The sequence below is a fragment of the Coregonus clupeaformis genome, chromosome 8 (assembly GCF_020615455.1).
Source record: "Coregonus clupeaformis isolate EN_2021a chromosome 8, ASM2061545v1, whole genome shotgun sequence".
Lineage (NCBI taxonomy): Eukaryota > Metazoa > Chordata > Actinopteri > Salmoniformes > Salmonidae > Coregonus > Coregonus clupeaformis.
Genome location: NC_059199.1, coordinates 42,408,811 through 42,552,989, shown reverse-complemented (window position 1 = coordinate 42,552,989; position 144,179 = coordinate 42,408,811). Strand labels below are relative to the sequence as shown.

The 144,179-nt window shown below is 42.9% G+C and overlaps 7 protein-coding genes across 10 annotated transcripts in view; all 7 read left to right on the top strand.

Moving 5' to 3' along the window:
• The window catches only part of LOC121572076 (RNA-binding protein 24), a 9,836-nt gene extending 9,513 nt beyond the window's left edge, over positions 1–323 (top strand). Inside the window, exon 4 of the mRNA XM_041883957.2 lies at positions 1–323. This exon is cut by the window's left edge and continues 524 nt beyond it. The gene's annotated coding sequence lies outside the window, so the exon portion shown is untranslated.
• A 5,671-nt stretch (positions 324–5,994) lies between these two features.
• On the top strand, positions 5,995–34,317 carry LOC121572075 (adenylyl cyclase-associated protein 2). Of its 3 annotated transcripts, none has more exons than XM_041883956.2 (13): positions 5,995–6,230; positions 11,744–11,868; positions 12,459–12,559; positions 15,504–15,581; positions 22,772–22,915; positions 24,745–24,830; positions 25,024–25,129; positions 29,491–29,677; positions 30,160–30,335; positions 32,107–32,230; positions 32,427–32,509; positions 32,744–32,884; positions 33,057–34,317. In XM_041883956.2, the coding sequence occupies exons 2-13, from the start codon at positions 11,754–11,756 to the stop codon at positions 33,138–33,140; spliced, it is 1,425 nt and encodes a 474-aa protein (XP_041739890.2). In that variant the 5' UTR covers positions 5,995–6,230; positions 11,744–11,753; the 3' UTR covers positions 33,141–34,317. The 3 variants fall into 3 exon arrangements, with proteins under 3 accessions (XP_041739890.2, XP_045078316.1, XP_045078317.1); XM_045222381.1 differs by having other exon boundaries at positions 29,491–29,908; XM_045222382.1 differs by lacking the exon at positions 5,995–6,230 and adding an exon at positions 6,347–6,426 and having other exon boundaries at positions 29,491–29,908.
• Positions 34,318–57,950: 23,633 nt separating this feature from the next.
• Positions 57,951–62,649, top strand: vps28 (VPS28 subunit of ESCRT-I). Its single transcript, XM_041883955.2, has 10 exons — positions 57,951–58,020; positions 58,639–58,706; positions 59,374–59,402; positions 59,558–59,595; positions 59,691–59,780; positions 59,948–60,053; positions 60,260–60,361; positions 60,818–60,871; positions 61,167–61,258; positions 61,500–62,649. The coding sequence occupies exons 2-10, from the start codon at positions 58,667–58,669 to the stop codon at positions 61,618–61,620; spliced, it is 672 nt and encodes a 223-aa protein (XP_041739889.1). The 5' UTR covers positions 57,951–58,020; positions 58,639–58,666; the 3' UTR covers positions 61,621–62,649.
• Positions 62,650–62,846: 197 nt separating this feature from the next.
• LOC121572958 (mitogen-activated protein kinase 15) lies at positions 62,847–87,234 on the top strand. Its single transcript, XM_041884995.2, has 15 exons — positions 62,847–62,947; positions 63,204–63,356; positions 64,600–64,698; positions 64,993–65,022; positions 80,637–80,727; positions 81,400–81,530; positions 81,711–81,874; positions 82,086–82,225; positions 82,370–82,427; positions 82,784–82,921; positions 83,328–83,433; positions 83,780–84,155; positions 84,547–84,680; positions 86,015–86,167; positions 86,479–87,234. Exons 2-15 carry the CDS (start codon positions 63,288–63,290, stop codon positions 86,665–86,667), a joined length of 1,878 nt encoding a protein of 625 aa, XP_041740929.2. The 5' UTR covers positions 62,847–62,947; positions 63,204–63,287; the 3' UTR covers positions 86,668–87,234.
• Positions 87,235–87,490: 256 nt separating this feature from the next.
• LOC121572073 (protein lifeguard 1) lies at positions 87,491–109,752 on the top strand. Its single transcript, XM_041883954.2, has 7 exons — positions 87,491–87,636; positions 103,743–104,114; positions 104,821–104,933; positions 105,377–105,577; positions 106,400–106,528; positions 106,852–106,995; positions 108,471–109,752. Exons 2-7 carry the CDS (start codon positions 103,766–103,768, stop codon positions 108,618–108,620), a joined length of 1,086 nt encoding a protein of 361 aa, XP_041739888.1. The 5' UTR covers positions 87,491–87,636; positions 103,743–103,765; the 3' UTR covers positions 108,621–109,752.
• Positions 109,753–115,252: 5,500 nt separating this feature from the next.
• LOC121572957 (transmembrane protein 249) lies at positions 115,253–117,385 on the top strand. Its single transcript, XM_041884994.1, has 6 exons — positions 115,253–115,335; positions 115,466–115,581; positions 115,723–115,823; positions 116,067–116,259; positions 116,432–116,517; positions 117,132–117,385. The coding sequence occupies exons 2-6, from the start codon at positions 115,470–115,472 to the stop codon at positions 117,276–117,278; spliced, it is 639 nt and encodes a 212-aa protein (XP_041740928.1). The 5' UTR covers positions 115,253–115,335; positions 115,466–115,469; the 3' UTR covers positions 117,279–117,385.
• A 14,269-nt stretch (positions 117,386–131,654) lies between these two features.
• Positions 131,655–143,571, top strand: LOC121572072 (regulation of nuclear pre-mRNA domain-containing protein 1A-like). 2 transcript variants are annotated; one of them, XM_045222023.1, is made up of 7 exons: positions 131,655–132,015; positions 134,521–134,650; positions 134,756–134,862; positions 135,412–135,506; positions 135,864–135,990; positions 140,542–140,717; positions 141,060–141,177. In XM_045222023.1, the coding sequence occupies exons 1-7, from the start codon at positions 131,865–131,867 to the stop codon at positions 141,156–141,158; spliced, it is 885 nt and encodes a 294-aa protein (XP_045077958.1). In that variant the 5' UTR covers positions 131,655–131,864; the 3' UTR covers positions 141,159–141,177. The 2 variants fall into 2 exon arrangements, with proteins under 2 accessions (XP_045077958.1, XP_041739887.1); XM_041883953.2 differs by lacking the exon at positions 141,060–141,177 and adding an exon at positions 142,856–143,571 and having other exon boundaries at positions 131,656–132,015.
• The last annotated feature ends 608 nt before the right edge of the window (positions 143,572–144,179 follow it).

Below are 144,179 nucleotides of genomic sequence, written 5' to 3'. Positions count from 1 at the left end.
GCTTTCCAACTTGCTGTGCTTAAACCAAAATAAATAAATACGAGAAAACGTTACCAATTCACAGAACTAAGTAAGGTGGATTTATCCTTATGATTATTATTGTTGTTATTAATATAATTATTACTATTATTATAATTGTAGTAGAGTATTTATTTATAGAGGAGAAATGCAACAACTAAGCTTGGTGTAAAACATGACCTTATGTTCCATTGCTGTCATTAACATAGAAGAGAGAGAGAGCGTTCTCTTTACGGGACACTTAGGCGTGTCCCAAAGTGTTTTGTGTTCTGAAGCCCTTATAACATATATTTATTATCACATTTCGAGGGCTCTTGTCGTTCTGTCTTTTCAAGTGCATTGAAGTAAATTTTCTGATAATCAGGGAAATGGACCAGTTTCCAGTGTGTTAGTAAAGACAACTCTGCGTGTCAGGGAATAGCTGAAATAACTGTGGAGAAAAGGTCAAAAATAGTCTTGGCTCGTGTCACGTGTTAAGAACTACCTTTAATCTTCCTGATGCTGAATGTCCCTTTTTTGACTCTGTATCTTGACCTCTTGACCTATGCAAAGCAAACAGTTCACCAGGAGACAAAAAAACTGCAGGAATAACCAAAAATGCCATCTACTCATCAACTCTTCAAAGGACATCACAAACAATATGAAGGCAACTCCGGAAGAAAGAAAGAAAGAGAAAGAAAGAAAGAAAGAAAGAAGGGTTTTCAGACAATGAGAAGCACCAAATCAGTTACTCTCAAACACATACGCACACACACACATAGTTGTGTACATAGTGGTAAAGGACAAAGGGCCCAGTCGTGTTCCCCTCTGGCTCTGTGCAATGGGATCTAGTCAGAGTGAAAGAGAGAGAGGGGAGCGGGTGGGGAGGGGCGTGGGACAGTTAGCCCAGCGCCACACAGACAGATCACTCTGGAAAGAACGCATCACTTGTGCTTATTTGTTGAGCTGTCACATTTTAATCCCTGAGCCCATTTGGGAACTGGCTACTCTGGCTTGCCTGCCTGTCTGTCTGCCTGGCCCTGTCAGCATTTCCACCTCTGTCCTCTGTCCTAGAGCTGGCCAACTGGGCTGGTGTCAGGTACACACACTGCCCTCCTATCCTAACTCTAACCAACCCCCCTGGGCCTGGTCCTGTACCCATTCCTCACAGCCTCACCAACTCCTCCTCTACCCAGACTACACACCCCAACTCCTGGGCTCCTGTCTGTGAGTCTGGAAAGTGGTGGCGATGGAGGATGTAGAAAGGGGGTGGCGTGGCTGCAGGCGCTTGTCATCAATCTGGGGGTTCTTCGTGTGCCTTACATTTGTGTTGTTATTTAAAAGAGTAAGAAAAGAGATCTACTATTTAAGATATTTATTTTCAGAGTTGACTATGTTCTATGCGCTCTAAGGACAAAGACTTAGTTGCGGTACTGTATTAATATTATTATGTATTCATCTCAAGGCATATAGTTATATTATTATGAACATACTCTACCAAAAATGTTGATGTAGGATTTATTTAAGATACAATTCTGTATGTGCACTGTACAATTATACTTTCTGCCTTTTGAAATCTTAGAACATGACATTAAATATTGGCTAGATGAATGCCTTTTTGTATGAAACTTTATTTAAATGCAGGCCTATTTGCATGCAGACTGTTACTCTGCCTCTTGTGTTTAGAACCATTGGAAAAGACTAAAACAATCCTGACAAAAATTAGCAAAATGCTGCTTTATACGTTATAATGTATAGTCATTGTCATGGTTTGAATAGCTGTGCTTTTATTGCTTTTAATATACATCAGATGGGCTATTTTACACTTTTGGGAATTTTTATACTTGAACTATTTCTTACAAGGGAAAATATGACAAATAAATGACCAAAAAAAAAAACTTTTTAAAGAAGCTTTTCATTGTCACTGGATTAAGTCATGTAAAGGGTTATTTACTATTTAAATGGGCTGCAGGTAGCTTAGTGGTTAAGAGCGTTGTGCCAGTAACCGAAAGGTTGCTGATTCTAATCCCCGAGCCGACTAGGTGAAAAATCTGTCGATGTGCCCTTGAGCAAGGCACTTAACCCTAATTGCTCCTGTAAGTCGCTCTGGATAAGAACGTCTGCTAAATGACTAAAATGCAAAGGTCCTGTTGGTATTAAAACCTTATTTCAGAATTTCAACACTATTTACTCTAAATTGAAATAAAAGGTTCTATATTTAAACAGAATACTGTGACTATTGTCCTTTTTTATATAAGATGGATATACAATGTTGAGTTGATGTTGAATTGTGTTGTTTTCAGGTTGGGTGACTTTTTGGGGGCCTTATTGTGGAGGTCTGAGACAAGCCTCCTGTAGCTCAGTTGGTAGAGCATGCACCAGTATGAAAAATGCCAGGGTTGTGGGTTTGATTCCCACGGGGGGCCAGTATGAAAAATGTACGCACTTGCTAACTGTTAGTCGCTCTGGATAAGAGCGTCTGCTAAATGACTAAAATGTAATTGATAGTCTCCAGAGCAAATTAGGTATGAAAGGTGAAGGTGCTAAAGTTGTTGATGTTCAGTAGGGTCTATGGATACACATATGTCCCAGATGTTTACCCTACGACATGGAGAATGGCTGAGTCACCTCTTCACTAGTCAAAAGCTTCTCTCTCAAACACACATGGTTCTGCATCTCAAATGGCACCCTATTCCCTTTATAGTGCACTACTTTTCACCAGGACCCTTGGTCGAAAGTATTGCACTATATAGGGAAGACAGTGGGTGCCATTTGGGATGCGACCGTGGTTATTTCTGGCTCCAGAACTCCCACAGTTCTTGTGTTGTGTTATGTAAGGACTTTTCCATCTAAGTGTATTAAACACCTATAAACAGACTCACTGTCTATTTGTGCAAATATCCTCGATTCCCAAACCCTCGAAGCAGTTAATTTGGTTGCAGAGCTCCGAGACACCATCCTGTATCGGAGCTCTACGGACAATTCCTTTGACCTCATGGCTTGGTTTTTGCTCTGACATGCATTGTCAACTGTGGGACCTTATATAGACAGGATGGTCCAATCAATTGAATTTACCACAGGTGGACTCAAATCAAGTTGTAGAAACATCTCAAGGATGATCAATGGAAACAGGATGCACCTGAGCTCAATTTTGAGTCTCATAGCAAAGGGTCTGAATACTTATGTAAATGTGATGTTTCAGTTGTTTATTTTTAATACATTTGCAAACATTTCTATAAACCTGCTTTTGCTTTGTCATTATGGGGTATTGTGTGTAGATTGATGAGGGAAAAAACTATTTAATCCATTTTAGAATAAGGCTGTAACATAACAAAATGTGGAAAAAAGGAAGGGGTCTGAATACCTTTCGAATGCACTGCTCTTTCCATGACATAGACTGACTAGGTGAATCCAGGTGAAAGCTATGAACCCTTATTGATGATCACTTGTTAAATCCATTTCAATCAGTGTAGATGAAGGGGAGGAGACCGGTTAAAGAAGGATCTTGAGACAATTCAGAAGGTGAATGGGCAAGACAAAAAATGTAAGTGCCTTTGGTCGTAGGTGCCAGGTGCACCGGTTTGAGTGTATCAAGAACTGCAACGCTGCTGGATTTCTCACGCTGAACAGTTTCCCTTGTGTATCAAGAATGGTCCACCACCCAAAGTACATCCAGCCAATTTGACACAACTGTGGGAAGCATTGGAGTCAACATGGGCCAGCATCCGTGTAGAATGCTTTCAACACATTTTAACATTTTAGTCATTTAGCAGACGCTCTTATCCAGAGCGACTTACAGTTAGTGAGTGCATACATTTTTTCATACTGTCCCCCCGTGGGAATCAAACCCACAACCCTGGCGTTGCAAACGCCATGTTCTACCAACTGAGCTACACGGGGCCAACACCTTGTAGTGTCCATGCCCCGACGAATTGAGACTGTTCTGAGGGCAAAAGGAGGTGCACCTCAATATTAGGAAGGTATTCCTAATGTTTTGTACACTTATTGTATAGGGAGTAGAAAATAACATGGCTATATACAGGGAGTACCAGTACCAAGGCGATGTGCAGGGGTATGAGGTAATTAAGGTAGCTATGTACTGTACACACAGGTAAGGGTAAATTGACTAACAGCAGCGTATGTGGTGTATGAAAGTGTGAGTATGTGTGTGGCGTCAGTATGCATATTATAAAAAGGGTCAATGCAGGTAGTCCGGGTAGCCATTTGATGAGCTATTTAGCTCTTGTTTATAAGTCTTATGGCTTGGGGGTAGAAGCTGTTCAGGGTCCTGTTGGTTCCAGACTTGGTTCATTGTTACCGCTTGCCGTGCGGTAGCAGAGAGAACGGTCCGTTGCTTGGGTGGATGGAGTCTTTGACAATTTTTTTAGGCCTTCTTCTGACACCGCCTGGTATAGAGGTTCTGGATGGCAGGGAGCTTGGGCCCCAGTGATGTACTGGGTCGTACGCACTACCCTCTGTAGCGCCTTGCGGTCTGATGCCAAGCAGTTACCACACCAAGCGGTGATGCAGCCAGTCAAGATGCTCTCGATGGTGCAGCTGTATAACATTTTGAGGATCTGAGGGCCCATGCCCTCTTCATCACTGTGTTGGTGTGTTTGGACCATGATAGATCCTTAGTGATGTGGACACGAGGAACTTGAAGCTCTCAACCCACTCCACTACAGCCCTGTCGATGTGAATGGGAGCATTCTCGGCCCTCCGTCTCCTGTAGTCCATAATCAGCTCCTTTGTCTTATTGACAAGACAGAGGTCCTGAGTTCGCGCCAGGTATGGGCCGAATCGGGAGGAAGTGGTACATGCTAAGCAAGCAGCGTGACATCCTTTACATGTGCGTGCGTGCGTGCAAATTACCACAGAGCAGCCAGAAGCCCTATGGGATTACACACAAAATGTCTGCTGGCTGTATGCTGGCGACCGTGCTCCTGCCCGTCATTTTGTAACACTGTCACCCAAGGCCCCTCCACCATTTTAGCCAGACATTCGATGACGTGGGACAAGCATTCACTTCACACTCAAACAAACACGTCTGGCAGCAGAGAGTTAGGGAATGGAGTCCTCTGGGGAAGCCTATCAATGTTTCAGAGGCTCTAATCAATAAAATATCCCTACCCTCTCCTCTCTAACCTGGCACGGAGGCAGCATGGTACCCTATTCTGGTCAAAAGTAGTGCACTGCATAGGGCACAGGGTGCCATTTGAGACACAGAATGGTCTATTTCAGCCTACAGTGTAACCAGACGCTGGTCAGCCAGGCCCAGGCAGCTGCCATGACACAGCAGAGATAGAGGCCTTTCGCGTGACATCACTACCGCTTCCATGGCATCTGACGTCCACCATGATGGAATTCAGAGGCAGGTTGTGAATTGGGATATGACAGACAGAGAGTAGAAGGTGCGTTAACATAATCAGGGTCACGGTGAATGGCCCTGTTGAAACTTGATCCCAGTTTTATTTGAGTTGACATGAGCTAGCTATAACCAGTGATTATATCAGCACAGAATCATCCCCACCCACTGGGCCCAGACGTTAGTTCAACATCTAGTTTTGATTTACATTTGGTTGTTGTCAACTATTGTGAATTCAAGGTGAAATCAACAAATAAAATCACCATTTAGGTTCAAGGTTAAGTGAAAAAAAAACTAAATCCCCTCATGTTGATGACTTTTTGCAAATCCAATGAGTTTTCCAAGTTGATTCAACTTCATCACATTAATTTTTGGGGTTAAAATGACGTGGAAACAACATTGATTCCATCCGTTTTTTTGCCCAGTGGGCAACCTTATGATCTTGGAGGCAATGATGATGATAATGTTAATATAATTTACAATTTTAGAATTTGAATGTCCACCCAGCACTATCCTTTGAGTCATGGGCAAGACCATTGACAGCCTACACAACATTAGACGTCAATCAGACGTTCCATACTTAGTCTAGGTGTCTGGGGCTCCCACCACTGCTTCTCAAGACCAGGCAGGGGGGCAGAGTAAGACTGGAGACACCGACTGGTACTTTGCCAGTGGTCCACTCACTCCACTGCGTTATCAGGTTCACCAATGTTGCTTAATTTGGAAGTCCCGGAAGCTCAGGGTTATCTGCGCGATTGACTGACAGGGAGCCTGGGTGCAGCGCCAGACGTAGACGAATCTCGCCCGGGATATTACAAAAGCGAAATAAAACACTACGCCAGGATTTGATAGGGAACTAAAATTGAAGGTAAATATGTTACTTTGTTGGTTAGTTTGTTTTCAACCGATTGTTATGTTTTTGACGAGATGGGAATGGGAGGGAGAGCGACAGAGAGGTGGGGACGGAGGCGGCAGGTTTGTAGATGGCTCGCCTCATAGAAACGCGTGTGGTTTTACTATTCGCTGTGTTGGCACGAGAAAAGAAGACACGGATAGCCACAAAGGTCTGAACAATCGCCCTTTCCATATTCTTTGTGTGCGGTTTGTGTGTCTTGTCTTTGTTTGTATGGCTAGTTAAACCATTGCGTATTTGCGGTGTTTCAGTTTATTCTAGAAAACGGGTATCGCGTCAAATAGGCTACAGTTACTGCTAGACCATACGAATTTGAGTATTTTGTATGTCGGTGTTATTGGTGTATGTGATGACAACGGTATAGCCTATACAATGCAGCATGCCAATAACGCAGGATGAAAGTGTAAAGGATGACATGTCGACATTGTTTTATTATAATTATAGTGTCGTGTGTGGCGCGGAGTCGGACCGACCTGTCACCTCAAACGCATCAGTAATAGTGTTTTTTTTAGTAGGCCTATATGATGCTATTGTCATTCCTCTCAGACCTTGTTATCTATGTGAGGACACATGAACACAACATACTATAGTTGTCGCACAGAATCAGTGCACCTGTGTCACACCAACCTTGAATGAACCTTTTGGGAACATTATGAATGTTAACAGTTTAATATTGATATTTTAGAAATGTTATTTAAATGATTATTAACGTTTTCAATTCTCACATGTTAGCCTGCTGATTATTTTCATATTGGTATAGATAGATTATTACTCTGAAATGTACAATTCATATGCCCCATAAGTATAAGAGTTTCCAGATCTCTCTCTTGCTCTCTTGACAAAACTCGAGTTTCAGATTTAGATGTTTTCCAAGAAGGGCCATCGTCATGTCTAAGAATTAGATGGTCCTTAACCCAAAGACCTTTCAGGCCTATCAAGCACCAATCATAGAACCTTCAGATTTAGAATAAATGACACTATATCACCACCACTAACTTGTAGCAGGAGCCCAATATAGCCCTGAGATCAGATACCCAGGGCATAGAGTTATGAGACCCTATGGTGATCTTGGAGTATAATGGCATTCTCATTTCAGTAGAATAATAACACATCACCGATGTCTGGGTATACAGTAAATCCCTCCCCTTGGGTCAGACAATTGTTAGGTGCTTTGTTTACTACGAAACAATATTCCTTATGGTGCCGCCAGTATATGACCCTCTAAACCCGCTAACCTCAGGGTTCAACCTGGTCTCAGAGCATTTCATATTATTCTGTAAGTAAATCCGAGACACTCCATTTACAGTTACATTTTAGTCATTTAGCAGACGCTCTTATCCAGAGCGACTTACATGAGCAATTAGGGTTAAGTGCCTTGCTCAAGGGCACATCGACAGATTTTTCACCTAGTCGGCTCGGGGATTAGAACCAGCGACCTTTCGGTTACTGGCACAACACTCTTAACCACTAAGCTACCTGCCGCCCCGGTATGTCTTGTATGGTATGTATTAATTTGTGGATGAATTACAATTCATATTATATGTTACGAATTTACTAAACATACACTATGTTACAAATGTACTAACTGTACAATATGTTACGATTTTGAAAAATGTACAATACGAATTTGCAAAAGTAGCTAATTAGCTAAAATGCTAAAGTTGTCCATGATGAGATTCAAACTCGCAACCTTTGGGTCGCCCACCCATTCACCCCGACCAATAACCCTACTTTCGTTTTTTCCTTAAGTAATTATCTGTTTATGTAACCATACCAAACGTAACATATCATACTAATTTAAGTGTCCCAGATTTACATTTACTATGTTACGTCTAGTCTATGAGACCAAGCTGGGTTTCAAATCCTGTGCTGGCTCTTTCCCCCCAATCACTTTATACAAATAACTTACTGTAACACTGTATAGCTGGGGTCCAACAGTGAAAGAGCTAAAATGGCATTCGCCATGAGACTTTGGCCAACTCACAATGGTGAAGAGATGCCATATTCTAGCTGTTGCATTCAGACAGTTTTCAATGTTAATGTTTTCAACATATCTTCCGGGGGAAACAAATTATGAATAGGGCTGGGGCAAATACAGTGGCAGACTGTACTCTGTTCTATAGCATGTTGCAAGGCTTGTCAAATGTCTTTATTTACAACTACAGACATCTTGATATTTTGGAATAAAGATAGTTCAATTGTGGCTCATACACTCTATGATCAGATATTCAATGTTATTTATGCCAGTGAGCAGAACTCTATCCACTGATCTAAGATCAGTTTTCCCTGCCTCTTATACCTTATCTCGACCATTGGAGCACAAGCACAAAACTGACTCTGGACCAGTACTTAGACAACGCTCCCACCTATCAGTCATTACTATACACACAGTCCAAAGATATATGATTTTAAGGAATCACCCTGATCAAGTTACATTGCCATCACATATTGGGTTATTTGTATTTTATTTGTACTTTTTTAAATGTTTTTATTTATTGGCCGTTTTCAGAGGACAAAAGTAACTTTATTTAACATTTTTGTTTTTGTTACATATACAGTACCAGTCAAAATTTTGAACACGCCTACTCATTCAAGGGTTTTTCTTTATTTTTACTATTTTCTACATTGTAGAATATAAGTGAAGACATCAAAACTATGAAATAACACATATGGAATCATGTAGTAACCAAAAAAGTGTTAAACAAGGAAAATATATTTAATATTTGAGATTCTTCAAATAGCCACCCTTTGCCTTGATGACAGCTTTGCACACTCTTGGCATTGTCTCAACCAGCTTCATGAGGTAGTCACCTGGAATGCATTTCAATTAACAGGTGTGCCTTCATAAAAGTTAATTTGTGGAATTTCTTTCCTTCTTAATGCGTTTGAGCCAATCAGTTGTGTTGTGACAAGGTAGGGGGGTATACAGAAAATAGCCCTATTTGGTAAAAGACCAAGTCCATATTATGGCAAGAACAGCTCAAATAAGCAAAGAGAAACGACAGTCCATCATTACATAAGGGCTATTTTACCAAGAAGGAGAGTGATGGAGTGCTGCATCAGATGACCTGGCCTCCACAATCCCCCGACCTCAACCCAATTGAGATGGTTTGGGATGAGTTGGATGGCAGAGTGAAGGAAAAGCAGCCAACAAGTGCTCAGCATATGTGGGAACTCCTTCAAGACTGTTGGAAAAGCATTCCAGGTGAAGCTGGTTGAGAGAATGGCAATAGTGTGCAAAGCTGTCATCAAGGCAAAGGGTGGCTACTTTGAAGAATCTCAAATATGAAATATGCGTCTGGACCCAGGTGTGGGAGGCCCCGACCCCGGAGAGGGGCTGACGTCTGGGCCTGGACCGGCAATCCCCCTGCGATGCACCAAGCCCTGTCTGGACCCTGGTGTGGGAGGCCCCGACCCTGGAGAGGGGTTGACATCTGGTTCTGGAGTGGAGCCGCTGACCGGAGCTGAACTGGACCCCGGTGGAGCGGACTGCTCTGGCTCTGGACTGGAGCAGCTGACCGGGGCTGGACTAGGCACCGGTAGAGCGGACTGCTCTGGCACTGGAGTGGAGCCGCTGACCGGAGCTGAACTGGACCCCGGTGGAGCGGACTGCTCTGGCTCTGGACTGGAGCAGCTGACCAGAGCTGGACTGGGCACCGGTGGAGCAGACTGCTCTGGCACTGGAGTGGAGCAGCTGACCGGAGCTGGACTAGGCACCGGTGGAGCGGACTGCTCTGGCACTGGAGTGAAGCAGCTGACCGGAGCTGGACTGGACACCGGTGGAGCGGACTGCTCTGGCACTGGAGTGGAGCAGCTGACCGGAGCTGGACTGGGCACCGGTGTAGAGCAGTTGACCGGAGCTGGACTAGGCACCGGTGGAGCGCCAGCCCTCTTAAAGGGAGCTCTCCTGCTCTATCTTCGCGATCAGCCCCCGTAAGGTGGTTGCCTCTGTAACCGGTGTGAAATGGCTAGCTAGTTAGCGGTGCCCACTAGTGGCATTTCAATCGGTGACGTCACTCGCTCTGAGACCTTGAAGTAGTTGTTTCCCTTGCTCTGCAAGGGCCGCAGCTTTTGTGGAGCGACGGGTAACGGCGCTTCGAGGGTGACTGTTGTCGATGTGTGCAGAGGGTCCCTGGTTCGAGCCCAGGTAGGGGCGAGGAGAGGGACGGAAGCAACACTGTTACACCTCTTCTATCAGAGTGCTAATCTGCAGGTCTCTCCGAGCCTCCTGCTGCTTAGCCAACCACCCCGTGTGCCCCCCCCAAAAAATGTATTGGGGTTGGAAGCGGTCGGCACCGTTGATCCTCTCCTGCCTGGGCTTCTACCTTCGCCCAGGGTCCTTTACCAGCAAATATCTCCTCCCAAGACTACGTCTTCCCCACCTGTGTCCAGGGTGTTTGTTCCTCCTGGGCACGCTGCTTGCTCCGTTGTTGGTGGGATCTTCTGTCACGTTCGTTGAGTATAGGATTGGACCAAGGTGCAGCGTGGTATGCTTACATGTTCGTTTATTGAATAAACACTGAACAAAAGCAACGTAACGTGACATTCTAAAGGCTAACACCAAACAAGCCAAACACACAGAAACAAGATCCCACAACATAGGTAGGCAACATGGCTGCCTAAGTATGATCCCCAATCAGAGACAACGATCGACAGCTGCCTCTGATTGGGAACCACACCCGGCCAACATAGATCTACACGATCTAGATCTACACATAGAAATTCACACCCTGACCAAACCAACTAAAGAAAACCGGGCTCTCAAGGCCAGGGCATGACAATATTTCATTGTTGGACATAAATTACTGTAAAAAAAAAAAAACACCAGGAAATCAGCTCCAAGTGATTTTAATTTAAGAAATCTGTTCCCAAATATTCCCACGCATTGAGAGACACGACGTGATCATATACAAATGTAAGCAAGGTTTGAAATTATTGTTTTAGTCAAACAATATATCTGTGTGGGCTTCTTGCGATCAATTTGCAGTCTACAAATTATTTGTAATAATGTTCCGGAACCCCGACCATCCGCTCAAGAAAAAATCAGCCCGCGGCTGACTGTAGTTGATGATCCCTGACCTATGGTATGGTGTACATGATGTGATATGATTGATGTGTAGCAGAAATTGTGGCAAAGGACCAGATGGCTAGAGGTCCAGAAAAACTCTGCGTTCCAAATGGTACCCTATTCCCTTTATAGTGCACTACTTTTCACCAGGGCCCTACTAATCCTATCATGTTTTGGGTTGTAAGTGTCAGCCGTGTCATAAGTGTCCTATGGCATTTCAAATGTCCCTGTGACCCTACAAATTAGCCAACCCCTATAAATCTAGACACAAAACAAAAGTAAGGGGTTGTATTGCATTTCTCTTGAAATCAGAAGAGAGACGTCATGGTGAACATGACCAGCCCTGGGTGCAGCCCCAGTGATGGATATCAGTCCACTGACTTTCTCTGCTTCGTTCCAGGACCGTCACCATGGAAACGCTAGTGCAGCGGCTGGAGCAGGCCGTGATTCGTCTGGAGCAGGTGTCCGTCAACATGCAGGTGTCCAATGGCATGGCCAATGGGGAATGTAATGGGATCAACGGAGGTGAGTAGTAGAAACGTAGTGGTCCAGACTGTGACAGCAGTGTATAGCATTGGGTAGTGAGGTTCTAGGTTGAAATGGGAACACTACTTAATCCAATGAACGTTTATAAACATGTACAACTATGAAAAGATACTGTGGTAGAAAAACGCCTGACCTCTCCTCTATGCTCATTGTTTTCTCCTTCTTCCTCCCTCCTTCCTTCCTTCTTCCTTCCTTCTTCCTCCCTCCTTCCTCCCTCCTTCCTCCCTTCTTCCTCCCTCCTTCCTCCCTTCTTCCTTCCTCCCTCCCTTCTTCCTTCCTCCCTCCTTCTTCCTCCCTCCTTCTTCCTCCCTTCTTCCTCCCTTCTTCCTCCCTTCTTCCTCCCTCCTTCCTCCCTCCCTCCTTCCTCCCTTCTTCCTCCTTCCTTCCTTCCTTCCTTCCTTCCTTCCTTCCTTCCTTCCTTCCTTCCTTCCTTCCTTCCTTCCTTCCTTCCTTCCTTCCTTCCTTCCTTCCTTCTTCCTCCCTCCTTCCTCCCTTCTTCCTCCCTCCTTCCTCTCTCCTTCCTCCCTTCTTCCTCCCTTCTTCCGCCCTTCTTCCTCCTGTCTCTCCAGGTCAGTCCCAGTGTATGGAGGCCTTTGACCTGCTGCTGATGGGGCCGTTGTCAGAGTACCTGAAGAATAGCCGTGCCATAGGAGAGGATGTGGAGAAGCATGTGAGTGGCAGGAATGTGTGTGTGTGATTATGCGTATGACTGACTATCCTTGTGTGTTTGAGTGGCGTCTTGCAAAGGCCGCAAATGGGAAATGGCTCTGTGCCATTAAGAGCACAAAGTCTCCTCCTCAATCCCCAAATCCCTCAAACGTTCTCACTTACAGAAACATATACATACACACACACACACACACACAAAACAGTTTGCTTGGTTAACACACTGCCGTTATATTTGGTCTTTGTCTTTGTCTTTAACTGTTAGTCTACACTAAGTGAAACGAAGCAGTCCCCTTAACTGACAGAAACTCTAAGTGATGTTTGTAACAGAGCAGAAGCTGAGAACACAGAAAAAGATAATACGGATGATGAAAATAAGACGGTTGCCTACTCTGTTCTGCTATACTACTCTGTTCTGCTATACTACTCTGTTCTGCTATACTACTCTGTTCTGCTTTACTACTCTGTTCTGCTATACTACTCTGTTCTGCTATACTACTCTGTTCTGCTATACTACTCTGTTCTGCTATACTACTCTGTTCTGCTATACTACTCTGTTCTGCTATACTACTCTGGTCTACTATACTACTCTGTTCTGCTATACTACTCTGGTCTGTTCTGCTATACTACTCTGTTCTGCTATACTACTCTGTTCTGCTATACTACTCTGGTCTGCTATACTACTCTGGTCTGTTCTGCTATACTACTCTGTTCTGCTATACTACTCTGGTCTGCTATACTACTCTGGTCTGTTCTGCTATACTACTCTGTTCTGCTATACTACTCTGGTCTGCTATACTACTCTGGTCTGTTCTGCTATACTACTCTGGTCTGTTCTGCTATACTACTCTGTTCTGCTATACTACTCTGGTCTGCTATACTACTCTGGTCTGTTCTGCTATACTACTCTGTTCTGCTATACTACTCTGTTCTACTATACTACTCTGGTCTGCTATACTACTCTGTTCTGCTATACTACTCTGTTCTGCTATACTACTCTGTTCTGCTATACTACTCTGTTCTGCTATACTACTCTGGTCTGTTCTGCTATACTACTCTGTTCTGCTATACTACTCTGTTCTGCTATACTACTCTGGTCTGTTCTGCTATACTACTCTGGTCTGCTATACTACTCTGGTCTGCTATACTACTCTGTTCTGCTATACTACTCTGTTCTGCTATACTACTCTGTTCTGCCATACTACTCTGTTCTGCTATACTACTTTGGTCTGCTATACTACTCTGTTCTGCTATACTACTCTGGTCTGCTATACTACTCTGTTCTGCTATACTACTCTGTTCTGCTATACTACTCTGGTCTGCTATACTACTCTGTTCTGCTATACTACTCTGTTCTGCTATACTACTCTGTTCTGCTATACTACTCTGGTCTGTTCTGCTATACTAATCTGTTATGCTATACTACTCTGTTCTGCTATACTACTCTGTTCTGCTATACTACTCTGTTCTGCTATACTACTCTGTTCTGCTATACTACTCTGGTCTGTTCTGCTATACTAATCTGTTATGCTATACTACTCTGTTCTGCTATACTACTCTGTTCTGCTATACTACTCTGTTCTGCTATACTACTCTGTTCTGCTATACTACTCTGGTATGCTATACTACTCTGGTCTGTTCTGCTATACTACTCTGGTCTGCTATACTACTCTGGTCTGTTCTGCTATACTACTCTGTTCTGCTATACTACTCTGGTCTGCTATACTACTCTTGTCTGCTATACTACTCTGTTCTGCTATACTACTCTGTTCTGCTATACTACTCTGTTCTGCTATACTACTCTGTTCTGCTATACTACTCTGTTCTGCTATACTACTCTGTTATTCCAGGCTGCTATACTACTTCCATGGAGAGAAACTTGATTTAATGATACTGTATGTGCAACTGTTGTCACCCAGACAAATCCCAACCACATTTAAGATGTATCTTTAACACAGTGAGGTTCTCTCTACCAGTGACAGTAGGGCTGGAGGGATGTTGAGAGGAGCACTTAGTGACCACTTCATTCCCCTGTCTGCTTTCTGTCAATGGGACTAGTTTTATATGGAGATATGCATCCCAAATGGCACCCTGTAAGGAATAGGGTGCCATTTGGGACAGAGACATGGAAGATTCCCCTTGTTTTATCTCTCATAGAGCTGCCTGGCTCTGGGAACATTGTAGTCTGACTGTGTGGGGTCCAGGGCTTGGACAGGGAAAACCACTCTAGATAGATGGGAGGAGGAGGAGTTATTTTAATTACAGTTTGTTTCCTGTCCCCTACAAAGCCAATGGCGGGAGTGTGTTTGAACTTTAACCCTGAGTTCCAATATTAAACCGCGACACAAGCACCTTTTTCCACCCCAATGTCAGGCCGTTTTCCACAGGGAGATGGGGCGTAGTTTGTGGCTAGTAATCATGTTGGTAACAACTTTGATGATTTCTCTTCCGACTCCCAAAATAGAGCCGACATTTGATTCATACCAGGCACTGGCAGGAAGTCCAATTGCAAAAATCCCTTTCTCAAGGAAGACATGGTTTCAAATGGGAATTAAATAAGTGAGGACTTTAATATGTGGAAAAGCAGAATGACAGAGAAATAGCCTTAATATGTGGTGAAAATGGGACTGGGGGATGGGGGGGAGGATATTCCTTCATGGGTCTTTTCCCTCATAAGACAACATTCACTTAATCTCCTTCTCCCATCACAGTGAAAGGAGGAGGGGGTGTGTGTGGGTTAGAGGTGGTTTATTTAGTTAGGAAAGCTCCTTTTATGGCAACACCGGAGTTCCTCTGGAGGTCTTTTCCCAAATTTGGGACATGCCTCGTGGGACCTGACTAATGCAGAGTTACCAGCACGATGCAGTGCAGAATGCGTTAGAGAGGGAAATGTGGCTTATAATGCCCTCAGATTTGACATTTTAACCTTTTCCCTCTGTGATTGACAGGCGGAGATGGTGAACAACGCTCTGCAGCTTCAGAGAAGCTTCCTCAAAATGGCCACCACACACCAGGAGCCTGCTCAGGTAAGGATGATATGTATAATGGCTTGGAGGACTGTCCTGAATGCAGATACCCAAAGCAAGTAAAACAAATGTGTATGGATCAGGACTATTGGCCAACTGCACTGCACTTCAACACAGTTATCCATTATGCACTTATCTACTATAATGTAGCCAGTGTCGCCCATTTCAGTGTTGCAGTATCGCCCATTTCAGTATCGCCCATTTCAGTATCGCCCATTTCAGTATCACCCATTACAGTATCACCCATTACAGCGTTCCAGCAGCAGCCTTTTCCAGGCCTCTCTGTGTTTCCCAGTGCTGCTGGGCCAGTGGGCAGCCATGCGGCGCCCCGGAGCTCTGTTCACATAGGGATTAACCCCCTTTAAAAAAGAACGCTAATACAACACATTCTCAACGCATTCACGTATGGGGAAGGGAGGGGGAAAGGGAGGGGGTACGGAGAGGAAGTGGGGGTTAATGTGATATCATCGTGTTGGCTGTTAGTTTGTATTGAACCAGGGGGAGGAGGGTGGTGGGCAGAGCCCAAAGCTGAACAGGAAGTGATTAACTCCTATCTCGCAGGTCATTGGTCAAGAGGCAGTGAGAGAGAATTCACCAATTGTCTGATACACAAACAAGGAGGAAGGGTTTAAGCGGAGGGAGGGGAGAGAGAGGAAGGGAATAAGAGATAGGAGAGGAAGGGAGAGGGAGGACAGGCGAGGACGGGTGGTGGGCGGTGGCTGCATTGACTGTTTGCTCAATTGGTAGAGCATGGCGCTTGCAACGCCAGGGTTGTGGGTTCGTTTCCCACGAGGGGCCAGTATGAAAATATATGCACTCACTAACTGTAAGTCGCTCTGGATAAGAGCGTCTGCTAAATGACTAAAATGTAAATGTAAAGACCCCATGTAGTCTTTTAAATGTTTCAATCAGTGTCTAATAAATCACTGTGTGATTATTTAATTTAAAAAAGCAAAATATATTTTTTGTCATTTATTTCCCTGAGCCTCCTTTGCCATTGGAATGCTCAGTTGGATCGTGTGGGTGTGTTGATACAAATTTATTTGAACAGTGAGAGACAGAATAACAACAAAAAAATCCAGAAAAACGCATGTCAAAAATGTTATAAATTGATTTGCATTTTATTGCGGGAAATAAGTATTTGACCCCCTCTCAATCAGAAAGATTTCTGGCTCCCAGGTGTCTTTTATACAGGTAAAGAACTGAGATTAGGAGCACACTCTTAAAGGGAGTGCTCCCAATCTCAGCTTGTTACCTGTATAGAAGACACCTGTCCACAGAAGCAATCAATCAATCAGATTCCAAACTCTCCACCATGGCCAAGACCAAAGAGCTCTCCAAGGATGTCAGGGACAAGATTGTAGACCTACACAAGGCTGGAATGGGCTACAATACCATCGCCAAGCAGCTTGGTGAGAAGGTGACAACAGTTGGTGCGATTATTCGCAAATGGAAGAAACACAAAATAACTGTCAATCTCCCTCGGCCTGGGGCTCCCTCGGCCTGAGGAATCAGCCCAGAACTACACGGGAGGATCTTGTCAATGATCTCAAGGCAGCTGGGACCATAATCACCAAGAAAACAATTGGTAACACACTACGCTGTGAAGGACTGAAATCCTGCAGCGCCCGCAAGGTCCCCCTGCTCAAGAAAGCACATATACAGGCCCGTCTGAAGTTTGCCAATGAACATCTGAATGATTCAGAGGAGAACTGGGTGAAAGTGTTGTGGTCAGATGAGACCAAAATCGAGCTCTTTGGCATCAACTCAACTCGCCGTGTTTGGAGGAGGAGGAATGCTGCCTATGACCCCAGGAACACCATCCCCACCGTCAAACATGGATGTGGAAACATTATGCTTTGGAGGTGTTTTTCTGCTAAGGGGACAGGACAACTTCACCGCATCAAAGGGACGATGGACGGGGCCATGTACCATCAAATCTTGGGTGAGAACCTCCTTCCCTCAGCCAGGGCATTGAAAATGGGTCGTGGATGGGTATTCCAGCATGACAATGACCCAAAACACACGGCCAAGGCAACAAAGGAGTGGCTCAAGAAGAAGCACATTAAGGTCCTGGAGTGGCCTAGCCAGTCTCCAGACCTTAATCCCATAGAAAATCTGTGGAGGGAGCTGAAGGTTCGAGTTGCCAAACGTCAGCCTCGAAACCTTAATGACTTGGAGAATATCTGCAAAGAGGAGTGGAACAAAATCCCTCCTGATATGTGTGCAAACCTGGTGGACAACTACAAGAAACGTCTGACCTCTGTGATTGCCAACAAGGGTTTTGCCACCAAGTACTAAGTCATGTTTTGCAGAGGGGTCAAATACTTATTTCCCTCATTAAAATACAAATCAATTTATAACATTTTTGACATGCGTTTTTCTGGATTTGTTGTTGTTATTCTGTCTCTCACTGTTCAAATAAACCTACCATTAAAATTATAGACTGATCATGTCTTTGTCAGTGGGCAAACGTACAAAATCAGCAGGGGATCAAATACTTTTTTCCCTCACTGTACATACACAGCCCTGATTGGCGGATAGCGTCGTTTATACTCTAGAGCCTACCCCGCTTACCCCTTCAAAGTAGGAGGATATATATGCAAATAAAATATGATTCGTCAGAATAATCAGATCGTGATGTCACGCTGTGGGCCAAAAACTCCATCCCACCTTAACAGGCAGAAAATCCTAATTTGTATTGTATTTTATTTTTTTAACCTCTTACACTAAAAGGGAGTTATCATAATTTTCACAATTTCAGAGTGTTATTTCGACCTCATAGTGTGGAAATCTAATTTTTAAAAACTGGAAAATCAATGTGGATGTGAACTAGTGAGGAGGTCAAGAGTTTCAAGTCCTGTATCTTTACTTCAGACTGTAGAGAGCCTGTAACCTGTTAAGAGTCTGTAGAGAGCCTGTTTAGAGCCTGTAGGTTATTTTTTATACTGGCCCCCTGTGCGAACCCTGCTGGCCTATCCCTCCCCTACCAATTGTGCGCCGCCCCATGGGTCTCCCAGTCGCAGCCGGCTACGACAGAGCCTGGATTCGAACCAGGATCACTAGTGGCACAGCTAGCACTGCCTTAGACCACTGCACTACTGCGCCACTCGGTGACTGAAATGTAGAGAGCCTGTAGTGCAGCGTTTCCCAAACTCGGTCCTGGGGATCCCAAGGGGTGCACATTTTGTTTTTTGCCCTAACACTACACAGCTGATTTAAATAATCAAAGCTTGATGATTATTTGAATCAGCTGTGTAGTGATAGGGCAAAAACCAAAACGGTTCCCCAGGACTGAGATTGGGAAACCCTTGTCGCTGTTCTCTGTGAGAATTTGGGTGACGATCCACAATGCCATTGTCAGAACTGACAATCCTCAAATTGGACAGGCATTGGAGAGGCATTGATTTAGCCAAAAATAACCAAAAATAGTTAGTTGTCAATCAATACACCCCCAGAGAAACACCTACTGTAGTACCACACAGATACTGGATGGACACATTTTCACATGTACATAGTTTTATATAAACCTCAATCACTGCCTCTGGTAGAAAAGTGATTGTGACCCTGTACAGCTCTCCCATAGGGAACCCAGAGCTGCCGGTAAACCTCTGGCTTTTCTCTCCACCGCACTGGCCCGGGGTTGTGCTTTGTGGCTTTTTATGGGCATGTTCTATATTTGAGCTGCTCCGTTTGTGTGTGTGTGTTTGAAGCTGGGCTCACCTGACCCCGTCATGGCCCATCACTCTCTGTGTGTGTGCCCACAGAAAAAAGACTACAGTTTACGATAGAATACTATAGCACTTACTATAGAATTCTATAGTATTCTGTAGTAAACTGCTGTATACTGTAGAAAAATATACTACACTCTAGTATCCCTCGATCATTTGTAGTACTTACTATAGAATTTTGTAGAAAACTATACTGCACAATGTAGTATCCCTTGATCATGTGTTGTGCTTACTATATAATGTTGTAGTATACTGTAGAATACTATATTTATATTAAATACTACAGTATTAACCCACAAAAAACACTGTAGTAAATACTACAATAATGTCTGCAAAAACACTACAGTAATTATTATAGTACATACTACAGTTCTTACTATAGTAATACTACAGTATTTAATTTGCATATACTCCACCCATTCCCCTCCACCATATCCCTATTTGTGCCACCCATGAGTGAGAAACCTACATGCCAAGTATAGACCATATATTGTGTTCCCTACATGTTATAGAAAAGAGCAGAGGCTCTAAACTATCCGTTCAGACTCCAGTCCTACCTACAGGTTATGAAACATTTGATCTTAGTATTTGCCCAGTAGGTTTCCTCAAGCAGGAAGCCCCCACGTCTATGTCAAAGATAATAAAACAAAAAATACTATAGTAAATACTACAGTATTTATACTACAGTCATGTCCACAAAAAGACTACAGTAAATACTATAGTATCCTTCCGCAAAAACACTACAGTAAATACTATAGTAAAGTCTGCAAAAACACTACAGTGAATACTATAGTATATAAATATAGTAATACTATAGTATTTACATCATAGTATACTATAGTATTTTTTCATATGGGTGTGTATCCCACAGTACAGCTGTCTTGCCTCACCAGCCCTCTGCTCTGCTGTGAGGCTTTACACTGTAAAATCCCACCATAGTTTTTTCCTTTGTTACTTTCCACTGGGAACTTTGATATCATGTTTGCATTTGATATCATGTTGGCCAGTCAGTGAATGTCAGCATATGGGATGCCAAGTCATGGTAGCAGATATAGTACGCTTATACACTACAGATCAAATAGCTTGATCCTACACTTTAGGTAGCCTGGCAGGTAGGATCGTTGGGCCAGTAACCAAAAGGTTGCTGGATCGAATCCCCGAGCAGACAAGGTAAAAATCTGTTGTTCCGCCCCTGAGCAAGGCAGTTAACCCACTGTTCCCCGGGCGCCGATGACGTGGCTGTCGATTAAGGCAGACCCTGCACCTCTCTGATTCAGAGGGGTTGGGTTAAATGCGGAAGACACATTTCAGTTGAATGCATTCAGTTGTACAACTGAATAGGTATCCCCCTTTACCTTTCCCTTAAATCATTAGAATCATAGGTAAATCATTAGAATCATAGATAAATCATTAGAATCATAGGTAAATCATTAGAATCATAGGTAAATCATTAGAATCATAGGTAAATCATTAGAATCATAGGTAAATCATTAGAATCATAGATAAATCATTAGAATCATAGGTAAATCATTAGAATCATAGATAAATCATTAGAATCATAGGTAAATCAGTAGAATCATAGGTAAATCATTAGGGCTTTAGGTAAGATATCTACCCCCTTTCCATTTGATCCTTCTACTTACTCTTCTCTCTGTTTCTGTCTAGCTCCCTTTCTGCTCTTTCTCTCTCCCTAAGCGTTCATCAAAAATATGAACGCTTAGCTCAGAGATATTAGACCTGTCTCATGCTACTGAGCTAACATCACACACACCCCAATATCACTGTGTGCAATTTCTCTCTCTCTCTCTCTCTCTCTCTCTCTCTCTCTCTCTCTCTCTGTCTCTGTGTGTGTGTCTCTCTCTCTCTCTGTCTCTCTGTCTCTCTGTCTCTCTGTCTGTGTGTCTGTGTGTCTGTGTGTCTGTGTGTCTGTGTGTGTGAATGGTGTGTAATCCTGGCCTCTGCCCCACTCATAGCCTGGAGATATCACAACTATTTATGTCTGTCCGTTGGAAGTGGAGGATGATTGAGGGGGGGGGGAGGGCCATCAGATACCCTTGATACAGTAACTGAAAGAGCGGGGAGGGGGGTCAGGGGAGAGGGGGGTGATGAGAGAGACAGGAGAGAGATCTCTAGCCTCAGAGATATGTAGATCTGACAGATGAATCATCACTAGGGCCAGGAGGTTTTCCTGACCACATGATTTGACCCGGATCTGTTGACCCCCTGGGCCTATCATCATCACAGGTGTATTGGAAAACTTCCTGAGCCTTATCATCATCACATTTCATGTAGAAGTGGTTTTCTTTTAAGGATCCTTTAGCAAGTTTTTTCGATGGGATCTGTAGATAGTGAAACTAAAAAGTCAGTCTACGTTGATCCTCCCTATGATGACGTTGGTCCTCTATTTCGGGTTATGAAAATCATGTGCATCTGATTTGGGCAATAATTTGTTCAAAAAATAGTTCTCTCTTTCTGCCTCTCCCTCTGACACACGAGATAGACAGTCCTTTCATAGGGAGGGCCAATGTCAACAGACTTTTTACTTTCACTCTCTCCAGATCCCTTCGAAAAGTCTTGCTAAAGGATGTGGTGGAAAGGAGGATTATTTCATCCTCTCCACGTCTGTAAACGTTATTATGTGTTTATTGTGACAACATATCAAAACCTTAATGCAATTAAATTGGTTGCCTTAGCAACACAAGAATAATCACATTTCTCAAAATAAAGCTAAATAAACTAACTTTATCTTTCCCACAGCATATCGCCACGGCGGGGATATTTAGTTAAATTGTCATAGCAACATCAATTTAGACACAGTTCAAAATAAGAGAAGTGTACTGCAGCATTACTAGGGAAACAATGCCTTCCTTTTCCCTTACAAGGCCAGAGGAATCTCCCAATGAACAGAGGAATGCTTTGAGGGGAGGGAGGATCGAAGGAAAGAAGGAAGGAAGGATGGAAGCTAGAAGGGATCTGGAAGTTCCTATTGAAAATAGGGTCCTTCTAATAAAACCCCAGTAGCCCAGTTTTAAACTCACAGTAATTTACATCTGCATGCCCCTTATCTAGCTGGCATGCATGGCAGAGTTGCTTGTGGGCAAGGCAATCAGTTATAACAGAGGTAGCATAACTGGAGTAACTGAACAATTGAGACTGGTGCTCTCAGACTATTGAATATGAGGGCTGCTAAGAGCACTATTACAGAGGAATTTATGGGTGCTGAGTTTTACTTAACAGTCATTGATAAATGCTATTTTTATATTTTAAGTTACAGTATATATAAAAGACACCACCTGTGATATTGTTCAGTTTTTGTTGACAAGCATTTCTTCTTTCCATCTCTCTCTCTTCTCTCCCACCTCCCCCTCTCATTTCCTCTCTCTCCCCCTCTCTCTCTTTCCTTCCTTCTCTCCCCCCCTCCCCCTTGTATCTCTCTCTCTGTCTCTCTCTCCCTCCCAGATGGAGCTGTCTGACCTGCTGAAGCCTATCTCAGAGAAGATCCAGGAGATTCAGAACTTCCGGGAGCGTAACCGTGGCAGCAGCCAATTCAACCACCTATCAGCTGTCAGCGAGAGCATCCCGGCGCTGGGCTGGGTTGCTGTGGTGAGGAGAAAACTAACTGTTCTCTTCTCTAACCTCCTCATCACCCACTCACTTTGGTGGCTCGACACTTTGCTCGACACTAGCCAAAGCTACGACACTTTGCTCGACACTAGCCAAAGCTACGTTTGGCCTATCCTTTGTATATCTACAGTTGAAGTCGGAAGTTTACATACACCTTAGCCAAATACATTTCAACTCAGTTTTTCACAATTCCTGACATTTAATCCTAGTAAAGATTCCCTGTCTTAGGTCAGTTAGGATCACCACTTTATTTTAAGAATGTGAAATGTCAGAATAATAGTAGACAGAATTATTGATTTCAGCTTTTATTTCTTTTATCACATTCCCAGTGGGTCAGAAGTTTACATACACTCAATTAGTATTTGGCTTTGTGATGGCCACTCCAGTACCTTGACTTTGTTGTCCTTAAGCCATTTTGCCACAACTTTGGAAGAATGCTTGGGGTCATTGTCCATTTGGAAGACCCATTTGCGACCAAGCTTTAACTTCCTGACTGATGTCTTGAGATGTTGCTTCAATATATCAACATAATTTTCTTTCCTCATGATGCCATCTATTTTTGAAGTGCACTAGTCCCTCCTGCAGCAAAGCATCCCCACAGCATGATGCTGCCACCCCTGTGCTTCACGGTTGGGATGGTGTTCTCCGACTTGCAAGCCACCCCCTTTTTCCTCCAAACATAACAATGGTCATTATGGCCAAACAGTTCTATTTTTATTTCATCAGACCAGAGGAAATTTCTCCAAAAAGTACAATCTTTGTCCCCATATGCAGTTGAAAACCGTAGTCTGGCTTTTTTATGGCAGTTTTGAAGCAGTGGCTCCTTCCTTGCTGAGCGGCCTTTCAGATTATGTCGATATGGGACTCGTTTTACTGTGGATATAGATACTTTTGTACCTGTTTCCTCCAGCATCTTCACAAGGTCCTTTGCTGTTGTTCTGGGATTGATTTGCACTTTTCGCACCAAAGTACGTTCATCTCTACGAGACAGAACGCATCTCCTTCCTGAGCGGTATGACGGCTGCGTGGTCCAATGGTGTTTATACTTGCGTACTATTGTTTGTACAGATGAACGTGGTACCTTCAGGCATTGGGAAATTGCTCCCAAGGATGAACCAGACTTGAGGAGGTCTACAATTTTTTTTCTGAGGCCTTGGCTGATTTCTTTTGATTTTCCGATGATGTCAAGCAAAGAGGCACTGAGTTTGAAGGTAGGCCTTGAAATACATCCACAGGTACACCTCCAATTGACTCAAATGATGTCAATTAGCCTATCAGAAGCTTCTAAAGCCATGCCATCATTTTCTGGAATTTTCCAAGCTGTTTAAAGGCACAGTTAACTTCTTGTATGTAAACTTCTGACCCACTGGAATTGTGATAAAGTGAATTATAAGTGAAATAATCTGTCTGTAAACAATTGTCGGAAAAATTACTTGTGTCATGCACAAAGTAGATGTCCTAACTGACTTGCCAAAACTATAGTTTGTTAACAACAAATTTGTGGAGTGGTTGAAAAACGAGTTTTAATGACTCCAACCTAAGTGTATGTAAACTTCCGACTTCAACTGTATGTCTATATCTATATATCTATATCTATATATCTATCTGTCTTTGCTCTTGGCTACTGTGGTTTAATGCATTTCTGTCCAACAGATGGTGACTGACGTAATAATGTTCTCTCCATTTCTCTAGCCATGTGTCAGTGAATGCAGAGCAGAGCTGTCTGAATTGATACGTGGCGTCAACTTTGTTTGACCACCTTTTCTCTTTCGTTCTATTTTTTCCTTCGGTCTCCTTCTTTCTTCCAGAGCCAGAAGCCAGTTCCCTATGTGAAGGAGATGAATGATGCTGCCATTTTCTACACTAACAGAGTTCTGAAAGACTATAAAGACTCGTGAGTATTGCTGCTGGTGGATTACTTATCAACTGTTGCTGATAAGCTACTTTGCATATTATTGTTGCTCAGTGAATACCTCTCTCTTTTTTCCTGATCCGTCTTTCCATCTTTGTTTCTCTCTCCCTCTGTCCGTCTTTGTTTACATCTCACTAAATCTCCTCCTCCTCTCCTCCTGTCCCTCTCTCTGTAGAGACAAGCGTCATGTGGAGTGGGTGAGGTCCTACCTATCCATCTGGACTGAGCTTCAGGCCTTCATTAAACAGCATCACACAACAGGCCTGGTCTGGAGCAAGACTGTGAGTAGCTTTCATAACATAGTTACAAAACAGTGTAATAGCAGTGTTATTATATTATCATAGTATTGAGTTGGGAGTGAGACAATAGAAAAACATCACAGTGATATAAAGACATATCATGAACAGTTACTGTCTTTTTATTACAGACTGTAATTTACAGCGCTTCAGGACTACAGTCCTCTATCTAACATCCAGTGAGGCATTCCCTCTACATTCCATTATCTATATGTTACAGCAGCAAATAGCTCCTGGTCCAACCTCCTCAACACTGCCCTGAGCACTCAGCACTTTGACTTGTTGGAGGAATAGGAACAGGGCCAGGAGTTTTTCCCAACAGTGTAACCTGAGCAGGAAAAACTCAGGTCCCACTGCCTAACTTCTCATAACTTTTATCTGACGTTGGATAAATAGGACCAGGATTATTTTATTTTTTAAAGTCACGGCTTTTTTCATGATCAGGTCCTATGGATGAACTAATTATAACCCTGCTTGCCATTCAGGTTTAAACAGGCAGGAACAAGACTCAATGAATTACAGCTCGCCTCGAGACATAGTCTCTGACTATTATGGCATGTCCAATTGTTTTCATGTGCGGCAGAGCCTCAATGTGGTTTTCCGTTGCCATATTGCTGAAGCGGTTCAGGGCTGCGTTCCAAATGGAACCCTATTACAACATGGAGCCCGTAGGGCACTGGTCAAAGGTAGTGCACTATATAATATGGTGTCATTTGGGATGTACTGTAGTTCTCATGTTAATTACCCCGCAGTGTATATTTCTATGTGTAGTTATGCAGACAGGCAGCTGGTTGCGCAAGGACCAGCCTGTATGAATGACTTGGTCCCTGGTGTACTGGTGGCTGCTTTGTGGTTCTTAATTTAGCAATTGTAGAGTCAAACCCCCACATTTTTGTAGGGGTTGATACCAGTGGAGGCTGGTGGGAGGAGCTATAGGAGGACGGGCTCATTGTAATGGCTGGAATGGAATAAAATAAACAATGAGCCCGTCCTCCTATAGCTCCTCCCACCAGCCTCCACTGGTTGATACATTTTTTTGTTAGGGCGAATCAAGTCAGAAATTTCCTGCAACAACAGGGTGATCAAATTAAGATCCTACATCGGTACTCTCCGCTTTCCGTTTTCTTCCTGTACTACTCTGTCGTTTCTCTTCCCCCTCTCTGAAAAGAAAGTCCTACTATAGGGCAGGTTTCCAATCAGAAATCATATGCCTGCGTCCAGTGGAAGTGATGTGTTTATTTGTTTAGCTTTTTATGTGATAATAAAACTAAAAGTAAAACTCCTTAAACTTCACATTTAGTCTCTAAACTTTTAAAGAGTGTTGAACTCAGGTCAAGGTGTCACGCCCTGGCTCTGGGGACTCTCGTATGTTGAGCCAGGGTGTTAGGTTCTAGTTTTGTGTTTCTATGTTGGCCAGGGTGGCTCCCAATCAGAGACGGCTGTTGCTCGTTGTCTCTGTTTGGGAGCCATACTTAGGTAGCTGTAAGGCATTCGTTTGGTGTGGTTTCTTGTTCCTTTTGATTTGTGTTTGTATAGAAGGACTTCACGTTTCGTTTGTTGTTTTGTTCGCTGTGGTGTACAATAAAATAAATATGTACGCATCTCACGCTGCGCCTTGGCCCACTTCTTTTCAAGACGATCGTGAATGAAGAAACCACCACGACTGGGTCAAGCAGCGTGATGAGGAGAAAGGTTGGAATTACGAGAAGTGGAGAGAGAATTGGACGAGAACCATGGAGGCCTGGTCCACGGGGGAGAGACAAGCCCAGAAATTTTTTAGGGGGGGGCTCACGCCGTGGACGACGGGGCAGCAGGAGTACGGGATAGAGTGGTTCAGAGGGTTGGCAGAGGAGGCCGCCAGGTTACGGGAGTTACTGGACACCAGGGGGAAGGAGTATGTAGAGGCACGGCGAGAGGTACTAGGGTGTGTTGCCAGTCCGGTCCGGCCCGTTCCTGATCCCCGCTTAGGGCCAGTGGCGTGTGTTCCCAGTACGGTTCGGCCTGTTCCTGCCTCTCGCACCGAGCCTGTGGTGCGCGTCGCCAGCCCGGTCCGGCCTGTTCCTGTCCCTCGCGCCAAGCCTGTGGTGCGCGTCGCCAGCCCGGTTCGGCCTGTTCCTGCTCCCCGCACCAAGCCTATGGTGCGCTTCGTCAGCCCGGTCCGGCCTGTTCCTGCTCCCCGCCCCAAGCAAGTGGTGCGCTTCATCGGCCCGGTTCGGCCCGTCCCTGCTCCCCGCACCAAGCCAATGGTGCGCGTCGTCAGCCCGGTCCGGCCTGTTCCTGCGCCCCGCACCAAGCAAGTGGTGCGCTTCATCAGCCCGGTTCGGCCCGTCCCTGCTCCCCGCACCAAGCCAATGGTGCGCTTCGTCAACCCGGTTCGGCCCGTCCCTGCTCCCCGCACCAAGTCAATGGTGTGCGTCGTCAGCCCGGTCCGGCCTGTTCCTGCTCCCCGCACCAAGCAAGTGGTGCGCTTCATCGGCCCGGTTCGGCCCGTCCCCTGCTCCCCGCACCAAGCCAATGATGCGCGTCGTCAGCCCGGTCCGGCCCGTCCCTGCTCCCCGCACCAAGCCTGTGGTGCGCGTCGTCAGTCCGGCACAGCCCGTGCCTGTTCCACTGGTGCCTGGTCCGGCACCGGTCAGCTGCTCCACTCCGGAGCTAGAGCATTCCGCTCCACCAGTGTTCAGTCCAGCTCCGGCCAGCAGGGCCAGACCGGATCAGGGCGCTTTGGGGGGTTAGAGAGGGAGTGGGAGTCATGCCCGAGCCGGATCCACCGCCGAGGCGGAGTGCCCACCCGGTCCCTCCCCTGTTGTGTTTGGTTAGGCGGCCGAGTCCGCGCCTTTGGGGGGGGGTACTGTCACGCCCTGGCTCTGGGGACTCTCGTATGTTGAGCCAGGGTGTTAGGTTCTAGTTTTGTGTTTCTATGTTGGCCAGTGTGGCTCCCAATCAGAGACGGCTGTTGCTCGTTGTCTCTGTTTGGGAGCCATACTTAGGTAGCTGTAAGGCATTCGTTTGGTGTGGTTTCTTGTTCCTTTTGATTTGTGTTTGTATAGAAGGACTTCACGTTTCGTTTGTTGTTTTGTTCGCTGTGGTGTACAATAAAATAAATATGTACGCATCTCACGCTGCGCCTTGGCCCGCTTCTTTTCAAGACGATCGTGACACAAGGCCACTGTCTGTTTCAGTGATATGCCAGAATCCTCTGTGAGGTCCTTTGAGGGACACAGGCGGCCACACAATTTGATGGACTGAAGGAGTGCGTGTGTGCATGTGCCTGTTTGTGCCTGTGCACGAGTGTGTGTGTGTGGAGTGAAACCCGAGAGCGTGCAGTGGCTGTATGTCAGCTGTCCCTCCTGCCGTTAGGTGTCAGGGTTGTGTGTGTGTGGTGAGGACAGGTGGTCCTCAGGGTGGACTTGAATGGAGGTTTTCTTCACCAAAGAAAGCCCCAACAAAAGCCCTGTGTGTCTCAGGCCCTACACACCTGCTTCAACACACCCCACAGCGTAACTTAAACTGCTGGGCTTTTCTCTTAGCTCTAATCTGGCGGCTGCTGTTCAGATGGGCAGGCACACATGCACACACTCTCACACACAAAAACACATACACGCACACACATAGCTCTGACTTAATTTCATTGCACTCAGCTCATTCTTGGGCATATGTACAGCTGCTGTGGCTTGTTTGAGCATTGAAGGGAGACCATGTGTAACTGTCCTCGGCAGCTGTGCAGTCTGCAGTCAGAGACAGACAGACACAGAAAGAGACTGAGAGACTGTCTGCTTGTCTTTACTGGAGTTGGCAGGCAGGTGGCTTTACATTCATCTGCTTATTAGCTAGGGTAAGTAAGGCTTTCAGTGAGAAAAAATGCATTTAGAGTAGAGGTTGACCAAAGTCCCTGTTGCAGCAGGACTTAGGCCAGGATTAAATCCAATCCGCCTTAGAACTGCATTATAGCACGCTTGACATTTAAAGGTAATTTCTGCGAACATTACCTTTAAAACATGCACTTTCGGATTGAATCACAGCCTTAGTCAGAGAATTTAGGTCTACACTTTATCGTCATATACATATCAATAACAGCCCCCTGACACAGCTCCTCTTTAGAATAGGTTCCTATTGGCCAGGGTTGGACAACTGTGGTCCTGGAGAGCCACAGGGATAAGGTGTGAAGGCTTTTGTTTTAACCCAGCTTTTGACTTTGGCACCTCTGCTATAAGAAACCAGTTGAATATAAATATTTGTCCTATACTCCACCTGCTGGCCAGGGGAAGAAGTACAACTGTATTTCCAGAACCCTTCTCACCATCATCTTGATTCACAGTAACACTCCTCTCTCCCTCTCTCTCCCACAGGGTCCCATTGCGCCTCCCTCTCTGTTCGCCCCTGCCCCTGGCGGTCCCTGCCCCCCTCCCCCTCCACCACCTCCACCCCCTGGACCCCCACCAGTCTTCACAGGCGAACCGCCCCAGGCCGACAGCACCACGGCCCAGCAATCAGCTCTCTTCGCCCAGCTGAACCAAGGAGAAGCCATCACTAAAGGTAGCCAAGCCACCGTCACCCAGGGGTTGAAGAGCTCAGATCCAACTGCAGAAGGGGGAGAGAGGGAGGGAGGGAAAAGGAGGAAGAGGAGGAGAAACAGAAGGAGGAAGGGAGGGAGAGTTGAAGAGGGAGGATGTGGGTTGAATCAACAGTTACAGAGTCCTGAGAGCACCACTGCCCAGCGCTCAGCCCTGTTCGTCCAGCTGAACCAGGGAGCTGACATCACTAAAGGTAGCCAAGACAGGAGAAACAGAAGGAGGAAGAGGAGGAGAAACAGAAGGAGGAAGGGAGGGAGAATTGAAGAGAGTTGCTATGTTGTGAGGACATAGGAATAGTCATTATATTTCTATGGTGTTTATTTATCAACAGTTAGGGTCAAATTTGTTTGATTTGAGATCATCCTTTTTATTATAGATTTTTGCACTAAAACAATAACTTCTAAACAAGTGAATACAAGTAAGTACCCTCTCTCTGTCCACTAGCGTTAAAGCACGTCTCAAAGGACCAGATGACCCATAAGAACCCCGCCCTTCGCTCCCAGGGAGGAGAGCATCACTCCTCCCCACCTAAGAGCCGAAACCCCGGAGGCTCCTCCAACAGAGCGCCTCCCCAGAAACGACCCCCCTTGCTGGAGCTGGAGGGGAAGAAATGGAGGGTGGTACGTTACCTATTATCTTGCCTTGCATGCCAGGCTTCTAAGTTGTCCTATTATCTACACTGAACAAAAATATAAACGCAACATGCAACAATTTCTACGATTTTACTGAGTTACAGTTCATATAAGGAAATCAGTCAATTGAAATAAATTCATAGGCCCTAATCTATGGATTTCACATGACTGGGAATACAGATATGCATCTGTTGGTCACAGATACCTTAACAAAAAGGAAGGGGTGCAGATCAGAAAACCAGTCAGTATCTGGTGTGACCACCATTTGCCTCATGCAGCACGACTCCTTCGTATAGAGTTGATCAGGCTGTTGATTGTGGTCTGTGGAATGTTGTCCCAATCCTATTCAATAGCTGTGCGAAGTTGCTGGATTTTGGCGGGAACTGGAACATGCTGTCGTAGATGTCGATCCAGAGCATCCCAAACATGCTCAATGGGTGACATGTCTGGTGAGTATGCAGGCCAAGGAAGAACTGGGACATTTTCAGCTTCCAGGAATTGTGTACAGATCCTTGCGACATTGGGGCCATGCATTATCATGCTGAAACATGAGGTGATGGCGGCGGATGAATGGCACAACAATGGGCCTCAGGATCTCGTCACGGTATCTCTATGCATTCAAATTGCCATTGATAAAATGCAAATGTGTTCGTTGTCCATAGCTTATGCCTGCCCATACCATAACCATGGGGCACTCTGTTCACAACGTTGACATCAGCAAACTGCTCGCCCACACAACGCCATACACACTGTCTGCCATCTGCCCGGTACAGTTGAAACTGGGATTAATCCATGAAGAGCATATTTCTCCAGCGTGCCAGTGGCCATCAAAGGTGAGCATTTGCCCACTGAAGTCGGTTATGACGCGACACTGCAGTCAGGTCAAGACCCTGGTGAGGACGACGACCACTAAGATGAGCTTCCCTGAGACGGGTTCTGACAGTTTGTGCAGAAATGTTTCGGTTGTGCAAACCCACAGTTTCCTCAGCTGTCCAGGAGGCTGGTCTCAGACGATCCCGCAGGTGAAGAAGCCGGATGTGGAGGTCCTGGGCTGGCGTGGTTACAGGTCGTCTGCGGTTGTGAGGTCGGTTGGACGTACTGCCAAATTCTCTAAACCGACATTGGAGGCAGCTTATGGTAGAGAAATGAACATTCAGTTCTCTGGCAACAGCTCTGGTGGACATTCCTGCAGTCAGCATGCCAATTGCACGCTCCCTCAAAACTTGAGACATCTGTGGCATTGTGTTGTGTGACAAAACTGCACATTTTAGAGTGGCCTTTTATTGTCCCCAGCACAAGGTGTACCTGTGTAATGATCATGCTGTTTAATCAGCGTCTTGATATGCCACACCTGTCAGGTAGATGGATTATCTTGGCAAAGGAGAAATGCTCACTAACAGGGATGTAAACACATTTGTGCCCAAAATTTGAGAGAAATAAGCTTTTTGTGTGTATGAAACATTTCTGGGATCTTTTATTTCAGCTCATGAAACATGGGAGCAAAACTTTAAATGTTTCCTTTATATTTTTGTTCAGTATAAATGGAGGGCATGGTTGACCTTAAAAAAAAGTATAGTGATTCAGGAAAGTTTAGGTGCCTCACAGATTCAAAGACCAAGACTGCCATCAGTGTGACTGTACTCTTTCAGAGGCGATTGTGATGTCTGGTGCTAAACCCAATGAGGTCATCCAAAGGTGGAGGGTCAAACAGAAGATGGGTCAGACGGTCACAGGTCTTGTTTGTTGTTTCCCCCCACAGGAGTACTTTGACCAGGCTCATGACCTGGTTATCGAGGAGACAGAGCTGAGACAGGTGGCCTATGTCTTCGGGTGCAGCAACTCTACTCTACAGATAAAGGGAAAGATCAACTCCATCATTGTGGGTGAGTTCAACCATCCATTGTTTTATTTGTTATATTATAGTTAAGTTATTAAGCTTTTATTATGTATACGGCAACACCATATACTGTACAGTGGACAATTTCTTTGTCGTCTTTGACAGCATCAATCCTGTATGCCTCTTTCTCTCTCTAATCCCTCACTGATTTCATGTTTTCCTGTGATGTTCACCTCTGACAGATAACTGTAAGAAGCTTGGTCTGGTGTTTGACAACGTTGTTGGCATTGTGGAAGTCATCAACTCTAAGGACATTCAGTTGCAGGTCAGCTCAAATTTCATACATGTTCAAGAAAATATGGCATCTCTTTCCTCTCTGCATCTGAAGTTCAACTCTAATGTACCCGCTATGAATATATAGTAGATGTATAGTACTGACACTTTTATTTTTATACATTATGTTGGGCCATGATTTCTTCTGGTCAGGATAAATTCCGGTCCCTAGACTAGTTATAAGATGGAAGTATCTGTGCGGATGCTCTGCCCCACTTTTGTCCAGGTGATGGGTAGAGTTCCCACCATCTCCATCAACAAGACAGAGGGCTGCCAAGTCTACCTGAGTAAGGACGCTCTGGACTGTGAGATCGTCAGCGCCAAGAGCTCTGAGATGAACATCCTGGTACCGCAGGACGATGAATATGTGAGTGTGTATGAAAGTGTGTTGAGTGCTTGCATTTCAGACAGTGTGTGTGTGTGAGAGAGAGAGGGTAAGAGAGAGAGGGAGAGAGTAAGTGAGAGAGAGAGTGCAAGTATGAGACTGAGTGAGAGTGTGGCTAAGTGTGGTTTTGTTTTAAACATTGTGTGTTTAACAGAGGGAGTTCCCAGTTCCTGAGCAGTTCAAGACGGTTTGGGACGGGTCCAAACTGGTGACAGAACCCACAGAGATCGCTGGCTGATCGCTGATACTCCATCCTCCTCCTCATCTCTATCACCCCCACTTAGTCTTCTTCCTCTCCTCCCTTTTCCCTCTACGTCAAAGATTTCACAAACCCTTATAGGCTGGCTATTACAAGTAATAGAAGGGATCCTGTACCACACAAACCCTTATAGGCTGGCTATTACAAGTAATAGAAGGGATCCTGTACCACACAAACCCTTATAGGCTGGCTATTACAAGTAATAGAAGGGATCCTGTACCACACAAACCAGACACTGTAACTGACTAGCTAGTAGTACTGTAGGTTGATTGTAAGCCTGATCGTATCCATTAAGATGACTTGTTATTGGGGGGTTTTCAGCACTTTGAAATGGTAGATTGTTATGGAACTGTTTGTTCAGCTTATTTGTCGCACAGCACTCTCCTCCAAAAAACTACTGTACTATCCAAATAATTATAGTAGGTCTACTATTTAAACATGCAGGCAGTATTTCTGTCAGGTTTCATCATGTGTAGAACTAGTTAAACTTCCAAACTAGTTAAAAAGGTGCATTAAAATTTGGAATAAAGAGGAAGTGTAGCCATTATGTTAATCTGTTAAATTTGCTTGTGCAAAATAAGGTAAGGTCTCTCAAACTAAACAAGTATCTGGCATCTCCACTTCCGTGTGTGCCATAGCAATACAAGCATTTATGGAAGTAGGCTATGTGTACATACAGGGACAATATAATTACATCTTTACAAATGAAATGCAGAAAATGCAACCCTCATAAGACAAACTATTTAATAAGCTACATTATGGATGTGAATTTTGATTGGAGAGAACCTTCAGATTCAGACCTCCTTGGCATTCTAATGTTGTTTTGTGCACTGTTGTGGTGAATTTATTTGATTGAGGCAGGAAGTATTGAAGCATGAGGTCAAGTGTTGACTTTTGATTTGAATGAGATGAAGAGAATGATGGAATTGAACGGCCAGTTGGAGTATGTTCCACAGGATATCTTAGCATACACTGTTTTGGTTTGCTTTAATACTCTACTATACTCAACTATTCACATCTAGCTGTTCAGTCAAACAGTTGTATCATGTTTATATTGCATGATAGTGTTGTAGCACCGAGTTAACATTAAATATATATTTTTTATACTGAACAAAAACATAAATGCAACATGCAACAATTTCAAAGATTTTACTGAGTTACAGTTCATATAAGGAAATCAGTCAATTTAAATAAATTCATTAGGCCCTAATCTATGGATTTCATATGACTGGGAATACAGATATGCATCTGTTGGTCACAGATACCTTAAAAAAAAGGTAGGGGCGTGGATCAGAAAACCACCATTTGCCTCATGCAGTGCGACACATCTCCTTCGCATAGAGTTGAACAGGCTGTTGATTGTGGCTTGTGGAATTGCTGGATATTGGTGGAAACTGGAACACGCTGTCATACATGTCGATCCAGAGCATCCCAAACATGCTCAATGGGTGACATGTCTGGTGAGTATGCAGGCAATGGATGAACTGGGACATATCCAGCTTCCAGGAATTGTGTACAGATCCTTGCGATATGGGGCAGTGCATTATCTTGCTGAAACATGAGGTGATGGCGGCAGATGAATGGCATGACAATGGGCCCCTGCCCATATCATAACCCCACCGCCACCATAGGGCACTCTGTTCACAACGTTGACATCAGAAAACCGCTTGGACGTACTGCCAAATTCTCTAAAACAATGTTGGAGGTGGCTTATGGTAGAGAAATGTACATTCAATTATCTGACAACAGCTCTGGTGGACATTCCTGCAGTCAACATGCCAATTGCACACTCCCTCAACATTTTTGACATCTGTGGCATTGTGTTGTGTGACAAAACTGCACATTTTAGAGTGGCCTTTTATTGTCCCCAGCACGAGGTGCACTTGTGTAACGATCATGCTGTTTAATCCGTTTCTTGATATGCCACACCTGTCAGGTGGATGTATTATTTTGGCAAAGGAGAAATGCTCAAATTTGTGCACATAATTTGAGAGAAATAAGCTTTTTGTGCTTATGGAACATTTCTGGGGTCTTTTATTTCAGCTCATAAACATGGGACCAACACTTTACATGTCGCGTTTATATTTTTGTTCAGTGTATATTGCATTGATAGCAGACTAGATGTCACTATTACTCAAGCAAATGTAATTGTCATAGTGAAATGGAAGGTAAAAAAAGTGAAGTTGATGTCAATTACGTGACTTCCGTCTCGCTTCCGCATTGTCTCCGTGCTGCTGTGCTGTTTGTTGCTACTTGGCTACCTGCCAAACTATTCACGTTTTACTTTTAATAAACGTTTAATCAATCTCTGTGTTCAACAAATTTACCAACTTTTTAGTTTTGTCCTCACTCATCTTTTTTCGTTAAACTTTTTCACCCCGGACGTTTTATCCCGAGACAGAAGAGTCATTTTCCTGTGCGTTTTAGCTGCCAATTTTACTTTATTTTCCTTTTTTCCATCGCAACTTTTTTCCCTTATTCAACTTTTTCACTCCGGACGCTTTATCTGGACATGGTTCGTCAACATCTTCAACAGCCGAAGCTAAGTAGTAACATTAACATGATGTCTTCTAATTGCAGTCGCTGTACTCATAATATACAGGAGAACGATCGCCTTTACGGCGAGAATAGCTGTGCTACAAGCCCAGCTTCAGACGCAATCGTTAGGCAAGGGTAATTTCAGTGTAGGAAAGGAAGAAACAGCGTCTGTGCCACCAGTAAGTACAGACAGTAACGTTAGTATAAATCCCCCGCACAGTCCCCGCAGCCGGACAACTTTCTCATGGCTTCTGGAGGGAAATACTGTTGGAATGCTCAACCGGTGTCGCTCATTCAGCCGACAGAAACCTTCAACCGGTTTTCCCCATTATGTAGCGAGTCGGAGTCTGAGTCTGAGTCTTCTCTTGTCTCTACTCCTCCCGTTACGGGGTCTGAGACGCCCGAAGGCTCCCACCATTAGCTCTGACAAATTGAAAACCCTTGTCATTGGCGACTCCATTACCCGCAGTATTAGACTTAAAACGAATCACCCAGCGATCATACACTGTTTACCAGGGGGCAGGGCTACCGACGTTAAGGCTAATCTAAAGATGGTGCTGGCTAAAGCTAAAACTGGCGAGTGTAGAGAGTATAGAGATATTGTTATCCACGTCGGCACCAACGATGTTAGGATGAAACAGTCAGAGGTCACCAAGTGCAACATAGCTTCAGCTTGTAAATCAGCTAGAAAGATGTGTCGGCATCGAGTAATTGTCTCTGGCCCCCTCCCAGTTAGGGGAAGTGACGAGCTCTACAGCAGAGTCTCAGCACTCAATCGCTGGTTGAAAACTGTTTTCTGCCCCTCCCAAAAGATAACATTTGTGGATAATTGGCCCTCTTTCTGGGACTCACCCACAAACAGGACCAAGCCTGACCTGCTGAGGAGTGACGGACTCCATCCTAGCTGGAGGGGTGCTCTCCTCTTATCTACCAACATAGATAGGGCTCTAACTCCTCTAGCCCCACAGTGAAATAGGGTGCAGGCCAGGCAGCAGGCTGTTAGCCAACCTGCCAGCTTAGTGGAGTCTGCCAATAGCATAGTCAGTGTAGTCAGCTCAGCCATACCCATTGAGACTGTGTCTGTGCCTCGACCTAGGTTGGGCAAAACTAAACATGGCGGTGTTCACCCTAGCAATCTTATTAGGATAAAGACCTCCTCCATTCCTGCCATTATTGAAAGAGATCGTGATACCTCACATCTCAAAATAGGGTTACTTAATGTTAGATCCCTCACTTCAAAGGCAGTCATAGTCAATGAACTAATCACTGATCATAATCTTGATGTGATTGGCCTGACTGAAACATGGCTTAAGCCTGATGAATTTGCTGTGTTAAATGAGGCCTCACCTCCTGGTTACACTAGTGACCATATTCCCCGTGCATCCGCAGAAAGGCGGAGGTGTTGCTAACATTTACGATAGCAAATTTCAATTTACAAAAAAAAATGGCGTTTTTCATCTTTTGAGCTTCTAGTCATGAAATCTATGCAGCCTACTCAATCACTTTTTATAGCTACTGTTTACAGGCCTCCTGGGCCATATACAGCGTTCCTCTCTGAGTTTCCTGAATTCCTATCAGACCTTGTAGTCATAGCAGATCATATTCTAATTTTTGGTGATTTTAATATTCACATGGAGAAGTCCACAGACCCACTCCAAAAGTCTTTCGGAGCCATCATCGACTCAGTGGGTTTTGTCCAACATGTCTCTGGACCTACTCACTGCCACAGTCATACTCTGGACCTAGTTTTGTCCCATGGAATAAATGTTGTAGATCTTAATGTTTTTCCACAAAATCCTGGACTATCGGACCACCATTTTATTACGTTTGCAATCGCAACAAATAATCTGCTCAGACCCCAACCAAGGAGCATCAAAAGTCGTGCTATAAATTCTCAGACAACACAAAAATTCCTTGATGCCCTTCCAGACTCCTTCTGCCTACCCAAGGACGTCAGAGGACAAAAATCAGTTAACCACTTAACTGAGGAACTCAATTTAACCTTGCGCAATACCCTAGATGCAGTTGCACCCCTAAAAACGAAAAACATTTGTCATAAGAAACTAGCTCCCTGGTATACAGAAAATACCCGAGCTTTGAAGCAAGCTTCCAGGAAATTGGAACGGAAATGGCGCCACACCAAACTGGAAGTCTTCCGACTAGCTTGGAAAGACAGTACCGTGCAGTACCGAAGAGCCCTCACTGCTGCTCGATCATCCTACTTTTCCAACTTAATCGAGGAAAATAAGAATAATCCAAAATTTCTTTTTGATACTGTTGCAAAGCTAACTAAAAAGCAGCATTCCCCAAGAGAGGATGGCTTTCACTTCAGCAGTAATAAATTCATGAACTTCTTTGAGGAAAAGATCATGACCATTAGAAAGCAAATTACGGACTCCTCTTTGAATCTGCGTATTCCTCCAGGGCTTAGCTGTCCTGGATCTGCACAGCTCTGCGAGGGCCTGGGATCGGGAGAGACACTTAAGTGTTTTAGTACTATATCTCTTGACACAATGATGAAAATAATCATGGCCTCTAAACCTTCAAGCTGCATACTGGATCCTATTCCTACTAAACTGCTGAAGGAGCTGCTTCCTGTGCTTGGCCCTCCTATGTTGAACATAATAAACAGCTCTCTATCCACCGGATGTGTACCAAACTCACTAAAAGTGGCAGTGATAAAGCCTCTCTTGAAAAAGCCAAACCTTGACCCGGAAAATATAAAAAACTATCGGCCTATATCGAATCTTCCATTCCTCTCAAAAATTTTAGAAAAAGCTGTTGCGCAGCAACTCACTGCCTTTCTGAAGACAAACAATGTGTACGAAATGCTTCAGTCTGGTTTTAGACCCCATCATAGCACTGAGACTGCACTTGTGAAGGTGGTAAATGACCTTTTAATGGCGTCAGACCGAGGCTCTGCATCTGTCCTCGTGCTACTAGACCTTAGTGCTGCCTTTGACACCATCGATCACCACATTCTTTTGGAGAGACTGGAAACCCAAATTGGTCTACACGGACAAGTTCTGGCCTGGTTTAGATCTTACCTGTCGGTAAGATATCAGTTTGTCTCTGTGAATGGTCTGTCCTCCGACAAATCAACTGTACATTTCGGTGTTCCTCAAGGTTCCGTTTTAGGACCACTATTGTTTTCACTATATATTTTACCTCTTGGGGATGTTATTCGAAAACATAATGTTAACTTTCACTGCTATGCGGATGACACACAGCTGTACATTTCAATGAAACATGGTGAAGCCCCAAAATTGCCCTCGCTAGAAGCCTGTGTTTCAGACATAAGGAAGTGGATGGCTGAAAACTTTTACTTTTAAACTCGGACAAAACAGAGATGCTTGTTCTAGGTCCCAAGAAACAAAGAGATCTTCTGTTAAATCTGACAATTCATCTTGATGGTTGTAAAGTCGTCTCAAATAAAACTGTGAAGGACCTCGGCGTTACTCTTGACCCTGATCTCTCTTTTGACGAACATATCAAGACTGTTTCAAGGACAGCTTTTTTCCATCTACGTAACATTGCAAAAATCAGAAATTTTCTGTCCAAAAATGATGCAGAAAAATTAATCCATGCATTTGTTACTTCTAGGTTAGACTACTGCAATGCTCTATTTTCCGGCTACCCGGATAAAGCACTAAATAAACTTCAGTTAGTGCTAAATACGGCTGCTAGAATCCTGACTAGAACCAAGAAATTTGATCATATTACTCCAGTGCTAGCTTCCCTACACTGGCTTCCTGTTAAGGCAAGGGCTGATTTCAAGGTTTTACTGTTAACCTATAAAGCGTTACATGGGCTTGCTCCTACCTATCTTTCCGAGTTGGTCCTGCCGTACATACCAATACGTACGCTACGGTCACAAGACGCAGGCCTCCTAATTGTCCCTAGAATTTCTAAGCAAACAGCGGGAGGCAGGGCTTTCTCCTATAGATCTCCATTTTTATGGAACAGTCTGCCTACCCATGTGAGAGACGCAGACTCGGTCTCAACCTTTAAGTCTTTACTGAAGACTTATCTCTTCAGTAGGTCATATGATTGAGTGTAGTCTGGCCCAGGAGTGTGAAGGTGAACGGAAAGGCTCTGGAGCAACGAACAGCCCTTGCTGTCTCTGCCGGGCCGGTTCCCCTCTCCACTGGGGTTCTCTGCCTCTAACCCTGTTGCAGGGGCTGAGTCACTGGCTTGCTGGTGCTCTTTCATGCCGTCCCTGGGAGGGGTGCGTCACTTGAGTGGGTTGAGTTACTGACGTGATCTTCCTGTCTGGGTTGGCGCCCCCCCTTGGTTTGTGCTGTGGTGGAGACCTCTGTGGGCTATACTCGGCCTTGTCTCAGGATTGTAAGTTGGTGGTTGAGGATATCCCTCTAGTGGTGCGGGGGCTGTGCTTTGGCAGAGTGGGTGGGGTTATATCCTTCCTGTTTGGCCCTGTCCGGGGTTTCTTCGGATGGGGCCACAGTGTCTCCGGACCGCTCCTGTCTCAGCCTCCAGTATTTATGCTGCAGTAGTTTATGTGTCGGGGGGCTGGGGTTAGTTGGTTATACCTGGAGTACTTCTCCTGTCTTATCCAGTGTCCTGTGTGAATTTAAGTATGCTCTCTCTAATTCTCTCGTTCTCTCTTTCTCTCTGAGAACCTGAGCCCTAGGACCATACGTCAGGACTACCGGGCATGATGACACCTTGCTGTCCCCAGTCCGCCTGGCCTTGCTGCTATTCCAGTTTCAACTGTTCTGCCTGCGGTTCACGAAACCCCCTACCTGTCCCAGACCTGCTGTTTTCAACTCTTAATGATCGGCTATGAAAAGCCAACTGAGAGACCTGAGCACCTAGGACCATACGTCGGGACTACCGGCCGTGGTGACTCCTTGCTGTCCCCAGTCCGCCTGGCCTTGCTGCTATTCCAGTTTCAACTGTTCTGCCTGCGGTTATGGAACCCCTACCTGTCCCAGACCTGCTGTTTTCAACTCTTAATGATCGGCTATGAAAAGCCAACTGAGATTTATTCCTGATTATTATTTGACCATGCTTGTCACTTATGAACATTTTTGAACATCTTGGCATGGTTCTGTTATAATCTTCACCCGGCACAGCCAGAAGAGGACTGGCCACCCCTCATAGCCTGGTTCCTCTCTAGGTTTCTTCCTAGGTTTTCGCCTTTCTAGGGAGTTTTTCCTAGCCACCGTGCTTCTACACCTGCATTACTAGCTGTTTGGGGTTTTAGGCTGGGTTTCTGTACAGCACTTCGAGATATTAGCTGATGTAAGAAGGGCTATATAAAATAAAATTGATTGATTGATTGAAGGATATCAATAGCGAGAGTTTAATTGCATGCATTTGATATCTCGTTTGTAAGATATAACTTGCTTATCTCTCGTTCATGTGCCTAACCCAAATATATATGGTTGTAGCATCACCACCAATAGATTGTTCTAATGTTACCAGCACTGCATTTGTAAGCCTAAATATGCGTGGATACAAATCAACATAGAGAGAAATGTTTGCGTCATGTTCAATGCGCACTGAAGCTTCTTGATATGTCTATATACCTGTTAGTCGGAATACACTACTGTAAATTTCAAAATTATATTTATTTAATGCATTTTGTATTGGGGCACAAATGCATTCAGTAGCACCGTAATTTTGAGAGGAAATACACCGTTAGTGCTTGTCACATGTTCTAATTCATAACCAGCAGTGAATTTAGTGTATGTAAATGTCTATCGTTTTTCAAAATAAAATCAAAACATTAATGCTTGTGTGATGTCTTGACATTGGTTTGGAATTGATCATGTATTTTTTTGTGGTTCATTTTATTCAGTGCCATAAAGGTGGAAAATAGTTATAATGTTCAGAGAATTGAAACTGGAAACCTCAAATAAATGTTCAAGTATGTGATAGTTCAAACAACACAAGTGATTACATTCCAGTCATTAGGAACCTAAACCTATAACCTAAACACACAAAACAAAACCTAAAATGTTCATCATTTCATTCATCTGTTTGCAGTCCAGTGTAGCTCAGTTGGTAGAGCATGGCGCTTGCAACGCCAGGGTTGTGGGTTCGATTCCCACTGGGGACCAGTATGGGGTAAAGAAATGTATGCACTGACTAACTATAAGAGCGTCTGCTAAATGACTAAAATGTTTTTTAAAATGCACTAGCATACATGCACATACAGTTGAAGTCGGAAGTTTAGATACACCTTAGCCAAATAAATTTAAACTCAGTTTTTCACAATTCCTGACATTTAATCCTAGTAAAAATTCCCTGTCTTAGGTCAGTTAGGATCACCACTTTATTTTAAGTATGTGAAATGTCAGAATAATAGTAGAGAGTGATTTATTTCAGCTTTTTTTTATTTCATCACATTCCCAGTGGGTCAGAAGTTTACATACACTCAATTTGTATTTGGTAGCATTGCCTTTAAATTGTTTAACTTGGGTCAAACATTTCGGGTAGCCTTCCACAAGCTTCCCACAATAAGTTGGGTGAATTTTGGCCCATTCCTCCTGACAGAGCTGGTGTAACTGAGTCAGGTTTGTAGGCCTCCTTGCTCGCACATGCTTTTTCAGTTCTGCCCACACATTTTCTATAGAATTGAGGTCAGGGCTTTGTGATGGCCACTCCAATACCTTGACTTTGTTGTCTTTAAGCCATTTTTCCACAACTTTGGAAGTATGCTTTGGGTCATTGTCCATTTGGAAGACCCATTTGCGACCAAGCTTTAACTTCCTGACTGATGTCTTGAGATGTTGCTTCAATATATCCACATAATTTTCTTTCCTCATGATGCCATCTAATTTGTGAAGTGCACCAGTCCCTCCTGCAGCAAAGCACCCCCACAGCATGATGCTGCCACCCCCGTGCTTCACGGTTGGGATGGTGTTCTTCGGCTTGCAAGCACCCCCTTTTTCCTCCAAACATAACAATGGTCATTATGGCCGAACAGTTCTATTTTTGTTTCATCAGACCAGAGGACATTTCTCCAAAAAGTACGATCTTTGTCCCCATGTGCAGTTGCAAACCGTAGTCTGGCTTTTTTATGGCGGTTTTGGAGCAGTGGCTTCTTCTGGAATCTGGTTAGATCTTGACTATACTGTGGGCTGCTACAGGCACTCCAAGGGTCCTCCTGACTGCAGGTTCCCAGAGAGCCTCCTCTTTTTGTCTGGTTCCATCAACTCCTCAGATTGATGGTCCATGTTTAGATGGGGCATATGGGCCTCCTCTCAATATGCTCTTTTCCTGAAGCTCTGTCTGTCCCACTGACAGCCTGCTCCCTCAGGGCTCATCTGTAGGGTGGTGGGTTGGGCTCCTGTACTCTGTGCCCCTGACTCTGAACCCACTGCACGTTTCCATTTGGTCCCACTCCCAATGTTAACATGTCTGGGTGAAGTTGAGGCACATCTGGTGGAGGTGGAAGGTGTGGGGTCCAATGGATCCATACTTGGCTCTGTAGACGGTATCCCCCTCCCAGAGTGCAAAGAAACATGCTGTGGCCCTGTGCAACACCCTGTCGTTCTCTACAAACATCAAAGCAGTGACTCGCTCCTGCAGGTTCATGCTCTACAACATCGGTAGCATACGACCCTACCTCACACAGGAAGCAGTGCAGGTCCTAATCCAGGCACTTGTCATCTCCTTTCTGGACTACTGCAACTCGCTGTAGGCTGGGCTTCCCGCTTGTGCCATCAAACCCCTGCAACTTATCCAGAACGCTGCTACCCACCTGGTGTTCAACCTTCCCAAATTCTCCCATGTCACCCTGCTTCTCCACACACTCCACTGGCTTCCAGTCGAAGCTCGCATCCACTACAAAACCATGGTACTTGCCTACGGAGCAGCAAGGGGAACTGCCCCTCCCTACCTTCAGGCTCTGCTCAAACCCTACACCCCAACCCGAGCACTCCGTTCTGCCATCTCTGGTCTCTTGGCCTTCCCATAGGAGGGCAGCTCCGCTCAGCCAAGTCCAAGCTCTTCTCTGTCCTGGCACCCCAATGGTGGAACCAGCTTTCCCCTGAAGCTAAGACAACAGAGTCCATGCCCATCTTCCAAAAACATCTGAAACCCTACCTCTTCAAAGAGTATGTTAAATAATTCCACAGCACCTAGAATAAGAGCTTCTGCTAAATGACTAAAATGTAAAATGTAAAAATGAGACGCAGGTGCCTTTTGGGCCACTGTTAGAGAGCCTTTAAAACATTATAGGCATATTAAACTAACAATACATTAATTACAGTAATAACAATTGATGACATTAATCAATTTGCTGAAGTATAGCCTAATAACGAAGCAACACTTCCTCTGCACCTGAGATTACCTTTGCACTGTGGGGTAAAACATGAGGATATGGAGCTCTGTTTGGTGACAGGCATCTGGATTTTGGACTGTGTAAAATTCAGCACCACTGCTAAACTGTAACCTCCTGACCGGGCCAGAGGATTCAGTGGTTTTGAGATGGGTCGCAATGGCCTTCTCTAGAATGTGAAATGAAGGGTTTTTAAAATAACAATTGGGAAAATGTATTCAGTCATTGTCTCCACAAGCTCAGAGCAAGGAAAACAGATAGTCTATTACGATCATAGACTTAGATACACATTGCATCATTGTATCTGTCCTATTATGGCGTCAGAGAGCACGGCCAACGCCATTAAGGCCATTTCCATTTTGAAGTAGTCAAGTGTCTTCTTCTACTACTTCTAAGTTGGCAAACAAACTGAAAAGGTGCATACTGCCACCTGGAGTGTGTTGTTTGAACAGTTATAAAGCCAAGGTTGGCGTTTTACTGCCGCCTGCATGCAGTTATGGAATGTTGCTTACAAGTATAATTAATTGGCTGATCCCTCCTGGTGACCTGGACGGAATTATGTGATCCTTCCTTAACCCATACGAAGTCCCACCAAGTTGACTACTTAAAAATGGTGAAAGTCCTCAATGTTGCTGCCAATGCTAAAACAGGCTTTTGGGCACTAGAGTCCTCTATTTATCTCTATAATTACGATAAAGAATCATAGTAATGGAGTATCTTGTTTCCATGACATAACATTCACTTTGAGCACTTTGACTGGGTAATGGCTAGAAGGGATCCAATTAAGGACAGATTTGACTTTTTGTAGCAGGTCAGGAAAAGTAACGTAGCAGGTTAGGAGAATTAGGTTAAGGCTAGGAAAAGGATTAGGGTTTGCTAAAGTGCAAAAAAGAAATTGACGCTAATTTGACAAAAACTGGATCCATTCTAGACATTACCCTTTGACTGGTTCAGAACCAATGGGACAGAAGTTTTCCAAGGTACAGTCCCTGTTTTGCCTTTCCATTGATGTCTACAGTGTCCAGCCAAACCCCACACTCCTCCTGTGTTGAAGCCTGAGATTACGCTTTGGAGGTCTACATGGTAAGAAAGGACAGGCTTGCATACACTAATGAATGATACTTTTGGAAATCAGCCTTCTTCGATTTGCATTGAAATGCCCGGTTTCTTTGGATTACAAAATAAAACTGTTATGAAACAGGAACTACACCCACGACATTTGTCAAAACGTATACCAGCTTTAGTTTGTATATCAGAGAGATTCTGTAGAGGTACTAGGGGAGAGCTTTTTTTCACAATTGAGCTTGTCGTAGTAAATATATAATGTTATAGCTTGGTCTGACTAAAATCTTGTGCATGACCCATTTTGTGTTGGGCCTTTGTATTCAATACAATGCACAAAAGACTTCTATCTTGTCAGCCTTATCAGCAGGTGGCTAAGGACAACACCCACGCCATAGGTCTCTCAGTTCTTCCAACTCACGAGTTCTTGCTCTGAGGACACACACACACACCCCCACACACACACACACATACACACACACACACACACACACACACATACACACACATACACACACACACACACACACACACACACACACACACACACACACACACACATACACACACACACACACACACAAAAATCCCCTTCTCTTAGGCTGAACATCTGAAGACAGAGAACCCGACTCAGAGCCAATGCAACAGTGACACTAGCCTGGAGGTGACCTCGCCCAACTCATCAGGACCAATCAGAAGATCAGAACTGCTAGATTCAACCTACTTCGTTTTTATTGTATAAAATGTCAGCACACAATGTTTAGGGGCTCTCTCTCAGATATCTCCCTACGAGATTGACGAACGGGTCCGTGCACGCTATTTACAGATATCTTTACCTCTGAATAAACTGCCTTATATTATACAATTATCCACCTTGTCCGAAAGTCTCTACTTGGTCTCCGTTCTCCAGTAAACTTGTGATCATCAACAAAATTGGTAGCAGAGGATGGTTTTCTAACTCTGAATTCGGTCCATAAAAGTTGATAGAGACAGGAGACAAGTAAGAGACGGATCAGAAAGTACGGGTGACCTGTTCGCAGGAGCAGCCGGGAATCCAGCTCGCCTCAGGAAACTGATCTAAACGGACGTCAATACAAAGGTAAGCAGAACCTGTTAAAACAAAATCTGCATATTGTATTGTAGGATAAACCAAATTAAGATCAGTAGTACTGAGCGTGAGTATGGATTACTGTTAAATTTATAACATATCTATTATGACTCAAAAGGCATATATGTAAAGATATCTGAATTCTTTAGGTTTTTACTGTTGAAATGTGACTCTAGGTGAGGAGTCTAGTTACAGAGGTTGTGGTTCACGAGAGAAGGACCCTTTTATTTTTACTGTTGATATCTGAAATCTTAGGTTTTTACTGTTGAAATGTGACTCTAAGAGAAGAAGTCTAGTTACAGTGGTTCACAAGAGAAGGACCGACTTTTATTTTCTGTTGAATTGTGGCTTTCTAGTGAGGAGCCTATTTACAGAGGTTTGGTTCACAAGAGATGGACCCTTTTATTTGATCCACAAGAGAAGGATCTGGTGACTTGATAAAAATATTCAGATAGTCGGGTTGAGTTAATTCCGTGAGAATCCAAGTCCAGAAAAGGTTCTCCCGACTAGACGCCAGTTGAATGGTTTAAACGACTGGGAGTCTCCTTGAGGAGAATCAATAAAATAAAATAAAAATACAAGTTCAGATAGTCGGGCAATGGTTGACTTGGCACTCAACTAGATGTACTGTGAGGAACTCAAACTGAATTCGTGTGTTGATGTTGATATGTAAATGCAAAATGTAAATGTTGAAAATGTTAACCTGAATGTTGTGTAAGATTGGCCGTTTCATGAGACTAACTAGTTGATAACTTTTAAGAGGACCACCGAGTCCTATTTTGCCTGTTATGCAGCCGCTGCGCTAAAAGCTGACTTGTACTTTTTCCCTCTTGTGGTGTTGGTATTTCCTAAATTCCTAAAAATAAATTGATAATTATTTTAGGAGCGCTCGAGTTTGCTAATATATTCTTCCAAAAGGGCGATTCTGATACCTTTTGGGAAAATATATAATAACTTCGAATACCTGAAAAACAATAATAACTTTTGCAAATAATTCCTAAAATTAAATTGATAATTATTTTAGGAGCGCTCGAGTTTGCTAATATATTCTTCCAAAAAGGGTGATTCTGATACCTTTTGGGAAAATATATAATAACTCGAATACCTGAAAAACAATAATAACTTTTGCAAATAATTCCTAAAATTAAATTGATAATTATTTTAGGAGCGCTCGAGTTTGCTAATATATTCTTCCAAAAGGGCGATTCTGATACCTTTTGGGAAAATATATAATAACTCGAATACCTGAAAAACAATAATAACTTTTGCAAATAATTCCTAAAATTAAATTGATAATTATTTTAGGAGCGCTCGAGTTTGCTAATATATTCTTCCAAAAGGGCGATTCTGATACCTTTTGGGAAAATATATAATAACTCGAATACCTGAAAAACAATAATAACTTTTGCTAATAATTCCTAAAATTAAATTGATAATTATTTTGGGAGCGCTTGAGTTTGTTAATATATTGTTCCAAAAGGGCGATTCTGATACCTTTTGGGAAAATATATAATAATTCGAATAATTGAAAAACAATAATACCTTTTGCAAAATAATTCCTAATAATAAAGTATTGAACATTTTTTGTGTACGAGGGTGGGACATCAGAGATAAGTCTCAGTCAGCGCCAAGAATACATTGCTGGATTCGGCCAGTGACGGGCTAAGTGCACCAAGATAGTCTAAAAACTGTATAACCATGGCAACCACTACCGTCCCAAAACTCAAATTTAATGAATATCTAGATCAAAAAATACAGGATAGAGCGGGAGGGAAAGAACAGTATAAGACAGTAAAGAAAGTGTGGGAGGGAGTGAAACTCAAATGGACACAGGCAGGTTACTTTAGCGGGGGTGCCCCGTCCAAAGGGCAACTCACCTCTATGGAGAAAGAGCTAGGGGAGGCAGTGAAGGAAGGAACAGAAAGTGAAGTGGAAAGGAATAAGTCTCACTTATTCAAGAAGGAAGGGACTAAACACAGAGAGAGAGCAGAGGCTGAGCTAAGGATAGGTACGTGGGCAATTGAGGAAACACGACGAGCACACCCATACAAGAAACCAGACATGATGGGTGTGGTGATTGAACCCACAACTGAGACAACACCAATAGTGGGGACACAGTCCATGAGTGACATACCAGCGCCCTCAGCACCACTGTATCCGACCCTGCATCAGGAAGCGAAGAGCACACCACCCGCATACACACCCACTCCTCCAACTAACCCTTATAACCCATTCCTAAGTCCTGCAGTGGTACAAGCGCCTGTGTTCGTGGTGCAAGGAGGACACCTAGAGGGGAACATGGCACTAAGCGTAGGGCAAGGAGTACTTCACTGTGTGGAAGTCCGAGCCAACAGCGAGCCACAAGGACGAGAGGAGCCACACCCGGCCGGCGGAACCCAACCCAGACCCAGTCCCACAAGAGGGGGTTCCAACCCAGAGTCCCTGGTAATGATGACTCAAAACCAACCATCAGATCTATACAGGAAAGGGGGAGCATCTGGCCTAAGACAAGCAGCTGCACCCAATCAGCCTAAACCCAGACTCTCAGAATGGTTTGTCGAAAGAGAAAGGGAAGTACCCAATCCATGACAGAAGGGGGTGCAGGGGACAATGAGCTTTGGGGGTCGATAGGGTCTGGCTCATTAAGAAGCTCACGGGGGGTCTCAATCGGGGACCAACCAAGTGAGGATGATGAAGGAGAACAAAGGAAGGAAGAAAAAACCTATGAGGATGAGTGGGATGCGTGTCAGGGACAGGCGTCACATAACACAACCATAATAGAAGAAGCAGAGAAGGGGAAGACCTGGGCCTTGAAAGGGGTGATGGTGGGGGAAGTTGTTGACTTGCATGAACCCATCAGAAAATCTGCCAGACTTAGGGAAAGGGGATTGAACTCCCAAATGCCACTTAGACCAACAGCAGACCGACAACATGAAGAATACCAACCCTGGAAGATGACTGACCTGACCGCCCTGATGGATCAGATGCCCAGCCTCCATGGTGGAGCGTCTGCTTGGCTGTTGCAACTTCAAACCCTTACATCTGGATTTAGGCTTGCTCTGGCAGACATGAAGGCACTCTTGGCCAGGGCCACAGATCACACCACCATGACGGTACTGACAAGAGAGGCAGGTCTGGAAAAGAGCGGAGGTGTGACGCCACCGGAAGTCTATAGAACTGTGTTGTGGGAAGTTCTGAGGAGGGCATATCCTACCGAACGAAACCATGCAACACTGACCTCTTTTACCATCGGCCCAGGGGAACAGCCAGCTGCCTACCTGGACAGGGCCAAAACCACCTGGAGAACGGTCCATGACGAACCATATGATCACTCCGACACCACGTGCAGCATGTGGAAAGAGATGGTGGTAAGCGGGACCCCAAGTGACGTTCGAACCAAACTAAGGGGAACTGTGGGATTAAAGGCACTCCCTAGGGCGCAGTTTAACTCCCATGTCCATCATCACATCACCCAATACAACAAAGACAAGGGAGGGGCGGAAACACATGTCCAATCCCTGCAGGTGCAGCTGCTCAAACTACAACTGAAAGAGGCACAGAAGGGAGATAAGCCAAAGAAACAAATGGTGGCTGAAGACCAACCTGACATTTCTCAAATAATTGAAAAAACTGTCTCACAAATGATACAAACACAGCAGCCGCCTCCAACAACACTCCCAACGATCGCAATGGTGCCTCAGCCATACTATCAAGCACCAACTCCACCATATCAGCCACCGGTGGCACCATACCAGACTCAATGGGGACAGCCAAGGACACAAGGTAATGGGGGGCCTGTTACAATTGTCATCAATATGGCCACTCTGTCAGATGGTGTCCATTACCACCTAGTCCGCAACAACTACACTGGCTGGCAAACAGGGGTAGAGGATATGCCTTCAGATCAAGAGGAGGCCCAAGACCGATGTACCAGCCACATGCTGCCCTACCAGCATATAACCACCCACAACAAGACCCAAACCAACAGCCTAACCAGCAGCCAGCTCCTACCTTCCAGGGCATGTCAGACGAATATCCTCCCTGGCCCTGAAGCTGCCCACCACCACAGAACGGGAATGGGGGTCAGCATTTTCCACTCCACACCGAACCAACTGTCATGTGTGAAGTGGAGGGAGTTACCCACCAATTTTTGGTAGATACAGGATGTACGTACTCTGCCATAAGATCTCGTCAACCACTCTCTTCGGAATCAATACAGGTGGTGGGGGTATCAGGAACACCCGAAGCACAAAACAAGACCATACCATTGCTCTTCCAATGGGGCCCTTCCAATTTGAAGCATCAATTCCTATATTGTCCCAACTGTCCAATCAACCTATTAGGAAGGGACCTATTGTGCAAACTGAAATGTTCAATCTACCTTACCGAAAAGGGTGTGGAGGTTTCCATTGATCCCATTACCTCCACACCAGTTCATCCAGTTAGGGTGCTGATGCTACCCATCATCCCAACCCCAGTGCTCTCCCTGACCCAAGAAATATACTGGTTGAAGTGCATCGAATCCGGCCAAGGAACCCCTGAGGTTCAAATCAAGTTCAACCAGCTGAGACAACTCATTTACACATTTCACCCATACAAGACTCCTCAAGCTGAAATCCACTGTACACTTAATGTGACTGACAATGATGTCAACCCATATACCGATGACTGGGATGAAAACATGATGCACCTGACACCAACAATCAGATGTTGTACCATAGTGTGTGGACAAGAAGGAGTGGCTGCTCCGGTTATCCTACCTTCCCATTTGAAATCCTGGTACCTACTGGGCGAAGAATCTGCTCCCCATGTTACACTGGCAGTTGGACACGGTTTTGAGGCAAGGAGCCTTGGGCCTATGATCAGAAGAGCATCCAAACTCCAGTGGGAACCCACCCAAACTCCAGGAATAACCAAAGCCACCACTGAGAACATGTGGAGGTTTATGACAGTTGACACAGAGGAACATTGCCTTCCTGAACGTTTGACTCTCCCAAGACACCATGGTAAACCTTACACAGACCACCCCTCATCACAAGCACTGCTTTCCACCGTTGATGAAGGCATATGGACACACACCCCATTTGATGTTGGACAACTACAGGTGGCACCAGTCACCATCACCTTACTCAACCCTGATCAAATTCCTATCTACCGAACACAGTACCGTCTGAAACCTGAACAGACCATGGGGATCAAACCAACCATAGATGGGTTGTTGGGAGCTCGTGTCATATATCGCACTGTGTCTCCATGGAACACACCAATCTTACCAGTCTTGAAAACAGGAGGCGAAACATACCGGATGGTACAAGACTTCCGAGCAGTGAACGACGTCACTGCACCCATTGACCTACCTGTCCCTGACCCTCACATTACACTGAGTAATCTCTCACCAAAACACCAATACTTCACCGTTGTGGATCTGGCTAATGCCTTCTTCAGCATTCCACTGGATGAGGCTTCACAGCCTCTCTTTGCCTTCACATATGAACATCAACAGTATACGTATTCGGTTCTTCCACAGGGTTACAGGTGTTCTCCCGGAATCTTCAATCATATCCTAAAGACACACCTGGCCGAATTGAAAATCCCTGAAGGAGTGATACTCATCCAATATGTAGATGACCTTTTGCTGGGGGCTCCCACATCTGATCTCTGTCTACAAATGACAAAAACCCTACTTGACTTCTTGGCTGTCAAAGGCTACAAGGTCAAAATGAGCAAAGTCCAGTCCTGTCGCAGAACTGTCCTTTTCCTTGGCAGAGAAATCTCAGGAGAAGGTGCTGGTCTCTCGAAATCCCACCGAGATTCCATACTCCATCATCCACGTCCCATCACAGTGTCAGGCATGTTGTCCTTCCTGGGGTTGACAGGGTACAGCCGTACCCACATCCCTGACTACACATCCAGGACTGAACCACTGAGAGAAATAGTGAGAGAAGCAGGACCAAGAAACTTACACTCCTCACTTACCTGGACACCTGAAGCATCAACAGCATTTGCTCTCCTAAAAACCGATCTCTCGGTGGCAGCAGCTCTGACAGCACCCGACTACAAAAACAAATTTCATCTTGATGTTTCTGAAAAGGAGGGGTTCACTTCTTCCATCCTTTTTCAGAAACAAGAGGGGGAGAGAAGAGTACTGATGTATCATTCCTCTAAGTTGGACCATATTGAAGCAGGTCAGACAACATGTTCCAGGTACGTGGCTGCAGTGGCAAAAGCTATTGAAAAAACCGCCCACCTGGTAATGTGCCACAAATTGGAAATCCATACGCACCATGGGGTTGCAGCATATCTGATGAGCAAGGAATTCACGTTCAGCGCTGAAAGAAAGAACAAAATCCAGAATAAATGCACCCAATCACACATTACTTTTGTCAACACCGACAAAAACATGGCAGACGCACTCAATGCAGAAGAAGGGTTGGCACACTCCTGCGAAGAGAGGGCGGCACAGGAACTGAAACTGCGACCAGACTTGGGAAACGAACCCCTTACCAATCCTGATCTATGGTTGTACACCGATGGATGCTGCTATAGAGGAGAAGAAGGGAACATAGCAGCATATGCAGTGGTACAGCAGCTTCCAGACGGGTCACACGTGACCCTGGAATCAGACATCATCCCACAACCTGCCTCAGCCCAACTAGCCGAGATCATTGGTTTGACTCAAGCCCTGGAAAAGGCTGAAGGAAAGACTGTGAACATCTACACTGACTCAGCATATGCTCATGGAGCAGTCCATACAGATGGACCACAATGGGTCAGACGTAACTTCACCACAACAGGAAACCTTCCGATCAAACACAAGGCACAAATGGAGAGACTGATAAAAGCAGTCTCACTACCTGAGCAGGTGGCCATCATGAAGTGCAAAGGACATCAGCAACTCAAGAACAAAGTCAGCGAGGGAAATGACGCAGCTGACAAAGCAGCCAAGAAAGCTGGGGGCTACACTCCAAGACAGATGGTGCTGCAGACTCAACCAGCTAGAACAGAACTCACAGACCAACACATAAAGGAACTACAATTCACAGCGGGCCCGTATGAGCACTCGGTATGGGGACAGAATGGAGCCACCAAAGGACCTGATGAACTTTGGAGATGCCATGACGGCAGGTTGGTGGCCCCAGCTAATCTCTGTCCCGAGCTGATACGTGAGGCTCATGGGCCCACCCATGAAGGGAAACTCAAAACTTTACAGAAGGTTTCCCATATTTGGTGGCACCCACACATTAAGGACATGACAGACTTGTTTTGTGATGAGTGCAGCATTTGTGGCAGCCACAACCCAAAGAAACCTTTCCAAACACCCATGGGTTCATACCCAGTACCTAATGCATGTTTTCAGGACATTAGCATAGATTACACTGACATGGGGGCTGATAATGTAACTAATGGGAAAAGGTACTTATTGGTAATGGTAGATCGATTCTCCAAATGGGTTGAGGCAATACCAACAGCACGTGAGGATGCCAGGTCGGTCATTAAGTGGCTGCAGACTGAACTCATACCAAGGTATGGGGTTCCAAGACAAATCCGATCCGACAACGGGTCCCATTTCAGTAACCAACACCTGAGACAGGTGGAGGAGAGGTTCGGCATTGTGCACAAGTTTGGGTCTGTGTACCGGCCGCAATCTCAGGGCCTCGTGGAACGTGCCAATCAAACTTTGAAGGCTAAGATAGCCAAGGTATGTGCAGGTTCAAAGTTGACGTGGGTTGAAGCTCTGCCCCTGGCGTTGATGGCCATGAGAGCCTCTCCAGGAGCAGGCACCCATCTCTCTCCACATGAGATTATGACTGGTAGAGTCATGCCTGGTCCACCAAGGGAGGGAGGTCATATGCCCGCCCTTGATGTACAACAAATTGTAATGTCTGAATATGTGAGAAAACTAACGGAACTCTCTGCAGCTCTCTCCAAACAGATTCACAAGGTCCAAGAGGGGGAGCTGACGGGAGATCCGGCGCCGCTGAAGGTAAAAGTTGGTGACTGGGTGAGGGTTAAGGTCCACAAGAGAAAGTGGCAAGAACCCAGGTGGACTGGACCGTACGAAGTGAAGGAGGTTACTTCACACTCAGTCCAGGTCAAAGGTAAATTGGGCGCACCTTGGCACCACCTTACACATTGCACACCAGCACCAACTCCTTCCAGAACTTTGACTGAGGTCAGGGCTGACTTGAGCGCCCTAAATTCGGCACCAAATACAGAGGCTCCTAGTCTGTGAGAATGTGGAGGAGACTCTCATTAACAGAGACTGGAGGGCTTCGCCCTGGGAGGAGACATAGACCTCCCTGGGAGAGACTGGGTATCTCTGGTCCCTTGTTTGTTATTTTCATTATAGTCACTGGAGTTTCCATGGGAACTTTCACATGGCTAATACAGCAACCAGCACATCCACATACTAATATCACTAGTCCTAATAATATCACATCTCACGCCACCGTCAGAACAAACACCCATACCTTACGAAAACGACATGTTTTAAATAGCGACCAAAACTGTACTACCAACCAAATTAGAAGTACCACCCTATGTATCCCTATAAATACTACCACCACTGTCACCGTCCCTTGGGGAATGTTGGAAAGTACTGGGCAGAATGAAAACAGGAAGTTATGGCAAGTCCAATATCATTGGTACATGACATTGGGGGTTTGGATAAATGGTCCTGGAAAAACCTAGTCGCCGAGACAGGTCCTGATTGGTCAAGTTATTCAACAGGACGGAACGTCTTATTATGGCGAAAGGGACTTACATTGGCCAAAGAACAAAATGGCCTGAAGTTAATTATCCCACCAGGCCAGAGGGAGGGCTGCCAATATTTCATATTGGCTCCATATATGGACACCGGTCCATATAGTCGAAATAGGGCTCCATTTTATATTTACTATTTTAAATGGAACTTGATTGTTTGTTTTGTATCAACACCTGACCCTTCCACTTCTACAATTAAGGACGATAGAAAAAACATTGTGAAACCCACAGGTAGAGGTAGATGGGGACCAATTACCATGGTTACCACTCCACCTACTTTGGATGATGCAATCTTGACCGCTACAGGTGTCTCCGGCCTTTCTAACAACTGGCTCTTGTTGACTGAGGAAGCGGCAAGGGTGACTCATCAGAGTTGTGTGGTTTGTATGGGGGCACGGCCATTGCTTCGCATTATCCCTGCCGCCATTACGCCAGAATGCTTCCTGTCTGTCATGAAACATGACAACCCTTCCGCCAATTGTACACTATGGGACGTAATTCATCCCTTGGTTACTAAAGTAACTAAGAAACCAATTTTTTCCTATCAGGTGGCTAGAGCTAACTTTACCTGTGTTAATCTCACGAAAGGTCTACCATTGTTGGGTATGGTACCTGTTGGATGGTGTCGGTTTATCTATACGCCTAATGCTGAGTTTAAACCTGTTTCCAGGGCTGATGTCTGGTGGTGGTGTGGAGGCGTTCGTCTGTTTGATGGACTGCCTGGAAATGCCACAGGCACCTGTGCACTAGTCTCTCTTTTGCTACCAATTTCTGTGTATCCAACAGGTGTTCAGGAGCTGGTGACCCATGTGTCTGACTTAATTCCTACCAGGACCAGGCGCGCTGTGGGCCCTACTCATGGGGACCCAACCTACATTGATGCAATTGGGGTCCCTAGGGGGTACCAGATGAGTATAAATTGATTGACCAAGTAGCCGCAGGTTTTGAATCTTCATTTTGCTGGTGGTGCACGATTAATAAAAATGTTGACAGAATCAATTATGTCCATTTTAATGTTCAAAAATTAGGCAATTGGACACAACAAGGTTTTGAGGCGGTACATGGCCAGTTGGCTGCGACCTCTCTCATGGCTTTCCAAAATCGTATTGCTGTCGACATGCTCCTGGCTGAAAAAGGAGGAGTATGTGCTATGTTTGGTGAACAATGTTGTACCTTTATTCCCAACAATACAGCCACAGATGGCAGCTTGACTGTCGCCCTGGAAGGGTTACGAACTCTTAATGGCAAAATGAAGAGCCACTCAGGGGTGGATACTTCAATGTGGGACTCTTGGATGGATGCGTTTGGTAAATATAAAACGCTAGTTTCTTCTATACTTGTATCCATCTCTGTTTTTGCTGCAATTCTAGTGCTTTGTGGATGCTGTTGCATTCCATGCATACGGACGCTGACAACCAGGATTATAACCACCGCTATTGATCCGCATCCTGCAGATAACGGTCAGATGTTTCCTTTGCTTGCTATTGACGATGCTGACCAAGGATATCTGGATGATGAATAGCATTTAAGCTTTTTGTCACGTCTCTTGTGAGACGTGAAGAGGGGGAATGTAAAACTTTATCTTCTGATAAAGTTTTCCCTATTTTGCCAATTGTAGCATTTAAGCTTTTTGTCACGTCTCTTGTGAGACGTGAAGAGGGGGAATGTAAAACTTTATCTTCTGATAAAGTTTTCCCTATTTTGCCAATTGCAGCATTTAAGCTTTTGTCACGTCTCTTGTGAGACGTGAAGAGGGGGAATGTAAAACTTTATCTTCTGATAAAGTTTTCCCTATTTTGCCAATTGCACTATTAAGCTTGTGTCACGTCTCTTGTGAGACGTGAAGAGGGGGAATTAAAACTTTATCTTCTGATAAAGTTTTCCCTATTTTGCCAAATTGCAGCATTTAAGCTTTATGTCACGTCTCTTGTGAGACGTGAAGAGGGGGAATCAAAACTTTATCTTCTGATAAAGTTTTCCCTATTTTGCCAATTACACTGTTAGCTTGTGTCACGTCTTAAGTTTTCCTTCTTTACTGTTACTTGGTCACGTCTCTGGGGAGACGTGAAGAGAGGGATTTGTCGTAGTAAATATATAATGTTATAGCTTGGTCTGACTAAAATCTTGTGCATGACCCATTTTGTGTTGGGCCTTTGTATTCAATACAATGCACAAAAGACTTCTATCTTGTCAGCCTTATCAGCAGGTGGCTAAGGACAACACCCACGCCATAGGTCTCTCAGTTCTTCCAACTCACGAGTTCTTGCTCTGAGGACACACACACACACCCCCCCACACACACACACACATACACACACACACACACACACACACACACACATACACACACATACACACACACACACACACACACATACACACACACACACACACACAAAAATCCCCTTCTCTTAGGCTGAACATCTGAAGACAGAGAACCCGACTCAACAGCCAATGCAACAGTGACACTAGCCTGGAGGTGACCTCGCCCAACTCATCAGGACCAATCAGAAGATCAGAACTGCTAGATTCAACCTACTTCATTTTATTGTATAAAATGTCAGCACACAATGTTTAGGGGCTCTCTCTCAGATATCTCCCTACGAGATTGACGAACGGGTCCGTGCACGCTATTTACAGATATCTTTACCTCTGAATAAACTGCCTTATATTATACAATTATCCACCTTGTCCGAAAGTCTCTACTTGGTCTCCGTTCTCCAGTAAACTTGTGATCATCAACAAAATAAAATATATGTTATCTAATTTGCTTTTTTACCTACCAAAGCTATAGTTTCGCGCGCCAGATAGTTCTTATAAAACTCCTCTCACTCACTTTATGAAAATATCAGTAGAAAATATAATTTTAATATAGCTACATTTCGTCAAGTGGTGACAAGTTTCTAAATAGTCTTGTTTGTATTTTAATACTTATTTCAAATGATCTGACTTTAAGTGAGGCAGAGAAGGGCACCTTATGTTTTGACGTCTGTGGGTCCTTTGGTTCCGCGAGGGGTGTGTTTACACCATACATAGACTGTAAACGGTTTACACTGTCACGTCAGTTTGCCAAGGGGGTGAGTGGAATATTTTTAGCAAATGTTGATTTATTATTCAGATATTGGTCGAATAACATGTGTATACTATTTGAATCGCCGTACCAGCAGTGTATTGTGAATTGTCCTCACTTATCCAGCCAATATAATGTGTCCTTAAGTGTTTGTTTAGGCTAAATAAATCACTAAGGAAATGCTAACGTTAGCTATTTAGCTAGCTTATTTTTCATAAATGATCTCATCACTTTGGGATGTTGTTGATATCTATTTATCTTGTCATGGCCCTTGCCAATATCTATAATTAGATGAATTCGCCACTCATTTAGCAACATGTAGTTTGCTAGCTAAGCTACATTACGTGTTTGCTAGCCAAGAGAGGTCTTCCTGCATTACTTCTCTCTTCGCTATCTAGTGACAGTAGCTAGCTAACTAGCTAGCAAACATGGCAGATCTGTAACGTTACAGCCACAGTTTAGTCAATGAATTCACTTTGATAGGTATTTTAATTGGCGGTTGTTCACTTACTGAAGTGTCATCCTCCAACTCTTAGCTATTGGATTGTCTGCCCTTCCTAGCTGTCAACACTGTTTATAGCTAAAGCATTTGAAATACATCTGTAACATGTATTACCTTTAATAGATCAAGTTGTGAGACAGCAGCAGTCACCATGTTTCACGGAGTAGCTGTCACGGGAGGTATGGGAGGGGGTAAGTTGGTCCTTTGTAGCTCAGATGATGGAGCTTGTAATGCCAGGGTAGTGGATTCGATTCCTGGGACCACCCATACGTAAAATGTATGCACACATGACTTAGTCGCTTTGTATAAAAACGTCTGTGAAATGGCTTATATTATTATATATTGAAGGCCTAGTGCAGTCAGAAACGTGATTTTCCTGTGTTTTATATATATTTCCACACTGAGGTTGGAATAATACTGTGAAAATTATGATAATGCACTTTTAGTGTAAGAGCTGTTTGAAAAGACCTCCTGAAATTTCTGCCTGTTTTGGTGGGATGGAATTTTGGCCTGCCTGGTGAGTAAATTAGTTAATAGATGAATAAGAAATGGTTCCAAAACTCTGCCAGTAACAGCAATTTTTCTGTTTTTCCCTCCCCACTCAGACCACTCCCAGACAGTCCTAGCAAAATCATTGCTTGTAAATTGCTCTTTGCTAGTGAGCTAATTGCTAGGTACTTAATTGTTACCCATAAATTATTTGATATTGAGATAAAAACTGCTGCATTGGAACTTTAAGTTTGCCCTAAAACAGTCACAGATGCACAGCAGGCTTTTTTGTAGACATGATCATCAGAGATTTGCTCTTCTTATAAAGCATCTGTGACTGTTATGCCTTAATATTTCTCTTCATTATAGCTCCTGCCAATAAACCTGAATTGTATGAGGTAAGTGGGGTGAAGTTTTGTAGGGTTTGCATAATTGCTTCTTATGGCAGATTTGGTGGAGCTCTTTTAGATCTTTCATTTGGCTGCTGTTACCTGCTTTTTGTACCTGCATTTTATCAGAAAGAAGAAATAATGCAGTTTTGTCTGTTTTTTAGGAAGTAAAATTGTACAAGAATGCAAGAGAAAGAGAGAAGTAAGTGAACATTGACTGTAAATTAATGATGTAAGCTTTTCACAATCCATGAAGGTGAAATGTTAAAATTGAGCATTGTTCTTGTATTAATCAAGGTTTGACAACATGGCAGAGCTGTTTGCTGTGGTGAAGACACTTCAGGCCCTGGAGAAAGCTTACATCAAAGACTGTGTGACCCCTAATGAGTGAGTTTACACTCTCATTGGTTTTGTACGCATGTGTGTGTATGTGTCATAGACTGTAAATAAAGGTGTGTGTGTGTTAGAAAATCTTGTTTGTATATGTATGAGATTGTTTCAAAATTAGAGTATGAGAATCTGTTTTGAGATTGATTACTCTGTGTTTCCGTCAGGTACACGGCTGCTTGCTCCAGGCTACTGGTGCAATACAAGGCTGCTTTCAAACAGGTCCAGGGATCTGACGTGGGTTCTATCGATGACTTTTGCAGGAAGTACAGAGTGAGTTTATATCAGTCACACTGCTTTGAGTAGAGTGCCGGTTTTGCAGATAGATGTAATCCATTCAATGTAATGTATAGTGGCTGATCCCAGATGTGTACGTGCTTTAGGCAACTCTGCTGGCTGCTGAGCTATAGAACAATGTCTGAATATGAGTAAATTGGTTTGTCATATATTGTTCTCCTCTCCCTTCTCTTTTATATTAGCTTGACTGTCCGCTAGCTATGGAGCGAATCAAGGAGGATCGACCAATCACCATCAAGGATGACAAGGGCAACCTGAATCGCTGCATTGCAGATATTGTATCGGTAGGTCTCTTCGCCATGCCCATGACATTAAACACTGACTGAGTGATTTAAATCCCAGGGTTCACTTTGGGCTTTTGGCCAACATTGAAGCCTTTGCGGCCCCATATCGATTGAATAATAAAGTGCGTTCTGTTTCAGCATGAAGTCATTTTCTTAATTTGAATCATTCTCTGACTCGTCCCAGAACACTGTTGCTGCACCCTTAAGTGCCACAGCAAATTGCATCCCACATCAATCCTGCCAAGATCCAACAGGGCCGCTGAACAGAGAGGAACTACTTGATATGCTGGCATCATAGGACATATAACGCTCAAACTATTTCATAAGCTCGGACTGATAGGACCACCCGTTTTAAAGAGTATGCTTGTGCTGCAGTAAATTTCAGGTTGCTGACAGACAGTGAAATAGTCAGTGAAACATTTATTGGCCTCTCTGTTTCTCCTCTCTTATCCCCAGCTCTTTATCACTGTGATGGACAAGCTACGTCTGGAGATCCGGGCCATGGATGAGGTAAATAGATCGGACTGAGACAAATGACAATGAACATCAACATATCACCTATAATTAGGGCTGGGAAAATCTCAGGTTCCCTATTTATAGTCTACATAGCCCAGTTTGAATATTTTTGTCCATTTATTGGCAAAAGATCTGATTGGTCAAAACACCATTAGTTGGCAAAAGATCTGATCTGATCAGAATTGGGCTGCCTGTGTAAACGCAGCCATATAACCTGTCAGGTAAAGTGGTTAGGAACAACACCAGGCCCTATGTTTGATTGTCTGATTTATTGGTTTGAATTGTTCAGATCCAACCAGACCTGAAAGAGCTAATTGAGACCATGAACAGAATGAGCAACATGCCCCCAGACAATGAGGCCAAGGACAAAGTCAGCCTCTGGTAAAGATATACCTCACTTACACACATTTAAGGCTGGTTTCCCTGACACAGGTTAAGCCTAGTCTTAGACTAAGAAGCACTTTCAATGGAGAATCCTCATTGACCATGCTCTTTAGACTAGGACTAGTCTAAATCTGTGTCCGGGAAACCAGCCCTTGTTGTCTAAGAATGACAAAGTAGACTTAACACTAAAATAGTATAGTAATTCAGAAGGTAAAGGGTTGCTTGTTCTCCTCTGTAGGTTGACCACTCTCAGCAGCATGTCAGCCTCTGATGAGCTGGACGACTCCCAGGTTCGCCAGATGCTGTTTGACCTGGAGTCAGCCTACAATGCCTTCAACCGCTTCTTACACTCCTCCTAATCTACCCACATCATCCAGGACTGTTGTCACCTTTCTTATATCATTGTACTACCCTTTCCTCCTCTCCTCTCTACACGTCTCCGATGTCATCTCCCCTGTTTGTGCTTTGTATTATTCCATTGAATAGTATCTTTGTTCCTCCCATCTCTGGTACAGTACCTGTCTGTCTTCTCCTTTTGAACTCTGACCTAGACTCTTGGCAGCATCCAATGCTGTGGCTTTGTCCAGTGGGGTGCTCCTCCTGTTCAGTTGGATGCCTTGTTGAGTTGTAGTTCTCCAGCCTGAGTGACGGTGCACTGTGTTAAGGCTGCTCATATCAGCCTGCATTCTTGAATCTACATAGAACTATGTTTACTACTGGGTTTGACATATCAACACAAGGCCCAGTGAGTCTGATCCCTTAATAAGTCAGTTTAGCAGAAGACGATACATAAAACATGTTTTTAAAAAGTGACCTGAGATGGTTTAAGATGTTTGGTTGGCTTGATAAGGGATGGATAATCCCTTGACAAGTGATGGAATAACATTTAGAAAAGAACAAACTGCAATTTTTGGTGAAATCCAGTATGTTTCTGTTCCCCATCTGCACTCCGAGACAGTCCAATAACTTGTGTAGAGGTTATTCCTGGTTATTACTTTAACTCCAGTTGTAACAGGTGGTTAGGTTGTATGTAATGCACCCTTATTGATGATTATGTTGAAACACTCTGATGAAGGAAATGTGGCTGTTATCTATGACTTTGTTTTTCTAATTTGATATGAGTAAAAATATAATAGTACTACTACTTCAGTTAATGTGCGTAATTCAGCTTTTCTTTAGATGTGAGGGTTTGGCCACATCAGGTGGGCAATGGAGACAGGTGGATTCATAGAATTCCCTCTTCCTTTTGGGATGCTGACTAAATGTGTTTCACCCCTCAATTATATTTTGGGAGAGCATATTTATTAAGATTTATCATTGTAAATAATGCAACTTAGAATTTATAAAAGCATGTAACAACATTTGTAGAAATAAAAATCTACCTCCAACTTTGGTGTCTGCCTTTTATCATGCTTTAACATTTATGTGTGAATTCTATGGTTATTCATTGCACGTTTTGCTTTGTATCTTGGACATCTTGATGAGGCTCCTCGGTTCAGAAAAGAAAGAATACGGCTCCTTTAAAAGCAGTCTTAACGCGTTCAGCATTAAAAGATGCGTCTCCAAGACGACAAACAATTACAAAATGAACCCGATATGCTTGTTTGCATCCAGCAGCAAAGCTCTGTCCGCTGTCGCAGATATCCTTGAACCTGACTTTTTCAGTGCTTTCAAAAAAGACCGTCGGTAATTTTATTTTAGGGATGTATCGGTGGGCAACAACTGTGATTGAACAGTAACCATTCAACATTAGCTCAGAAGTTCAAAGAACCTAGCTTGCTGGCTGCTAAACAACATAGCTAGCTAAAATCACGTGTTTTATATTTAACTCATTCAAACGAAAGAGGGGATGTTTAATTTTTGAGGGTGTGAAGATTCCAGCTGCAAGAAGTTGATACGTTGTTGCCTTGAATCACGTTCATTATCAAATGTTTCTTTGCAGAATTTCAACTTGGGGCTGAGACTGTTACATTGTAAATGAAGGCATGAAAAGCATTGCATAGAGTTATCTAACCAAAGAATAAGGATGAACGTCACGGAGGTGGAGGATCATATTTCCATGAAATATGAAATAAAGAGAAGACTTGGAAAGGGCGTAAGTAATTTTGGCTGTCCCCATTTTTTTTTTTTTAGTTCTGTGAAAAGTTATTTGTTGGGAAGAAAGTCGAACTTTTGAATGACAGCTGTATTGCACACTGCTATCAAATAATAATAGTAGCTACAATAAGCAAGTGGTTGTGTACGTTTTCTGTTGCTTTTGTTAATGTATTCTAAATGAATAATCAATTAATTACTCTCAATTGCACACATTGTTACTTTTCACTTTTTACTCCCCAGTCTTTCCTTTAAGAAGAATTCTTACAATTCCCCAGAATTAAAGTCCATTTGAATAATGTCATAAGCTAGAGGATTGTCAACTTTTTCAGAACAAGCTGTTTCTTTCAGCCAGATCAGCAGACTTTGATACTTGGGAAAGAGAAAAATCAGGGACTTCAGAGCTTTTTTGTTTTTCCCCAGACATAGACATAGAATAATGGAAGCCCTGTTTTCTTTCCCTTTGACAAACCAAGAATGGAGTTTCTCCCCATGTGCTAAAATAAGCATCAGGGAGGCTAGATCTATCTCTGAACTGTATAGTGCCAGATGGCAAACCTGCGACACTGTTGAGTCATGTAGATACATCACACAATTGCTAACTAATCTTCCCTTGAGCGGAGGCCATTGATCATATTACACTTGTTAACAGTTAACTACAGTTTAATTTTACCCAAGGAAGTAATGTGTTGTTTGGACTATTCCTAGGTTACAATACCAATAATTTCCAAGACTGTAATTTGTCAAAAACATGTATGATTTTGATGTATCTTTTTATTTTTTACATCCCCCAAAAGTCACCCTTGACTACCACTATTTCCCCAGGTTTCAGTCCATCTGACAATATTATAGTAAGCCTTGCTTTGCTCGTTAAGCAGGAAGTCACTGACGCCAGGTGGGGACTGCCCACAGAGGGACCAGTGTCTAGTGAACCTGATCATGTGTTCTCTCACTCAGCTCAGCAGTGGGCTGTCTGTCAGGGGACCCATTGTCATAACCAGTCACCTCTCCTCGATGTGCTGCTGATTCTAAAAGTGCTTAGTAATCTCTCCCTAGAACGTTCTTTATTTCCTTCCTCTCCACTCTACTTCGCTGTCTGTTTTCATATTGTGATTTTAGTTTCTCTTAGGGCTCAACTACAGTATTGTGGCAGTTTGTTTTACCTTTTAATACGTATAATGATTAACTAACAGTTGTATATCTCTTTATCCACAACAGTTGTTTACCTCTTTATCTGTGTCCAGGCATATGGGATTGTATGGAAGGCTGTGGACAGGCAGACAGGAGAAGTTGTGGCTGTAAAGAAAATATTTGATGCCTTCAGGAATAGGACTGATGCCCAGGTTTGTGATTCATGATGATATTGGTAATTGACATTGGCTACTAGTTTTGTCTGCCACTAATTACAGAGGTATACCTTAATACTGTATATGTTGTGCCAGTTTGTGAAGCGTACCAAAAAAGACCCTGTTCAACAACCTTGACTATATCTAATTATAATTGAATGGAAATACTGTAACAGCCAGGGGTTCTCAAACAGCTTGTTTATAAAAATAAATAAATGTTAATGATGAAATAGATTGTAAATTAAGATTTTTGGCCTTTCCTAACTCGTCACAATGTTTCTTTCTCAACAGCGGACATTCAGAGAAATAATGTTTCTACAGGTAAGAATGAATACCTATATCAGTTAGTGTAACAGTGTTGCTTACGTCCCTCTCCTTTCCCCAATCTGGGCTCGAACCAGGGATCCTCTGAACACATCAACAACTGTCTCCCACAAAGCATCGTTACCTATCGCTCCACAAAAGCCATGGCCCTTGCAGAGCGAGTGATGTCACCGATTGAAACACTACTAGTGCGCACCGCTAACTAGCTAGCCATTTCACACTGGTTGCATAGTAGTACTTTACTACTATAGCCCATAGAAACGCATTGAATAACTCATTCATAAATGGAAAAACAGACAGTCAAAAAATAAATCATAAGGAATAAGGTTTTTAAATGTCTGTCATATATCTAGGAGATGTAAGAAAGCTCAGGAAATATTTTTGTTTTTTGGACACATTTAAGCCCTTTTTTTATTGCCACAAAACTACCTCCATACTTACAAGTACTTGGGAGTATGGCTAGACAGTACACTGTCCTTCTCTCAGCACACATCAAAGCTGCAGGCTAAGGTTAAATCTAGACTTGGTTTCCTCTATGGTAATCGCTCCTCTTTCACCCCAGCTGCCAAACTAACCCTGATTCAGATGACCATCCTACCCATGCTAGATTACGGAGACGTAATTTATACATTGGCAGGTAAGGGTGCTCTCGGGTGGCTAGATGTTCTTTACCATTTGGCCATCAGATTTGCCACCAATGCTCCTTATAGGACACATCACTGCACTCTATACTCCTCTGTAAACTGCCATCTCTGTATACCAGTCACAAGACCCACTGTTTTTTAAATTTTTTTATTTCTTTTATTTTTTAGGGGTAGATCAGCTTTAATATTGCAGATAGATTGTAACTTCCATCAATGTAATTGTCTGCATCACTTCCAATCCCCCATATGTTTTTTTTATCTCGCAAATATATATATACATACATACATACATACATACATACATACATATATATATATACACATGGGGAGAACAAGTATTTGATACACTGCCGATTTTGCAGGTTTTCCTACTTACAAAGCATGTAGAGGTCTGTAATTTTTATCATAGGTACACTTCAACTGTGAGAGACGGAATCTAAAACAAAAATCCAGAAAATCACATTGTATGATTTTTAAGTAATTAATTTGCATTTTATTGCATGACATAAGTATTTGATCACCTACCAACCAGTAAGAATTCCGGCTCTCACAGACCTGTTAGTTTTTCTTTAAGAAGCCCTCCTGTTCTCCACTCATTACCTGTATTAACTGCACCTGTTTGAACTCGTTACCTGTATAAAAGACACCTGTCCACACACTCAATCAAACAGACTCCAACCTCTCCACAATGGCCAAGACCAGAGAGCTGTGTAAGGACATCAGGGATAAAATTGTAGACCTGCACAAGGCTGGGATTGGCTACAGGACAATAGGCAAGCAGCTTGGTGAGAAGGCAACAACTGTTGGCGCGATTATTAGAAAATTGAAGAAGTTCAAGATGACGGTCAATCACCCTCGGTCTGGGGCTCCATGCAAGATCTCACCTCGTGGGGCATCAATGATCATGAGGAAGGTGAGGGATCAGCCCATTACTACACGGCAGGACCTGGTCAATGACCTGAAGAGAGCTGGGACCACAGTCTCAAAGAAAACCATTAGTAACACACTACGCCGTCATGGATTAAAATCCTGCAGCGCACGCAAGGTCCCCCTGCTCAAGCCAGCGCATGTCCAGGCCCGTCTAAAGTTTGCCAATGACCATCCGGATGATCGAGGAGGAATGGGAGAAGGTCATGTGGTCTGATGAGACAAAAATAGAGCTTTTTGGTCTAAACTCCACTCGCCGTGTTTGGAGGAAGAAGAAGGATGAGTACAACCCCAAGAACACCATCCCAACCGTGAAGCATGGAGGTGGAAACATCATTCTTTGGGGATGCTTTTCTGCAAAGGGGACAGGACGACTGCACCGTATTGAGGGGAGGATGGATGGGGCCATGTATCGTGAGATCTTGGCCAACAACCTCCTTCCCTCAGTAAGAGCATTGAAGATGGGTCATGGCTGGGTCTTCCAGCATGACAACGACCCGAAACACACAGCCAGGGCAACTAAGGAGTGGCTCCGTAAGAAGCATCTCAAGGTCCTGGAGTGGCCTAGCCAGTCTCCAGACCTGAACCCAATAGAAAATCTTTGGAGGGAGCTGAAAGTCCGTATTGCCCAGCGACAGCCCCGAAACCTGAAGAATCTAGAGAAGGTCTGTATGGAGGAGTGGGCCAAAATCCCTGCTGCAGTGTGTGCAAACCTGGTCAAGTCCTACAGGAAACGTATGATCTCTGTAATTGCAAACAAAGGTTTCTGTACCAAATATTAAGTTCTGCTTTTCTGATGTATCAAATACTTATGTCATGCAATAAAATGCAAATTAATTACTTAAAAATCATACAATGTGATTTTCTGGATTTTTGTTTTCGATTCCGTCTCTCACAGTTGAAGTGTACCTATGATAAAAATGACAGACCTCTACATGCTTTGTAAGTAGGAAAACCTGCAAAATCGGCAGTGTATCAAATACTTGTTCTCCCCACTGTATACATTTCCTTTTTAAAAATATATTTCCCTTTATTACTTTCTAACCCCACCACCCCTTCCCTAATTGGAGTAAACTAGTGAACAACAATGTTTTTTATTTTATTTTTATTTCACCTTTATTTAACCAGGTAAACCAGTTGAGAACAAGTTCTCATTTACAACTGCGACCTGGCCAAGATAAAGCAAAGCAGTGCGATAAAAACAACAACACAGAGTTACATATGGGGTAAAACAAAACAAAGTCAAAAATACAACATAAATACATATATATACAGTGTGTATAGATTAGGCCTCTACTTCCAGCTTATACATACTATATACATTTTATGGACACAGTCAATTTTACAATAATTCTATTTTGTTTGTTTTTACTAGGATAATACTAAAGAGTTAATCAAGGTGATTTTTCCACAAATTTTTCATGGTAGCAAGATCTTATCTATTTTTGCTAACTTTTTATAAAAAAATGTATTGGAGTGAGATCATTTATTTCATTTGGGATATGTATTCCAAGTATATCCACATCACCATCAGACCATTTTATTGGTAAACTACATGGTAATGTGACATTTTTCTTTTTTGGTGATCCAATACGTAATATAGTACATTTATCATAATTTGGTTGTAATCCAGAGAGGTTAGAAAATGTATCTAGATCCTCTATGAGGCTGTGGAGGGATTCAAGTTGTGGATTAAAAGAAAACATGAATCATCAGCGTACAATGACACTTTTGTTTTTAAGCCCTGGTATTCTAATCCTTTGATATTATTGTTGGATCTGATTTTAATAGCTAACATCTCGATGGCCATAATAAATAGATATGCCGATAGTGGACAACCTTGTTTCACTCCTCTTGACAGTTTAAAACTTTCTGAGAAATAGCCATTATTTACTATTTTACACCTAGGGTTAATATACATGATTTTAACCCATTTTATAAGAGATTCTCCAAAATTGAAATGCTCCTGGCATTTATATATAAACCCCAGTCGTACTTTATCAAATGCCTTTTCGAAGTCTGCTATGAATAGCAGGCCTGGTTTCCCAGATTTTTCATAGTGTTCAATTGTTTCCAGTACTTGCCTTATATTATCTCCAATGTATCTTCCATGTAAAAAACGTGTCTGATTAGAATGAATAATGTCCGACACTACCTTTTTAATTCTATGAGCTATACATTTTGCTAGAATTTTTGCATCACAACACTGAAGTGTAAAGGGCCTCCAATTTGTTAAATGGACTGGATCTTTGTATTTTCCACTTGTATCCTCTTTCAGTAATAATGAAATCAGACCTTCTTCTTGAGTGTCTGATAATCTACCATTTATATAGGAGTGGTTAAAACATGCTAATAACGGTCCTCTGAGTATATCAAAAAAGGTTTGGTATACCTCGACTGGTATGCCATCCAACCCTGGAGTTTTCCCGGACTTAAAGTCTTTAATTGCATCCAGAAGTTCCTCCTCTGTAATTTCACCTTCACATGAGTCTTTCTGTATCGCTGTTAATTTTACATTATCAATAGAAAAAAATCTCTACAATTAGCTTCAGTTAGAGGAGATGGAGGCGACTGAAACGAAAACATATGCTTAAAGTACTTTGTTTCCTCCTTCAAAATATAATTTGGTGAATCATGGGTGACTCCGTCATTTGTAACCAGTTTCAGTAAATTCTTTTTGGTAGCATTCCTATGCTGAAATGATAAAATTATTTGGTGCATTTTTCCCCATATTCCATCCAGTTTGCTTTATTTTTATAATATATTACACTTGATCTTTCTTGAATACATTTCTCCATTTATTTTTGTTTTTCCTCTAATTTATTCTGAGCCTCTGTTAGTTTTTATTGCTATCTATCTGTTCTGTTAGACCTATTTCCTTTGTTAGTATGTACTCTTTTGACCTAAATTGCTTTTGTTTTCGAGATGAGTACTGAATTGCATGGCCTCTAAAGGCACATTTTTAAAGGTGTCCCATACAATAAGGGGATTTGCTGTACCTACAGTGGGGGAAAAAAAGTATTTAGTCAGCCACCAATTGTGCAAGTTCTCCCACTTAAAAAGATGAGAGAGGCCTGTAATTTTCATCATAGGTACACGTCAACTATGACAGACAAATTGAGAAACAAAAATCCAGAAAATCACATTGTAGGATTTTTAATGAATTTATTTGCAAATTATGGTGGAAAATAAGTATTTGGTCACCTACAAACAAGCAAGATTTCTGGCTCTCACAGACCTGTAGCTTCTTCTTTAAGAGGCTCCTCTGTCCTCCACTCGTTACCTGTATTAATGGCACCTGTTTGAACTTGTTATCAGTATAAAAGACACCTGTCCACAACCTCAAACAGTCACACTCCAAACTCCACTATGGCCAAGACCAAAGAGCTGTCAAAGGACACCAGAAACAAAATTGTAGACCTGCACCAGGCTGGGAAGACTGAATCTGCAATAGGTAAGCAGCTTGGTTTGAAGAAATCAACTGTGGGAGCAATTATTAGGAAATGGAAGACATACAAGACCACTGATAATCTCCCTCGATCTGGGGCTCCACGCAAGATCTCACCCCGTGGGGTCAAAATGATCACAAGAACGGTGAGCAAAAATCCCAGAACCACACGGGGGGACCTAGTGAATGACCTGCAGAGAGCTGGGACCAAAGTAACAAAGCCTACCATCAGTAACACACTACGCCGCCAGGGACTCAAATCCTGCAGTGCAAGACGTGTCCCCCTGCTAAAGCCAGTACATGTCCAGGCCCGTCTGAAGTTTGCTAGAGTGCATTTGGATGATCCAGAAGAGGCTTGGGAGAATGTCATATGGTCAGATGAAACCAAAATATAACTTTTTGGTAAAAACTCAACTCGTCGTGTTTGGAGGACAAAGAATGCTGAGTTGCATCCAAAGAACACCATACCTACTGTGAAGCATGGGGGTGGAAATATCATGCTTTGGGGCTGTTTTTCTGCAAAGGGACCAGGATGACTGATCTGTGTAAAGGAAAGAATGAATGGGGCCATGTATCGTGAGATTTTGAGTGAAAACCTCCTTCCATCAGCAAGGGCATTGAAGATGAAACGTGGCTGGGTCTTTCAGCATGACAATGATCCCAAACACACCGCCCGGGCAACGAAGGAGTGGCTTCGTAAGAAGCATTTCAAGGTCCTGGAGTGGCCTAGCCAGTCTCCAGATCTCAACCCCATAGAAAATCTTTGGAGGGAGTTGAAAGTCCGTGTTGCCCAGCGACAGCCCCAAAACATCACTGCTCTAGGAGATCTGCATGGAGGAATGGGCCAAAATACCAGCAACAGTGTGTGAAAACCTTGTGAAGACTTACAGAAAACGTTTGACCTGTGTCATTGCCAACAAAGGGTACATAACAAAGTATTGAGAAACTTTTGTTATTGACCAAATACTTATTTTCCACCATAATTTGCAAAGAAATTCATTAAAAATCCTACAATGTGATTTTCTGGATTTTTTTTTCTCATTTTGTCTGTCATAGTTGACGTGTACCTATGATGAGACTTACAGGCCTCTCTCATCTTTTTAAGTGGGAGAACTTGCACAATTGGTGGCTGACTAAATACTTATTTTCCCCACTGTATGTTATGTCGGAAGAAATCAGTTATGAATTCCTCTGTCCTAGTTAAAAACAAGTTATCATCCAATAGGCTTCGATTAATTTTCCAATATCCTCGCCCACGTGGAAATTCAGTAAGAGTAATGTATATGCCAATTATATGATGGTCCGACCGCATTCTGTCCTCTATCAACACTTTTTAAACTTTTGGTGCCAATGAGAATGACATAAGAAAGAAGTCAAGACGACTAGCTTGATTGAGTCTCCGCCATGTATATCACACTAGATCAGGATATTTAAGCCTCCATATATCTACTAGTTCTAATGTATCAATGACATTCATGATTTCCTTAAGAGCATGAGGGTGATTGTTTGTAGTGTGATTTCCTTTACGGTCCATTTCCTTTACGGCTATTTAAAACGGTATTATAATCTCCCACCATAATAATAGTCTTGAATTGTTTGCAGGGTTGATAATTTATTGTATATATTGTCAAAGAAGTGTGGATCATCATTATTTGGTCCGTAAAGGTTAATGAGCCATATCTGTTTATGGTCCAATAACATATTTAAAATAATCCATCTACCTTGTGTATCTGTTTGGACAATTTGCACATTCGGATCGAAATTACTGTTAATTAATATCATCACCCCTTTTGAGTTTCTTTGCCCATGGGAGAAGTATATTTTGCCCCCCCCCCCATTCCTTTTTCCACGCAACTTCATCTAGAATTGTTGAATGAGTTTCCTGTAAACAATAGATATTATATTCCTTCTCTTTGAGCTATGTAAATATTGTTATTCTTTTGTTATTATCTGCTAAGCCATTACAATTATAACTGGCTATACTTATTTCACCATATACCATAATGAGATACAAGTTTCAAAACTATTTATCATTATATATGTTTGTAAATTTACCAATAAAAAATACCATAGTGATTGAGTGTCCATATATTGTTTTGTTTTGTTTTGTTTTTGTCATTTAGCAGACGCTCTTATCCAGAGCGACTTACAGGAGCAATTAGGGTTAAGTGCCTTGCTCAAGGGCACATCGACAGATTTTTCACCTAGTCGGCTCGGGGATTAGAACCAGCGACCTTTCGGTTACTGGCACAACGCTCTTAACCACTAAGCTACCTGCCGCCCATATATATATCTGTACCATGATATTTGCATTGCTATTAAGTAACCCTCCAATTGTTCTCCACTAATTCCCCCGCTAAAGCCCCTCCCCGTCCCAAGTTGGGCCGTCATCCCAGTGATCGGCATACCACCCCCGTCCCTCCGGATCCCTAGACCCACTGGTTGTTGCTTATTTAGAAAACCCTCTTAGGCCTCACTCCCCCCTATCTGAGATACCTAATGCAGCCCTCATCCTCCACATACAACACCTGTTCTGCCAGTCACATTCTGTTAAAGGTCCCCAAAGCACACACATCCCTGGGAGTTTTATCTCCATCTCTTCATTCAAAGACTCAATCATGGACACTCTTACTGACAGTTGTGGCTCGCGTGATGTTGTCTCTACCTTCTTGCCCTTTGTGCTGTTGTCTGTGCCCAATAATGTTTGTACCATGTCTTGTGCTGCTACCATGTTGTGCTGCTGCCATGTTGTGTTGCTACCATGTTGTTTTCATGTTGGGTTGCTACCTTGCTGTGTTGTCGTGTCTTGCTGCCATGCTATGTTGTTGTCTTAGGTCTGTCTTTATGTACAGTGCCTAGCAAAAGTATTTACCCCCCTTGGTGATTTTCCTAACCTGTAATTTAAATGGATGTTTATTTGGATTTAATGTAATTGACATACGCAAAATAGTCAACATTGTTGAAGTGAAATGAAAAAAAATAACTTGTTAAAAAAAAAAAAAAAAAAAAGTAACGGAAAAGTGGCGCTTGCATATGTATTCACCCCTTTCACTATGAAGCCCCTAAATAAGATCTGGTGCAACCAGTTACCTTCAGAAGTCACATAATTAGTTAGATTACACACAGGTGGACTTTATTTAAGTGTCACATGATCTCAGTGTATATATACACCTGTTTTGAAAGGCCCCAGAGTCTGCAACACCACTAAGCAAGGGGCACCACCAAGCAAGCGGCACCATGAAGACCAAGGAGCTCTCCAAACAGGTCAGGGACAAAGTTGTGGAGAAGTACAGATCAGGGTTGGGTTATAAAAAAATATCTGAAACTTTGAACATCCCATGGAGCACCATTACATCCATTATATAAAAAAATGGAAAGAATATGGCACCACAACAAACCTGCCAAGAGAGGGCCGCCCACAAAAACTCACGGACCAGGCAAGGAGGGCATTAATCAGAGAGGCAACAAAGAGACAAAATATAACCCTGAAGGAGCTGCAAAGCTCCACAGCGGAGATTGGAGTATCTGTCCATAGGACCACTTTAAGCCGTACACTCCACAGAGCTGGGCTTTACGGAAGAGTGGCCAGAAAAAAGCCATTGCTTAAAGAAAAAAATAAGCAAACACGTTTGGTGTTCGCCAAAAGCCATGTGGGAGACTCCCCAAAAAGGTACTCTGGTCAGATGAGACTAAAATTGAGCTTTTTGGCCATCAAGGAAAGCGCTATGTCTGGCGCAAACCCAACACCTCTCATCACCCTGAGAACACCATCCCCACAGTGAAGCATGGTGGTGGCAGCATCATGCTGTGGGGATGTTTTTCATCAGCAGGGACTGGGAAACTGGTCAGAATTGAATGAATGATGGATGGCGCTAAATACAGGGAAATTCTTGAGGGAAACCTGTTTCAGTCTTCCAGAGACTTGAGACTGGGACGGAGGTTCACCTTCCAGCAGGACAATGACCCTAAGCATACTGCTAAAGCAACACTCGAGTGGTTTAAGGGGAAACATTTAAATGTCTTGGAATGGCCTAGTCAAAGCCCAGACCTCAATCCATTTGAGAATCTGTGGTATGACTTAAAGATTGCTGTACACAGCGGAACCCATCCAACTTGAGTTTTGCCTTGAAGAATGGGCAGAAATCCAAGTAGATGTGCCAAGCTTATAGAGACATACCCCAAGAGACTTGCAGCTGTATTTGATGCAAAAGGTGGCTCTACAAAGTATTGACTTTGGGGGGGTGAATAGTTATGCATGCTCCAGTTTTCAGTTTTTTTGTCTTATTTCTTGTTTGTTTCACAATAAAACATATTTTTCATCTTCAAAGTGGTAGGCATGTTGTGTAAATCAAATGATACAAACCCCCAAAGAAACAATTTTAATTCCAGGTTGTAAGGCAACAAAATAGGAAAAATGCCAAGGGGGGTGAATATTTTCGCAAGCATCTGTAGTGTTGTGTTGTCTCTCTTGTTGTGATGTGTGTTTGGTCCTATATTTATATATACTTTTTTAAATCCCAGCCCCCGTCCCCGCAGGAGGCCTTTTGCCTTTTGGTAGGCCGTCATTGTAAATATGAATTTGTTCTTAACTGACTTGCCTAATTAAATAAAAGTTAAATAAAAAATAAACAAGTACTTCCATAAAAAAATTGTAACCGGTACCAGGTTACCTTCAGACGAGTCCCGTGACACTTGTGGGCAAAATGGAGAACACCATCGCGTTCGTGGGAATCTCATCGTTCCATAGAGTGGTTAGTTATTAGTTAAACCAAACCGTTCAGACGCTACAGACGTTTTTGTAAGAAGACAGATTTCCGGAATGTCTCGTGGTCTGACAAACACTGCTGTAGCTCGGCCACCTTCCACCAGTGGTGGAAAAAGCACCTAATTGTCATACTTGAGTAAAAGTAAAGATACCTTAATAGAAAATGACTCAAGTAAAAGTGAAAGTCGAATAGTACTTGAGTAAAAGCCTAAAAGTATTTGTATTTTAAATATACTTAAGTATTAAAAGTTAATGTAATTGCTAAAATATACTTAAGTATCAAAAGTAAAAGTTTGTATCATTTCAAATTCCTTATATTAAGCAAACCAGATGGCACAATTTGTATTTTTTTTATTTTTTTTATTTACGGTTAGCATGGGGCACACTCCAACACTCATACATCATTTACAAACAATGCATTTGTGTTTAGTGAGTCCGCCAGATAAGAGGCAGTAGAGATGACCAGGGATATTCTCTTGATAAGTGTGTGAATTAGACCATTTTCCTGTCCTGCTAAGCATTTTACGAGTACTTTTGGGTGTCAGGGAAAATGTATGCAGTAAAAAGTATATTTTCATTAGGATTGTAGTGAAATAAAAGTTGTCAAAAATAGAAATAGTAAATTACAGATACTTAAGTAGTACTTTAAAGTATTTCAACTTAAGTTACTTTACACTACTGCCTTCTATGGATGCAGTTGATTGAGACGCAGCCCAGCTCTAGCTTAAACTGATGGATTTTGATGGGGATTTTTAAATTTATGTTACTTCGATTGATGCACGGGTGCGTCAATAGGCTCTTAAGGATATGTAAAGAGCCTACTAACAGTATTGGGGATAGTTTGCGGTGTGATTTTGGTGCTTAGTTAATAATTCAGATGGTGACCATACACTAGCGGTCAAAAGTTTTAGAACACCTACTCATTCAAGGGTTTTTCTTTTTTTAAACTATTTTCTACATTGTGGAATAATAGTGAAGACATCAACGATGAAATAACACATATGGAATCATGTAGTAACTGGAAAAGTGTTAAACAAATCAAAATATATTTTATATTTGAGATTCTTCAAATAGCCACCCTTTGCCTTGATGACAGCTTTGCACACTCTTGGCATTCTCTCAACCAGCTTCATGAGTTAGTCACCTGGAATGCATTTAAATTAACAGGTGCACCTTCTTAAAAGTTAATTTGTGGAATTTCTTTCCTTCTTAATACTTTTGAGCCAATCAGTTGTGTTGTGACAAGGTAGTGGGGTATACAGAAGATAGTCCTATTTGGTAAAAGACCTAGTCCATTTTATGGCTCAAATAAGCAAAGAGAAACGACAGTCCATCATTACATTAAGACATGAAGGTCAGTCAATATGGAACATTTACATTTACATTTTACATTTGAGTCATTTAGCAGACGCTCTTATCCAGAGCGACTTACAGGAGCAATTAGGGTTAAGTGCCTTGCTCAAGGGCACATCGACAGATTTTTCACCTAGTCAGCTCGGGGATTAGAACCAGCGACCTTTCGGTTACTGGCACAACGCTCTTAACGACTAAGCTACCTGCCGCCCATTTCAAGAACTTTGAACGTTTCTTCAAGTGCAGTCGCAAAAACCATCAAGCGTTATGATGAAACTGGCTCTCATGAGGACCGCCACAGGAATGGAAGACCCAGAGTTACCTCTGCTGCAGAGGATAAGTTCATTAGAGTTAACAGCCTCAGAAATTGCAGCCCAAATAAATGCTTCACAGAGTTCAAGTCACAGACACATCTCAACATCAACTGTTCAGAGGAGACTGTGTGAATTAGGCCTTCATGGTCGATTTGCTGCAAAGAAACCACTACTAAAGGACACCAATAATAAGAAGAGATCTGCTTGGGCCAAGAAACACGAGCAATTGACATTAGACCGGTGGAAATGTGTCCTTTTGGTCTGGAGTCCAAATTTTGAGATTTTTGCTTCCAACCGCCGTGTCTTTGTGAAACGCGGTGTGGGTGAACAGATGATCTCTGCAGGTGTATTTCCCACCGTAAAGCATGGAGGAGGAGGTGTTAGGGGGTGGCGGTTCTTTGCTGGTGACACTGTCAGTGATTTATTTAGAATTCAAGGCACACTTAACCAGCATGGCTACCACAGCATTCTGCAGCGATACGCCATCCCATCTGGTTTGGGCTTAGTGGGACCATAATTTGTTTTTCAACAGGACAATGACCCAACACACCTCCAGGCTGTGTAAGGGCTATTTTATCAAGAAGGAGAGTGATGGAGTGCTTCATCAGATGACCAGGCCTCCACAATCCCCCGACCTCTACCCAATTGAGATGGTTTGGGATGAGTCGGACGGCAGAGTGAAGGAAAAGCAGCCAACAAGTGCTCAGCATATGTGGGAACTCCTTCAAGACTGTTGGAAAAGCATTCCAGGTGAGGCTGGTTGAGAGAATGCCAAGAGTGTGCAAAGCTGTCATCAAGGCAAAGGGTGGCTATTTGAAGAATCTCAAATATAAGTGTTTAACACTTTATTGGTTACTACATGATTCCATATGTGCTATTTCATAGTTTTGATGTCTTCACTATTATTCTACAATGTAAAAAATAGTAAAAATAAAGAACAACCCTTGAATGAGTAGGTGTTCTAAAACTTTTGACCGGTAGTGTATATTCTGACCTCATGAAAGTGGATAGAAAACTGGTCACACGGGACAAGCAAACAGTGTGGTCCGCTTTTATTGGTCTCCAGTCTCCACCATCCACTTTGGCCAGGGAAAACAGAGGCCAGGGCCTTAAGCTGTGTGTGAATGTCCATAATAAGGCTATTACTATCTCCCACAGAAACACTGGCACCCCAGTCTCTAGACGGTTTACATTACATAGCATCTAAACATTGACCCACTCCAACACCACCTAGACTGTTATGTCACTATCCCTAAGAAGATTCTCCCTTTTGTAGTCAAATCAAATCCAATTTTATTTGTCACATGCACCGAATACAACAGGTGTAGACCTTACCATGAAATGCTTACTTAAGAAAATATTTACTAAATAAACTAAAGCTTTAAAAAATGAACTAAAAAAAGTAACACAATAAAATAACAATAATGAGGCTATATACAGGGGATACCGGTACCGAGTCAATGTGCGGGGGTACAGGTTAGTTGAGGTAATTTGTACATGTAGGTAACGGTAAAGTGACTATGCATAGATAATAAACAGTGAGTAGCAGCAGTGTAAAAACAAAGAGGGGGGTCAATGCAAATAGTCCGGGTAGCCATTTGATTAATTGTTCAGCAGTCTTATGGCTTGGGGGTAGAATCTGTTAAGGAGCCTTTTGGACCTTGACTTGGTGCTCTGGAGTCTTTTGACAATTTTTTGGGCCTTCCTCTGACACCGCCTAGTATATACAGTGCATTCTGAAAGTATTCAGACCCCTTGACCTTTTCCACATTTTGTTATGTTACAGCCTAATGCTAAAATGGATTAAATAGTTTTTTCCCCTCACCAATCTACACATAATACCCCATAATGACAAAGTAAAAACTGTTTTTTATACATTTTTCCATAAGTAAATGTATTACTCAACACTTTGTTGAAGCACTTTTGACAGCGATTACAGCCTCAAGTCTTCTTGGGTATGACGCTACAAGCTTGGCACACCTGTTTGGTGAGTTTCTCCCATTCTTATCTGCAGATCCTCTCAAGCTCTGTCAGGTTGGATGGGGAGACTTGTCCCAAAGCCACTCCTGCGTTGTCTTGGCTGTGTGCTTAGGGTTGTTGTCCTGTTGGAAGGTGAACCTTTGCCCCAGTCTGAGGTCCTGAGCGCTCTGTAGCATCATCAAGGATCTCTCTGTACTTTGCTCCGTTCATCTTTCCCTTGATCCTGACTAGTCTCCCAGTTCCTGCTGCTGAAAAACATCCCCACAGAATGATGCTGCCACCACCATGCTTCACCGTAGGGATGGTGCCAGGTTTCCTCTAGACGTGATGCTTGGCATTCAATCTTGGTTTCATCAGACCAGAGAATCTTGTTTCTCATGGTCTGAGAGTCGTTTAGGTGCCTTTTGGCAAACTCCAAGTAGGCTGTCATGTGCCTTTTACTGAGGAGTGGCTTCCGTCTGGCCACTCTACCATAAAGGCCTGATTGGTGGAGTGCTGCAGAGATGGTTGTCCTTCTGGAAGGTTCTCCCATCTCCACAGAGGAACTCTGGAGCTGTGTCAGAGTGACCATCGGGTTCTTGGTCACCTACCTGACCAAGGCCCTTCTCCCCCGACTGCTCAGTTTGGCCGGGCGGCCAGCTCTAGGAAGAGTCTTGGTGGCTCCAAACTTCTTCCATTGAAGAATGATGGAGGCCACAGTGTTCTTGGGGACCTTCATGCTGCAGACATTTTTTGGTACCCTTCCCCAGATCTGTGCCTCGGCACAATCCTTTCTCGGAGCTCTACAGACAATTTCTTTGACCTCATGGTTAGTTTTTTGCTCTGACATGCATTGTCAACAAGGCAGGTCCTACAGGCCCTAGTTTTGTCGCACCTAGTCTGGGCAGGTGCCACAAAGAGGGACTTGGGAAAATTGCAGTTGGTTCAGAACAGGGCAGCACAGCTGGCCCTTAAAAGTACACAGAGATCTAACATTGATGACATGCATGTCAGTCTCTCCTGGCTCAGAGTGGAAGAGAGATTTGACTTCATCACTGCTTGTTTTTGTGAGAGGTGTCGACGAGTTGAATGTACCAAGCTGTCTGTTTGGAATACTGGCACACAGCTCGGACACCCATGCATACCCCACAAGACATGCCACCAGAGGTCTCTTCACAGTCCCAAAGGACTATGGGAGGCGCACAGTACTACATAGAGCCATGACTACATGGAACTCTATTCCACTTCAGGTAACTGATGCAAGCAGTAGAATCAGATTTTAAAAAACTGGTAGAAATACACCTTGTGGAACAGCGGGGACTGTGAAGAGACACACACACAGGTACATACACACATACATATAGACACTCACTCTACACACACGTACACATGGATGTTGTATTGTAAATATGTGATAGTGGAGTAGTGGCCTGAGGGAACACACTAAATGTATTTGGTAAAGTGTTATGAAATATAATGTCGTAATATTTTAAATTGTATATAACTGCCTTAATGTTGCAGGACCCCAGGAAGAGTAGCTGCTGCCTTGGCAGCAGCTAATGGGGATCCTTAATAAATACGAAATACAAAAACTGTGGGACCTTTATATAGACAGGTGTGTGCCTTTCCAAATCATTTCCAATTAATTTAATTTACCACACGTGGACTCCAATTCAATCATTTTTAGAATAAGGCTGTAACGTAACAAAATGTGGAAAAAGGAAAGGGGTCTGAATACTTTCCGAATGCACTGTAGGTCCTGGATGGCAGGAAGCTTGGCCCCAGTGATGTACTGGGCTGTACACACTACCCTCTGTAGTGCCTTACGGTCGGATGCCGAGCAGTTGCCACACCAGGCGGTGATACAACCGGTCAGGATGCTCGAGATGGTGCAGCTGTAGAACTTTTTGAGGATTTGGGGACCCATGCCAAATCTTTTCAGTCTCCTGAGGGGGGAAAGACGTTGTAGTGCCCTCTTCACGACTTTCTTGGTGTGTTTGGACCATGATAGTTTGTTGGTGATGTGGACACCAAGGAACTTGAAACTCTCGACCCGCTCCACTACAGCCCTGTCGATGTGAATAGGGGCGTGTTCGGTCATATCATTGATTTAATTCATTTACGGTGGTCTTTGAGGACTGTGTGTGTGTGTGTGTGTGTGTGTGTGTCTTTTTCAAACTGTTATGTGTTTCTCCCTGCAGGAGTTTGGAGATCATGCCAACATCGTCAAACTGCTGAACGTCATCAGAGCTCAAAATGACAAAGATATTTACCTGGTCTTTGAATACATGGGTGAGGACTTGTCTATTGACATCCATTTTGAATCTTTTGTCGGTTTACTTGAGGATTGTGGTGATATGTGAAATGGTAGCACGCTGTATAATATGACATGGCTATTAATAATAACAGATATACATGCAAGATGCTTGCATCGACGACTCTTGATGGTCGAAATCACCCTGATACCCCAAAAAAACAATTTTCAGGGCTTTCCCACTGTATTTATTATTGGCCACCTACCCTGTGCTAAATTTGATGGGGTCGGACATTATGAAATAACAACACAGAAAGAATGTAGGCAGGCAAGCTGCAAGGTTATTCAGCAGTTTAAATCTGGCACCAGAGGGAGGGGTGGGAGGGGAGGTCTCTTCTCCTCTTGGCTGCCTGCGATGCCTGCTGAGTCCACACATTGGACTGCTCTCTGATCTCTGAGTGTGGGCCAGCATCCCAGGCACACCCCACCATGGAAAATGCCTCCTTTGTCCTACCCTGGCTAATTTTGGGGGCACTGCAGGAGTGTGTAGATTGTTTATGGGAAACGTGTTGTGTCTGGTTTGTTATTCATTGAGTGTTTTATAGAAAGATGTTTTCAAAGTGCCATTATTCTGAGTGTGGTATGGATGAATGTTCAATGCTGGATGATTCCTGTTGGTTATTACTGTTTTTACCATTTGTTTGTTGCAGACACCGACCTGCATGCAGTGATAAAGAAAGGCAACCTGCTGAAAGACATCCATAAACGCTATGTCATGTATCAACTCCTCAAGGCCACCAAATACCTGCACTCAGGCAATGTCATCCACAGAGACCAGAAGGTACAGTAGAATGTTTAAATTGCCAGTGTACTAAGAAGTGTGCTTGTTGAGAATATGACATTATTGCATTTGCAGATGCGCTGGTGCCACTAGTATGGGTAATGCTATCTAATTCTTCTGTTTTTCTGGAGGAAAAACGATTTGGATGACATGGCTGAATTGGCTTTCCTCTTCACACAGCCGTCCAATATTCTGCTTAACACGGATTGCTTTGTGAAGCTGTGTGACTTCGGTTTAGCAAGATCTCTCTACCAGATCCAGGAGGATGCTGGAAACCCGGCGCTGACAGAGTATGTGGCGACGCGGTGGTACAGACCTCCTGAGATCCTGCTGGGCTCCTCAAGGTACACATGCACTGGGACCTGCTGTACGTTTCTCAATAAACTGAGCCACTCCTTCAGGCTTGAATACATATCTGAAAGAGTGAACGGTTTTCTTGATTTAGTGTTAACATTTGTTTCTGATAAAATAATGCACATAATGGGAAGGTAAGTATTCATGCAGAAACCTGTCAGTGTCTGTGAAATCACTTAAATACTTTGATTTATCCTATAGGTACACAAAGGGTGTGGACATGTGGAGTATAGGTTGTATCCTAGGAGAGATGCTGCTTGGGAAGCCCCTTTTCCCTGGAACCTCCACCATCAACCAGATAGAGAAAATCATGAGTACCATTCCACACCCTAGCCCAGAGGGTGAGTATTAAGTCCTGGCTGCACAGTTCACAGAAAACAGAGTGTGCTATTTGCTTGTTGAGCACTAGTGGTGGAATCAAGCTTTTATGCCCCTAACTGACCAAGTTAACTGACTAAAGTAAAGATATGTGATTTTGTTTTCAGACGTACTTTCTATCAGATCCGAGTATGGTGCCTCTGTGATTCAGAGGATGCTACTGAGGTAAGTCGTAGTGGAAGTCCTACAGAAGTAAATATGTCGAGACATTTTGAGACATTTTGAGAGCTTGGGACTAAAAGGTCCTATCTGCATTTTTGTCAAAATTGAGTTATTGACATAGCCTTGTTCTGTTCATTGTTCACTATCTATATAGTACTCTAAATACCCCCAATTAATGTTGTTAAGTTCAAAAGAATACAAGATAAAAATTGCTGACACCATTCAAACCAATGAGGGTTCAGAACGTTAAAGCCAATTATCTCAGAATCATCTTTTTGCAGATAGAACCTTATAGTCGCAAGCTCTCGATTTATTCACGATGCTGCACTCTGTCTGTATTTGTCTGTCTGCGTGGCCAGGCCCCAGGAGCCTCTAGAGGATCTTCTGCAGCCTTCGGTGCCCCCTGATGCCCTAGACCTGGTGTGTCGCCTGCTGGTGTTCAACCCAGACAAAAGGCTGACCGTTGAGCAGGCCCTGCAACACCTTTACGTCTCCAGGTAGCGTAGAAATCACATCCAATCTAATTGTATTTATACAGCACATCTCATACATTAAAATGTAGTGCAATGTGCTTTATACAAGCTTTTATAGGCTATAGGCTGGTTATCAATCGTGTCCCTTTTTAAATCAGCAGTTGTCACAAAGAGTAACCCAGCCTAGACCCCAAAGGGCAAGGGAAGGTGGTTTGATGACACAATGCTCTAATCCTTTTATGATGCCAATGCCGTTCATTTTTGTTATATATGGCACCCTGTTCCCTACATAGGGCACTTCCTTTGACTTGGGCCCTGGCCAAAAGTAATGCACTATGCTGAGTAGGGCTAGTCTTGGAATTAACGATGTCTTTCTTTTCTATTTGTGTTGTGTTATGTCTTTGTGTTTTTCCCCTTAATTTCACTGGAGATTCCACAACCCAGCCAAGGAGCCAGGTCTGGACTATGCCGTGATCCTGCCTGTGGATGATGATGTCCAGTTGTCGGTGGTTCAGTACCGCAACAAACTGTACAAGGTAATACTGAGGGGAGGGAGGATGATGAACACCTGTCTCGTGTTTGGTTGGCTTAGGGTAGACCATTACTGCCAATTGTTTAATAGTTACTAATAGTATTATTATTATTGTTATTCTTTATTTATTTTTCTTAAGGGGTAGAACAGCTTTAATATTGCAGATAGATTGCAACTTCCATCAATGTAATTGTCTGCATCACTTCCAATTCCCCATATATATTTTTTTGCATAGAGTGTTAAACTAAGTCCTTTATGACAATATACATGTTTTATTAACGACTGAAAAAAGGCACAGTATCTATAAGGAATCTTCTCTGTCCCTTTTTTATCTCTGTCCTGTGGAAAAGATGATTCTAGAGAAGAGGACCACAAGGAGAACGCTACGTCATGTCCAGCCCAGGCCGAGGAAGAAAGAGGAGCCGGTCTCTGGGTCTGGCTCTGGGTCTGGGTCTGGGTCTGGGTGTGACCGTGGAGACCATGGGAAGGAAAGGCCCAATGGGAAGAACAAAGGTGGTCCGGAGCCAGTCCCAGTGGCTGGTGATGGTGGAGGGGACCTTGGGGTTAAATCCCCTCATGATAAGACAGAACACCAGGCTGCTCGTCCAGTTATCACCATACCCACACCAGTACCTGTGTCCACCCTGCCGGCCCTGGAGAAGACCAGCCCTGCAGCTAGCCCCGTCATGGGAAAGACTACATATAATCCCATCACACATGTTGCCAGTGAGTACACTAACACACACATGTGGTCCCCCACATTCACATTCACACACACCTTCATACTTCATACACATACCTTCATATTTCATACACACATCTTCATACTTCATACACACATCTTCATACTTCATACACACACTTTCATACTTCATACACACACCTCCAGACTTCATATACACACCTTCAGACTTCATATACACATCTTCATACTTCATATACACACCTTCATACTTCAGACACACACTTTCATACTTCAGACACACACTTTCATACTTCAGACACACACCTTCATACTTCAGACACACACCTCCAGACTTCATATACACACCTTCATACTTCATAAACACAGACACATACTTTCTAATGGTATTTGTATTCTCTTTCTCTCATGCAGATGGTTTTGTTAGAAGTCTGGCTGGACCACCTCACTATTTTCGCTCTGGTACTGCCAGCAGGAAACTGGAGCAACAGACGCGTGATGAAAATGTAATTGTACCGCCAGCAGAGGGCGTTAACGGCAAAGCTTTTGTAAGTACCACTGTCATAAGAAAAACTTAGTTGTAAGTACCACAGCAATAGGGAAAAACTCAGGTCCCAGAAAAGAGTTTAGTTACAACAGATATAACAGATCACATTTAATACAATATAAGCTGCAACAAGAGAACATAAATCAACAACAAATAAATCACTCATTTTATATCCTCTTGAGATACATGATGTAATACAATACCTACAAATGACTACCAAAATAATGGAAACATTTGAGTGAAGGAGGGATACAAAGTATATTGAAAGCAGGTGCTTCCACACAGATGTGGTTCCTGAGTTAATTAAGCAATTAACATGTCATCATGCTTAGGGTCATGTAGTAAAATGCTGGGCCGGCCATTATTTTGGCAATTATTTTGGCTACCAAGGCTATGCCCCCATAGGATGACAATGCCCCCATCCACATGGCACGGGGGTGGCAGGTATAGCCTTGAGGTTAGAGTGTTGGGCCAGTAACCAAAAGGCTACTGGTTCAAATCCCAGAGCCGACCAGGTGAAAATCTGCCGCTGTGCCCTTGAGCAAGGCATTTACAATGGTGACCCTGGCCGTGATCCCACTCACTGTGGGTGTCTCAGGAGGAGTTGGGATATGCAAAAAATGTGTGTTACAAGACAAATATAAGCACCCCCCCCCAAATTATTATGAGTGGTCATTGAATGGTTTGATGAGCATGAAAACGATGTAAACCATATGCCATGGCCGTCTCAGCCACCAGATCTCAACCCAATACAACACTTATGGGAGATTCTGGAGCGGTGCCTGAGACAGCGCTTTCCACCACCATCAACAAAACACCAAATTATGGAATTTATTGTGGAAGAATGGTGTCGCATCCCTCCAATAGAGTTCCAGACACTTGTAGAATCTATGCCAAGGTGCATTGAAGCTGTGGTAGCCCAACGCAATATTAAGAAACAATGTTTTGTGTTTCCTTTATTTTGGCAGTTACCTGTATGTGTGTACGTGACGTGTTTGTGCAAATCATCAGTGTGTCCTTGTACTAAGACCTTCAGTGATTAGTTGCAGCGTCACTTGTTAATAGCAGAATACAAGAGAATAGTTTAAACTACACACAATTCCAAACATTCAGACTGACGCAACCTTCAGCTAACACCTTGAATGTTTCCAATACAGACTACTGGATAGACAAGCGTTTTAGTTGTGTGTATTGCAGACAGAGACTATAGATATGTGAGCCGTTGTGTTGATCACTAGGCAGCACAACACATTATTTTCAGTGTCCACTGCAAAATATACATGCATGGAGATTTATTTCTGTCATAATATCTCTCTCTCTTTTCCCATCTGTCAGTCTATGGAGCAGATTCTGCAGCGCGGTCGCTCAGCACCTGTCAGCCATAACCGTTCCTTCTCCCTGACCCTCTCCCACCCCCAGAACAACCCGCTGGTCTGCAGAGACGAGCCCTCTGTGTCCTCAGGGATATGCGTCACCTCAGCACGCCTGGTGAGTGGACTTTGCCTTGCTACTTTAACAAACTCATACTCTATGATCTCATAAACTGTTGCTGCTGCCACTATTGAGAAGACTTTATGTCAATGCCATAAATCATCTTCTGTAATGTGTACTTTTCCACTGTTTCATAATCACCCTGTTGGGAGCAGGGAACTCAGCTGCCAGCTGTGATATGTTTTTACATTGTAGCCTACATTTTGATGTAAAGGACTTGTCCCATATTCCCCCTCATAACAGTTTGAAGTCTCCCCCTCTAACCCATATTTTCTCTCTATGTGGTTCTTTTTGGGGGTTAAATATAGAACCAGCGGTCCCAGACACGAGAGGCACGGCCCCCTCCTCCCAGGTTCAGTAAGAAGGTTTTCCAGCGTAACGCCAACATGGCGGCGGCCGGGGATCCCCGTGCCAAACTGGGCAGCTACTCTCAGGCCTACGGCACCATCAACAAGACAGAGCTGGACAACCTTATAAGGAGTCGACACCACCAGTAACCACCACACTATGCTGGATGTATGGGAGACTGTCTGACATCAGACTGGCAATAGACAAGGGGACAGGGAACAGGGAGATATAGGCTAGTGGAATGTTTGGGGAGGAAAATATTATTGCAAAACAAAAGTTAGGAGTTCAGCAGTACAGATTGAAGTAACAATGGAGACAAGGAAATCCATAGAGTTATTGAATGCTCTCAACTTAGCCCCATTTCCTTTGTGAAATAATGACTTGCTGGGAAATGGGAACTATGGATCCTTAGTTTAATGTAACTAAATTTGCAAGGGTTTTACAGTGAAATGCTTTATACTAGAGGACAGCAGATATACCAGTGTAAATATATATATTGAGTCAAGACTGTCCTGCAGTAAATGTGTAGAACATATGTAAAACAGAACATTTATGTTGTGTATAAATGCTATTTTAGCTACAATTTCCTAGCAAGCAAATTCAAGATAATTTATATCAAAATGGTGCTTCCAATATGCACAGCAAAATACATTTTGACAGTGGATGTAGGCAAAGCAAACCTGTGGTTTCATAATAAAAATATGACTTATTTTTAACCTTAGTGGTGAATGTAATGTGTTATTATATGCATGGTACAGTGCACACCACTAAATTCAAGATAAGGTATTCATTCTGATACACCCAAATGTATGGATCAATGTTTCAGACATGACTCTAGTCATATTGTAGGGACATCAAAATTACAGTACACTCAATATAGTGTATGTAATTTGTTATCAATTAAATAGCCCTTATCAGTATAAATTGGTGATTCCCACAAACAGCAGCACATGACAGTGTCGTGAGATGACGTCAGTTACTGTAGCTCTCACTGTTGCGGGAAAAGCTGTTCACCGACTGACTGGACATTTACATCAGACGAAATAGCTGGGTTTGAAAGCGAAACATCAAGTCAACGTGGATTTGCAGTGGCTAATATATTACATTGTTTAAGAAGGGTAAGGTTGCTTTTTATTTGGAAATGATTATATTGCTTCAACAACAACAACAACAAAAATGCAGTAAACGTTGTAGCTAGCATAATGGCTAACATAGCTGAACATGTCATGCCATGTTCCGTCGTTGTTTACTAAATAAATGAACAAACATATTGACATATGGGCTAAGATACACTTTAACTAAAATAATGTATTTTGTTTTTTAATCTAAGTACGGTAAAAACACTTGGGTGTGACAACACTTGGGGTGTGTTAAAATGCCAGACAGTTCGATTTACTAAAAAGATGAACTAGTAAGCTGACGATGCTAGCTAGCTAACTAGTGATGCGAGGCGTGCAAGCAAGGCTTGTTCTACAACTTTCTCGACATTATGAATGGATAACTAGCTATGTAGTTAACTACATCTGCTACGGCTTTATTTTCCTAATATAATATAGTTACCCGTTTTAGCTTGCCAACCTCTTTATGGTATTGTGTTCCGAAATAAAACGATTTTCTTTAATGAAACGTTATTTAGCTAACTAACAATCGTCTCCCGCAGTCACGACTGCAGATAACATGTTCTGTGCATATGTAATTAAAGTGATATTGACTTATTCAGCATTAATGAATGACAACACTGTCTGGGAGGCATTTGCTGTACATAAGTCTACACAACAAAATCGCCATCTGGGAACAAGCGCTGTAAGCGAGAGGGCCCATCTGATCATTTCTTCAGGCGGCAGAGGCAAGGTGCATTCAACTGATACGATGCACATCGTAGTTCAGGCCTGTGGATGGACAACACTGATATGATGGGCGAATTGAAAAGCTAGGATTAAGTAGCCGGTTGTAATGCATATATTAACTAGTTTGCTTTATTATGTTTACAGCCAATTAGCTGGAAAGAATGCGTCAGTCAGTGTGGGATTTAATTCTCAGATAGGCCTACTGTCCAATTGTTTACGGTGTTGCAATGCATTTGAGTCATTTAGCAGACGCTCTTATCTAGCGCGACTTACAGTATATTCATATTAATGCTGATTTACATATTAATCATAGTGCTGCCTATGTTTTTTATTTATTTAACTAGGCAAGTCAGTTAAGAACAAATTCTTATTTACAATGACGGCCTACACAGGCCAAACCCGGACGACGCCAGCTGGAATCGAACCAGGGGGTCTGTAGTGAAGCCTCAAGCACTGAGATGCAGTGCCTTAGACCGCTGGCCCACTCGGGAGCCACATACAATGCATGCATGTTCATGCAGCTGATATTTGTTTATTTCTAGAAATATGAACCAGCAGCCTGGTACTCAGCCTCATCAAGGTCTTAAATTGTACTCAACAAGAAAAGACTCCTCAAACTTGCTGTCGCCGCCACAGGCTGTTTAGGCCTACTTTTTATTCATCTTCTCCCAATAAATACATAATTTTACTGTCTGCTCCTGTTTTTACCAGGGCCAGGACGATACCAGTATCGTGATAATTCTTCCATGGTAAAAAATGAAAACACTATGCAGATAAAAACTCTTTGGTCCTTTAAAAACCTACTGTATCTAAAATATTGTGTGCTATAGCTTGGAAAATAAAAAATGTGACTCAGGATGACAACATAATGATGTTGGTTTCCAACATTAGGGCTGTTTTCCTAAATAAGTTAAATCCGCATGGTGTTTTGTTTCCTTGCCACTATACTAAAGAGCAGAGGTGGGACCAAGTCACTATTATTCAAGTCACAAGCAAGTCTCCAGTCACAAGGTCTGAGTCTCAAGTCGAGTCCCTAGTGGAACGGGTCGAATCTTGAGTCAAGTCCAAGTCGTCCATTCTAAGAGCAAGTCTAGTTGAGTCAAGCTTTTTCAAGTCAAGTCTCAAGTCAAGTGAAAAAAATTATCTATACAGGCAATGACTTGTTCAACTACAAATATTTGTCTACTTATTGAAGAACCAGACAGCCCTTTTCATTATTTTGTCTGCAACATATTTTGATGACGTAATAATTGATTTTAACTAATTCCAAATGCAAGCGTCATAAGTGAATGATACATTTCAAGCAATTTTGACATAACAAAAGACCAGTAGGCCTATGGTAGTAATTGTTGCTTGATGCCCCAGAGCAAGCGGCATCATAAGGCCTACCGCCTGGAAAGCATGGTCTGTCTGCACCACACACTATTACGTTGGAAGGCTGCCTGCCCGCAGAATGCTCGTTGCTATCTGGCTAGCCCTTTTCTTCCTCACACATACTGTCATTAATTTTCCAGAATGTTCCATCTTCATCCAATAATATTAAAGGCAGTGTGATGTCACAGCTATCTTTAGACATCTAGCCAGTAGCCTAGTGTTGTTCTGGGGAAGATGCCTCGGTAGTACGTTTCTAAACTGTATTTTATATGGATAATCTAGATGGCCTACTGTGTTTTTGTCAGGCAAAACTGTAGGAAATGAAACAAGTGCTTTCTGTGTCACTAATCTGGGTATGCCTGCCCCCCTTTTCATGCCAGTGCTGATGGCTGGTCATTGGTCAACAATCAAGACACACAACTTTTTGGTTCTGAAGCACAGATGAGATATTTGAGACAGTTTTAGTGCAGTACCGTAGTACCGCCTATATTAGAAAGCAGATACTGTGTGTGTGTGTGTATATACAGTGGGTATAGAAAGTCACCACCCCTTTTCAAAATGTTCACCTTTTGTTGCCTTACAGCCTGAAATGAAATCACATAAAATCAGACTTTTTCCTGGCTTTATTTATACACAGTAACACGTAATATCCAAGTGGGGGAAAAAATCTAAAAAACTGAAAATGATTTACAATTAAAACAGTAAAATAGCCTATTTGGATAAGTGAACACCCCTTGAGTTAATACTTGGTGGAACCACTTTTTGCTTGAATTACAGCCATGAGTCTCTTTGAATACGTCTCTACTAACTTTGCACACCTAGACTGTGCAATATTTGCCCATTCTTCCTTGCAGAATTGTTCAAGCTCAGTCAAATTGCATGGTGACCGCTCATGGACTGCACTCTTCAAGCATTCTACAGATTATTGATGGGATTTAGGTCGGGGCTCTGACTAGGCCACTTAAGGACATTCACCTTCTTGTCCTTCAGCCACTGTACGGTAGCTTTGGGTCATTGTCATGTTGAAACATGAACCATCTTCCCATTTTCAACTTCCTGACAGAGGGCTGCAGGTTCTCCTCAAGCATCTGTCGGTATTTTGCACTGTCCATTTTCCTTTCTATCCTGACAAGTGCTCCAGTCCCTGCTGAAAAGAAACACCCCCAGAACAGGATGCTGCCACCGCTGTGCTTTACAGTAGGCATGGTGTTCTTTGGGTGGAAAGATGTATTGGGTTTTCGACAGACATAACGTTTTGCGTTCAGGCCAAAAAGTTCAATTTTGGTCTCATCTGACCACAGCACCTTTTGCCACTTGGCCTCAGAATCTACAATGTGCTTTTTGGCAAAGCTCAAACGAGACTTGTTGTTGCCTTTTTTGAGGGGAGTTTTTTTCAGGGACGGCCTGATCTATTCTGCCATACACCTTCCACTTCTTAATAATGGTCTTAACTGTGCTCCGAGGGATAGACAAAGCCTTTGAAATCTTTTTATATCCATCCCCTGACTTGTGCCTTTCCACAACTTTATCTCGTAGATCTTTTGAAAGTACCATTCCGCCCATAGTGGATTCTTTGCTTTGAATTGCACTACTAAGCAGTGGAGTCCTCTATGAACAACCTGTTTTTATTCTGAACTAATCAAAGTCGCTACAATTGATCACAGATGGAAGACAATTAGCTTGATTTGTTATCTGGAAGGTGGTTGAGTATACCTCAGCAAGTTTGCAATTGGGGTGGGTGGGGAGTTCACTTGTCCAAATAGGGTATTTTACAGTTTTAATTGTAAATCATTTTCATTTCTTTAGATTTTTTCTCCCACTTGAATATTGTGGGTTACTGTGTGTAAATAAAGCTGGAAAAAGTCTGATTTTATGTGTTTTCATTTCAGGCTGTAAGGCAACAAAAGGTCAACATTTTGAAAGGGGGTGGTGACTTTCAATACCCACTGTATATACAGTTGAAGTCGGAAGTTTACATACACCTTAGCCAAATACTTTTAAACTCAGTTTTTCACAATTCCTGACATTTAATCCTAGTAAATATTCCCTGTCTTAGGTCAGTTAGGATCACCACTTTATTTTAAGAATGTGAAATGTCAGAATAATAGTAGAGAAAATGATTTATTTCAGCTTTTATTTCTTTCATCATATTCCCAGTGGGTCAGAAGTTTACATACACTCAATTAGTATTTGGTAGCATTGCCTTTTAAATTGTTTAACTTGGGTCAAATGTTTCGGGTAGCCTTCCACAAGCTTCCCACAATAAGTTGGGTGAATTTTGGCCCATTCCTCCTGACAGAGCTGGTGTAACTCAGTCATGTTTGTAGGCCTCCTTGCTCGCACATGCTTTTTCAGTTCTGCCCACAAATTTTCTATAGTATTGAGGTCAGGGCTTTGTGATGGCCATTCCAATACCTTGACTTTGTTGTCCTTAAGCCATTTTGTCACAACTTTGGAAGTATGCTTGGGGTCATTGTCCGTTTGGAAGACCCAAGCTTTAACTTCCTGACTGATGTCTTGAGATGTTACTTCAATATATCCACATAATTTTCCTTCCTCATGATGCCATCTATTTTGTGAAGTGCACCAGTCCCTCCTGCAGCAAAGCACCCCCACAGCATGATGCTGCCACCCCCGTGCTTCACGGTTGGGATGGTGTTCTTCGGCATGCAAGCATCCCCCTTTTTCCTCCAAACATAACAATGGTCATTATGGGCAAACAGTTCTATTTTTGTTTAATCAGACCAGAGGATATTTCTCCAAAAAGTACATTCTTTGTCACCATGTGCAATTGCAAACCATAATCTGGATTTTTTTATGGCAGTTTTGGAGCAGTGGCTTCTTCCTTGCTGAGCGGCCTTTCAGGTTATGTTGATATAGGACTTGTTTTACTGTGGATATAGATGCTTTTGTACCTGTTTCCTCCAGCATCTTCACAAGGTCCTTTGCTGTTGTTCTGGGATTGATTTGCACTTTTCGCACCAAAGTACGTTCATCTCTAGGAGACAGAACGCGTCTCCTTCCTGAGTGGTATGATGGCTGCGTGGTCCAATGGTGTTTATACTTGCGTACTATTGTTTGTACAGATGAACGTGGTACCTTCAGGCGTTGGGAAATTGCTCCAAAGGATGAACCAGACTTGGGGAGGGCTACAATTTTTTTTCTGAGGTCTTGGCTGATTTCTTTTGATTTTCCCATGATGTCAAGCAAAGAGGCACTGAGTTTGAAGGTAGGCCTTGAAATACATCCACAGGCACACCTCCAATTGACTCAAATGATGTCAATTAGCCTATCAGAAGCTTCTAAAGCCATGACATCATTTTCTGGAATTTTCCAAGCTGTTTAAAGGCACCGTCAACTTAGTGTATGTAAACTTCTGACCCACTGGAATTGTGATACAGTGAATTATAAGTTAAATAATATGTCTGTAAACAATTGTTGGAAACATTACTTGTATCATGCACAAAGTAGATGTCCTAACCGACTTGCCAAAACTATAGTTTGTTAACAAGAAATTGGTGGAATTGTTGAAAAACTAGTTTTAATGACTACAACCTAAGTGTATGTAAACATCAGACTTCAACTGTATATACACTACCGTTCACAAGTTTGGGGTCACTTAGAAATGTCCTTGTTTTCTAAATATATATATTTTTTTGTCCATTAAAATAACATCAAATTGATCAGAAATACAGTGTAGACATTGTTAATGTTGTAAATGGCTATTGTAGCTGGAAACGGCTGATTTTTAATGGAATATCTACATAGGCGTACAGAGGCCCATTATCAGCAACCATCAGTCCTGTGTTCTAATGGCACGTTGTGTTTGCTAATCCAAGTTTATCATTTTAAAAGGCTAATTGATCATTAGAAAACCCTTTTGCAATTATGTTAGCACAGCTGAAAACTGTTGTGCTGATTAAAGAAGCAATAAAACTGGCCTTCTTGAGACTAGTTGAGTATCTGGAGCATCAGCAATTGTGGGTTCGATTACAGAATCAAAATGTCCAGAAACAAATAACTTTCTTCTGAAACTCGTCAGTCTATTCTTGTTCTGAGAAATGAAGGCTATTCCATGCGAGAAATTGCCAAGAAACTGAAGATCTCATACAACGCTGTGTACTACTCCCTTCACAGAACAGCTCTAACCAGAATAGAAAGAGGAGTGGGAGGCCCCGGTGCACAACTGAGCAAGAGGACAAATACATTAGAGTGTCTAGTTTGAGAAACAGGCGCCTCACAGGTCCTTAACTGGCAGCTTCATTAAATAGTACCTGCAAAACATCAGTCTCAACGTCAACAGTGAAGAGGCGACTCCGGGATGCTGACCTTCTAGGCAGAGTTGCAAAGAAAAAGCCATATCTCAGACTGCCCATCTTAATCTTTTCTTTTTATTGGCCAGTCTTAGATATGGCTTTTTCTATGCAACTCAAACTAGACACGCGAAAGTATTCACCCCCTTGGCATTTTTCCTATTTTGATGCCTTATAACCTGGAATTAAAATTGATTTTTTGGGGGGTTTGTATCATTTGATTTACACAACATGCCTACCACTTTGAAGATGCAAAATATCCCCCCTATAAGCTTGACACATCTAGCCACTGGGATTTTTGCCCATTCTTCAAGGCAAAACTGCTCCAGCTCCTTCAGGTTGGATGGGTTCCGCTTGTGTACAGCAATCTTTAAGTCATACCACAGATTCTCAATTGGATTGAGGTCTGGGCTTTGACTAGGCCATTCCAAGACATTTAAATGTTTCCCCTTAAACCACTCGAGTGTTGCTTTATCAGTATGCTTAGGGTCATTGTCCTGCTGGAAGGTGAACCTCCGTCCCAGTCTCAAATCTCTGGAAGACTGAAACAGGTTTCCCTCAAGAATTTCCCTGTATTTAGCGCCATCCATCATTCCTACAATTCTGACCAGTTTCCCAGTCCCTGCTGATGAAAAACATCCCCACAGCATGATGCTGCCACCACCATGCTTCACTGTGGGGATGGTGTTCTCAGGGTGATGAGAGGTGTTGGGTTTGCTCCAGACATAGCGTTTTCCTTGATGGCCAAAAAGCTACATTTGAGTCTCATCTGACCAGAGTACCTTCTTCCATATGTTTGGGGAGTCTCCCACATACCTTTTTGGCGAACACCAAACGTGTTTGCTTATTTTTTTCTTTAAGCAATGGCTTTTTTCTGGCCACTCTTCCGTAAAGCCCAGCTCTGTGGAGTGTACGGCTTAAGGTGGTCCTATGGACAGATACTCCAATCTCCGCTGTAGAGCTTTGCAGCTCCTTCAGGGTTATCTTTGGTCTCTTTGTTGCCTCTCTGATTAATGCCCTCCTTGCCTGGTCCGTGAGTTTTTGTGGGCGGCCCTCTCTTGGCAGGTTTGTTGTGGTGCCATATTCTTTCCATTTTTTAATAATGGATTTAATGGTGCTCCGTGGGATGTTCAAAGTTTCAGATATTTTTTTATAACCCAACCCTGATCTGTACTTTTCCACAACTTTGTCCATGACCTGTTTGGAGAGCTCCTTGGTCTTCATGGTGCCGCTTGCTTGGTGGGGCCCCTTGCTTACATTACATTACATTTTAGTCATTTAGCAGAGTGGTGTTGCAGACTCTGGGGCCTTTCAGAACAGGTGTGTATGCATACTGAGATCATGTGACACTTTGCACACAGGTGGACTTTATTTAACTAATTATGTGACTTCTGAAGGTAATTGGTTGCACCATATCTTATTTAGGGGCTTCATAGCAAAGGGGGTGAATACATATGCACGCACCACTTTTCCGTTATTAATTTTTTTGAGTTTTTTGAAAAAGGAAATTTTTTTCATTTCACTTCATCAATTTGGACTATTTTGTGTATGTCCTTTACATGAAATCCAAATAAAAATTCATTTAAATTACAGGTTGTAATGCAACAAAATAGGAAAAACGCCAAGGGGGATGAATACTTTTGTAAGGCACTGTACACACACACACACACACACACACACGGTAGGCTATATGTGTAGCCTATTTAAAAAATGTATTAAAAAATGTGTTTTTCCCCATTCAGTTTCACACTTGCAACCCCCCCCAAAACGTTCTCCCCACTTAGAGAACCACTGCGATAGCTCACCCGACCTGTCTTGATTGACAGTTTGCTGCTCCAGTGTGCGTTTCAAATCAAATTGTATTTGTCACATGCGCCGAATACAACAGGTGTAGACCTTACAGTGAAATGCTTACTTACAAGCCCTTAACCAACAATGCAGTTTTAAGAAAGAATACCCTAAAAAAATATAATATTATAATAATTAAAGAGCAGCAGTAAAATAACAATAGCGAGGCTATATACAGGGGGTACCGGCACAGAGGCAATATGTACTTGTAGGTAGAGTTATTAAAGTGACTATGCATAGATAATAAACAGAGAGTAGCAGCAGCAGCGCAAAAGAGGGGAAGGGGGGGGGCAATGCAAATAGTCTGGGTAGCCATTTGATTAGATATTCAGGAGTCTTATGGCTTGGGGGTAGAAGCTGTTTAGAAGCCTCTTGGACCTAGACTTGGCGCTCCGGTGCCGCTTGCCGTGCGGTAGCAGAGTGAACAGTCTATGACTAGGGTGGCTGGAGTCATTGACAATTCTTAGGTCCTTCCTCTGACACCGTCTGGTATAGAGGTCCTGGATGGCAGGAAGCTTTGCCCCAGTGATGTACTGGGCCGTATGCACTACACTGTCTAGCGCCTTGCGGTCGGAGGCTGAGCAGTTGCCATACCAGGCAGTGATGCAACCAGTCAGGATGCTCTCAATGGTGCAGCTGTAGAACCTTTTGAGGATCTGAGGACCCATGCCAAATCTTTTCAGTCTCCTGAGGGGGAATAGGTGTTGTTGTGCCCTCTTCACGACTGTCTTAGTGTGTTTGGATCATGATAGTTTGTTGGTGATGTGGACACCAAGGAACTTGAAGCGATCAACCTGCTCCACTACAGCCCAGTCGATGAGAATGGGGGCGTGCTCGGTCATCTTCTTTTTCCTGTAGTCAATCTGTTGCAGGTTTTTGTGCATGCTGCAGCTACTGTCTCTGGCTGCGTGGAGGGTAATCCATGGAGATTGCCACAAAATGAGTGACAAAACATTACAAAACCTGGCCAGATAATTAAGTAATCAGTCTCAAGTCAAAGTCGAGTCCCAAGTCTTGAGGCGTCAAATCTCATCAAATTTGTGACCCGAGTCAGACTCGAGTCCAAGTCATGTTACTCGAGTCCACACCTCTGCTAACGAGTATCGCGATACTGCTATCATCCCGGCCGTACTGTTTTCCTAAAGAAGTTAAATCCGCTTCGCTTTTGTTTCCTTGCCACGATACTAACAAGTATCGCGATACTGGTATCGTCCCGGGCCCGTAGTTTTTACGGTTTATAATTGGGACTGGATAGTTTTCCCTTCATGGCCTAGCCCTAGCAGTTGAACAGTGAAATATTCCTGGAACGTGATAGTGACATGTCTGCCCATCTGATAAACAGGCATTCTTTCTGTCCTGGGGATGCATGCTGTTTTCTGTAAATGCATGATGCTGTGTTAGGCTTATGTGGAGCAAATTAATTTAACTCTGGCGTGCATTGCATTGCAAACATGCACGCTTCCCTCTCCTGGCTTGCCTTTTGAGAGCTCCTCAGTGCATTACATTAATGTGCTTTTAATCTCCCATTCTTTCGGGTAGCATTAAGGATGAGAAAGATGGGGCGATTGCTAATAGGTTAATGGATATTTCTTGCCGCTGTCTATAGCTGTAGATTGCACTGACCTTGGCCTTGCCTTGGCTTGCACTACAGATATGGGCCAGCAGTGTGTTAATAACACAGCATTATAGGTCAAATGCTAAATTAGGCTAATCATTGTTGTGTATTTCCTGTTATTGAAGGGTGAAATAAAATTAGCATGATTTGCATGGCATTTACATTTTTTACATTTTAGTCATTAAGCAGACGCTCTTATCCAGAGCGACTTACAGTTAGTGAATACATCTTTTTTTATACTGGCCCCCCGTGGGAATCGAACCCACAACCCTGGCGTTGCAAACGCCATGCTCTATCAACTTGCATGGCAGAGAGGTGTAGTTTTCCTTTCACTGACACGCCGCTGTAAGACCGGAAGTGACTACGTATTTTCTTAGAGTGTTACCTAATCAGTTTTGTTACACGGGTTTGGTCAATCACAACATGGGCGTCTCGGGGTTCTTGATCGATGTTTAAGATATTAGCTTGAAACAATGTTGTGTGCTCCCCTCTGGGCTATTTCCTAGAGCAGGTTTACTGGTAAATATACAGTGCCTTCAGAAAGTATTAAAACCCCTTGACTTTTTCCACATTTTGTTGTTACAAAGTGGGATTAAAATGGATTGAATTGTCATTTTTTGTCAACGAGCTACACAAAATACTCTGTCAAAGTGGGAGAAATGTAACATTTGGGAAAAAAATAAAATAAAAAATGGTTGACAATTACAACACGAATATCTTGATTAGATAGATAGATACTCCCGAGTGGCGCAGTGGTCTAAGGCACTGCATCGCAGTGCTAGCTGTGCCACTAGAGATCCTGGTTCGAGTCCAGGCTCTGTCGTAGCCGGCCGTGACCGTGAGACCCATGGGCGGCGCACAATTGGTCCAAGGTAGGGGAGGGTTTGGACGTCAGGGATGTGGGTTCGTTTGCCACGGGGGGCCAGTATGAAAAAATAAATAATAATACATGTATGCATCCACTACCTGTAAGTTGCTCTGGATAAGAGTGTCTGCTAAATGACTAAAATGTAAATAGATATTCAACCCCCTGAGTCAATACATGTTAGAATCACTGTTGGCAGCGATTACAGCTGTGAGTCTTTCTGGGTAAGTCTCTAAGAGCTTTCCACACCTGGATTGTGCAACATTTGCCCATTATTATTTTCAAAATTGTTCAAGCTCTGTCAAATTGGTTGTTGATAGACAATCATTTTCAGGTCTTGCCATAGATTTTCAAGCAGATTTAAGTCAATTTAGGAACATTCACTGTCTTCTTGGTAAGCAACTCCAGTGTAGATGTGGCCTTGTGTGTTAGGTTATTGTCCTGCTGAAAGGTGAATTAATCTCCCAGTGTCTGGTGGAAAGCAGACTGAACCTGGTTTTCCTGTAGAATTTTGCCTGTGCTTAGCTCCATTCTGTTTCTTTTTTTATCCTGAAAAACTCCCCAGTCCTTAACGATTACAATCATACCCATAACATGATGCAGCCTCCACTATGCTTGAAAATATGGAGAGTGGTACTCAGAAATGTGCTGTATTGGATTTGTGCAAACATAACACTTTGTATTCAGGACAAAATGTTAATTACTTAGCCACATTTTTTGCAGCATTACTTTAGTGCCTTGTTGCAAACAGGATGCATGTTTTGGAGTATTTGTATTCTGTACAGGCTTACTTATTTTCACTCTGTCAATTAGGTTAATATTGTGGAGTAACTACAATTTTGTTGATCCATCCTCAGTTTTCTCATATCACAGCCATTAAACTCTGTAACTGTTTTAAAGTCACCATTGGCCTCATGGTGAAATCCCTGAGCGGTTTTCTTCCTCTCCAGCAACTGAGTTAGGACGGACACCTGTGTCTTTGTAGAGACTGATTGTATTGATACACCATCCAAAGTGTAATTAATAACTTTATCACGTTCAAAGGGATATTCAATGTCTGCTTTTTTTTACCCATCTACCAGTGGGTTCCCTTCTTTGCGAGGCATTGTAAAACCTCCCTGGTCTTTGTGTTTTTTTATACTCCAAAAAATCTCAATTGAATCCATTTTAAATTCAGTCTGTAACACAAAATGTTTTGGAAAAGTGTAAATACTTCCTGAAGCCACTGTGAGTGTAGATATATACCTGTGTGAAAGAGAGGGAGAGTGACAAAAGTATGCAAATGTATGAAAATGTATCGCTCTGGATAAGAGCGTCTGCTAAATGACTAAAATGTAGATGTAAAAGAGCGACGTCGTGGAAAGCTTGTGCTGTCAGCCACTATTCAGTCCCAGACAGTCCCTAACTCAGCTGATAGATAGATTGTCTACACTACATTCTTGTTGATTCAGAAATGCATAGAGGTGAGTTCAGACAGCCAAGCCTACAGGAATTGCTGCTGGGTTCTGTACCTACCTTGTCAGCAAGCAATTATGGTTGTCGGAACAGCCAAGATGGCTTGTGTCAGATAAGGATTGTAATCTGTTATGATCAAATCAAATTGTATTTGTCACATGCTTCATTGACAACAGGTGTAGACTAACTTGTTAACTACTTACGGGTCCTTTTCCAACAATGCAGAGTTAAATATAAGATACAAATAATAATTGAAATAGTGACACGAGGAATAAATACACAGTGAATAACAAATAAAAAATGAGTAGAAAATAACATGGCTATATACATTAAGTACCAGGATTGAGTCGATGTGTAGTGGTAATTGAAGTAGCTATGTACTGTACAGGTAGGGGAATGTTGTGAAGCTGGATGCCAATGAATGTTACCCATCTGGGTTGAGTCCCCTATGGTCAGACCAGTGTGCAGAGACCGTATCAGGACGCAGGGAGCTGTGTCCCAAATGGCACCCTATTCCCTTTTTAGTGTGCTACTTTTGAACAGAGCCCTACATGCCCAAAAGTAGTGCACTATAAAGGGAATAGGGTGCCATTTGGGATGCAGACGGCCAGGGGAAATGGGACAGTCAGGTGTTACATAATTCTACCGTTATTCAATGTGGCCTGAAAAGAGGGAGTGAAGGGGGTGGGGGAGAGAGAGAGGGGGGGAGGGAGAGCGAGGAAGGGAGATGGCCCCTGATGACTGTAGTGATCTGATCTGCTTTCCCTTGCTTATCCGGTTGAGTGTGAGAGAGACAGGATTAGTGTGTGTGTGCGTGTGTGTGTTGACTGTACAAGCTAAGGGGAAATGGGGGGAAATTGTTGTGCTCCTCTACTTAGCGGAAGCTACCGGCTAGGGATACAAAGGCTAAGTTACACAACCAGAGGTCATTAATGTCTCCTACACAAATCACTCGATAAACCTGCCATACAGTTTTATGCTGGTTTTTTTTTATGCGGTTGGCCCTGACCTGCATTTTAAATGTGTATTAAAGGAGGACAATAGAATGGACCGAGCTTGAGGTGGCTGAGAGAACCTGTAGAGTGAAGGAAGGGGATGACGTAATGCAGTAAGGCACGTGTGTCAAACACAAGGCCCCCTGGACACATTTCTATCTGGCCCGCACATTGATTTGCGTTGTCAATTCATTTTGGCCCGCTTCCATATAGCCTGCAATGCGCTGCACTACAAGTCACAGCAAGCACTGCCAACGTGCTGCACACCAAACGGCAGTGCTTTGCCACATACACACCCCTCCTCCCAGACTCTCACACACACACCCACACCCCTCCTCCCAGACCTCCCAGACCCACACACCCACACCCCTCCTCCCAGACTCTCACACACACACCCACACCCCTCCTCCCAGACCCACACACCCACACCCCTCCTCCCAGACCCACCCACGAGCCAGCCACGGTACTGTATCATATCACCACTAATGGCACTGACCGAATCTTCTACTGGACCTTTAAACTTGTTGTAGACTAAATGTCCATGGCAAGTTTCTGTTCCAAGGAGTCATTGCTGTAGCCTACAGAAAATGTCATCTTGGTTGTCAAAAAGTTATGAGATAATAGATTCACACGCGGGTATAAATTACTACTAAAGGACTATAGGACACACAAGTGAGTATAAATGAGTTGACAGTTGAGTCGTCTACTTTATGAAATGACAGCCTGATGCACTGGCATTGTGAATTCAACCTCAATTGCGCTGCGATCATGTGTCTCGTTTACCGCGCGCAGCGGAGGGAAAGTGTACAGACACATGCCACATTCCTAGCTAGGCTACTAAAATGTTGCAGTCTGGCTTCGGTTTTTAAAGCTTGACAATGAATAACCAAAAAACTAAACCTGCAACAAAACACCATGGAAATGACAAACATGTAGGCCTATTACAGCAACATTTGATCAGTATCCTAGGCTGGCTACTCAACTACAATACATTTTGAGTATGCCATTGTGCATTCAACCGCACCGGTGATCCATGCAGTGTAAAAAAAATGAAAAACATGTTTTAGGTTTAAACGTTTGACAACCTATAGCAACGTTTTTGTTATTTGGAGTTATTAAATACTTTTTGATTAGTATCACAGCATATTATGCACATCTGCAAGCATAGCAGCAAAGGCTGAACTAATATAATGTATTATTATTTTTAATAATGTTAATGGTATATACAGCATCCCATGTACATAAGTGGATATTCTAAAGGGCCATCTTTTTTCAAATAAAACAATGGCCAGTTTGGGTCGCAGTTCTAGGCAAGTTTTTTTGTAAAAACTAACATAATTGTCTGTCTGTCTGTCTGTCTGTCTGTCTGTGTCTGTCTGTCTGTCTCTGTCTGTCTGTCATATGTGTTTGACACCCCTGCAGAAATGGAAGTGTTTCAAGGATGGGTCCCAAATGGCCCCTCTTTTTTCCTATATATAGTGCACTACTTTGGGCCCAGGTCTATTAGGGTGCCATTTGGGACTCAGCCCAGGTCTCCTACCAAAGCGAAGCAGATTAATAATGCATTCAATTACCAAGACACCACCTGCCTGGGTCCATGGCGACACTGTGCTCTGGTGCAGGAAAGCACTGTACCGTTCCCTGGTGGTCTGTCTTTCCTTATCTAGGTATTTTTGTGAATAACGTCAGGTCCTATTCAGTCAACTGGTAACTGGGTCTTCAAGATTTTTGCAAAACAAACTTTTTTTTGTGTGGATTTTTCCATTAAGCTTTATAGGCTAACATGTAGTTGAACTTTTATTTTTGTTTCGCCCCATAGCCTAAACACTGTTTGGTTAAATTTAATTTTGCACCAGCCAGTATGCTAAGTCCAGTGGAGGCTGGTAGGAAGAGCTATAGGAGGACGAGCTCATTGTAATGGCTGGAATGGAATAGTATCAAACAGATCATACATATGGAAACCACATGTTTAACTCCACTCCATTAATTCCATTCAAGCCATTACAATGAGCCTGTCCTCCTATAGCTCCTCCCACCAGCCTCCACTGAAGTCCAGTATGACCTGGTGGTGGTGTAACAATGCAGTGGGGGAAAACACAATAAAGCATCATGAGAGTGACAGGGCACACAGTGTTCTCTCCAGTGAGAGTATTATTTGGATTAGGCCTAGATGTGAACAAAGTGGTCTGTCATTCTACATCCTTCCATTTCAGTTACCTAGAATCATATTGTCAGGACGAGTGGATCCTAACCTAACGTTGCAGAATCAACTAGCCTATTCTAGAACAGCCAGTCGTTGGACAGTGTTTCATTTGGCTTGATTCAACTCTGTCATCAATGCCTCCTGTTTTCGCCCTGCCTCCTGTACGTTGCAGAGAGCAGACTGACTGACATAAGCAGCTTAGCAGTGTTGATGGGGGATACGTGACTCTGTGTGAAAACTCTGCGTTCTCAGGAAGACTGCCTGGGCTGCTGCCTGGGCCTTTTGCCTGCCTGCTTCCCTCATTATTCTCATCACCTTTGTAATCATGCAGATGCTGTGCTTTGCCAGTGTGGCCAAGACTGTGCTAAGACCATCATTACTTTTCCCGGTGCCTCCTTTTAGAGGGAGGGAGTAAAACAAGAAAGGAGAAGAAAAATACTTTCTCATATTATTGACCTAAGATGTGTCTGTTGAACTTTAATGCTGACAGCTAGGCTAACTGGTATGACAAATTTGAGAAGTTGTCAAACATCATCATCATCAGTCTAAGTTTACTATGTTTCACCATTTCCCTTCCACTGCCTCACTTTCCAGAAAGCTCCAGCTAGTCATGTTATTTCAAATGCAAAGTCCCTCCCAACAGTGGTCTGTTCCTGTGAATATCATTACAGGTTTTTGTCATGTGTTTCTTTGTTTCCTTGTTCCTCAGGGCGGCAGTAGGAGAAACAGACCATGTCTCAGGACAAGAACAGCTACCCTGGGGTTATGGGGGAGAACAACCCCCTCCACAACAACATCTACGGACCGCCCCAGCCCGGGTTCGGGATAGCCCCTCCCAACTACACCCCGGCCCCAGTGCAAGCTCCATACCCTGGCCAGCCTGTAGCCTATGGCCAGCCTACACCATACGATCAGCCTGCACCCTATGGTCAGCCTGCACCCTATGGTCAGCCCGGGTTTCCTCAGGGAGGCCTCGGGTTTGGACAGGGACCCTACCCTCAGATGCCCTATCCCCAGGGCCCCTACCCCACAGGGCCCTACCAGCAACCTGCACAGCCAGGGTTCCCTGGTGACCCCAACAGTGAGTAGAAAGTAGTGGACATATAGCTGTGCTTGAGACATTTCACATGATTATGTTTGGAAGAGAAGTCATATGGTGTCATGGTGAATCTAGGAAGAGGTTGCTCTCTAGACACTGTTCCTGGTTCTTCTAGGTTTACCTCCATTCTATGCTTTAATGGCTATAAGAGTGTAAAACTGTCTCTAGACCTGGGCTAACATGCACATTATCCCTACACTTAAATGTTTTGTAACTCTCAAGCCCATATCATACATCATTAGTCCAAGTGGGCCAAAAGCAATGTGCTCAGGTACAGTTAAATTAATTATGTTACCAGTCTTCACTCCTGCTTATGTCAGTTTTCCATTTCAAAGGCAGGTTTGGAAATTCTTTCTATTTAAGGTCACTGTTTGGTTTTCCACTTAGATGGATGTATTATTACCCTGAGAAACTGCTGCCTGTGTCTTTCACTGTCCATCATTAACCTAGTGTGCTGAAGAAGCACACAGTTCATCCTCCTGAGGTTAAACTGTCTCACTTTCTGACTGACTGACTCACTGACTGATCAATAACTATATAGAACTCACCCTTTCAATGACCCGTGTCAAAACGACACATACAATAGTCTCACAATTGACAAGCATTTGATTGGCAATAGTCTCACCCCTGTAGTGATTAAACCCGTAGTTACAATTTGGTCCTTGTTGTTGTTGTCTGGGGTTTTCAGCTTCCATTGGTGACGGTTACCATGGGGATGTGCCGCCATCTTACTACGACAACGAGGAGTTCACCAACTCTGGCTTTGAGGACAAGAGCATCCGACAGGCGTTCATCAGAAAGGTGAGGGAGGAGAGGGGACGGGACTGCATGAATGAGAACAGAATAACGTGCTGTCAGTTGAATGAATGGAGGAGATTGAAACCAAATCATTCTATCAGCTGCTAGTTATTCAGATGTAAATGAGCTGTTAGCTAACTCTGGTGCAAAAAGAAATAAACTCTGGTGCAACGCATCACTTCTCACTTTTGAGATGTACTGTATGTTTTAGTTGTACACTGTCCCTGTCCAAATACACTTAATTAATAAAACAATGATCTGCTATTCTTTTCACGTTTTTGACTATTATTCAAAATAAATACATTCCTGCACAAATCTAGCCAGCAATGTTTCACCTTTTAATTTCAATAGCCAATGTTGACTGACCCTTTGTCATAGTTATTGAGAACCTTTCTTGAGACAGTCCTGTAACATCTGTCTATCCAACCTTCTCCCCCTCCTCCTAGGTGTTCCTGGTGCTGACCGTTCAGCTGATGGTCACCACCGCCTTCGTGGCGGTCTTCACCTTTGTGGACGACGCCAAGTTGTTTGTGCGGCGTAACCCCTGGACATACTACGTGTCCTACGCAATCTTCTTCGTGTCTCTCATCACCCTCAGCTGCTGTGGAGAGTTCCGGCGCAAACACCCCTGGAACCTGGTGGCATTGGTACAGCCCCACCCTGACTTTGGCTGCATCCAACATGGCACCCTATTCCCTATGTAGTGTTCTACTTCAAAAGTAGTGCACTATGTAGGGAATAGGGTGCCAGTAGTGCACTATGTAGGGACTAGGGTGCCATTTGGGACGCATACCGTGTCTTTTAACCTCTAAATAGATGCTTTGTCTTTTGCATCAACCCTATATATCTGTTAATAATGTTTCGGTTTGGGACAATGTTGCTGGAATTGGGTAGATATTGATATTAGACTAGAGCTACAAATATAAGAGAGATATTGTCAAGATGGATATTGTCAGGTTTTATAAAACCGTAAGAAATCAACGAAGCACAGATTAGATCGATTAAAGGTGCACTATGCAGAAATCACTCCACCATTTCCTGGTTGTTAAAATTCTAATAGTACGCCTAATTTCAGTTTCTATATGGAAAAAACAAGCAAGTGTAGTGTAGAGAATCATTGTACCATCTGAACCGCTGTGACATATATTTTCCAGAACCCAAAATATTGTATTGTCAGCTGTTTGAAGCTGGTGTACAAAACCGAAAGTAAAAGACGCAAAAACGAAACTTATAAAAGGGGAAGCATAGAATAGCGCACATAGAACAGATCTACTGCTTCTTAGACTTGCTTTCAATGAGAATGACAGATCTATAACTCACATTTGTATGTGAATTTTGTTGGGTCGCCCAAAAAGTTACGTATTGTAGCTTTAAATACAGTTGATGACCTGATTTTGTCTATATGTTAGTTCTATAACATTCTGAGAGGGATGTGTTGTGGTTGTAATCCTGACGTTGTCTGTCCTCAGTCCATCCTGACCCTGAGTCTGTCCTACATGGTGGGGATGATCGCCAGCTTCTACGACACGGAGACCGTCATCATGGCCGTGGGCATCACCGCTGTGGTCTGCTTCACTGTGGTCCTCTTCTCACTACAGGTCTGTAGTACACACATGCACACAGGCATGAACAAACACACTCCATCCTTACTCCCACCTTGCTGTCAGTGTCACACTTACTGTTTTGCAAACCATGATATTATGGAGTCTTTTTCTGCCTCCATGGCTTTTGTTTCAATTTCACTATTACTATCGCATACTGTCACTATCGCATACTGTCACTATAGCATACTATTACCATCACATACTATGGCATAGCCTTGAGAATTGAGGAACGTGCAGGGGCTTTAACCTCAACTCCCTCTTGGGACAATAACAATCCTTGACAATCCCACATTTCCCTGTTTTCTCCCCTAATCTAGAGCAAGTATGACTTCACTTCCTGTCGGGGCGTTCTTTTCGTGTGTCTGATCGTCCTGCTGCTCTTCTCCATCCTCTGCATCTTCATCCGCCACAGGATCCTCCACATCGTCTACGCCTCCCTGGGAGCCCTGCTCTTCACCTGCGTAAGTAGAGGAACTCGCCTGCATTTTAATGATGGATTGCATTTACATTGCACTTTTCAAAGTGCCCAAAAGGTCTTCATGTTTTAAGGGGGGCACTCGCCTCATCCACCGCCATTGTGTCACCTGTGAAAGTGTACTAAGTAAACGTGGCGTGGTTGACTATCAGGGCAAATGTATGTATAAAAGGTCTGTTGTTTACTAGGGATGTCTGTCATTATAATCAATGTTATGGTGCATATGGGATGGTTGCTAAATTACAGGGTTGTGGCAGGGCTATACCAAGGATGTTTATAAACCCTGGCTTCAACACAGCACCACCGATCAGTCATCTAGTGTGTATATATGTAGTTGGGCTATACCCATTGTGTGTTAGTGAGGATGGAGGGAGAGGACAGCGTGTTAGTGAGGATGGAGGGAGAGGACAGCGTGTTAGTGAGGATGGAGGGAGAGGACAGCGTGTTAGTGAGGATGGAGGGAGAGGACAGCGTGTTAGTGAGGATGGAGGGAGAGGACAGCGTGTTAGTGAGGATGGAGTGAGAGGACAGCGTGTTAGTGAGGATGGAGGGAGAGGACAGCGTGTTAGTGAGGATGGAGGGAGAGGACAGCGTGTTAGTGAGGATGGAGTGAGAGGACAGCGTGTTAGTGAGGATGGAGGGAGAGGACAGCGTGTTAGTGAGGATGGAGGGAGAGGACAGTGTGTTAGTGAGGATGGAGGGAGAGGACAGCGTGTTAGTGAGGATGGAGGAAGAGGACAGTGTGTTATTGAGGATGGAGGGAGAGGACAGTGTGTTGGTGAGGATGGAGGGAGAGGACAGCGTGTTGGTGAGGATGGAGGGAGAGGACAGCGTGTTAGTGAGGATGGAGGGAGAGGACAGCGTTTTAGTGAGGATGGAGTGAGAGGACAGCGTGTTAGTGAGGATGGAGGGAGGAGACAGCGTGTTAGTGAGGATGGAGGGAGGGGACAGCGTGTTAGTGAGGATGGAGGGAGGGGACAGCGTGTTAGTGAGGATGGAGGGAGAGGACGGCGTGTTAGTGAGGATGGAGGGAGAGGACAGCGTGTTAGTGAGGATGGAGGGAGAGGAAAGCGTGTTAGTGAGGATGGAGGGAGAGGACAGTGTGTTAGTGAGGATGGAGGGAGAGGGCAGTTTGAATTCCAATGGTTGGTTGTGGGATATGGTAGAGACGTGAAGGAGAGAGGATGAAGAAAGACCATTTTACAGATGAGAACATTATTTCTATTTTATTCAGCATAGTCTATGATGATTTCAGGCTAATGCAGTATGGCAGAACATCACTGGTAACTTTTGTGGTTATAAGAATATGAAGCATTAAAAAACCAGCATAACCTGAAAATCCATGTGATGTACCTACTTAGGTCTGTATGCAAAGCGTTACAATTCTGCCCTACATGATTGCCTGATTGAATGTCTCTCTTGCCATAATAATTCCTGACTCCATGTTCTGTGTGGTTGTAGTTCTTGGCTGTGGACACCCAGCTCCTCCTGGGCAACAAGAAGCTGGCTCTGAGTCCAGAGGAGTACATCTTCGCCGCTCTCAACCTCTACACAGACATCATCAACATCTTCCTCTACATCCTGGCTCTCGTGGGCCGTTCCCGTGAGTGATGTAGCGGCGCCCTCTAGGGGAAAGGGAGAGGAAGGCAGCCAGGAGGACTGAATGATGCTCTTTTCCCCTCGCTGTCTTTTTGTATGATTTGTTCCACTTTTTGAGGTTCCCTCTCCCATTTGTATGTTAAACCTCCCCGCCTTCACCCCACCCCCTTCAGGAGATGAATTGGGTGACAGAAAAAGGGGTTCTGTCACCTATAGCAGCAGGCCTGTCATAGAGCGCAGCAAAGAACACTTATGAAGTTATTTATTTAAAATTCTATTTAAGTATGTTATTGTAAGTTATTCTGATATTATTATTTTATTTTTTTCTACATTCCTTGTTTGTTTTTACGCATTCTGCTTGCTCTGTCCTCCTTGGCAATCTGCTTCTACTTACAGAGAGATTGTAGCTAACTAGTATATCACTTCTGAACAACATTAGCTGAACAAACACTATAGAACTCTCCTGTCCTCTGCGATTTTGGCGCTCTTCCTTGCCTTGTAGATGAAGCACTGTAGAGAGATTGAGAGGCAAGAAAGTTTTATGGTATCTGATAGAGAGAGCAGCGCTGTGATGCAGGCCAGCGCTTTTTAAGGAGGAAACGTAGAAACTAGAAACAACACCTTTCCTGCTATATTCTCCCACTCTGGTCTTCCCTTGTTTTCCTGCCAATGTAAAGTAACTCTGCATGGCACCTGAAACACAGCTGAGATGAGCTGAATAGATTCATAAAAACCCTTCAGAGGGATACCTCTCCTAGCCTGCTTGTTACGTAGCTGTACATAGATATGTGTGAACTGTATATGACGCTTAGTTCCCTAACCAGCTCTCTCTAGGCATAATAATAATAATAATAATAATAATAATAATGCCTGGGGAGTGTATGGCTGTGATGCTCACTCAATGTATATGATGACATCACTACGCATCGCTAACCAGTACAAAGACCAAAACTCGAATAAGATGTGAATGGCAGAGCACCCAGCTATTAAAGCGAGATGGCGCACCTCTTACCCACTCGTTTGTGTTGTTAACATGGATGTTCAACACTAATACACATGAGTATATGTGTAATTGAGATGCTTTTGTAGAAGCTAAGTGTGGAATGTCCCATTGGCTTCTTTTGGATAAATGTTTTCCCTCTTATTTTTCGCGTATCCTTACTAATTCCTCGTTTGTCTTTTTGCCTTCATGTATAGTAAATAGTATATTGTTGTTTTTTTCTCTCCATTATTGCTAATGTGAAATGTTTAGGTATTGGAATTTCGGAACACTTTTATACAGAGCTGTTACAAGAATATCACTAGTTGCTTGTGAATTTTTTTTCTTTTTTTTTTACTGACATGTAGTAGAACACAGAGATTGAAGGATATAAGTTATTAATTATATATTTATTGAAGTTGCTGTAGAAGGCAGGGCTGCTGTGAAGTTGAAAGTGAACGAGCAGAAAACTCGACACTTTCCTGTCATTCTGAATGATGCATGGTGAAAGGGCCTCCTAGGAGGGGGAAGATTATTATTGACAGACTGCATCCTAAATAGCACCCTATTCCCTAATATAGTGCACTTCTTTTGACCTCTGGGCCCTGGTCAAATGTAGTGCACTATATAGGGAATATGGTGCCTTTTGGGACGAAGAGGGGCATATAGTCTGAGGTTTCCTGCTCAAACATGAAGGATTAGTGTCAATACTTGACTCTTGACGGTAGAACAAGGAGAGGCTGGATGCACATAATTAAGGACTAGTCACTAGAGAAAAAATTCTTAGTTTTAACACTCCACTACTACCAATGCTGACCAAGCCATTGATATGTTGTCCATTTGAAACTAGACACTAAGTTACATCCACTAATATGAATACCATTTTGAAAACCACATCAAAGTCTTGAATCTCTCAGATCAAGTTATGATTTGACTCCTGTTGCACGATCCTTCCCCATTGTTGCATGTACTGTGATTGCACACTGGGCAGTGTTCTAGCTGTTTCTTTGAATCATGTTGAACAAAGAATAATCATAACGATAGAAGTTACATTGTTGTGCTCCCTACAGCCCTGTTTTGTTAAACCATTTTGATTGAATTATTGTGTTTGAATCTAACTAAATGTGTATACACTGAGTGTACAAATCATTAGGAACAGCCTCAATTCTACAAGGTGTCGAAAGCGTTCCACAGGGATGCTGGCCCATGTTGACGCTAATGCTTCCCACAGTTGTGTCAAGTTGGCTGGATGTGCTTTGGGTGGTGGACCATTTCTTGAATCACATGGGAAACTATTGAGCGTGAAAAACCCAGCAGCGTTGCAGTTCTTGACACACTCAAACCGGTGCGCCTGGCAGCTACTACCATGCCCCGTTCAAAGGCACTTCAATCTTTTGTCTTGCCCATTCACCCTCTGAATGGCACACATACACAATCCATGTCTCAATTGTCTCAAGGCTTAAAAATCCTTATTTAACCTGTCTCCTTCCCTTCATCTTCATCTACACTGATTGAAGTGGATTTAACAGGTGACATCAATAAGGGATCATAGCTTTCACCTGGATTCACCTGGTCACTCTGTCATGGAAATAGCAGGTGTTCCTAATGTTTTGTACACTCAGTGTATTATATAACTCCTTAGTGGTTTGATGTGTATAGAGTAATTTGGGCTTTGTATTTCTGTTTGCACTGTAAATTTGCATTAAAATGAACTGGAGTTGCATTCCTCTACACTGCTCTTCACTTTTCATTAAAAGAGATACAACAGAAAAAAAATATTGTGTGTGGTTTGAACCACTGATTGATGCTAAGGCTATAATAGCACTTCTTGTATTAAAAGCTGTTTATTGTGGAAGGGGCATGTGATTGAAATTTTATTGTGTTGAAAATGTCTTTGGTGTCATAAACAAACAATCCTTGGTTACTGCCTGTGCTTGGTAAAGATATGAGGGGGGGCCATCATGACGACCTCCTTAGGACCATCTGGCAGAACTCCCAGAATATGTTCTAGAAGTTAAGATAGGAGACGGCAGGTAGCTTAGTGGGTAAGAGCGTTGTGCCAGTAACCGAAAAGTCGCTGGTTCTAATCCCCGAGCCGACTAGGTGAAAAATCTGTCGATGTGCCCTTAAGCAAGGCACTTAACCCTAATTGCTCATGTAAGTCGCTCTGGATAAGAGCGTCTGCTAAATGACTAAATTGTAAATTGTTGTAAATTGAGACAGAGCCAGTCACATGTAGGAACCAATCAATCATGTTTATGTAGGTTTTAATGTAGCCGTAAATAAGGCATTATGTAAGGAACGCACTTTTAGAGCTCCCTTCAGACCGGTACTTTATACATCTAAGTTTGACTGTGACCTCTCCAGCTTGCTGACAATAAAGAGTGATTCATTTAATATTGACTTCGAGTGTCCCTGTGTTGAATTTCCACGACAGGCAAATTAATAGACATGGGGCATGAGACTATAATTATACTATACAGTCATGATTGATAGGCTATACATTACAAACTTCTCTGAGACCAATAATGGCAACCTAAACATGAAGAAGAAGAATCCTAATGGTTGGCACAAGCCACTCCTCCCCCCACCACCTGACTACCCCCTGAGGGGCCTAAGGCTGCGTCCCAAATGGCACCTATTCACTTTATTGTGCACTACTTTTGACCAGGGCACATAGGGCTCTGGGAAATGTACTGCACTATATAGGGAATAGGGTAACATTTGGGACGCATTCAGAGTTGTTTCTGATGTCACAGACCAGTACCCTGCCCTGAACTTTATTCACTGTCACTAGCCGGCTACCACCCGGTTACTCTGTTGCCCTACAGTGAGGGAAAAAATAATTTGATCCCCTGCTGATTTTGTACGTTTGCCCACTGACAAAGAAATTATCAGTCTATAATTTTAATGGTAGGTTTATTTGAACAGTGAGAGACAGAATAACGCATGTCAAAAATGTTATAAATTGATTTGCATTTTAATGAGGGAAATAAGTACCTTCTTAAAAGTTAATTTGTGGAATTTCTTTCCTTCTTAATGCGTTTGAGCCAATCAGTTGTGTTGTGACAAGGAAGCGGGGGTATACAGAAGATAGCCCTATTTGGTAAAAGACCAAGTCCATATTATGGCAAGAACAGCTCAAATAAGCAAAGAGAAAAGACAGTCCAACTTTACTTTAAGACATGGTCAGTCAATCTGGAAAATTGCTTTGAAACTTTGAAAGTTTCTTAAAGCGCAGTCACAAAAACCATCATGCGCTATGATGAAACTGGCTCTCATGAGGACCGCCACAGGAATGGAAAACCCGGAGTTACCCCTGATGCAGAGGATAAGTTCATTAGAGTTACCAGCCTCAGAAATTACAGCCCAAATAAATGCTTCACAGAGTTCAAGTAACAGACACATCTCAACATCAACTGTTCAGAGGGGACAGTGTGAATCAGAACTTCATGGTTGAATTGCTGCAAAGAAACCACTACTAAAGGACACCAATAATAAGAAGAGATCTGCTTGGACCAAGAAACACGAGCAATGGACATTAGACCGGTGGAAATTTGTCCTTTGGTCTGGAGTCCAAATTTGAGATTTTTGGTTAAAACCGCTGTGTCTTTGTGAGACGCGTGTGGGTGAACAGATTATCTCCGCATGTGTAGTTCACACCGTAAAGCATGGAGGAGGTGTTATGGTGTGGGGGTGCTTTGCTGGTGACACTGTCTGTGATTTATTTAGAATTCAAGGCACACTTAACCAGCATGGCTACCACAGCATTCTGCAGCGATACGCCATCCCATCTGGTTTGGGCTTAGTGGGACTATCATTTGTTTTTCAACAGGACAATAACCCAATACACCTCCAGGCTGTGTAAGGGCTATTTTACCAAGAAGGAGAGTGATGGAGTGCTGCATCAGATGACCTGGCCTCCACAATCACCCGACCTCAACCCAATTAAGATGGTTTGGGATGAGTCGGACGGCAGAGTGAAGGAAAAGCAGCCAACAAGTGCTCAGCATATGTGGGAACTCCTTCAAGACTGTTGGAAAAGCATTCCAGGTGAAACTGGTTGAGAGAATGCCAAGAGTGTGCAAAGCTGTCATCAAGGCAAAGGGTGGCTATTTGAAGAATCTCAAATATAAAATATATTTTGATTTGTTTAACACTTTTTTGGTTACTACATGATTCCATATGTGTTATTTCATAGTTTTGATGTCTTCACTATTATTCTACAATGTAAAAAAAATAGTACAAATAAAGAAAACCCCTTGAATGAGTAGGTGTGTCCAAACTTTGGACTGGTAGTGTATAGACCAGGTGGCTGGTCTCAGACGATCCCGCAGGTGAAGAAGCCGGATGTGGAGGTCCTGAGCTGGGGTGGTTACACGTGGTCTGCGGTTGTGTGGCCGGTTGGACGTACTGCCAAATTCTCTAAAACGACGTTGTAGGCGGCTTATGGTAGTGCAATTAACATTAAGTTCTCTGGCAACAGCTCTGGTGGACATTCCTGTAGTCAGCATGCCAATTGCACGCTCCCTCAAAACTTGAGACATCTGTGGCATTGTGTTGTGTGACAAAACTGCACATTTTAGAGTGGCCTTTTATTGTCCCCTGCACAAGTTGCACCTGTGTAATGACCATGTTGTTTAATCAGCTTCTTGATATGCCACACCTGTCAGGTGGATGGAATATCTTGGCAAAGGAGAAATGCTCACTAACAGGGATGTAAAAAAAAATGTGTGCACAAAATTTGAGGGGAATAAGCTATTTGTGTGTATGGAACATTTCTGGGATTTTTTATTTCAGCTCATTAAACATGGCACCAAAACTTTACATGTTGCGTTTATATTTTTGTTTGGACTCCGACATTGCTCGTCCTAATATTTCCATATTTCTTAATTCCATTATTTTACTTAATTTAACCCTAACCTTAAATTAAGACCAAAAAGCACATTTTGGTGTTCATTCATTTTTTCAATATAGCCAATTTTGACTTTGTGGCTGTGCTATCTAGTGGACACCTCTCCTTGTTTTTGATCATTTAAATTAAGTGCTTAATGAGCCATTGGATGCTGCTGAGTCATTGCTTGCCACATTTTAACCGAGACACCACAAGGAAATATGTAGTTCTCTAAGGAGGTCAAATGGAGTCATCCTCTGTTATCTGTCATCAAGATTTATGTTTTATAGCTAATGAGAGCAAACTACATGCAGCATGCATACATTGTTATCTCCCTTCAGGTTTTGGTTCCGTTGCCCGTCTGTTATGTTCACTTGACAGTGGTAAGATGTTGTCTCACTACACAGGGGGGTAGCAAAAACACATAAGCCAACATGAAACAGCAGCCACATTCAGAAATTATTTATATGTACATTACTTTTAATAATATTACTTGCTATTGAATGAGCACATTCACGTGGTACAAAAATTGGTGATCACACCACATTTAACTCCCTGAGGACATATTTAGCAAAACTGCAACTACGGAGAATAATTGTGAATAGAGAACGCTGTAAGACATGTCAGCTCACAGCTCTTAAGGGCTATGAGCCCTTTCTGTTTTTGGGGAGCTCAGTAGAATAGAATCCCTAGGGCTCTAGAATGTTATCAGACAACAAGAATTACTTAGTTACCACGACAACCTATTGTTGTTAATTTACTGTCTTCCATCTTCCACTGTAGGAGGCAGAAGGTTTAGGGATTTGGTTACAGAACATCATGTATTTTTGACTAATACATGCATAACAACGAGTGTGAGTATATTGCATGATACACTTTGATACTTTAATTTGACTCTTTATACTAAAATGACGCTGTAATGCAACTTTCGATTATAGACATTATGCTTTTCTCTCATGTGACCCTCTCTATTTTGTCTGTTAGCACCATGACTATCGGGATTTTTGGCACGTGGGACCATCAGTTCAATGCCACTGAGCAAGCACTCACAGACAAGATGAAGAACAACCCTTGCTATCCATTCACTATAGTGAAGGACAGTAAGAGATCTATCGTTAACTTCTCTCATTTATAGTTAACTGTTCTTTTATAGCCATCTCAAATGATTTGGTTTCAGTTGTTTTGTTTTCAAATGGTCCTTTAGTTGGTTTGCCGGTTGATGGTGATATGATTTGTTGCAGTGTTTGTTCTTGAATACCTGCATGAAAACATCTGGAAAGGTTCACTGCTACTGATCGCCTCCACCATTGGAACAGCCTGCTACATGAACATGGAGTTTGGGGTGTGTGAGTGCTCCCATGAGGAATAGACACACAACCTGAAATTTCCTGACATCCTGCTAATTCTCTCTTTTATATACCAATTGAAAAGGGAAAATTGTAAACACATCTCACATGTTTAGTTTTCCTTTTGTGAGCAGGTATAAACCTCATACCATTAACTGTAGTCCTAGCCCTTTCTTCAGTCGTTCTCCCTTCGACTGACCTTTACCATAACCTTTAAGCTTTACCTCTTCCTGGTTCAGGACCATCACAAGTATACTGGGTTCCTGGTGTTCAGCCTGTGTCTCTCTCTGTGGCTGGTCTGTTCCGGGGCCTTCCGCCGGCGCCTGGTGATCGATCACAAGAAGAAGGAGTACCGCTACTACATTCACACACACCTACGTCACAGGGGCCCCTTGCACCAGATCTACATACGCATGATAGCACAGGAGAGTGGTGAGGTCCTAGTACTGTTACTCCTTTTCTGTCGCTGGGGAATTGTGATCCTTCATTCATATCAGTCATGGGCTATTGGTGCTGAGATAAGGGATGGATGAATAGATGTCCAGCAAACAGACTGGTTTAAGTCTCAAGGCACTGCAGGCTAATGTTCATGACATAATTTCAGGACAGGGACTGCTGATGTACAAGCTGATGCTAAATGGATACAAGATTGAAGAGAGGGAGCTCAGTGGCTTCTCAGAGAAATATGAGGTATCATTGCTGAGTAAAATGACTATTGACATTAGATGAGGGTTCTGGGCCCGTATCCACAAAGCGTAGGAGTGCTGATCTAGGATCAGGTCCCAATCTGTCCATATAATCTTATTCATTATGATTTATAAGGCTAAACTGATCCTAGATCAACATTTTAGTCATTTAGCAGACGCTCTTATCCAGTGAATACATTTTTTTTTTTATACTGGCCCCCCGTGGGAATCGAACCCACAACCCTGGCGTTGCAACGCCATGCTCTATCAACTGAGCTACATCCCTGCCGGCCATTCCCTCCCCTACCCTGGGCCAATTGTGCGCCGCCCATGAGTCTCCCGGTCGCGGCCGGCTGCGACAGAGCCTGGATTCAAACCAGGATCTCTAGTGGCACAGTTAGCACTGCGATGCAGTGCCTTAGACCACTGCGCCACTCAGGAGGCAACCCTCCTACTCTGAGACGCTTTGTGGATATGGGCCCTGGCCTGCTTCTCATCAAGCAATCATATATTTTAATAAACATCTGACCATAATGTAGTATGCGGTCGATAACACTGCCCATTCCTTCCCTGACTCATCCACTTATATTACAGCAAAAATTTATTTTTATTTCACAGCTGTTGGAGTGCCAGGGCAGGAGGATAGCGACGAAACTCAACCTCAATTACTTTGACTACCAAGACACTTCGAAACGCCACCTTGTCTTCCACAGGCCCAAAATCATCCTGTCTGCCAACAATGATTGCAACAATCCACCTGTTTGAGGATGAGGAAGTTCCTCTGTGATCAATCACGTGGTGCTGTCAGTGTCCCTGCTATGTTGCCTTTACCCTATCCATATTCCATAAACAGCCCAAATTCAAAGATGAAATATTGTGTTTCCAAATGTCTCTGCATGTATTTTTCATGAGTTTTCAAATATCTCTTGAAATCATTGAATTGGTCTTTGACACCCAAGTTTATCAAATCATGTTGCCATCCCCAATATTATGCTTCAACTGTGACTGATCTTTCCACATTGCAACATAATACAGTCAGAATCTAACAACAACACAGTTCTTGAGAATGTAAGAATGAAACACTAACAGTGTTTTACTAGCCAGATCCCGCCTTCCTTCTAGAATGAGCCAATGAAAATACAGAAACAGGCGTGCACGTAAATTAACAGGGCTAGTGTGTATATCAAGGTTACCGTGTTCGTAATTTTGTAGCCAAATGGGCTACTTTGAAAACGATGTCGCGGGTGAAAATGTATTGGTCGCGGGTGGCGGCTTTTTGGGGTACTTCTAAATTGCACCGCGGCCGCAATGGCATTTATCTTTAAAAAATATATATACAGTATATTTCACTGTGACCTGCTGCTGCTGACTATCAGGCAGTGTGCAGTCTGTTACTGAGTGAGCGAGGGAGTGGCGGGGAAGGGGAGGGCCGGAGGGGTGTGTGTGTGTGTGTGTGTGTGTGTGTGTGTGTGTGTGTGTGTGTGTGTGTGTGTGTGTGTGTGTGTGTGTGTGTGTGTGTGTGTGTGTGTGTGTGTGTGTGTGTGTGGGTTGAGAGCACTGGTTGAGATAGTGCTGCTGCAGAGGCAGCTGACTCACGCAGACAGAGCAGCACGCGCACACGTCGTGACAACTTTTTACCAGTTGTAGGTAAGCTATTATGGAGACATCCTTTTTCTGTAAAACATATTAACGCGTTAGAACTGATACAACGGCAACAAAGCATTGGAAAACGACTTTATCTGCATTGCTTGCTGTTTGGGGTTTTAGGCTGGATTCCTGTATAGCACTTTGTGACATCTGCTGATGTAAAAAAGGGCTTTATAAATACATTTGATTGATTGATTGAGATACATTCTAAATTGCATTCTAATGTCGACTTTTCTTATGGATAACCGTATCAAGCTAAGGGTTTTACTCATGCTCAGTTCTAGGGGTCTGGAGTGCTGTGAGATTGGACGTTTGAAATGGAAGTTATGGAACTCCCTCGCGTGCTTCTGTTATGGGAAAAAGTCCATAATGAAAATGACATTAAATGTGGAGAATGATAGGGTACATTTGCATCTGTTGGCCATCAAGTAGGCTATTAATGTATCATTCTCCACATTTAATGTCAGTTTCATTGTGTCATAGTAAATATATAATGTTATAGCTTGGTCTGACTAAAATCTTGTGCATGACCCATCTTGTGTTGGGCCTTTGTATTTAATACAATGCACAAAGACTTCTATCTTGTCGGCCTTATCAGCAGGTGGCTATGGACAACACCCACGCCATAGGTCTCTCAGTTCTCCCAACTCACGACTTCTTGCTCTGAGGACATACACACACACACCCCCACACACACACACATATACACACACACACACACACACACACACATCATCATTGTTAAACATACACACACATACACACACACACACACACACACATACACACACGCACACACACACACACATCATCATTGTTAAACATACACACACATACACACTGTGACGTCACGAGAGGCTACACAGCTTTCAGCGGGATTGCTCAAGTAGTGCAAGGAGACAAGGTTCAAACAAAACAAGGATTTTATTATAGGTCTTGGGAAATTAACGAAAATATAACAAAATTCTGTTCTCTTGTGGCTCTTTAAGGGTTAACAGTTCAGGGATGTCTCTTCCACATCCAAAATCATAATTCTCACTCGCTCAGATAACTTTTCCCCAGCCTTACTGTAGTCCACGTTGCAGCTAGTGGCCAACCCAGCAAAAAGTCCTTCCAAATGTCTCTCACGTATTTCCACAGGTGCATATATCCAAAGGTGAGTATTTCCCAAAGGTAAGTATCTCCAAATCCTTATATTCCTCATGGAAGTGGACGTGCAGCACTCTTGTCCTCCAGAGAGCCCAGGTTGGAGACTGTGTCTCTTCACCCCCCACACACTCCCTCAGTGTGTCTCTTCCCTTCCCCAACCTTCAGCTCATCAGCTCCTCATTTGTTTCAGCTGCGTGGGAAGATTGGCCATAGAGGGGTGGGGTTCCCGACCATACCAGCAGATGGAGCCATAGCTGTCTGGGTTTGCAGCCACCTCAGGGGGATGTAACGTCCCTCCAGGACACAGCCTCTCGTGACATCACAACACACACACACACACACACACACATACACACACGCACACACACACACACACACATCATCATTGTTAAGCACACACACACACAAAAACCCCCTTCTCTTAGGCTGAACATCTGAAGACAGAGAACCCGACTCAGAGCCAATGCAATGGAGGTGACCTCGACCAACTCATCAGGACCAATCAGAAGATCAGAACTACTAGAATCAACCTACTTTATTTTATTGTATAAAATGTCAGCACACAATGTTTAGGGGCTCGCTCTCAGATATCTCCCTACGAGGTTGACGAACAGGTCCGTGCACGCGATTTACAGATATCTTACCTCTGAATAAACTGCCTTATATTATACAATTATCCACCTTGTCCGAAAGTCTCTACTTGGTCTCCGTTCTCCAGTAAACTTGTGATCATCAACAAAATTGGTAGCAGAGGGTGGTTTTCTAACTCTGAATTCGGTCCATAAAAGTTGATAGAGACAGGAGACAAGTAAGAGACGGATCTGAAAGGACGGGTGACCTGTCCGCAGGAGCAGCCGGGAATCCAGCTCGCCTCAGGAAACTGATCTAAACCGACGTCAATACAAAGGTAAGCAGAACCTGTTAAAACAAAATCTGCATATTGTATTGTAGGATAAACCAAATTATGATCAGTAGTACTGGGCGTGAGTATGGATTACTGTTAAATTTATAACATATCTATTATGACTCAAAAGGCACATGTGTAAAGATATCTGAAATCTTAGGCTTTTTTACTGTTGAAATGTGACTCTCTAGAGAGGAGTCTAGTTACAGTGGTTCACAAGAGGAGGACCGACTTTTTATTTTCTGTTGAATTGTGATTCTCTAGTGAGGAGTCTATTTACAGAGGTTTGGTTCACTAGAAATGGACCCTTTTATTTTTACTGTTGATATCTGAAAATCTTAGGTTTTTACTGTTGAAATGTGACTCTAAGAGAAGAAGTCTAGTTACAGTGGTTTTATTTTCTGTTGAATTGCGGCTTTCTAGTGAGGAGCCTATTACAGAGGTTTTGGTTCACAAGCGATGGACCCTTTTATTTGATCCACAAGAGAAGGATCTGGTGACTTGATAAAAAGATTCAGATAGTCGGGTTGAGTTAATTCCGTGAGAATCCAAGTCCAGAAAAGGTTCTCCCGACTAGACGCCAGTTGAATGGTTTAAACGACTGGGAGTCTCCTTGAGGAGAATCAAAAAAAAAAAAAAAAAAATACAAGTTCAGATAGTCGGGCAATTGGTTGACGTGGCACTCAACTATATGTACTGTGAGGAACTCAAACTGAATTCGTGTGTTGATGCTGATATGTAATGAAAAATGTAATTGTTGAAATGATAACCTGAATGTTGTGTAAGATTGGCCGTTTCATGAGACTAACTAGTTGATAACTTTTAAGAGGACCACCGAGTCCTATTTTGCCTGTTATGTAGCCGCTGCGCTAAAAGCTGACTTGAACTTTTTCCCTCTTGTGGAGTTGGTATTTCCTTAGTTCCTAAAATTAAATTGATAATTATTTTGGAAGCGCTCGAGTTTGTTAATATATTGTTCCAAAAGGGCGATTCTGATACCTTTTGGGAAAATATATAATAACTCGAATACCTGAAAAACAATAATAACTTTTGCAAAATAATTCCCAAAATTAAATTGATAATTATTTTAGGAGCGCTCGAGTTTGTTAATATATTGTTCCAAAAGGGCGATTCTGATACCTTTTGGGAAAATATATAATAACTCGAATACCTGAAAAACAATAATAACTTTTGCTAAATAATTCCTAGAATTAAATTGATAATTATTTTAGGAGCGCTCGAGTTTGCTAATATATTCTTCCAAAAGGGCGATTCTGATACCTTTTGGGAAAATATATAATAACTTTCGAATACCTGAAAAACAATAATAACTTTTGCTAAATAATTCCTAGAATTAGATTGATAATTATTTTAGGAGCGCTTGGGTTTGTTAATATATTCTTCCAAAAGGGCGATTCTGATACCTTTTGGGAAAATATATAATAGCTCGAGTACCTGAAAGACAATAATAACTTTTGCAAAATAATTCCTGGGATTAAATTGATGATTGTTTTGGGAGCGCTCGGGTTTGTTAATATATTGTTCCAAAAGGGCGGTTCTGATACCTTTTGGGAAAATATATAATAATTCGAATAATTGAAAAACAATAATACCTTTTGCAAAATAATTCCTAATAATAAAGTATTGAACATTTTTTGTGTACGAGGGTGGGACATCAGAGATAAATCTCAGTCAGCGCCAAGAATACATTGCTGGATTCGGCCAGTGACGGGCTAAGAGCACCAAGATAGTCTAAAAAAAACTGTATAACCATGGCAACCACTACCGTCCCAAAACTCAAGTTTAATGAATATCTAATCAAAGGATAGACGGGAGTGGTGCCGAATGGTTTTTAATTCGATCTAAAAGTTGGTGCGAGAGGAAAAGGCAAATCATCGATCTAAAAACAGACGGAAGAGTGACCTGAAAATCCTGGAGAAATCAACTATTCGTCTTGGCTCAGGAAACCTGATCAGAGCGCGCTCTTCTAAAAAGGTATGCAGAGCCTGTTAAAACGAAATCTTGCATATTGTATTATAGACCAATACCAAATTATGATCAGTAGTACTGAGCGTGAGTATGAATACTTGTTAAATAATTTTCCATCCTAATGAATTAAGGCATACATGAGATATCTGGTACTGTGTTTTATACTAAGGAATTAAGGAATAAGGAATAAGGAATAAGGAATAAAGATAAACGTATCCAGAATGTGTCGAACTACGGATTGACGCATTGGTGGATAAGATTTGACCCACAACTAGATTCCTAAAGGGACCCAGTTTGAACTGAGACCTTTTGCATAAATCCTATTAGGGGAGGTCCTACCCTATAGGTTGCGAGGAGGTAGAAGTTTAACTGTGGCAGAGTTCTAGACATTAGGTGGAGGGAGAGGTATGGTTTTGAGGGACGTCTGGACGCAGATAAACTCGAATCCATGCTTAAAACAGATACATAAGGTGTGTAAAGGAGAAATGAGCAGTGAGAGAGAAAGAGAGAGTTGCGAGGGGAGGGGCTGGAGAGAGCGAAAGTGTGGCTTTTGGAGCGAGGAAAGACTGGAGTTGGCTGGGAACACCACGGGGTGATTATTTGAGAGGTGCCTGTGGGTTTCTGACGAGGGATGAGATGGGTGAGAAAGTAGAGAATATTTACATTTGCATTTTTGGTGATTTGGCAGACGCTCTTGTCCAGAGCGACTTGCAGGAGCGATTGGGGTTGAGTGCCTTGCTCGAGGGCACATCGGCAGATTTTCGCCTGGTCGGCTCGGGGATTGGAACCGGCGACCTCTCGGTTCTTGGCGCGGCGCTACTGATCACTAAGCTGCCTGCCGCCCCATATGAGTTTAAGGTTGTGGCGTTGTTTGATCATGTGATAAGGTTTAATTTGTAATCGGACCATAACTAAAGTGGTTGTAGAAGTAATGTATAGGTAGGGGAGAGCCAATAGGGGGCTCCATTGAACTATTATGGTTTATTTGGCATTTCAATGGCATAAGGTGAAATCTGTATGCATGAGGGGAATTCGATTATGTATTATTATAGTATTATGGACACTCCGTAATAAATAAACTGAACCAAACAAGACGTTACTACAGCAATAGAGAATAGTTAATGTTGTTACGTTAGTTCTTAAACCCGATGATAGAGGAAAATGCAGAACGCTGTTAGAGTGTGTTTTATTTAGGCTACTAGGGTGTTTGAGACGGAAGGGCTGGCTAGACGGGGGGTGATGACGTGGCTGGATGTGCGACGTGAAAGTATTTACTTTGTGAGAATCGTAGATGGTGTGGAGTGACTGGCGATGTCCCTGGTTCGAACACAGGTAGGGACAGTAGACAAAGCTTTCGCAGTGGGGCTATATACCTAGATTACTATGTGGATGTGAAAGGTTGAATTAGATAGCTTAAATAGAAGTATTCTAGAAAAGTCTATGAAAATATGTTATAAGGTTACCATGCGCTCTCCCCGAAGGAGCAAGGGGAGGGTGAGAGACAGTACAGTTCAGATGGTAGGAACATTATTAAATGTATGCTAATCAACGATAGCAAGTATTTGTTTTATTAATTAGGGCATAATCAGAGAGAACAGTTAAATAAATTGAATAGCGAACTGAAATGGTTTAGCGGGAAAATATAAATGTTTGGTACATGTAGCAGAGTTAGGGTAATCAATTAAATAATAATTGTATACTCGAGGAATTTTGAGTGGTTTTATAGATTAGTTATGAGGAATTAGATTGATACAAACAATTATTGATGGGTTAAGACTGGGGATAACCAGGAGAAAGAGATTAGCTCATCTCGTTGGAATGTTGCCAAGGGCTAGGGGAGCAGTAGTGAAGTTAGGCCGTATTTAGGTCATAAAAGTGAGCTACCAAATTAAGGCCTGGCTATTTGTGGTTGTTTTTCAAATTGGGTTTTCAAATAAAAAACAACACACCTAGTATGATGTTTATAAAGCCTTGTTTCAATTTTGGGGGTTTTCAGCAGGTCAAGGGTTATAGGTCTTAAAGGTGCACACAGTGAATTTTATGGATTTTTTAGGTTTTGGCTGAGTTTGGGGTATATATGATTTCTTATGAGAATGAATGTCATGAGGACTTAATGAACACTTGGGATAACTAACATTTATGAAATATTTAGAATAATGGTAATTGTTTAGTATACTATGGGATTAAACAGTTCGTTAAATGATTTCAATGGCCTCTGAACTCTGTTTTAACATTCTGGTGTTAATTAATCATCCACACTAGTACATTCTAAAGGCATGAGAGGAAGACTTTAAGATAGTTTATTTTACTAAGTTGAGGGTAATTTATAGTACTGTGAAAATTGTGAAGAAGATTATAATTTGGTAATAATATATTTGATTTGAACCATAAATAACAGAAGAGAGAGTGGAGGAATGGCAATTGGATAATGAAATACCAATATTAACTAAAGTGATTGTTTAGGTAGGTGGTAATATTGACACATGGCCAAATCATGTGTCAAAGAGGGGGATGGTTGGATTAAATATTAAATATATACGAAGGAGAGGACAAAATACTTTATTAAATATATACGAAGGAGAGGACAAAATACTTAAAAAAACAAACAAACATGTATGATAGTTTATTAACCACACCTGTATGTCAGAGGTTTTGTGCCCCACAGGTGAACTAAAGGAGAAGGTGACCCACTCTATCTAACCAGGAGACTGAATCAGGCCTGGCGGGAAGGGCCCTACCAAGTACTGCCTTTGCCAGCAGAATAGCTGAGAGATCCATCTGGGTGCATGTCACACACTGTACAAAACCAGCTACACCTGACGAACAAACACAGAGTTAGGAGAAAGATCCGATCACCACTATGGTTCGGGGGTTGCCTCCTTAACGAAGATTCCCTTACCCTGTCTGATCATCCCTGTGTGAGTTCGAGTAGAAGGTAAAGCAATGGGTTGGCCTCTGGCATCTGACATGTTCTCAGGGCAAGGGTGGGGATTCACAGGTCTCCCGACGGTAGGTAGCTGTCTGATTGTGGGGGCCATATTCCTAACACACACGGACCCTCCTGTTTCAGCCAGAAGTGGTAGTTAACCTAACACAAGTTGAAAAGGCATAGGAGACAGCTAGACGTAGGGAAAGGGGAAATTCTAGAGTAAACCTCTCTGAGGGAGGTAGTGAGACCGGGGCTGTGATAAAGATAGTGCAAAACTATGGACCTGGAGGAAGTAGTACAGGTGGAAACGGGGTATAGAAATCTTAACCTGTGGTTGGAATGGATTCAGTATACGGGAAAAAAACTATGTCTAAAGAGGACTGTTTTGCCTGTAGGACAGCCAAACCAGGGATAACAACTACTCCGTTCCCCTTGACAGGCTTTAACTCTCTGTCAGGTTTTTCCTCCATGCAAGCCACCTGGGAATGTGGTGAAAGAGTCTTATGGTAACTTGCACTATCTGTTTCCCCCGATAACAAAGTCATCCCGACCTGGGTTGCCTCAGTTTGAAGTCACAGGGGATTCTTATTATTGTTTTTCTAGGACTAGTAAGGATAGGATACAGGGTAGGGCATCTTAGCTCCTGCTCCCACACAGAGAATGTCACACCTAAAGAGACCATGACTAAATCTCTCCTCTTTGTTGCAGCAAGAGGATTATAGGAGCCAAAACCAGGCCCGTGCTGACATCTGATGGATGTGTGGTGATAACTGATTGTGAACTCACCTACATACGCAAACAATCAAACGTGTCAGAGATTGGTGAGTTGTCACATAGAAAGTAGGACCTCCTCCCGGGATCCTTTGATGAAAGGATATATATTGATGGGATCCACAATCAGATCGCAGCTGGGTTTGAATCAAGTATTTTCTGGTGGTCAAACAATTAATAAAAATGTAGATTGGATAAATTATATTTAATATAACCAGCAAAAGATTTATTAACCACACTCGTGATGCAATAAAGGGATTAGCTGAGCAGACAGCGGCAACTAGCTTAATGACATGGCAGAATAGAATAGCTTTAGATATGCTTTTGGCTGAGCGGGACGGGTTTGTGTTCTGTTTGGATATATGTGCTGTACTTTCATCTCCAACAATATAGCACCGGACGGGCCCCGTGACCAAAGCGCTTGAGTGACCATCACCACGCTGGCGAACGAACTGGTTGAGAACTCTGGTATTGATAGCTCCATAAACGGTTGGTTTGATAACGTATTTGGTAAATGGAAAACTATTGTTGTGACTATTCTGGGTGAAGTTATGGCCTCTATGGGTATACTTGTTCTTTGTGGATGTTGCCTTATTTCCTGGCTGAGTGACTGGTTTGGTGAGTACTCTTCTATGGTGGTTACTGGATTTCTGACCCTAGTAATTGTGTTTTTGCTGTTAATGTGTTGTGCTGCTTGCATCGTCCCTTGTCTCAGGAGGTCAGTGGTAGGAGTGGTGCAGGCGTCAGGTATGATGCTGTTGTTACCGGCCCAGGATGATGCAGGTGACTCTGCTACTGACTCTGAGACCAAGCTGGATGATCCATGTTTTGCCTAGTAAAATACATACACGCATTTATTTTCAGTTCTTGCTCATTTATTACCTTACGTTTTTACTAACCACTGTGATTGTTTATTCTTCCTGATGTGAAGGTAAAGGATTCCTGGGTGGCTGGTAGCCAACTCAGTACATGTTAGGTGTAGGGGAGGAATAGAGGGTTAAAATTATTCTTTTTATTTTCTATTAACATTAAATGTTGTGATTTAATTTCCATATCCTGTTATTCTTAAGGGTGATTATACTCTGTTTAGAGTGACACCATAAAATTGTTGGGTTTTATTTTTTGGATCTGTATGTGATGAATAGCTTGGAAGGAATGCATTAATGAGGAGCACTGTACTGATATGGATTGTTTCACATAACAGGCTGATAAGAACACTCTCTCTTTGTTGTCTGTGAAACTGTCCTTGAACATGGGTACATGGAGTACAGTTTTTGGGGGCTCGTCCTTTTGGGTGCTGACTGTTGTACTATTAATAAAAACGTAGATAGAATTAACTGCATACATTAATGTTAAAATTAGGCAATTGGACACAACAAGGTTTTGAGGCGGTGCATGGCCAGTTGGCTGCAACCTCTCTCATGGCTTTCCAAAATCGTATTGCTGTCGACATGCTCCTGGCTGAAAAAGGAGGAGTATGTGCTATGTTTGGTGAACAATGTTGTACCTTTATTCCCAACAATACAGCCACAGATGGCAGTTTGATAATTGCCCTGGAAGGGTTACGAACTCTTAATGGTAAGATGAAGAGCCACTCAGGGGTGGACACTTCAATGTGGGACTCTTGGATGGATGCGTTTGGTAAATATAAAACGCTTGTTTCTTCTATACTTGTATCCATCTCAATTTTGCTGCAATTCTAGTGCTTTGTGGATGCTGTTGCATTCCATGCATACGGACGCTGACAACCAGGATTATAACCACCGCTATTGATCCACATCCTGCAGATAACGGTCAGATGTTTCCTTTGCTTGCTATTGACGATGCTGACCAAGGATATCTGGATGATGAATAGCATTTAAGCTTTTTGTCACGTCTCTTGTGAGACGTGAAGAGGGGAATGTAAAACTTTATCTTCTGATAAAGTTTTCCCTATTTTGCCAATTGCAGCATTTAAGCTTTTGTCACGTCTCTTGTGAGACGTGAAGAGGGAATTAAAACTTTATCTTCTGATAAAGTTTTCCCTATTTTGCCAATTGCAGCATTTAAGCTTTTGTCACGTCTCTTGTGAGACGTGAAGAGGGGGGAATTAAAACTTTATCTTCTGATAAAGTTTTCCCTATTTTGCCAAATTGCAGCATTTCAGCTTTATGTCACGTCTCTTGTGAGACGTGAGGAGGGGGAATCAAAACTTTATCTTCTGATAAAGTTTTCCCTATTTTGCCAATTACACTGTTAGCTTGTGTCACGTCTTAAGTTTTCCTTCTTTACTGTTACTTGGTCACGTCTCTGGGGAGACGTGAAGAGAGGGATTTGTCGTAGTAAATATATAATGTTATAGCTTGGTCTGACTAAAATCTTGTGCATGACCCATCTTGTGTTGGGCCTTTGTATTTAATACAATGCACAAAGACTTCTATCTTGTCGGCCTTATCAGCAGGTGGCTATGGACAACACCCACGCCATAGGTCTCTCAGTTCTCCCAACTCACGACTTCTTGCTCTGAGGACATACACACACACACCCCCACACACACACACACATATACACACACACACACACACACACATCATCATTGTTAAACATACACACACATACACACACACACACACACACACACATACACACACGCACACACACACACACATCATCATTGTTAAACATACACACACACACACACACACACACACACACACACACACACACACATACACACACGCACACACACACACACACACATCATCATTGTTAAGCACACACACACACAAAAACCCCCTTCTCTTAGGCTGAACATCTGAAGACAGAGAACCCGACTCAGAGCCAATGCAATGGAGGTGACCTCGACCAACTCATCAGGACCAATCAGAAGATCAGAACTACTAGAATCAACCTACTTTATTTTATTGTATAAAATGTCAGCACACAATGTTTAGGGGCTCGCTCTCAGATATCTCCCTACGAGGTTGACGAACGGGTCCGTGCACGCGATTTACAGATATCTTTACCTCTGAATAAACTGCCTTATATTATACAATTATCCACCTTGTCCGAAAGTCTCTACTTGGTCTCCGTTCTCCAGTAAACTTGTGATCATCAACAATTGTGAACTTTTCCCTGAAATGAGATGTTGGCATATCAGGGGCTATAGGCTACCTGCATCTAGCTCAGCAAACCATGGCAAAGTTGAATTGCAATTATAAACCCAGATTTTAGTCAGTAGCCTATGCCTATTGAAATAAAAAGTCAATCTCGCAAATAGGCCATTGATAACGGTTTGTAGTCTTAACATCTGGCACATAATAATGGCACAATTGCCAGAAAATAGACTAACATTAGTTTTTTGAAGTTCATCCAAGTGTTTCTTGCACAGAGATTTCGAGATCCAATGTCCAACTTTCATCACTCAAACCATCCTGTCGGATTTATCTATAGTTATGCACATGTGCAAACAGGATTTATTTAAGCAATAAGGCCCGAGGGGTGTGGTATATGGCCAATATACTATGGCTAAGGGCTGTTCTTATGTACAACGCAACGCAGAGTGCTAAGTACACAGCCCTTAGCCTTGGTATATTGGCTATATATCACAAACCCCAAGGTGCCTTTGAGCCCTGAATGCTGAATGCTGATTGGTTGAAAGCCATTGTATATCAGACCGTGTACCACAGAATGACAAAAAAATAATTTGTACTGTTCTAATTACGTTGGTAACCAGTTTATAATAGCAATAAGGCACCTCGGGGGTTTGTGGTAGAGTGCATTCGGAAAGTATTCAGACCCCTTCCCTTTTTCCACATTTTGTTACGTTACAGCCTTATTCTAAAATGGATTAAATAATTATTTTCCTCATCAATCTACACACAATAACCCATAATGTCAAAGTGAAAAAAGGTTTTTAGAAATTTTTGCAAATGTATTTAAAATAAAAAACAGAAATACCTTATTTACATAAGTATTCAGACCCTTTGCGATGAGACTCGAAATTGAGCTCAGGTGCATCCTGTTTCCATTGATCATCCTTGAGATGTTTCTACAACTTGATTGGAATCCACCTGTGGTAAATTCAATTGATTGGACATGATTTGGAAAGGCACACGCCTGTCTATGTAAGTTCCCACAGTTGACAGTGCATGGCAGAGCAAAAACCAAGCCATGAGGTCAAAGAAATTGTCCGTAGAGCTCCGAGACAGCATTGTGTTGAGGCACAGATTTGGGGAAGGGTGCCAAAAAAATTTCTGCAGCATTGAAGGTCCCCAAGAACATAGTGGCCTCCATCATTCTTAAATGGAAGAAGTTTGGAACCACCAAGACTCTTCCTAGAGCTGGCCGCGCAGCTAAACTGAGCAATCGGGGAACCCGATGGTCACTCTGACAGAGCTCCAGAGTTCCTCTATGGAGATGGGAGAACCTTCCAGAAGGACAACCATCTTTGCAGCACTCCACCAATCAGGCCTTTATGGTAGAGTGGCCAGACGTAAGCCACTCCTCAGTAAAAGGCACATGACAGCCCGCTTGGAGTTTGTCAAAAGGCACCTAAAGGACTCTCAGACCATGAGAAACCAGATTCTCTGGTCTGATGAAACCAAAATTGAACTCTTTGGCCTGAATGCCAAGCGTCATGTTTGGAGGAAACCTGGCACCATCCCTACGGTGAAGCATGGTGGTGGCAGCATCATGCTGTGGGGATGTTTTTCAGCGGCAGGGACTGGGAGACTAGTCAGGATTGAAGGAAAGATGAAGGGTGCAAAGTACAGAGAGATTCTTGATAAAAACCTGCTCCAGAGTGCTCAGGACCTCAGACTGGAGCAAAGGTTCACCTTCCAACAGGACAACGGCCCTAAGCACACAGCCAAGACAACGCAGGAGTGGCTTCGGGACAAGTCTCTGAATGTCTTTGAGTGGCCCAGCCAGAGCCTGGACTTGAACCCGATCTAACATTCCTGGAGAGATCTGAAAATCGCTGTGGAGTGACGCTCCCCATCCAACCTGACAGAGCTTGAGAGGATCTGCAGAGAAGAATGGGAGAAACTCCCCAAATGCAGGTGTGCCAAGCTTGTAGCGTCATACCCAAGAAGACTTGTAATCGCTGCCAAAGGTGCTTCAACAAAGTACTGAGTAAAGCGTCTGAAGACTTATGGAAATGTGATATTTCCGGTTTTTTTATTTTCTAAATTTTCTAAAATGTCTAAAAACCTGTTTTTGCTTTGTAATTATGGGGTATTGTGTGTAGATTGATGAAGGGGAAAAAAACGATTTAATTCATTTTAGAATAAGGCTGTAATGTAACAAAATGTGGAAAAAGTCAACTGGTCTGAATACTTTCCGAATGCACTGTATATGGCCAATATACCATGGCTAAGGGCTATGTGCTAAGAACAGCCCTTAGCCGTGGTATATTGGCCATATACCACACCTCCTCGGGCATTATTGCTTAATCATAGCAGTCAAAACAAATTAAATCAACAGTGATCGATGGAAAATGATCTGGAGAGTTTAGTAAGGATTTATCTTTTCTCTTGCGACATTCTTAAACTCGCAAGAATTATTATTTTGATGGAAAACAGAATTTTGCTTCATAGCCTAGGTTGTTAAAAATGACTTCGATATTCCTTCTTAATTTGCTTGATAACATTATGGGAGAAGGGTTTATTGGATAAATGTGGCTACTCTTCTCTTGCTGCGAAAAAAGTTGCAATGCCTTGTGGGATGGTTTTCAGAGGTCGTTAGTAAATAAAGTTTAGCTAGACCACATTTTACCTAGACCTGGCAACCCTGGTGTATATGTTAGATACCTCTCGCTCTGAACAGCGACAACTGACCCCGCGTCCGTCTGTAGACACAGGGCGGCAGCTTTTGCACAACACAGCCAGCTAGGTAGATTGCTAACGTTAGCTGTATGATCTAGCTAGCATCCAATATCTGGTATAAAACGATTTTCTCATTATTTGACATTATCGTTGACATGTCGGCCTTTTCAGAGGCAGCTTTGGAGAAGAAATTATCGGAGCTTAGCAATTCCCAACAAAGTGTCCAGACTCTGTCACTGTGGCTTATACATCATAGAAAACACTCGAAGACCATCGTCAACGTTTGGTTCAACGAATTGAAAAAAGGTAATGTTAGCTAGCTAAAATATATTAATCAATATTAACATGTATCTCCAAGTTTTGTTCAGTTAGCTATGAATGATTAACGTACACAATCTAAGTGTAGCTAACTAGCTAACGTTAGATAACATTTTATGTTTGTTTACTTGCAAAGGTTACTGTGTAGCTAGCCAGCGCTTTCATTAGACCACATCCCAACCAACTAATGTTAGCTACTAGCTAGCTATGTCATTAACTTTTCTCTAATCTAAATGACGTCAGTTTGTTAGTAAAGTATTGAACCGCCAGTAACTGTAGCTAGATGGCTTTGTGGCTAAACTTTTTTGCTAATCGTGTAGTTATTAATGCTTACTATCTAGCTATTTAACTTAACTTTAGTTTGTTAGCTAGCTAGCTCTCTCCTCTCTCAACAGTGCCAGGGTGGGGTAGTCATCGTCACACGGTGGAGGCATGTCCACAATCAAGCGTAGAGGTTAACAATCCCCCTGTTAAGGTCTTGCTTGTATGGTTAACTAGACTGACACGAGGCCCCATTCAGGCCACTCAGCTGCAACCTAGCTACGTTACCTCACAAGTCTAGTCCTTCTAAAGTTTACATTTAGTTGGATGCCTAGCTAATTTGTATCTCAATAAAGTTACGTCATTGGAGTGATTGCTCAGATAGTGAATGAGATTGCAATAGCTACTAGTTAGTCATTTGAGTCCTAAAACCAGGCAATCTTGTTACAGCTAAAGAGCCCCTCGCATTGGGACCATACTTCACTGTCAGACATTTCCTACTAAATTGTTCCATTTAAAAGCAGGGTAAGGTAGCTAACCCACATGTGACCAAGGGTCAGCATTGCTGCCCATCAACGTTTACACATGTAGTTAGGTTATATGTGCTGCATGCACCTGCTCAAAAAGTGCCTATCCACGAACTTCTCTGCATCACTGCACATGAGGGATGGGCTATATTTGTGAAATGTTGTCTGCAAAATAGGGTGACAGACCGACATTAGCCTACCTATTTGACTCATCTAGGCCTACATTCCCTGCTTTGCCAATAAAAGTTCACAATAAAATGAAGACCTAGAAACACAAATATGACCTTTGTATCTAAGGATTTCTCAGACTACACTGCCACAAGGTCTCAATGTGTGAATACCTTTGGGAACCTGTTATGACTGCCAAATTCACTTATAGAAAGGTGCAGGGTGGCTTTCAAGTTTTTGTTGTTGATTGGGTTCAGGTCATTTGTGGTGTTTTGCCATGTGAAATTGGTGATCAGTTCACAGATGTTGAGTGTTTCATTTCAAACATAATGCTTAAAATGTACTAGGGAAGAAGACAATCTGCATTGGCATAAATCTTACCTAGTAAAATCAATTTACCTGGTCAAATAAGGTTTTTAAAACCCCATCTGTTGTGGATGACATTAACCTATCTTATCTAGCCTACTGCATAGATATAAATGTATGAGGTCTGAGCTTGTGTGCTAGCTAGTTGGTTAGGAGTGGTATTTTGATGCACGCTCTCGGTTTTCCTTTGGGTAACAGAGCCTAATGATATCCCAGTTGGACCTCTGTATTTTGGGAGCTGCTGACTCTTTTCTGTGGACTGGGAATAGCATTGGATGTCTTCTAATTTCTCTGCCTCAGAGGGTTCTCTGTAGCCGACTCGTGGTTAGAGTTGTGGTCTCATTTTCTAGGTTTCTTATTTCCTGTTTCTTTGTCATCACTGTGCTTGGTGTTTGATGCTCACTAACCACAAATCACAAAAAGGGCTGTCTCTGGCTTCAAGTCCTTATGAACAGCTATGAAGTCTGATTTTGTGCTGTGTACAGTCAGTGATTGTCTAAATCTCCAATGCCGACAATTCACAGTTCAGTGTCGGTAGATCAAAGCTGTGAGCCATTGCAAAGGATGCATCTAGGCCCTCTTTCTAGACTCTTGCACATTAATGGAGCTGGGGTTTAAATTAGATAAGTGGTGTGCAGTTCCTAAAATGTCCTCTTTTTCATAAGGGCTCCTTGTCACCATGGTGAGTGAGTGAGTGTGTGTGTGTGTGTGTACAGGGCAGTGGCTTGGGGAGATGGGCCCAGTCGTGTCACTTGGGGCTGATTTGCTCTCTCAATACATGAACCAGGAAGAGGCATGTCCAGCTTTGCGTTTATTTTCTTAGCCTTGGAGCAAGAATAACCCCCATCCTCCTAGAGACAGATCTTCCTCATACCATAGAGCTATATAACACCACCTGTTTATCAACTGCATTATAATGTGTGGGCTATGTAGATTAGGCTATATTATGCAGCGTCATACTTTTCTGCTCTTATAGTCAGCCAGTGTTGGCATGTTAAGGCCTAAGTGGGCTCTAAGTTAATTTTGTGTAGTCTGTCTGAGTGTCAAGAAAGGTATCCTGAGGTGAAGCTCAGCAGATGTATTTGTTGACACTTGCCTGTGTTGCTAGGCTTTGTGTAGTTTAACTCTGCTCTGAATCAGTTTCCCACAGTTGACTGATCTCTGTCTGCAGCCAAGGTATCCAGGAAGCTCACCTTCCTCTACCTCGCCAACGACGTCATCCAGAACAGCAAGAAGAAAGGACCCGAGTTCACCCAGGACTTTGCTCCTGTCATTGTTGATGCCTTCAAACATGTGTCCAGGTGAGGGGTGAGATGCACAGTCAAATCTGTCTCCCACTGTTTTCCCTACAGTAGTAATTGGGGCATGAGCCTGTTGATGGTAATTAGATGTGTGTGTACGTGCAGGGAAGGAGAGGACGGCTGTAAGAAACAGCTGGGCCGGGTTCTGTCCATCTGGCAGGAGAGAGCTGTGTATGAAAACAACCTGCTGGACCAGCTCTCACGCGTCCTGCGTAAGTACCCTCCTAACCAAGACACCTCTGGTTTGTTTCACCCCTCTAAGTGGCTTCCTCGTCTGAAAACATGGTGCTTTCTCTCCATGTCCTCCATCTACTCTGATCTGAAAACATGGTGCTTTCTCTCCATGTCCTCCATCTACTCTGATCTGAAAACACGGTGCTTTCTCTCCATGTCCTCCATCTACTCTGATCTGAAAACACGGTGCTTTCTCTCCATGTCCTCCATCTACTCTGATCTGAAAACATGGTGCTTTCTCTCCATGTCCTCCATCTACTCTGATCTGAAAACATGGTCCTTTCTCTCCATCTACTCTGATCTGAAAACAGTCCTTTCTCTCCATGTCCTCCGATCTGAAAACATAGTGCTTTCTCTCCATCTACTCTGATCTGAAAACATAGTATGCTTGAAAGGAGGTATTGACATTCCCTAGTCATTACTTCACATAAGTGAGTGTCAATAAAGGATGTGAAATAGTATTGTGCCATCTTCTTTCCATCTCTCTCTGTTCCCATGATCGCTCACCCTGTATATATGTTCCACAGTGGGAGAGAAGAAGGCCAAGAAGAGGCCGTATGAGGAGATTCAACTGGAAGACCTGGACTTGGCCTCCCAAAGCTCCCCCGCAGAGCCCCCACAGGTACAGGCCAACCCAACACCTCACAGGGGGGTGTAATAGCTAGATTAATTTGACCAAACAGGTTATTTTTCGTTGCATTTACCTCTTAGTATCCCACCTAACTGAATAGTTCTTGTATCCACATGGCTTTGTTAAGACATTGCTTTGTTAGTTCTTTGTTTTAGAGGTTTGGTCTACTTTCTGACTGCAATGTGGGACTCTCCTCCTTTATCCCCCTGTCGCTGTAATTTCTTCCTTCTCCTTTTCCTCTCCATTTTCCTGTCCTGCCTTTTCTTCACACCGTGCTCCCCGTCTCTCCTCTCCCCATCTTCCCTCTTTTTCTACCTCTCCTCTACCTGCCCCTTCCTTCCTCGGCAGACGGCAGAGTTAATCCGGGCCCTGCAGGAGCTGGAGAATGCAGCCTCTGGGGACTCGGCACTGCGCCAGCGAATCTCCTCCTTGCCTGCTGAGGTGCAGGACACATCTCTGCTGCACAGGATCACGGGTAGGCCCTGGCACACACCTCTATCCCACACTACCATTAGCTACAGTCAGCCATGCTCCAGATCATTTTCATTTCATTTTACCTTTATTTAACTAGGCAAGTCAGTTAAGAACAAATTCTTATTTCCGATGACGACCTACACCGGCCAAACCCGGACAACGCTGGGCCAATTGTGCGCCGCCCTATGGGACTCCCAATCACGGCCGGTTGTGATACAGCCTGGAATCGAACCAGGGGGTCTGTAGTGACGCCTCAAACACTGAGATGCAGTGCCTTAGACCTCTGCGCCACTCGGGAGAATGCTGTTGTTGGAAGGGGTGGGGGGGTACAGGATGCTGACCCCTGCAGTTGACCCAGCTGTGTGTAGCCTAGTTTCTGGAAGTGAACGGACCGTGTTAGTGCTGTCCTCTGGAAAAACAACAACCGAGATACCATGCTACATAGAAACACTACTTACAGTCAGTTAAACAGTGAAACAAACCCTACATCGGGTTTATTGTCACATTCACAGGATAGGTGCAGTGTAATGTGTTAAACATATTGGGCTCTATTTTAACAAACCTAACGCGATGGTTAATCTAAGTGCAGGCGGTAGCGCTATAGGTTCAGGGGTGTGTCAGAAATATTTTTGCTATTTTCACTTACAATTATCTGTACACTTACTGGCGTTGGCACAAAAGGGCTGGATTTTGATGAATAAACACGTTGTGGGTGTGTCGAGGCTTGGCCCCTCACTGGCCAATCAGAATGTGCTCCATTGCTAAATATGTGGTTGCTTCAAGTTGTGTATTTACGGTCTTTTATATATTGCCTTGGAATCAACTCCAATTCCAATGTTAGTCCGTTATAGTTTGCTAAATGGCTTACAGAAACGAAATAACATAATGTAGACCTATCTTGGCAAAATAGTTAACTTGAAGCCATTTGCAGTCCACATTGTTCTAAGTAATTGCATGGCTTCAATAGCATTCACACTTGTATAGGGGCTAGGCCTACTGTAAATTGCATTATGGCTGAGCATGGACATGCCAAACATTGTAAAAAAAGCAAGATTAAATTCATTATTGATAAGGCCTAAAAAGAGAACAAATAATTATAATCAAGTTCTAAACAAAACAACTTGTTTTAAATAGGCTATGTCACTCTTACAGGCACCATCATTTCTCCCCGTGGGCATATATTATTGAAACAACGCACATCCAAACTTTTTCACAGTAGCTGGACAAAGATCCAATATAAATAGAAAGGGAGAATGTCCTCTCACCGTTCTACTGCTCCCAAATAGACCTATGTTTTATGAACATCATTGGAACCATCTTACAGATCAGATCACATTCTCACATCTCCAGAAGTTGCATGCGCGCCATGGACGTTGTAACCATAAAACCTGGTGAATCGTTCTAATAAGATTGTAATAAAAGTTTACCAAAAAATACAAGCAATCAGTAAAAAATGTTTTACAACAACAGTGAAAATGTAAAATGTAATGATATCATAAAATCTCTAGGATAAAAAATACAGGCATTGCTGTTGAACCAGCCTTCGTTATAGGAGGCCTAAGGGAGGGCTTGCTGTTGAACCAGCCTTCGTTATAGGAGGCCTAAGGGAGGGCTTGGGTTTTGAACATATGAAACCGAAAACAAGCCATTGTTGCAGGTTACAGATAACTTCTAAATACAAGGTTCACCGGTATTCACAGAGGTTCTCGTTTCATGATGGCATGGACACATAGCCTGGAGGGGGTTTTACGCACTTCCAAAACGGGACCTGCATGGCTAAAATAATGTGGGCCTGCCTACAATGCATAGATAAAAAGGGAGTGTCAGATCACTGTTTTACTCCTCTCAAATGTTATATTTGAATAAAGCTTTGGTGATTTAAGATGTATTTCCAAGCGGTCTCAGGAGCCAAACCCTTTATCAACAGTCTTGACTACTTCGCGATTGCATTGGGCAGGACAAAAAAAAGCCTTCATTGTGAGAAGGGGAGGCTATGCTTGGTTAAATAAAGTGAAATGGGAAACATAAAGGCACCAAAATCACATTAAGCTACTCTTGTTCCATGCGCATATGGGCAGTGTGCATCATAGCTGGATAGGCTGCGTTTCCGCTGTCAAAATTAATGCCATAACCAACTGCATTACCGCTAAAACCAGCTTTTGGTTGTCCTTAAATATCCCTATCAGCGCTGCCTGAAAATAGCACTTTGGATCATCTTTTTAAGGACACACCTCAAATATTTCCACCCCTCCCATCTGAGCACAAGCGAGCTGATATAAGACAGGTAAATTGCTGAACCTGGCGTTAGGGAAGGAAAATGCCAGTTTTTACATAACGAAATGGCAAAATAACGTGCGTTTTAACACTAGCGCCGCCTTAACGCCAGCCGAAAATAGAGCCCATTGTATATTAGTTGGCCCTACAATTAGCAAATCTCTCAACCACATGATACAGTGACGGAAAAAAGTATTTGATCCCCTGCTGATTTTGTACGTTTGCCCACTGACAAAGAAATGATCAGTCTATAATTTTAATGGTAGGTTTATTTGAACAGTGAGAGACAGAATAACAACAACAAAATCCAGAAAAACGCATGTCAAAAATTTTATAAATTGATTTGCATTTTAATGAGGGAAATAAGTATTTGACCCCTCTGCAAAACATGACTTAGTACTTGGTGGCAAAACCCTTGTTGGCAATCACAGAGGTCAGACGTTTCTTGTAGTTAGCCACCAGGTTTGCACACATCTCAGGAGGGATTTTGTTCCACCCCTCTTTGCAGATCTTCTCCAAGTCATTAAGGTTTCGAGGCTGACGTTTGGCAACTCGAACCTTCAGCTCCCTTCACAGATTGTCTATGGAATTAAGGTCTGGAGACTGGCTAGGCCACTCCAGGACCTTAATGTGCCTCTTCTTGAGACACTCCTTTGTTGCCTTGGCCGTGTGTTTTGGGTCATTGTCATGCTGGAATACCCATCCACGACCCATTTTCAATGCCCTGGCTGAGGGAAGGAGGTTCTCACCCAAGATTTCACGGTACATGGCCCCGTCCATCGTCCCTTTGATGCGGTGAAGTTGTCCTGTCCCCTTAGCAGAAAAACACCCCCAAAAGCATAATGTTTCCACCTCCATGTTTGACGGTGGGGATGGTGTTCTTGGGGTCATAGGCAGCATTCCTCCTCCTCCAAACACGGCGAGTTGAGTTGATGCCAAAGAGCTCGATTTTGGTCTCATCTGACCACAACACTTTCACCCAGTTCTCCTCTGAATCATTCAGATGTTCATTGGCAAACTTCAGACGGCCCTGTATATGTGCTTTCTTGAGCAGGGGGACCTTGCGGGCGCTGCAGGATTTCAGTCCTTCACGGCGTAGTGTGTTACCAATTGTTTTCTTGGTGACTATGGTCCCAGCTGCCTTGATCAATGACAATATCCTCCTGTGTAGTTCTGGGCTGATTGCTCACCGTTCTCATGATCATTGCAACTCCACGAGGTGAGATCTTGCATGGAGCCCCAGGCCGAGGGAGATTGACAGTTATTTTGTGTTTCTTCCATTTGCGAATAATCGCAACAACTGTTGTCACCCTCTCACCAAGCTGCTTGGCGATGGTCTTGTAGCCCATTCCAGCCTTGTGTAGGTCTACAATCTTGTCCCTGACATCCTTGGAGAGCTCTTTGGTCTTGGCCATGGTGGAGAGTTTGGAATCTGATTGATTGATTGCTTCTGTGGACAGGTGTCTTTTATACAGGTAACAAGCTGAGATTAGGAGCACTCCCTTTAAGAGTGTGCTCCTAATCTCAGCTCGTTACCTGTATAAAAGACACCTGGGAGCCAGAAACCTTTCTGATTGAGATGGGGTCAAATACTTATTTCCCTCATTAAAATGCAAATCGATTTATAACATTTTTGACATGCGTTTTTCTGGATTTTTTTGTTGTAATTCTGTCTCTCACTGTTCAAATAAACCTACCATTAAAGTTATAGACTGATCATTTATTTGTCAGTGGGCAAACGTACAAAATCAGCAGGGGATCAAATACTTTTTTCCCCTCACTGTAAGTCCCACCTCTGTCAGCCACAACTGACGAAGGGCTGTTATGTTGGGGATGTAATTTACCCAACAATGCTCATTGGACACACACCCACAAGTATGTCTTACTATACTTGATTTTCCCTAACCCATAAACCTTACCCTAACCTTAACCCCTAAGCCTAAAATATCATTTTTACAAGTGAGGACCGGCAAAATGTCATCACTTCTGAATTTTAGTTGGTTTGCTATTTTTGTGAGGCCTTCTGGTACTCACAAGTATAGTAAAACGTGTATATACACAAACACACACATCAGTGCTTGATATCATTTGTCATCATTGAACTCTGTGTTGTTGTTTTTATCGCACTGCTTTGCTTTATCTTGGCCAGGTCGCAGTTGTAAATGAGAACTTGTTCTCAACTGGCTTACCTGGTTAAATAAAGGTGAAATAAAAAAAATGTGCCCCAATGAACCATTTTAAGTTAAAGCATTCTCTCCCCCTCCTCTGTGTGTCTCAGATAAAGAGCAGGGTGAGCGCCTGTCCAGGCTGGTGGAGGAGGCGTGCATGCTGTTGGCGGACTTCAGCGGCCGTTTGGCGGCGGAGATCGACGACCGGCGGCAGCTCACGCGCACGCTCACCCTGTTTCTACACAGCCAGAGGGACGGCCTGGCCCAGAACGAGCAGAAACTACAAGTGTGTAAATAGCACCTTCCTTTTTTCACTACACATCCTTTTCTGTCATCCTCCGTCTTCATTGTGTCTATCCGTCTGTCTCGCATGTTGTTTCATTCACTCTTTGTGTGTTTCTGTTTCTGTAGCATGTATTTTCCTCTTGTGTCCTGTATCATTTCACCCTTTCAAGTGGTATGTTTTGCATCTCACCATTTCCCCCATGGTTAGTACAGGCCCGAAGGCTTTAGCAAAGATGACATCTCACTCCATTGCTTGCAAAATGACTACACACTTTCCATTGGTTTCTAATACACTGTGGAGAAAATAAACTGTTTTGTAATTGCTGAATGCTTAACTGTCCAGCCTTTACCCACAGGAACTGAGCAAGATCAAGTCTTCTGGTCTATGTATCTGCAGTGTATCTGCAGTTCAACAAATCTCTCTTGTAATAAAGAAAAATAAAAGAGAAAATAAAACTGAATCTGTGAGTGCTGTTATTTGATGCTACTTGTGTTTGTACTGGTGGGGGTTGCATTGCATTACTCCAGTCCAATTTATTGACTTTACTTTTGAGTGTCATTATATTAAATACATTTTCATTAAACACTATTCTATTAAGCATAAAAACAATCAAACTTCACCTGTTATGTTATTACATAAGATATTTTTTCTATAACTAAAACACATTTTAAAAACCCAGTTTTGATTCATAAACGGATACTTCATGACTTCAACAAAATAACACAAAACTAGAGCAGAAAAATTGAATGCTATTAAAATTTGTACTCCGTAACAGTAGCCTCAAATGTACAATATGAGTAAAATGTCTTATGCCTCTTACAATAATTTGGAAACTCAATGCACACAGTTAAGAGTTATTACAGACAGGCCCCTGTGACATTTGTCCATTTATTTGAAATGAAGTGCATTCAGAGATGGCTAGTGTTTTATAAACTGAACCTAACATTAAAAAGAATATTATTCTTACTCATACTGCGGTAGTTAAAATGCCATTGAAGGTATTTTCAGCAAGTGTAAGTTATATTCATAGTTTGACTGCAAATATTATTTTTGTTTCTTCTCAATTTGAATTGTCAAGCCCCTGAACCAGAGGTGGGCAGCTCTGGTCCTGGAGGGCTGCATTATGTGCAGGCTTTTGTTTCCGCCCAGCAATAACACACCAAATCGTCCCTAGTAATAAGTCTTCCCTAATCATTTAGACCACAATTAGTTTAATCAGGTGTGTTAGTTGGGCTGGAATAAAAAGCTGAACTCTGCAGCTCCCCAGGACTAGAGTTGTCCACCCCCTGTTCTAAACACATGCCTTCTAGTGACAGGGCTATTAGCGTTTGGCTATTTTCTGGCTTACCTTGTGTTCTGGGTTCAGAGTGGTTTTACTCTCCCACATTGAGGATAGAGGTCGATTACATTACTGGGTAAATACTAGCGTAGGGGAGTCCGACATTTCAGTTAAGGGGTTGTTTGTCAAACTGGGGCTTGGTTACAGGCCTTAGCATATCCTTGACTTGCCTATAAGGTTGAATTTCTCCTATACTGTACTATTGATTAGGCTTTTAGCCTTTTTGAATAGTTAGATTAGTCATACTGCCCTAAAAATAGGAGCTAAGGAAACACCTCTGTTTTTCTCTGTAGCAAATAAATGAATAGATCGAACACTAGTATTTCTGTCACTTGAAATGTAATGAAATGATTTCATAGCTCACAACTTTAATGACAGAATGGTTATAGTAAAGGTCTTTCAAAAATATTTACCTTGCCATCCCTCTGATTCTGATGTGAGGATGATGGTTTTCATGAAAAATAAGCAAAATACCAACACACACACCAATAATATAAAACTACTCACAACTCACTTTTTCATTAAAAATGTTATTTTAGCCACTTATATAAAAGTAAATCGGGCTTCACAATGAAACAGAAATTATTGAATGTCATCAGTTTACTATGATGTGCCCAAGTTCCTTTGTAAATCCACCCTTTCCTAACCATTGTGCTACAAGGTTCACAACTAGCTACAAGGTTTACAGTGAACTCCAAGATGAAGATGTCTAACAATTGAACAGCATATCCAACTCCAAATATAATGTTGTACAAAAAAAGTGTCACATTATTCTTCACACCTATTCTTGTTGTTTCAGGAGTACAAGCGCAAGCTGGCGCGGGTGACCCAGGTACGGAAGGATCTACGTTCTCATCTCAGCAACCTACCAGACCTTTCTGTGCTCCCCAGTGTGACCGGCGGACATTTGCACCTGCCCTCATTGGGCGTCGAGCTTTATGACCCCACAGCCTGACAGCTCACCTGTGCTTCCCATCCCTGACCGACCACCCACCCTCTGATTGACACATCTCTCGCCCTATCATTTAACATGTGGACATCACTTCACTTAGTGGACATCGAAGTCACTTAGTAACCTTTGATTGACGCATCTCCCAACCTATCATTGGCCATATGCTTCTTGCCATTGCGCTACTGTTTGACGTAGGTTCTCTCATCCAATCTTTCCCCATGTAGTCATGTTTATCAAATACCTCTCTTACCCATCATCATGTAACCCTCCCTTTGGTACAGTATATCTCCCTTCTATTCTCTTCACAATAGATCACTCTGATTGGTATAGTATATATAATTTGCGTCCACATCTAATGCTATTTAATGAAGGGTATGACCCATGTTTTCCATACCTAATGCACTCTCTTTCTTCCCCTCTGTTCTTCCTCTGAATACATATACTGGTTTGGTGATTCCCCCTTGGCTTTCACTGACAGTCTTTCCATGCAGAGGAGGCTGGTGGGCGGAGCTATAGGAGGACAGGCTCATTGTAATGGCTGGAATGGAATAAATGGAACGGAGTCACACGTGGTTTCCATGTGTTTGATACTGTTCCATTAATTCCATTCCAGTCATTACAATGAGCCGTCCTCCTATAGCTCATCCCACCAGCCTCCTCTGTTCCCATGATATTCCTCTTCTGTTTCCCCTATCCACCTAACCCCAACCTCTTCAAAATGGTCAGGAAGATATTGTTGTGATATTATTTTTGTATTTATAGTGAATTTAGATAGCACCAGAAATTGTATAATGCAGTAGTCCTAATGAATACATCCCCTCAGTGTGGTATAATTATAATCAGCTGCAGTATTTTGATAATGAACAATTATCATCTTTCTGCGTTCTTTTATAACTGCTATAAGTCGTATTCCCATTATGTGGACACAGCTCACTAGGTCTTAGATCTTGCTCTCGGGGGCTTCACTAATAGCAGGGATTGTTACTGTTCAAGTTCTATATTAATGGCCTTAAAATAATTAAGCCTGTTCAGAAAAGTTATTTTGTCCAGATTTAATTGTGAAATCTTCTTGAAAATGAAATGGACAAGTTGGAAAATGTAAAAGTAACAAGTTTGAATATGTTTTTTTGAGAAAGCGCTTAAGAAAACAAAAACATGCATTGTTCATTGT

Excerpts from the sequence above, each read along its gene's own strand:
- LOC121572957 (XM_041884994.1), top strand. The coding sequence starts at position 115,470 with ATGACTATCGGGATTTTTGGCACGTGGGACCATCAGTTCAATGCCACT. Across the intron at positions 115,824-116,066 it reads ACATGAACATGGAGTTTGGG|GACCATCACAAGTATACTGG; the intron begins GTGTGTGAGTGC and ends TTCCTGGTTCAG. Across the intron at positions 116,260-116,431 it reads CATGATAGCACAGGAGAGTG|GACAGGGACTGCTGATGTAC; the intron begins GTGAGGTCCTAG and ends ACATAATTTCAG.
- LOC121572075 (XM_045222381.1), top strand. The coding sequence starts at position 11,754 with ATGGAAACGCTAGTGCAGCGGCTGGAGCAGGCCGTGATTCGTCTGGAG. Across the intron at positions 15,582-22,771 it reads CACACCAGGAGCCTGCTCAG|ATGGAGCTGTCTGACCTGCT; the intron begins GTAAGGATGATA and ends TCTCCCTCCCAG. Across the intron at positions 29,909-30,159 it reads GGGAGCTGACATCACTAAAG|CGTTAAAGCACGTCTCAAAG; the intron begins GTAGCCAAGACA and ends TCTGTCCACTAG.
- LOC121572958 (XM_041884995.2), top strand. The coding sequence starts at position 63,288 with ATGAACGTCACGGAGGTGGAGGATCATATTTCCATGAAATATGAAATA. Across the intron at positions 63,357-64,599 it reads AGAGAAGACTTGGAAAGGGC|GCATATGGGATTGTATGGAA; the intron begins GTAAGTAATTTT and ends ATCTGTGTCCAG. Across the intron at positions 81,875-82,085 it reads ATCCTGCTGGGCTCCTCAAG|GTACACAAAGGGTGTGGACA; the intron begins GTACACATGCAC and ends TTTATCCTATAG.
- LOC121572073 (XM_041883954.2), top strand. The coding sequence starts at position 103,766 with ATGTCTCAGGACAAGAACAGCTACCCTGGGGTTATGGGGGAGAACAAC. Across the intron at positions 104,115-104,820 it reads GTTCCCTGGTGACCCCAACA|CTTCCATTGGTGACGGTTAC; the intron begins GTGAGTAGAAAG and ends TGGGGTTTTCAG. Across the intron at positions 104,934-105,376 it reads GACAGGCGTTCATCAGAAAG|GTGTTCCTGGTGCTGACCGT; the intron begins GTGAGGGAGGAG and ends CCCTCCTCCTAG.
- vps28 (XM_041883955.2), top strand. The coding sequence starts at position 58,667 with ATGTTTCACGGAGTAGCTGTCACGGGAGGTATGGGAGGGG. Across the intron at positions 59,781-59,947 it reads GACTGTGTGACCCCTAATGA|GTACACGGCTGCTTGCTCCA; the intron begins GTGAGTTTACAC and ends TGTTTCCGTCAG. Across the intron at positions 61,259-61,499 it reads AAGGACAAAGTCAGCCTCTG|GTTGACCACTCTCAGCAGCA; the intron begins GTAAAGATATAC and ends TCTCCTCTGTAG.
- LOC121572072 (XM_041883953.2), top strand. The coding sequence starts at position 131,865 with ATGTCGGCCTTTTCAGAGGCAGCTTTGGAGAAGAAATTATCGGAGCTT. Across the intron at positions 135,507-135,863 it reads CCCCCGCAGAGCCCCCACAG|ACGGCAGAGTTAATCCGGGC; the intron begins GTACAGGCCAAC and ends CTTCCTCGGCAG. Across the intron at positions 140,718-142,855 it reads AGAACGAGCAGAAACTACAA|GAGTACAAGCGCAAGCTGGC; the intron begins GTGTGTAAATAG and ends TTGTTGTTTCAG.